Here is a 105000-nt window from a genome sequence, read left to right as displayed (position 1 = left end):
AAAGTCTAATATAGCAAATTAGAATCTTCAATAGTGTATGGTAATCTGCTAATATACAACCCTTACAAACACTTGCTACTTGGTTAAATAGCATAACACTGCTAGGTTTAAATTCTCTTCCCTACTACAATATTGAAAGTAGGTACTGATGTACTAAGAAATGCAAGGTTACATGTGTGGCAATACTAAGGAGGTTCCAATTCTTTTTCTGCCGAGCTATACTAATATTTTGGCTACATCGGCTGCTTCATAACTTTGCTATTTAACCAAGTAGCTAGTGTTTGTAAGGGTTGTATATTAGCAGATTACTATACACTATTGAAGATTCTAATTTGCTATATTAGCCATTAGACTTTGGTAACACTGCTTAATATATACAGAGTCAGCATACCATGGGTTAATAGCCCAGTATTGCTACACCCTTATCTACCGCCTACACGGGGATTTTAATCAACCTTTTGTATATACTTTTAAACGTTGTTGTTGTGTAATACAGCAATAAAATTATTTTTGATTGTGAGAACAATACTCACCATGTTGTGCTGATTCTAGGAGGAATACACCACTCCTCCAGTGGGTTATTGTATAGCCCTACCACTACGGTATTCATACTATACTTTGGGTGCCGTTATTGAGGTATCCGGGTCCCCCCCTGTATCCGGGTCCCCCCCTGTATCCGGGTCCACGTTGCTCTCAGCTCGCATTGCTTCTCTCCTGTCCCACTCTTGCTGCCGCTTTCCGTCTTTGCTCATTCAAGGGTATTACCCTGATCAATAGGATCTCTGAGTGTGACATACAGGTTGGGGGGGGGGGTACATGTATTATATACATTACATTTGAACATGAAATGTGTTTCAGTAACATGGCGCTATTTCTGTGTCCATTATCTGTTATTTTTATTTAGTTGGTATTCCAAGACTCCTTGCTGTGTATTAACCTTGTGATAATGAAGCTCATCTCATTATACCTGATGTATAATTTCTCTCCTTTCAGCTGTCACTGCCGAGCCATGCAGTCCAACATCAAATATCACTGCACCCCTTGGCTCCAACGTGACCCTCTGGGGCCCTGTCCCTGACAAAGGCGTTTGTACTATCAAAGACCCAAATGGTTTGGTATCTGAATGTTTACATGGTAACGTTAAGTGCCGAGATGGATATTTCTTTGACAACGGCTCTGTTATCCTCACAAACGTCCAGAACAATCACGCCGGCTTGTACACGGTTAAACGCGATGGCCGCATAGTGAGCTGTTTACATCTTTCTGTGACCGGTAAGTAAAGCAACAGAACAATGAAGGCTGATTTTATACAAATACAGCACTTATTCTGTTCCCATTTATTATTGTGTATTTATAAACTATTTTTATACCTAATCATTTAGATAACTTTTTTTGTCTACTCCACCCCCTTAAACCGCCAGAGTTCTGGGTTGAGTTGGGGTATTGGGGTTGGCAGTTTGGTGTGTTGGAGATGAATTTCCATGCACAGCTTACGTGCTTTTTACAACTGCTGTTGGGTAACTTGGCTCATACATGTGACTGACCCTTTAACCCATTATACATGTCACTGGGTCACACTGGACCTGCTGACAGTGGTTTTTATTTAAAAGCAATAAATTATATAGATCACTGGAGCTAAAAACGAAGGTTTTTCTCTGGAGTAATGAGCGAATGTATACAACAAGGGTTGGGCACCCCTGTCTTTTGTTGCATACATTTGCCACGGTGTGTGTGTCCAGGCTTGTTTCTCCCTCATTAAAATGCCCCAGTGATGCAGGGACCTGGTCAATGTGGTTTTATCTCCAGGAATCGCTGTTCCATATTTATCATTTTATAAAGTAATTTATTTTTCTCTTTAATGGAAGGGTCGGCTTTACATTGGAAAATTGTCATCGCTGTGACTTGTGTCATCCTCGCACTTGTCGTCATCGGTGGAATAGTTTATTGGGTGAGTTCTTTGCATTACGCTATCAGCCGCTCTGGGAATGACTTCAGCGACTCTTCGATATGACAATGTTTATAGTATTCTAGTTTCAGTCCTAACCCCCTTTCCCTCCTCCTCCTGATTTCTGCCTTCATCTCTTATCAGCCCAGCTCATTCACTTTGATTAGAGAACATTTCTGTTTTTTTTTGGGGGGGGGGGGGGGTTGATATTTAAATAACTATTTAGTGTTCCTGTGTGTTGTATACATTACCAGAGGCGCCTGCCACATATTACAAAGTATATAACAAGCAGAGTAGTGTGTTGGAGGCTCCTCTGGCATCAAAGGGGATTTTATTTATTGTAAGAAGTTGTTTCAAATGATTTTGTGAGGGAATCTAAAGGAGAATGGCAAAAAAAGAACACCACGGGGATACATATCACATGTCTCAGACAAATGTTTATCCCTATTCTCCCTTGGCATACAATGCTCCCACTGCAGCCGGGGATTCTGGGTTCTGACATGAACATAAGCACTCTGTGTCACAGTTTACTTATCCATTTTAACATGGATCCCAATAAGCGTTTGTCAAGACATTCCCGTGCCCCGGGCAGGCAAAAAAATAGTTGTCCTACGTCACGGTGTCAGGGAAGCAGTGGTGACGTGTTGCCATAACGTGCCGTCCCTTTGTCATGGAAACAACCTGACGTCGGAACATAGAAGCCGCAAAAGGCGAGAGCAACATTCTTAACTTTTTGCTGCGTGCACTCCAACCTGGTGCCATCTTTAAATGTCAGTTCTGGGCACCCTTATCAATGTCGGGACAAGCGTGTAACTGATCAGCAGCAAGGGACATTGACGAGGGCACATGGGCATTAACCGAGCGGCGTGTGAGATGTCCTGTGCTGCCGCTCCAATGGCCCTCGTTGCAGTGTGCCCTCATCAATGTCCCATTCTGCTGCCACTCGCCGTTCCACACCCACCACGCCATCTTTAAATGTCCCCTGACACTGACGAGGGTGCACAGGACTCGGACATTTTAAAGATTGTCAGTCACATGTTTAGTGAACGCTGGAGAGGAACCTGCAGGGCGGCACTGTGTAACATAGGGTTACAAACACATGGGGGTTATATTTCTGCCAGTTTATCCCTGGAGGTGTCAGGCCAGTGACTAAGTTATGGCTGGGCCCAATAATCGTAATAAAAATCCAGAACATTCTGCTTCTGACACTGTCCTACATTGCTGTGATTTGGGAAATATGAGAGGTTTCGAGAAGTTCTGGTTGACTTCACAAACTTTCCAATATCTGGGTAAGTCCTTGCTGTTCCCCTGGACCAAGCAGCCAGACACTGGTCATTAGAGTTCTCTGCTGCTAACCGGTTCCGTGTCATACTGTCTGCGTAGCCTCATTCTGTCTGTCCTCTCTCTACGCAGAAAAGGAAAGCCTCAAACACACCCAGGGACCAGGAAACACCGGCACAAAACAGAAGCGCTTATCAGCCAGTGAGTAAAACAGTGTCTGAATATAGTGATTGTGGGTATTACTTGTGATTCAGACATTTACAATCTGTGAATGGAAATTCAAACACTGGATTACACATTTAATCTCATAGTGGCCATAAATCTTAAACAAAAGACGAGCAAACACCACATTCATGCAGGGAAGTGTGAGGACTCCATTGTAACAGCAAAGCACTGTAAAGGGAATCCAGTGCAGGAGAGTGATAGAACGTAAAACTATATACTGAAAGTTCCAAGTAAGGAACCAAACTGGAGCCTGGCCGCTTTCAGCAGGAGAACCCAGCACCCCCTCCCTGGCCCCGCTGCATCTTCTGATCTTACCTCTGCAGACCCTGTTACCTAAAGCTATTATACTTACCTCTGCAGACCCTGTTACCTAAAGCTATTATACTTACCTCTGCAGACCCTGTTACCTAAAGCTATTATACTTACCTCTGCAGTTGTCTAACAGAATAACCATACAGGTCATGGCAACAGCCTCATTATTAGAGACCCCTTTTGTATAGGGGACGTTTATTTATTTTTCCCCTCCCACATTATGCTATTTATATCGCTTCAGTGCAAAATCCATGAACTAAGCAACCTATACCAGTTGCACTTCAGTGAATCTACCACTAAAGTCAGTTTTATTCTGCTAATCTCCAAGCTGTAATTAACATGTTAAAATCTAAATATGTCCCTCTGAGGTACACGGAGATGCACATCTCATTTCTGGGCTGAAGTAGTTCTGAGGTAAGAATGCTGCCTCTGAAGTCTGAGCCCAGTTCAAATCCCTGTGTCTGTACTTGAGGCTTTCTCCCTGCGCCTCCAGCACCAGAATTACATTGTAAACTCTTCAATTGTAAGCTCGCTGTGACTAACTTTATTTCCTGTAGTGCTTCTCCCAATGGGACTCAGCGCTTCACAATGACAGTACAGTGTGCGGTCCGCACCCCGTGAGCTTACTATCTATTTTGGTTTCTGAGGTACAAGGCGATAAAGTGACTTTACCAAGGACACTGGGAATTGAAGCAGCGGAACCTGGTTCAAACTCTGAGCCATTCCTGTACGGCACTGTGTACGGCACTGTGTACGGCACTGTGTACGGCACTGTGTACGGCACTGTTTCATTTGTGGAAATGCTGCCAATGAACAAAGTGGAAAGGGAACATGCAAGAATTACCCTTCGCTCTTGTGTATAGATGCAGACCTTAACACAGCACAATTTCCTGCCTATATTAATCCCCATGTTAATATCTTGCTCTGGCAGCAAAAATCCTTAATTGTTTCGGGAGATTTATTGTCTGTATTTAAACCCACAGGGCCGAACAGCGGAGGGTGACAGTGGTTTGATCGTCCTTCCACTAAAACCAACACTGTAAAGCGTACTGTGTCCAAGCGTGAACTATATGGATTGGTGCAATAACACTGCAGTGGAACCTCTCTTCACAATGTAGCATATAAATAGAGATAGAGATATATTAATATTATATAGATATATTTATATTATATAGATATAGATATATTTATATTATATAGATATATAGGTGTGTATATATTTAACGAAATAGACACACGTGTGTGTGTGTGTATATTTAACGAAATAGACACGTGTGTGTATATATTTAACGAAATAGACACACGTGTGTGTGTGTGTGTATTTAACGAAATAGACATGTGTGTATATATTTAACGAAATAGACACGTGTGTGTATATATTTAACGAAATAGACACACGTGTGTGTGTGTGTATTTAACGAAATAGACATGTGTGTGTATATATTTAACGAAATAGACACGTGTGTGTATATATTTAACGAAATAGACGTGTGTGTATATATTTAACGAAATAGACGTGTGTGTGTATATATTTAACGAAATAGACACGTGTGTGTGTGTGTCTCTATATTTAACCAAATAGACACGTGTGTGTGTGTGTCTCTATATTTAACCAAATAGACACGTGTGTATATATTTAACGAAATAGACACACGTGTGTATATATTTAACGAAATACACACGTGTGTATATATTTAACGAAATAGACACACGTGTGTGGTGTGTGTATATATTTAAAGAAATAGACACGCGTGTATATATTTAAAGAAATAGACACGTGTGTGTTCTGATATACCAGGGAGTGGGAGGGGGGGGGGCAAAGGGCGGGGAAGGGGAGGGCAAAGGGCGGGGAAGGGGAGGGCAAAGGGCGGGGAAGGGGGAGGGCAAAGGGCAGGGGGAGGGCAAAGGGCAGGGCAGGGGGAGGGCAAAGGGCAGGGCAGGGGGGAGGGCAAAGGGCAGGGCAGGGGGGAGGGCAAAGGGCAGGGCAGGGGGGAGGGCAAAGGGCAGGGCAGGGGGGAGGGCAAAGGGCAGGGCAGGGGGGAGGGCAAAGGGCAGGGGAGGGGGAGGGCGGGCAAAGGGCAGGGAAGGGGGCGGGCGGGCAAAGGGCAGGGAAGGGGAGGGCGGGCAAAGGGCAGGGAAGGGGGGGGCAAAGGGCAGGGAGGGGGGGGGAGTCGGGGACACGTTAAAGAACCCATTCCCCTGCGTTTCCTCACCTTGCACCCGGCCGTGCTCCTCTTCCTCCGGGTACCTGTCGCCCTCCGCCTCGGGCTCATCATCGGTGTCCGTGATCCCCGGCGAGGCTGAGACGCTCCGGTGAGGAGGTGCTGTGCCCTTCACAGGAGAGGCGGAGAGAGCGCTCTCTGGGATGGGGAGTGGCCTGGTGAGGGGGAGTAGCCTATGGAAGGGTGAGAGTGCCGGGGAAGGGAGTGGCCTGTGGGAGGAGAGAGCGTGCTCTGGGGGGCCAATGAGAGGTGTGTGTGTGTGTGTGTGTGTGTGTGTGTGTGTGAGAGATTAGGGGGTCTGACATAACAGCATTAGGATCTAAGAAGCCATTTTGTTTGACTATTTTAGTTTGCTGTCTTGTGTTTAAGTTTTTATGTCATCTTTCCATGTGAAGAAATCATCTGTGTGAAACAGGCATGGAATGTTTTCGCTCCTAGCTGATTTTATTGATCTTTCCTCATCCAATCAGCTCCAAATGATGGTGTAAACAGGCCAGAAGTTATGAGAAGCCTTGTTAACAGTCTAAGATAAGCATACTAATATGCCAGGTGGCTGAACAGACATCACATTTAACCCCATAATGATTTTTAGCTTGCGTACATTTATCCAGTTTTATGTATTACAAAATGTAATATTTAGTGATGCGCAAGCCCCCCCATAAAGGGGTGGAGCTTTAGTTTTTAGGGTATAAATATATGGCATACCGTGTTATCTGAGAGAGCTTTTTGTTTTGAAGCTGTCTCCACTCTGAATAAACTCATTTGATAACTGAATTTTTGTTGTAACATTTTTACAGCTTTAACAATATAAATAAATAAAAACCGTAGCTGTGTTTAGCCCAGGAGCACCTGCAGGACATGGCAGCCCAGATCTGCCCAGCTCCTCTTTGTCACCATGGGGTCCCAGGAATCACCTGCTCTCCTGGAGGTCCCAGAGGGCCAGCTTTCCCTGCGCCCTTGGGTTCCTCCTTTGGACCCTTGATGAAGGTGGGCAGGGACTGAAGTGGGATAACAGCATCCATCGTCTGCTGTAGCTATGCTGGGGTCTTTGGCCCCATAGGTGTTCCAGACCAAGTGGCAGGTACCCAGGATTTCATAGTGCATGAATGTCTCAGCTGGGTTAACAAGCACTGGTATAAGGATGACCAGCAGCAGTACCATGACCACCCCCAGCATGACCCCCAAAGTTCGCTGTATGAAACAGATGAATACCTTCAATACGTTTCGCCCTATCGGGAAGAGACTGGCAAATTGTACAGGGAAGCTAATTGATTGTGCCCAGGCAGAGATGGAAAAGGAGGAAAGGCAGAGGGAAATGAAGTAATATGTTTGCATAGACTTTACACTCACGTGTTATACGTGAAACACAGGCGTTGTGGTTATTAGAAGTTACCAACTTATTGTGACCGAACAGATGCTCCAGATCAACATCAGTATTATTCCAGAGGCAGGAAGGGAAATCCACATACAAAGGAAAAAGCAAAAATAGTATAATATTGCTTTTTAATATAAAAAACAACCAACACTTGAACAAGTGACCACCAGGGGTCACTAAGCCCTATAAACTGCACTCATAAGTTACAGTATCCATATCAAACACTTATAAATGGATAATATATGGTAATGAGTAGGACCAAAGGAAGGGTCCACTAACCCTATGACAGCAGACTCAAAAGCGAATTAAAACCAAAAAATAACATTTTATTAAAACTTCTTGAAAAAAAAACGAATGGCGCACAGCCAGGGAGCCAGGTGTATAGCAAAAAATTACCTTTAATCTGCATGGTAAAGGACAAATTCACCCCTTGGGGGACAAAGCAGGAACCTCCTACGCGTTTCGGACCAACGGGTCCTTTATCAAGGAGTCTGGGGTATGCAGAAATGAGGCGTCTTATATACCCAGTAGTTATCTTTCATGAGGCGATTCTATATCCCAGACCTATCAAGGGTCAATTGCCAAAAGCTGTAAAAAATCGCGCCGCATGACGTCCCTAAGGATTGTGGGTATGGACCGCCCCCTGATGTCGTCTGCGCATGCCAATACTAAGGCATGAAGCCAAGAAGTCTCAACTAGTCTCTGCCCTCACTTACGCCCATAGTGACGTCACCACGGGTCTCTGATAGGTCGAGGCACAACGCTACACCACCAACGAATGTGATGGGCAGACGGTGCAGTCCCACTAGCAGAGACACCGCACGTGAATACCAGTGGACCCAAAAGAAGGCAAAGCACCATAATAAAACAACCAAACTTAAATAAAACACACAATACGAGCAACCTATGAATAAGGGTAAATACTTAAATGCTCCTATTGTGAATCATACACTTCTCTGCATTTCCCGCATGCAAAAAGACATACAATATCAAAAACATAGACAATACATTCACATCAATATAAGATGTCATATCAAGGTATGTTACATCTATATACACGAAAATACCCTAAAATACATTAAAAATAAAATGGTATAATCCTAAAGACCTTTTGTGCTAAGTCTTTTTTCAATTGCCTCCAAGGGGAGAGAGAATCAACTATATTGTTTCATCATAAACATAGATATTAAACTTAATTCCTATAGTGATGATAAATGATTATTAAGTTTAATCATAATTATTAATTGGACTTAGGGCAACTATGGTTATCGGTGATGGCAGATGCCGCATATGGTAACATTTATTTTAAAATTTCTGGTGATGGCAGATGCCGCATATGGTAACATTTATTTTTTCATTTCTGGTGATGGCAGATGCCTCATATGGTAACATTTATTTTAACATTTCTGGTGATGGCAGATGTCACATACTATATGAGTCATAGAGGCTCTAACAAATTATCAGGATCTGGTACAACTATCCCAATAATATTAATTACAGTAAATCTCATTCAGAATAACAGTGTCATGGCAGAGTAAAGAAATCTAGATTTAAAAAGGTCTTTAGGATTATACCATTTTGTTTTTAATGTATTTTAGGGTATTTTCGTGTATATAGATGTAACATACCTTGATATGACATCTTATATTGATGTAAATGTATTGTCTATGTTTTTGATATTGTATGTCTTTTTGCATGCGGGAAATGCAGAGAGGTGTATGATTCACAATAGGAGCATTTAAGTATTTACCCTTATTCATAGGTTGCTCGTATTGTGTGTTTTATTTAAGTTTGGTCGTTTTATTATGGTGCTTTGCCTTCTTTTGGGTCCACTGGTATTCACGTGCGGTGTCTCTGCTAGTGGGACTGCACTGTCTGCCCATCACATTCGTTGGTGGTGTAGCGTTGTGCCTCGACCTATCAGAGACCCGTGGTGACGTCACTATGGGCGTAAGTGAGGGCAGAGACTAGTTGAGACTTCTTGGCTTCATGCCTTAGTATTGGCATGCGCAGACGACATCAGGGGGCGGTCCATACCCACAATCCTTAGGGACGGTGGATCGGCGCCGCGGGTGACGTCATGCGCACTGGGCATGCGGGGCGTTTTTTTACAGCTTTTGGCAATTGACCCTGATAACTACTGGGTATATAAGACGCCTCATCTCTGCATACCCCAGACTCCTTGATAAAGGACCCGTTGGTCCGAAACGCGTAGGAGGTTCCTGCTTTGTCCCCCAAGGGGTGAATTTGTCCTTTACCATGCACTGATTAAAGGTAATTTTTTGCTATACACCTGGCTCCCTGGCTGTGCGCCATTCGTTTTTTTCTGTTTGCTGTACCTGGATTCTGGATTCCCTGTGGCTGGCACGCCAGCAACCACCCCTGGAGATGACGTGAGTGGGTTTTTGTATTCTAGACTGTTATGGTTAAATTTTGACTATTGTCATTTGGTAACTTACAAGTCTTTATTACCCACTCCCACTGGTATCTCCAGGGTTAGTGCTTCATTGCCTTATTTGGATGGAATTACCTGGGGTTTGAGCACCCTCAATCTTCTTATCTATTAAAACTTCTTGACAAAATAACATACAAATACACAGGATATAAAATCCTCAAGTGGGAGAGATGCTTGGAACAGGGGGTGAGCTGGTATATGTCTAACTGTTAATGTATATTTTGGTAGGGGTCCTATGTTTATATGTTTAAGAATATATGCTCCATTTTTGTCAGCTCAGGTACAATGTGTATAGCTGTAGGGAAAAAGTATGGGAACTCTGTTTTAACACAGCGACCAGAAGTCACTTCTAATACAGTTGCTCCCTGCTGAGATCAAGCCCCATATATCCTGTATGACCGGAAAACTAAAATATTTAAACTGTCCTGTCAGCAACGTACAATAGCCACGACAACGGTGGGTTAGCTGACAGAAAATAGCTTTGTTAAGGATAACTATAGCAACCACAGCTGGGCTGGGGGATAACTGAAAGGAATATGGTATTTTTTAGGATAGCTATAGCAAAGACAGCTGGGCTGGGGGGTAACTGAAAGGAATATGGCATTGTTAAGGACAACTGGCTTCTGTTACGTGTACATGGCACCTCGGCAACCTGAATGAACTGTAACTATGTGACAACAACCCGAAAGGGCTATAAGAACTGATGCATATGCCTATTAAATCAGACCAGTGAGTGAGAACGATACCTTGTGTCCGAATTATTCACTTGTCTCCAGGCGCCTGTCCAGCTATCCTATCAAGCATATTGAACCTGAAAGGGACCTCCCGGGAGGCAGTCTAGTCCACAGGGTAGACATGCTACCGTACAGCGGAAAGCAGACCATATTTTCACTAACCGTAGCTCATATAGGGACTAATGTCTCTAGGGTATAAGGTATGTAGGATAAAATAATAGTTTGTACAAAAACAAATACTGTTAATAGGGCTGGGTATTAGAGATAAGTTCTAGCTGAAGTCATACTATCTGCCAAAATCATCACTGCAGTAGGACACACATGTATATATCCCCAGTTAGAAACATAATAGCAAATGGTAAAATACACTTGTACTCCGAGAATGCTATTAATGATAGGGTAATGTGTATAAATACTAGGTCATAAAGGAGATTGTATATCTCACGGTGATCCCACCGTGTCACAAGTGTATATATACCGGAGATTGCAGCCGAAACAATACGTTATACTGCGCCTCAAACCATGTGATGGTATAGTCACGGAAGAGGAAGAAGAAATCAGCTGCGTCCGTCGCTGTGTTACCTTATTTTCATGTCCCCCTTACCAAACCGTCTCTCCTGGTGTACGTCATGCGTCTGCGTGGCCCCTTCAGCCTCTTCTAGTGGGTTGTCAGGATGAATTCGAAGTACAGTCCATGCTTAACTCCAGGAGGTCCAGAAGAAGTCTACAGTACCCCATCCACTGGAAGGGTTTTGACCATGAGGAGCATTCCTGGATTACAACTGCTTTGTCCGGCGCCCGGGCCCTCCGCAGCCACCAGGCCCGGGACACTAGTCCCGGCTCTCACCCCCTGTCGGTGGCCCTGACGACAGGATCTGAATGAGCTGTGGAGTGCTGATCAGGTCCCCTTTTTCTATCTTCCCCTCTGCCACAGGAAAGGATGGTAGAGGGCTCACCTCGCTGGAATGGGTTCCCAGAGTTAAAGGGCTGTGTGGAGGGAAATTGAAAAGGGCCAATTGAAACAGCGCACACTGGAGGGACTCGGCAACGGCTTCCCCTGGACCAGCATTATATCTCCCACTGGGCTGGCGCCGCTCAAGCGGGGGAGGTAGCAAATGGATCCAGTCTCCGGGCAGATACTTGCCTCCCCAGCCTGATCTCCTCACCTGGACATCATGTCCTTTATCCTCTTCCCCTCCAGAACCAGCAGCAGCCATTTTTTCAGGACATGCGGGCTGCACATGGGTTTCTCAGCCCTGAATGTCCGGAGACACTGGCCCTGCTTTACTGTTACACTAAGCACATTTGTATTCTTATCATACAGTTTTACACACAGGAATAAAGCATATACTTTTACAGAGAATACAGGGCATGTAATAATCGGGTAGCCATGGGGTCTGGTCGTCAGATGAGTCCCAGGGAAAGATGGCAATGGCCAGGTCTCAGGTGTAACTTATTTTTTAAGACTCTATCTCTCTGCCGTCCCCCCTACCCATCCCCTCTGTCCCCCCCCCCAAAAAAAATCCCTCCCCCCCATCCCCTCTCTTCCCCCCCCCCCATCCCTTCTCACTCTCTCCCCATCCGCTCTCATTCTCCCACTGTTTCCTCTCTCCTCCCATCCCCCACCCATTCTCCTCGTCCCTCTCTCTCCCCCTAGAGAAAACAGAATCCTGGTAAGTGGCTGTGAGAGAGGTGGGTGGGGATGGGAGACTTTCTCCATTTCCACCTGTCAGTACACTTTGTTGTCTGACTGCTATGACCCGCCATTGTCTTAACGTAACTATCTAAGCCTCTGCTACTTTTTATAATGATGACAGATTATGTGACCTAATGCAGAGTGAAAAGATGGGTACCTGCTCTACCCCTTTTCACAACTGTTTGACACAAGCAACATGTAGCTGCACTCTGGTCAATGGTACTGGAGGAGGGTAACATCAATGTAAGTGCTGTGAATGGCAGTGTCTGGCCTCAGTGACCCGGCCACGCTCTACCACACTGGGCCACAGAAACTAAATGTGTGTAAGTGTAGCCCTCCTTGAAATTAATTAACACAGACAGTATTATTAATAAGATACTGTTATATCTTATACTATATTAGTGAAAGCACTGTATGTTTGCCTGCCTGGATGTCCGGTGTCCCTAGCGCCAATCTCATTGGTCCCTTGGGCCGCCCGCCCCCGCACACCTTTCATTGGCCTCACACACTCACACCACCCCCTTGGCCCGCCCCCCACACCTCTCATTGGCCTGAGGCGGAGCGACGAACCAAAGGTCCACAAAAAAAAAAAAAAAAAACACACACTGTCACACACACACACACACACACACACACACACACACACACACACACACACACACACACACACACACACACACACACACACACACACGGGGGGGGGGGGGTGTTACATACATTAGCGGGGCTCATAGTGTTAGCAGCACATCTCCCGCTCTCTTCCCCACCGGTCCCCGGAGGCTCCGCCTCTTCCTGTTTCCCGCGCTTTCATCCCCCCCCTCCACGTGGGAGCTGCCGGACGGGTGAGTGAGCGGCCGGACGGGTGAGTGAGCGGTCTTCACGTCCCCTCACCCCCCTTCACCTCCCCTCACTCACTTCCCCTCCACCCCCCCCCCCCCGGCGCCGCTACAGTCAGCGGGGGAGCGGAGTGATCACCTCCCCTCACTCACTTCCCCTCCACCCCCCCCCGGCGCCGCTACAGTCAGCGGGGGAGCGGAGTGATCACCTCCCCTCACTCACTTCCCCTCCACCCCCCCGGCGCCGCTACACTCAGCGGGGGAGCGGAGTGATCACCTCCCCTCACTCACTTCCCCTCCACCCCCCCCCCCGGCGCCGCTACACTCAGCGGGGGAGCGGAGTGATCACCTCCCCTCACTCACTCTTCCCCTCCACCCCCCCCCCCCCCCCCGGCGCCGCTACAGTCAGCGGGGGAGCGGCCACAACACGCTGCCTCCCGCCTCAGATCCACGTGGGAGCTGCCGGACGGGTGAGTGAGCGGCCTTCACCTCCCCTCTCCCACCCCTCACTACACTTCCCCTCCCATCCACATCCCCTCCACCCCCCCTCCACCTCCCCTCCACCCCCCTCCACCTCCCCTCCACCTCCCCTCCACCTCACCCACCCCTCACTACACTTCCCCTCCCTTCCACCTCCCCTCCACTTCACCCCCCCTTCACCTCACTTCCACCCCCCTTCACCTCACCTCCCCTCCACCCCACCTTCACCCCCACCCCCACCTTCACCCCCCTTCACCTTCCCTCACTCCCCCTTACAACCTCCCACCACCTCCCCACCTTCCCACCACCTCCCCCCCCTTTCCACCGCCCACCCCTTCCCACCTTCCCACCGCCCACCCCTTCCCACCTTCCCACCACCTCCCCCCCTTCCCCCCTTCCCACACCCCTTCCCACCACCTCCCCCCCCTTCCCCCCTTCCCACCCCCTTCCCACCACCTCCCCCCCTTCCCCCCTTCCCACCCCCTTCCCCACCACCTCCCCCCCTTCCCACCTCCCCCCCTTCCCACCAACCTCCCCCCCTTCCCACCTCCTCCCCCCTTCCCACCTCCTCCCCCCCTTCCCACCTCCTCCCCCCCCTTCCCACCACCCCCTCCTCCCCCCTTCCCACCACCTCCCCCCCTCCTCCCCACTTCCCACCACCTCCCCCCTCTTCCCACCACCTCCCCCTTCCCCTCCTCCATCTCCCCCTTCCCCTCCTCCATCTCCCCCCTTCCCCTCCTCCACCTCCCCCCCCTCCTTCCCCTCCTCCTTCCCCTCCTCCACCTCCCCCCTTCCATTCCTCCACCTCCCCCCTTCCCCTCCTCCACCTCCCCCCTTCCCCTCCTCACCTCCCCCCTTACCCTCCTCACCTCCCCACTTTCCCCATCTCCCCTCTTCCCCCATCTCCCCTCTTCCCCCCCTCCACCCCCTTCCCCCCCTTCCCCCCCTCCACCCCTCTTTCCCCCCTTCCCCCCTCTTTCCCCCCTTCCCCCTCTTTCCCCCCTTCCCCCCTCTTTCCCCCCTTTCCCTCCTCCCCCACCTTTCCCCCCATTTCCCCTCCCCCACCTTTACCCCCTTTCCCCCTTCACCCCTCCCCCCTTCACCCTTACCTCCCCCTTCCCCGCCCTTCCCACCACCTCCCCCCCTTCCCACCACCTACTCCCCCTTCCCACCACCTCCCCCCCCCTTTCCACCGCCCCCCCCTTCCCACCACCTCCCCCCCCTTCCCACCACCTCCCCCCCCTTCCCACCACCTTCCCACCTTCCCACCACCTCCCCCCCTTCCCACCACCTCCCCCCCTTCACACCTCCCCCCTTCCCACCACCTCCCCCCTCTTCCCCCCTTCCCCACCACCTCCCCCCTCTTCCCACCACTCCCCCCTTCCCCTCCTCCATCTCCCCCCTTCCCCTCCTCCACCTCCCCCCCCCCTCCTTCCCCTCCTCCTTCCCCTCCTCCACCTCCCCCTTCCATTCCTCCACCTCCCCCCTTCCCCTCCTCCACCTCCCCACTTCCCTCCTCACCTCCCCTCTTACCCTCCTCACCTCCCCCCTTACCCTCCTCACCTCCCCACTTTCCCCATCTCCCTCTTCCCCCATCTCCCCTCTTCCCCCCTCCACCCCCTCCACCCCCTACCCCCCTCCACCCCTCTTTCCCCTCTTCCCCCCTCTTTCCCCCCTTCCCCCCTCTTTCCCCCCTTTCCCTCCTCCCCCCCTTTCCCTCCTCCCCCACCTTTCCCCCCTTTTCCCCTCCCCCACCTTTACCCCCTTTCCCCCTTCACCCCTCCCCCCTTCACACCTTACCTCCCCTTCCCCGCCCTTCCCACCACCTCCCCCCCTTCCCACCACCTCCCCCCCCTTCCCACCACCCCCCCCCCTTTCCCACCGCCCCCCCCTTCCCACCACCTCCCCCCCTTCCCACCACCTCCCCCCCCTTCCCACCTTCCCACCACCTCCCCCCCCTTCCCACCTTCCCACCCACCTCCCCCCCCTTCCCACCACCTCCCCCCCCTTCACACCTCCCCCTCTTCCCACCACCTCCCCCCTCTTCCCCCCTTCCCACCACCTCCCCCCTCTTCCCACCACCTCCCCCCTTCCCCTCCTCCATCTCCCCGTTTCCCCCCTTCCCCTCCTCCACCTCCCCCCTCTTCCCACCACCTCCCCCCTTCCCCTCCTCCATCTCCCCCGTTCCCCTCCTCCACCTCCCCCCTCCTCCACCTCCCCCCTTCCTCTCCTCCACCTCCCCCGTTCCCCTCCTCCACCTCCCCCCTCCTCCACCTCCCCCCTTCCCCTCCTCCACCTCCCCCCTCTTCCCACCACCTCCCCCCTTCCCCTCCTCCATCTCCCCCGTTCCCCTCCTCCACCTCCCCCCTCCTCCACCTCCCCCCTTCCTCTCCTCCACCTCCCCCTTCCCTTCCTCCCTTCACACCCCCTTCACCTCCTGTCACCACCCCCCCCCCTTCGCCTCCTGTCACCCCCCTCCTGTCACCCCTCCCTCCCTTCACCTCCCGGCAACCCCCCTCCACCTCCCGTCACCCCCCCTTCACCTCCCCTCACCCCTCCTTCACCTCCCCTAACCCCCCCTTCACCTCCCCTCCGCCCCCCCTTCACCTCCCCTCCGCCCCCCCTTCACCTCCCCTCCGCCCCCCCTTCACCTCCCCTCACCACCCCCCCCTCACCACCCATCCTCACCTCCCCTCCGACCTCCCCTCCGCCCCCCTTCACCTCCCCTCCCCACCCCCCACCACCCCTCCGACCTCACCTCCCCTCCTTCAACGCCTTTCGTCCGCCCTCCCGCCTCTGCCTTTCGCCCACCCGCACTTCTGCCTTTCACCCGCCCACCGCTCACACCCCTGCACCACACAGCCGCTGCACGCACTCAACAGACACCCGCCACTCGACACACCCGCCGCCTCTCACCCACCCCACACACTCGACACACACCTGCCGCCTCCTGCCCCTACGCAACAATATCACTGACCAGCTGTCACCCCGCACTCGCCACACACCCGCCGCCTCACACCCTAGCAGGACCCCGACCCACAGCCAGCACTCACTACCCATGCGCCACCCGTACTGAACACCCACCCGCCGCCTCACACCCTAGCAGGACACACGCCTCACATTTTCACATCACTTATGTCACCAAAATATATATTGTACTGTGGTGTGTTTACAATAAACCATTTTTATACAACATCGTATTACATTTTCTTCCATCTTTCTTTTCAACATTATTATCCAACCTTTACAACAAATACTCACCTATTGTTCCACAATTTATAAATAATACTACCTATTACGCATTTACATCCCGGGCAACGCCGGGTCTCTCAGCTAGTGATTAATATAATGGATACAGAGACACTACAGTAGAGCCGAGGCCGGCACCAGCCCGGGGAGTGGACACAGACAAGGGTCAGTTCTGTCAGTCACATTAAATGCTACATGTTTTATAATGGCACAGCACGCGTACACCAGCAGAAGCAGCAACAGCCCTAAGCAACCCCCACCAAGCCAAACCCAATGGCTTAGACTTGAGGCTGCACCCTATTTATATTCCCCTCCCATAATACATCTGTTTGCGGATTTTTAATCCGTTTGGCATATTCGGATTTAAAAAAAATCCTAGTCTTTTTGCAGACTGTCAGTTTTAGAAAATAAAAATAAATCTGCATTTTTGCCACTGATCCCTGAAAATCCGCAGCTGAAAGTAACTTGCGGATTCACATTTCTGCAGAAAATGTGCCCATTTTTACTCATGAATGTTAACACCTTGTCTAGCATTTTAATGTCTGTTTCATGCATACAGTAGATGTGATTCGCTCAAACATCCTCAGAACCCCATCCTTCCCTTTCCCCTGATCCTCTTGTCCTCCTTTCCACCAATTAGATTGTCAGCTTCTTGGGTCAGTACTTTGTTCTTACTGTTTTTCACCCTTGTACTGCACTGTGGCGCATTATAAATAATGTAATGTATTAAGTAGTTTCTCAGATTTTATTACATTTCTTACAAAGAAAGCTGTGTGGAGATCTATTTATAAAGCCATGAAGCGCACTTTAGCGCTGTTAGGATTTCCCCAGGAAGTTTTATTTTTATTTACTAGCTGAGAACCCCGGCGTTGCCCGGGATGTTTGTGGTGTGGGTGTGGCATTTGGGTGGGTAGTGGTCCACGCGGCCCATGTGCGGTGGTAGTGCTGCTGTGGCTGTACTTATGGTGATTGTATCGGTGTGCTGATTTGGGAGGGTTTGGTGCTGGTGTGGGGGTGCGGATGTGGGTGTGCCGATGGGGGAGGTGCAAAGGTGCCGATGTGTGAGTGTTGATGGGGGCTGGGAATGGCGGGGAGCCGAGAATGCCAGTGTGCTGGGGGGGCATGGGATACCGGTGTGCTGATGTGGTGGTGCTGGGGATAGTGTGTGTATACGTGTGTGTATACATTGTGTGTGTGTGTATACGTGTGTGTGTGTATACATTGTATGTGTGTGTGTGTATATACACGTGTGTGTGTGTATACACGTGTGTGTGTATACACGTGTGTGTGTGTGTATACACGTGTGTGTGTATACACACGTGTGTGTGTGTGTACACACGTGTGTGTGTGTGTATACACACGTGTGTGTGTGTACACACGTGTGTGTGTGTGTATATACACACGTGTGTGTGTGTGTATACACACGTGTGTGTGTGTATACACACGTGTGTGTGTGTATACACACGTGTGTGTGTGTATACACACGTGTGTGTGTACACACGTGTGTGTATACACACGTGTGTGTGTGTGTATACACACGTGTGTGTGTGTGTATACACCTGTGTGTGTGTGTATACACGTGTGTGTGTGTGTGTATACACACGTGTGTGTGTGTGTATACACACGTGTGTGTGTGTATACACACGTGTGTGTGTGTGTGTATACACACGTGTGTGTGTGTGTGTATACACACGTGTGTGTGTGTGTGTATACACACGTGTGTGTGTGTGTGTATACACACGTGTGTGTGTGTGTGTGTATACACACGTGTGTGTGTGTGTATACACACGTGTGTGTGTGTGTATACACACGTGTGTGTGTGTGTGTATACACACGTGTGTGTGTGTATACACACGTGTGTGTGTGTGTATACACACGTGTGTGTGTGTGTGTATACACACGTGTGTGTGTGTGTATACACACGTGTGTGTGTGTGTATACACACGTGTGTGTGTGTGTATACACACGTGTGTGTGTGTGTGTATACACACGTGTTGTGTGTGTGTGTATACACACGTGTGTGTGTGTGTGTATACACACGTGTGTGTGTGTATACACACGTGTGTGTGTGTGTATACACACGTGTGTGTGTGTAAGTGTGTGTATACACACGTGTGTGTGTGTGTATACACACGTGTGTGTGTGTATACACACGTGTGTGTGTGTGTGTATACACACGTGTGTGTGTGTGTATACACACGTGTGTGTGTGTGTATACACACGTGTGTGTGTGTGTGTATACACACGTGTGTGTGTGTTGTGTGTGTATACACGTGTGTGTGTGTGTACACACGTGTGTGTGTTGTGTGTGTGTACACACGTGTGTGTGTGTGTGTGTACACACGTGTGTGTGTGTGTGTGTATACACACGTGTGTGTGTGTGTGTGTGTATACACGTGTGTGTGTGTGTGTATATTGCAGAGCGTGGGGATTTGGGTGAGGTGGGGAGGGGGGAGAGAGAGTGAGGGGGCACCGGGAGAGGAGGGGGGGGTGGTGTGTGTGTAGTGTGTGTGTGCGTGCGTGTGCGTGTGTGTGTGTGTGGTGTGTGCTGTGTGTCCGTCCTTTAGCCCGTCACTCCGCCTCAGGCCAATGAGAGGTGCGGGGGCGGGGCAGGCCAAGGGACCAATGAGATTGCCGCTAGGGACGCAGACATACAGTGAACTCAGAAATATATAGTAGATAAAATATTTTACCAGGAAGTAATACATTGAGAGTTACCTCTCGTTTTCTAGTATGTCCTTCGCACAGAGTTAAGACAAACAATACATGGTTACAAATACAGTAACATGAGTGAATAGGGTATACATTATATACAAGACATTGCATTGCACAGTTAAAGAAAAAATTATATTATAGGCGTATGTAACAGTTACAGACCATGATGGAAATTAGGCAACATTTGGGGGTGACCCATATTCTCTTAGGACTGCACCCGGTGTGAGGGGGAAGGTGCTAAGGTTTCGTTTCATGTGCTATTTCTTGGACTTCCTGTCCTGCTTTGACCACACTGGCTACTTCTGGTTTCCTGAGAGCAAGACTTTGATTTCATTGGTTCGCAGAAGAATGATAAGTACATTGGTGGTCGTCCTCATCCTCACTGCACAGACCCTGATATGTGGTAAGAATCTTAAATAAATCTAAATGTCCGATTGAAAGGTTTAGATAATCAGCAACCCTCTGTATAGAGGAGGGTCCACCAGTTCTTTATAAGGGGGATAATTTACTTTCTGTCCTACTGCTGCCAAAAGTGTCTAAATTTCAGGTAATTTGTCCCATCTACTCCAGTGAGATGGAGTAGCGAGACGGAAGGACACAGACAAAGAAAAGAGACAGTGAATTAAGGAGATTATAGAGCGAGGTTATATAGGCCGTGAGTTTTTTTTTAACAGGGACAAATATCAGACATTTATGTGACATGTAGAATTGTTACTTCTCCAGATCCCTCCGTTGAACTAAAGCTGATTGTCCATCAGGACTCTATCAATGCCACTGTTGGTCAATCTCTTCTCTCCTCCCAACTTCCTATACCATTAGACGTTCCGTCTCTCACTGGCCATCTATACAATGGACAATTGGTAATCGTATGATCGTGTATTTCTCTGCACTTAATGGCTCTATCAACACTGAAGGTTTTCCCACATGGATTTCTGGGGAAAACCATAACATACCCGATGCATCAAGGACGAGTGGAATTCTACCCCCATGAACGCGTCCCTGTTACTGGAGGATCTTCAGCTCAATGACAGCGGGACTTACCACATTACCTTACTACACCTTTGAGAAAATAATCAAGAAGAACCCTCAGCGTGTGGGTACATGAGGGATCCTGCATCTTTTGGTATGTATTTGCTGCAGAAATAAGAAATAAAGACTAATTAAAGGGGCAGTCCAATGTAGGGACCAAAGTGACCTAATGACAAGTGACATGTTAATTGGGTTAAAAAATCAGTCCACGTAGGACCTCAAAAAGCTAATCTATAATAACATTTGTAAAGTGTAGAGTTCCACAGTGGACCAAGGTGACCTGATCCCTCCTGAATTTTGATATAAAATGATCTTCGTGTTTCTCAGAGGAAGATACAGCACAGGGAAGGAAGCTCCTCATTTTCATATTCCGCACAATGTTCTGCTTGCTCCCCATAGTTGCACTCGGGTTCTCTTATCCGACGCTGGGAGTGTCAATAACTTGAACCTGTTTGCGTCTGTATAATTAATACTGTACACTGTATAAAGTCTCATCTAAGTATCTCTATCCATTTCCTGTCCCTGATAGTGAAAAATGCTGGACTGTGTATAATGATGCTGAATATGTCTGTAACACGCGCAGTCCCTGATAATGAACACACTGTATGTATAAATAAGGCTGAGTATCTCTATATACTGATAATGAAAATACTGCACTATGTAATGATGCCCATCCCCCCCTCTCACAATTCCCTCTCTATCCCCATCTCTCTCTCTCCAATCCCCTCTCCCCACTCTCTCTCCCCCCACTCCCCTAACTCTCTCCCCATCCCCTCTCTCTGTACCCATCCCCTCCTCATCCCTTTCTCACGTTCTCTCTTGTCCCCCATCCCCTATCTCTCCCAATCCCCCCATCCTCCCTTTTTCTCTCCCTCCCCCCTCTCTCCCATCCCATCTCCCCAATCCCCCTCTATACCCCTCTCTTTCCCACATCCTCACTCTCTCTCCTCATCCACTCTCTCTGTGCCCATTATACTCCTCACCATGCCCTCCAATTCTTTCCATCCCCTCTCACTCTCTCCCCATCCCATCTCTATCCATTCCATCTCCTCTCAACCTCTCGCGCCATCCCCTGTGTCACCATCTCCCCTCTCTCTCTTCTCATCTCTCTTGTGTCTGTGCGTGTCACTTTCTTTGTGTCTCTCGAGAAAAGGAAACAGAATCCCTGGTAAGTGGCCATGAGAGAGGTGGGTGGGGAATGGGAGACTGTCTCCATTTCCACCTGTCAGTACACTGTGTAGTCTGACTGCTATGACCGCCTCTGTCTTTCACTGACTATTTAAGCCTCTACATTAAGAGGTCACATAACTGTCACTATTATACAAAGTGGCAGAGGTGCCAAGATAGGTGCCTTCTCTACCCCTTTACACAACTATTTGACACAACCAACATGTAGCTGCACTCTGATCATTAGAAAGTTGAAGAAGAAAAAATGTCAGACAACAGCTCTTGCATTGAAATATGCGACCTACGGGAGACATCACTGCTGGTTCAGGACATTCTGGATGTGATCATGGTTGTTGACATTGTGGTTCTGGTCGTGTTGGGTCATCATCACAACATGAACCCCGACCGGTCAATGGTACTAGTGATGATGACGTCTGTGTAACAGGAGGATGATGATGATGATGAGGAGGAAGGTAACATCAATGTATGTGCTGTAAATGGCAGTGTCTGACCTAGGCGGCCAGGCCACGCTCTACCACACTGGCCACAGAAACTAAATGTGTATAATTGTAGCCATCCTTGAAATGAATGAACAAAGACAGTATTGTTGTTGTTGTTATTATTATTAATAAGATACTGTTATATGATTAATATAATGGCTACAGAGACACTACAGTAGAGCCGAGGCCGGCACCAGCCCAGGGAGTGGACACAGACAAGGGTCAGTTCTGTCAGTCACATTAAATGCTACACGTTTTATAATGGCACAGCACGCGTACACCAGCAGAAGCAGCAACAGCCCTAAGCAACCCCGACCAAGCCAAACCCAAGAGCACAATGGCTTAGACTTGAGGCTGCACCCCTATTTATATTCTCCCCCCATAATGCATCTGTTTGCGGATTTTTATTCCGTTTTGCAGATTCGGATTTAAAAAAATCCTAGTCTGTTTGCAGATTGTCAGTTATAGAAAATAAAAATAAATCTGCATTTTTGCCACTGATCCCTGAAAATCCGCAGCTGAAAGTAACTTGCAAATTCAAAGCGGATTCACATTTCCGCAGAAAATGTGCCCATCTTTTCTCATGAATGTTAACACCTTGTCTAGCATTTTAATGTCTGTTTCATGCATACAGTAGATGTGATTCGCTCAAACATCCTCAGAACCCCATCCTTCCCTTACCCCTGATCCTTTTGTCCCCCTTTCCACCAATTAGATTGTCAGCTTCTTGGGTCAGTACTTTGTTCTTACTGTTTGTCACACTTGTACTGCACTGTGCACATTATGAATAATGTTATGTATTAAGTAGCTTCTCAGCTTTATTTGTAAGAAATGTAATAAATCTGTGCGGAGATCTATCTATATATTTTTCAAAACGTTGTATGTCTGTCCCAAAGGCCAATCTGATAAGGCCAATCTGATTGGTCAGTTGGTCTGTCACTCACCCTCTGGCCAATCAAATTGGTCCGTGGACCAGCCCCGCCCCGCACGTCTCTTTGGTCACACTCACCCACTGCCCGCTCCTCAGTGCCGCCGCCTCACCTCTCCTCTCCCCACATTCTTCTCCCCCCACACCCACAGCAAACCCCAGCCTCTGCACAGCTACCCACGGCCAGCGGCGCACGCTCCTCGGCGCCACAGCCTCACCTCTCCCCAAATTCCCCCCAAACCCACAGCAAACCCCAGCCTCTGCACCGTGGGGCCAGCGGCGCCCGTTCCTCGGCGCCACAGCCTCACCTCAAACGCCCCCCCTCCTCCACCTCACCTCTCGACATGCCGCCTCCCGCCGAGTAACCGCCGCCGCCACCTCTCACACGTTGCCTGGTACCTCACGACTGACGCGCACACACCCACTGACTGACGCACACACACACACACACACACACTCTCTGACTGACGCACACACACAGCCGGATGCGCGTTGTGACAGAAACCAGGGGTTGGTAATAAACTCCATATACAGGGCTCCCAGGATACTGAACAGTTTCTGTCCTGTCTAAGCTGAACAGGGCAGCCTCGTGGTACAGGCACTCCATTCCACAGTTTGTCTGCTGCCTGTTTTCTGTCACCTGTCATGCTGATTAGAGTTCAGGTATATAAGACCTGTTTCCTGTTTCCTCTGAGCCCCGCCCAAGAGCCTGGAAGGCTGCTGAACTGCAGAGGGGTGAGAAAGCCTCTTTCCCAAATCGCTTCATTCATTCTGTTAGTTTGTCTAAAGACTGCAAAGGTACTTATTTTGTTGGTGGAAGTGGACAAGCCACTTCCAACTCTGAGTCAGGGACATCTAAGTTTAAGTTATCGCTCAGACGAGCAGCTTTTTGTTTGGCTTTGTTTTCTGTTTAAACTGTGGCAGTCTCAGTGCCTGGGACTGAATAAACCAGGCATAGCCTGTTTAAAGGAACAGTACGTGACGTCTCATCATTTAACCTACCCTAAAAGACCGTGTTCTAACAGTCCCGGACAGACGGCGGAGCCCCGGAGTAAGCCGTTTGTCACATATGGTGGAGAATGCGGGCAGAACACTGAAAGGTCTGGGGGTTAAAGAACTTTAAAAAAAAAAAAAAAAAAAAAAAAAAAAGGTTTTTTTTTCTCTCTCTCCAAACAAGTTGGAAGACGTGGTGAGTGCGCTGGTACGCAATGTCGCTGTCCAGAAAGACGCGAATGAAACCCAGCGACAGCTGTTAATAGCCCAGCAAGAGACTAATGCAAACCAGCAAGAGACAAACCGCCTGCTGAGAGAGGAGCAAAAGCGGTTCGCTCAGGGCTTACAGCAGGAACTCGAGATCCTGAGGGGGACTATCAGTAACCTTCCACTGGCAGAGGCAGCCCCAGTTCCGAAAATGACCAGGGCAAGCCACTACCTTCAGAAGATGGGACCCTCGGATGATGTGGAAGCCTATCTTCTCACGTTTGAACGCACGGCACAGAGAGAGGGATGGCCAGAAGCTGAGTGGGCTGGTCTAATCGCACCCTTCCTAAGCGGCGAACCCCAGAAGGCTTACTTTGATCTAGAGCCAGCCGAAGCTAACGTCTATGCAAAATTGAAGTTCGAGATCCTCGCCCGCCTCGGCGTAACCACGGCTGTTCGTGCCCAAAGGTTTCACGCATGGTCCTTCACGATGGATAAAGCCACCCGAAGCCAGATGTATGACCTCATCCACCTCGCCTGGAAGTGGCTACAACCCGAGATCAACTCAGCAAGCCACATCGTGGAACGGTTGGTCATGGACCAGTTCTTGAGGAAACTTCCCTCTGCCTTACGCCGTTGGGTCAGTCGGAGTGACCCCCACAATGCGGATGAGCTTGTGGCCCTTGTAGAAAGGTACAGTGCAGCAGAAGAGCACCCGCAACCCACAGTCGTGGAGCAACCCCACTATCCGAGGTTCCAGGACTCTTCCAGAGACGGTAAAAGGGTACCGGGGTTAAGGGGCGCTGAAGAGCGGCGACCACCTTCACGCCGCTCCAGCAACAGTGGTTCGCACACTAAGGGCAATAGCCAACATGGGGAGCCGGGAAAAGGCTCTAAGTGGGACACAGACTATGTACCTAAATGTGTAAATTGTCATGAGAGGGGCCACACAGCAAAAATCTGCCCACTAAATGATGAGCCCATGCAATGCAACAGCGTGGAACCTTATTCGCTGTTGTCCCAATGTATGGGCCCTAGCCCAGAGGACCCCTTGAATAACCATCTGTGGGCATTTGTAAAGGTTAATGGTAAGAGGGTTCGGGCACTTCTTGACTCTGGGAGTATGGTCACACTAGTGTCCGAATACCTATTGCCCATTAAGAAGAAACAGGTAAACAGTTCACAAAGAGTGGCAATTTGTTGTATACATGGGGATAATCATGAATATTCCACTGTTGATGTTTTTTTTGAAACAGAATTTGGTTCTTTAGATTTCAAGGTGGGTGTTGTACCCAAACTGGCACATGATGTGTTAATAGGGACCGACTTTCCCCATTTTCTAAAAATGTGGTCCCCAGCTCAGAATAGCGCCCAGAGTTCAATAGCAGACCATAACGAAGTGTTAGAAGAAACAAATCCTTTCCCTTTTTCAGAAATGGAGGTTGACGAGGGCCCAAATAAGAAGGGGGAAAAGGAGGAGTGCTGTGAAATTCCCTTCCCCATCACTACTTTGGTAGGGAATACCCCAAATCAAGATGTTGATCAGGCACTTACCACCCCAGTACAGGATAAGACCCTCGCTGACCTAGAGGTCAGTCCTGGGAGTTTTAAGAAGGCCCAGTGGGAGGACCCCACATTAGCGGTAGCAAGGGGAAATATACGGGACCAGAATAGTACTCATGGCCAACCAGATAGGTCACTTGCTTACCCCTACTTCGAGGTAGAGAACGACCTAGTATATCGGGTTGATAAAAGAAAATCAGTTACAACTAAACAATTGTTGGTACCACGGACATTCCGTAACGTAGTATTACACCTCGCACATAGTCATCCATTGGGGGGACACCTAGGGGTGGAAAAGACAAAAGAAAAGGTTCTCCGAAGCTTTTATTGGCCTGGGGTTCTGGCAGAAATTACAAACTATTGTTCCTCATGCCCAGAATGTCAGATCACCGCCCCGTTCAAAGCATACCGCAGCCCATTGGTACCCCTTCCCATAATAGAGGTACCATTTGACCGGATTGCTATGGATCTAGTAGGACCCCTAATAAAGTCTGCTAGGGGACATCAGCATATATTGGTAATATTAGATTATGCTACCCGATATCCGGAGGCAGTTCCCCTACGTAGCACCTCTGCTAAAAACATAGCAAAAGAGTTAGTACTTCTGTTTTCCCGGGTCGGAATTCCTAAAGAGATCTTATCTGACCAGGGAACACCATTTATGTCCCAAGTAACAAAAGAGCTATGTAAACTCCTAAAAATCAAGCATCTCAGAACCTCAGTCTATCATCCACAAACAGATGGTTTAGTGGAAAGGTTCAATAAAACCTTAAAGAGCATGTTACGCCGGGCGGTCGATAAGGATGGGAAAAACTGGGACTGTTTGTTACCATACCTGTTATTTGCCATTAGGGAAGTTCCCCAGTCATCCACAGGCTTCTCCCCGTTTGAACTATTGTATGGCCGACATCCAAGGGGCTTACTGGATATAGCCAAAGAAACTTGGGAACACGAGGTTACCCCTTACAGAAGTGTAATAGAGCATGTTGCCCAAATGCAGGACCGCATTGCTGCAGTCCTACCCATAGTGAGGGAACACATGGAGAAAGCTCAAGAAGCACAAAGGAATACGTATAATAAGGGTGCTAGGGTCAGAATTTTTTTTCCAGGTGATAGGGTACTAGTTCTGGTTCCCACCGTGGAGAGTAAATTCCTTGCTAAATGGCATGGGCCATATGAGGTCTTGGAAAGAGTGGGAGAAGTAAATTATAGGGTAAGGCAGCCAGGTAGGAGGAAACCTGAGCAAATTTACCATATAAACCTACTCAAGCCCTGGAAAGATAGAGAGGTCTTGTTAACCCTAGTACCCCCAGGTCCGTCAGAGAATCAAGAAACTGACCCAGAGGTTAGCATAGCTGAAACACTGTCCGTGCATCAGAAACGAGAGGTCCAGAGTTTAGTGAGAAGGAACAAAGAAATCTTCTCTACACAGCCAGGTAAAACTAACGTAATTAAACATGACATAGTCTCTGAACCGGGGGTCCGAGTTAACCTTAAACCGTACCGAATCCCAGAGCCCAAGAGAGAGGCTATAAGTTTAGAGGTTAAAAAAATGCTAAAACTAGGCGTAATTGAGGAATCCCAAAGTGGGTGGAACAGCCCTATAGTTTTAGTCCCAAAGCCAGACGGTACAACAAGGTTTTGTAATGACTACCGGAAACTAAACGCGGTGTCAAAATTTGATACTTATCCTATGCCCAGGGTGGATGAACTTGTAGAGAGACTGGGCAAAGCCCGATATCTCACAACCCTAGACCTAACAAAAGGGTACTGGCAGGTTCCCCTCACAGAAAGGGCAAAAGAAAAAACAGCCTTCCCAACCCCAGACGGCCTCTTTCAATATAAGGTGCTGCCTTTTGGCTTACATGGAGCTCCCGCCACATTCCAAAGAATGATGGATAAAATTTTAAAACCACATGTTCGGTACGCTGCCGCCTACCTGGATGATGTGGTAATCCATAGTGAAGATTGGCAGTCCCACCTTCCAAAGGTCCAAGCTGTGCTCGACGCAGTTCGGTCTGCTGGACTAACTGCTAACCCCGCTAAATGCACTATTGGTCTGGAGGAGGCCAAGTATCTGGGGTATTCTATTGGTAGAGGGTTACTCAAACCACAAACACTCAAAGTAGAGGCGATACAAAATTGGCCAAGGCCAGTCACAAAAAAACAAGTAAGGACCTTTTTGGGGTTAATTGGCTACTATAGGAGGTTTATTCCCAATTTTGCAACTAAGGCAACCCCACTAACCGACCTCACAAAAGCAAGAGGACCGCTAATGGTAAAGTGGTCCCCCGAAGCCGAACAGGCCTTTAGAAGCCTGAAAGAAGCTCTCTGTGCCCAACCAGTGTTGGTCACACCTGACTTCTCCAAAGAGTTCGTAGTCCAAACCGACGCATCTGAGGTAGGGCTGGGGGCGGTACTCTCCCAGGAGTCTCAAGGGGAGGAGCACCCCATCCTTTATTTAAGTAGGAAACTAAATCCCCAGGAGAAAAATTACTCCATAGTCGAGAAAGAGTGTCTCGCAATAAAGTGGGCTGTAGAGACACTCAAGTATTATCTGTTGGGGAGAAAGTTCCGATTGGTCACAGATCATGCACCCCTTACCTGGATGTGTCAAAATAGGGAGAAGAACGCTAGGGTGACCAGGTGGTTCCTAAGCCTACAGCCCTTTAAATTTTCTGTGGAACACAGGTCGGGGCACAAACATGGCAATGCCGACGGGTTGTCAAGGATGCACTCCCTAATATCCATGGTCGCTCACCCCTCGAGGTCTGAGCTGGGGGGGAGGATATGTGACAGAAACCAGGGGTTGGTAATAAACTCCATATACAGGGCTCCCAGGATACTGAACAGTTTCTGTCCTGTCTAAGCTGAACAGGGCAGCCTCGTGGTACAGGCACTCCATTCCACAGTTTGTCTGCTGCCTGTTTTCTGTCACCTGTCATGCTGATTAGAGTTCAGGTATATAAGACCTGTTTCCTGTTTCCTCTGAGCCCCGCCCAAGAGCCTGGAAGGCTGCTGAACTGCAGAGGGGTGAGAAAGCCTCTTTCCCAAATCGCTTCATTCATTCTGTTAGTTTGTCTAAAGACTGCAAAGGTACTTATTTTGTTGGTGGAAGTGGACAAGCCACTTCCAACTCTGAGTCAGGGACATCTAAGTTTAAGTTATCGCTCAGACGAGCAGCTTTTTGTTTGGCTTTGTTTTCTGTTTAAACTGTGGCAGTCTCAGTGCCTGGGACTGAATAAACCAGGCATAGCCTGTTTAAAGGAACAGTACGTGACGTCTCATCATTTAACCTACCCTAAAAGACCGTGTTCTAACAGTCCCGGACAGACGGCGGAGCCCCGGAGTAAGCCGTTTGTCACAGCGTGCACACACACACACTGGCGCACACACACCCACTGACAGACGCACACACCCACTGACTGACGCACACACCCACCGACCGACGCGCAGACACCCACCGACTGACGCGCGCACACACCCACCAACTGACGCGCGCACACACACACACCGACTGACGCACACACACAACCACCGACTGACGCACACACACACACCGACTGACGCGCACACACACCCACTGACTGACGCACACACACCCACCGACTGACGCACACACACACCCACCGACTGACACACACACACACACAGACTGGCGCGCACACACACACCCACTGACTGACGCGCACACACACACCACTCACTGACGCACACACAGACTGGCGCGCACACACACACCCACTGACTGACGCGCACACACACACACCCACTGACTGACGCACACACCCACCCACCGACGCACACACCCACCCACGACTGACGCACACACACACACCGACTGACGCGCACACACACACACACCGACTGACGCACACACACACACACCGACTGACGCACACAAACACCCACCGACTGACGCGCACACACACACACACACCGACTGACGCACACACCCACCCACCGACTGACGCACACACCCACCCACCGACTGACGCACACACACACACACCAACTGACGCGCACACCCACCCACCGACTGACGCACACACACACACACTGACTGACGCGCACACACACACACTGACTGACGCACACACTGACTGACGCACACACACACTGACTGATGCACACACACACACTGATTGACGCACATACACACACTGACTGACGCACACACACACACTGACTGACACGCGCGCACACACACTGACGCGCACGCACACACACTGACGCGCACGCACACACACTGACGCGCACACACACACTGCATGAACCTGTAAAGGAGGGGGGAACGGAGCTGGAAAGGGTTCGGGGGACCGGACTGGTAAATGGGGGGGGCAGCTGGATTAATGGGAACGGTGGACAAACAGAGAGGGGGGAGACAGGGGAAGAGAGAGGGGGTAGACAGTGGAAGAGAGAGAGAGAGAGGGGGGGGAAGAGAGAGAGAGAGGGGAAGAGAGAGAGAGAGGGGAAGAGAGGGGAGAAGAGAGAGAGGGGGGGAGAGCGGGGAAGAGAGAGGGGGGAGACACGGGAAGAGAGAGGGGGGAGACAGAGGGAGAGGGGAGTGCAGGAACATTACATCCTGGGCAACGCCGGGTCTCTCAGCTAGTTCATCTATATAATTGAAAACGTTGTATGTTTGCTGTTCTTATGGGCAATCTGATTGGTCCGTCGGTCTGTCACTCAGCCTCTAGCCAATCAGATTGCTTCGTGCCCCCCCCCCCCCCCCCGCACGCCTCCCATTGGCTTGCTTGCTGCCGACACAACTGGGGGGGACACACGCACAACCACCCGCCCACTCTCCTCTTCTCCTCCTCACCCCGCGATCTGGGCTGCTGGATCCCCGCCCCCATCACCCAAAGCACACCTCCACCCCGCCGGCTCACCCCCCCTCTATCACCCTCCTCACCCACAGCTCACCTCCCCGCTACCTTCCCTCGTGGCGCCCTTAACCCTGCTTGGCTGCGGGGGGGGCAGGTGCGCGGCCCGGCAGACTTCTCACCTCCCCGCTACCTTCCCCTCGGCGCGTCTTCCCCCCTCAACACGACTCACCCTCCACTGCTCCGCCATCACCTAGTGCCATGCGCAGCGGGAGGGGGGAGCAAGGCAGTGGCGGTGCGGGGGCGGATTGGCGGCCGTTCTACTCCCTCCCCCCTCCTCCTGGCCACTGTGTGTGTCTTCCACTGTGTGTGTCTGTGCCACTGTGTGTAACACTGTGTGTGTGATACACTGTAGGGGGGGAAAGGAGCTGCGCATGGGGGGGACACCGGAGCTAGCTGCACATGTGGGGGGGTAACCGAGAGAGAGGGGGAGCGGAGAAACAGACAGGGGGAGTGGAGAGAGAGGAGGGAGCGCAACATTTTACTCCCGGGCAACGCCGGGTCTCTCAGCTAGTTAATCAATAAAGCGCTCTTTAGCACTGTTAGGATTTCCCTAGGACTTTTGTCTCCATGATGGTAATTAGGCAACATTTGGGGTGACCCATACTCTCTTAAGACTGCACCGGTGTGAGGGGGAAGGTGCTAAGGTTTCGTTTCATGTGCTATCTCTTGGACTTCCTGTCCTGCTTTAACCACACTGGCTACTTCTGGTTTCCTGAGAGAAGAGTTTGATTTAATTGTTCTCAAAAGAATGTACAATTGAATATAGAAAGCGCAAACTAAAATATATAAATGGTCCTTCGTGCAGCTAAAAATAAGTCTCTAGACACGGTGTACGTGGATAAATGTGTGCAATATGGTGAAAAGTGATGAACCAAGTGTAATGGTAATAAGTGAACGAATCACTCACACACAGGTATCGATAGATGAATGTCTTGGCAGGTCCTCCTCTCAAATGGAAAAAGTGAAAGAAGAAAACATAGCATAACACAATTTTAATGAACACAACAAACATATGGTGGGAGAGAAAATAAACTCTCATTCTCCCAGTCCTTCAAAGCGTTGAGTGCTATAAGGGCACACTCACACCTCTCCGGATCACTAGAATCCTCTAGGACATATTCCTTATATGTTCTAAGATTCTCACTTTCCTCCAGTAACAAAATCTTACTGTGCGGCCTACATTCTGCAGGCCGCAAGGACGTTCAAGTAGATAAACTACAACATTTGTATTTCAGTTTATCAAATTTCTAATGGGGAATGTCTCCTTAGTAACATTAGAACCGAACTTCTAACGTTACTAAGGAGACATTCCCCATTAGAAATTTGATAAACTACAAAATTTGTAATGCAGTTTATCTATTTGAATGTCCTTGCGGCCTGCAGTATGTAGGCCGCACAGTAAGATTTTTGAAAGTCAGAATCTTAGAACATATAAGGAATATAAATATAGGGCTGGAAACCCATAATGTCTCCCTACATTTTAAGTATGTTATAGAGCGAGGTTATATAGACCGTGAGTTTTTTTTAACAGGACAAATGTCAGACATTTATGTGACATGTAGAATTGTTTCTTCTCCAGATCCCTCCGTTGAACTAGAGCTGATTGTCCATCAGGACTCTATCAATGCCACTGTTGGTCAATCTCTTCTCCTCCCAACTTCCTATACCATTAGACGTTCCGTCTCTCACTGGCCATCTATACAATGGACAATTGGTAATCGTATGATTGTGTATTTCTCCACACTTAATGGCTCTATCAACACTGAAGGTTTTCCCACATGGATCTCTGGGAAAACCGTAACATACCCGATGCATCAAGGACGAGTGGAATTCTACCCCATGAACGCGTCCCTGTTACTGGAGGATCTTCAGCTCAATGACAGTGGGACTTACCACATTACCTTACTACACTTTGAGAAAATAATCAGGAAGAACCTCAGCGTGTGGGTACATGAGGATCCTGCATCTTTTGGTATGTATTTACTGCTGAAATAAAGACTAATTAAAGGGGCAGTCCAATGTAGGACCAAAGTGACCTAATGACAAGTGACATGTTTATTGGGTCAGTTCACGTAGGACCAAAAAGAATTTATGACAATAGCATCTTTAAAGTGACAGTTTCATATAGGACCAAGGTGGCCTGATCCCTCCTGAATTTTGATATACATTTTTCTTCTTGTTTCTCAGAGGAAGATACAGCACAGGGAAGGAAGCTCCTCATTTTCATATTCCGCACAATGTTCTGCTTGCTCCCCATAGTTGCTCTCGGGTCTCTTATCCGACGCTGGGAGTGTCAATAACTGAACCTGGGTGCGTCTGTATAATAAATACTGCACATTGTATAAAGTCTCATCTAAGTATCTCTATCCATTTCCTGTCGCTGATAATGTCCCTGTCTCTGTCACTCACTCACTGTTGTATAATTAGGCTGATTATCTCAATACACTGATAATGAACATACTGCACTGTATAATGATAGTGAGTATGTCTATACGCTTCCAGCCCCCTTATAATGAACACACTGCAATGTAGAATCAACATGAGTATCTATTCACTTACACTTCTGATAATGAACATATTGTGCTGTATAGTGATACTGTTTATCTTTACTCCCTGCTAATAAACAATATGCCCTGAATAATAAGAAGCATCTTCATATACGTCCAGCCCATAATAATGACCATGCTGCACTGTATAATAATGCTGAGTACATCTGTAGACTTCCAGTCCCCTGATAATGACCATGCTGCACTGTGCAATGATGCCATTATTTTCCTTAAATAAACCTAATCATGTTTAAAATAACTTCTGCCTGTTTTCATTCCTTTAGAAAATGAAAAATTGTATTGTATTTGTGGTCTCGGAATTGGTGTGTGTGTGTGTAGGGGGGGGGGGGGAGAACGGGACGTGTTCGCCCTACGTCTAGTCTACCCTGTCCCTCTTAAATAGGGTGACCAGATGTCGACGTTTTTAGGGCTCTGTCCTGACTTTTTCGGGTGCTGTCCCGGTTTTGTGTCCCCCTGGCGAGCAACGACAGCGCATGCCCATGAACGAGCGGCAAGCGCATGTGCACGACCGGCCAAGTGACAAACGCGCATGCGTGGTCGGCAAACGCTCTTCACGCATGAGCGGTGCTCTGACTGGTCGTGCGCGGTCGGCAAGCTCTGAGTGTGCATGCGTGACATTTGTCCTGTTTTTTGCCGGAACCAATATGGTCACCCTACTCTTAAAGCCATAGAACAAGGTAAGAATCAAAAATCCAGCCGCTCCATAATACAAAAAGTAGGCACTCGCCAGCAAAAGGAGAAAATTTAAACAACTTACCGTAATTTTCTTTTCCTGGAACCATGGCAGTGGGCACATAGTTACCCTCCCTATGTATGTCTAATGCCTATATGCCCACTGCCATGGTTCCAGGAAAAGAAAATTACGGTAAGTTGTTTAAATTTTCTCCTTTCCTGATCACCCTGGCAGTGGGCACCATTGGGACATACCCAAGCAGTGCAAATTTTAGGGAGGGATACATCAGATTAGACAACACCAGTTTAATGTCTTATCAGTTCAACCTTTATTAATACACTTTACACTTTATTTCACTACAGTTTCTAAGACTCTACGCCCAAAGCTTGCATCAGCTGATGATTGTACGTCTAGTCTGTAGTATTTCAGAAATGTATTGAATGAGGACCAGACAGCTGCTTTACATATCTGCCCTGGTGTGGCCTGGGCTTTAAATGCCCATGAAGTAGCCATGGCCCTTGTAGAATGGGCCTTCACGTTCAAAGGTTTATCTTGTCCTTTGCTTTCATAAGCTCTTTTGATACAAGCCACAATCCACTGTGCAATTGTAGTCTTTGATGCTGCTTGACCTTTCTTTGGTCCTTCTGGAATGACAAATAATTTGTCAGACTTTCTGATGTCTCTCATCCTTTCTAGGTACACCTTAAGACATCTCACCACGTCCAATTTGTGTAACCTTTCCTCTTTCTTATTTTTTGGTTCTGGACAAAAAGACGGGATCACGATCTCCTGATTCATGTGGAACTGTGATACCACCTTTGGCAGGAATTGATGTATCGGTCTAAGAACTGCCTTGTCTTGATGTATGATTAGGAATGGCTCCTTAGCAGATAGCGCCTGTAGTTCTCCCACTCTCCTTGCCGAGGTGATTGCTATCAGAAACGCCATTTTCCATGACAACCATTTTAGGCCAATGTCCTGTATTGGTTCAAACGGAGCTGCTGTTAATACATCCAAGACTAACGACAAGTCCCATGTAGGTACTCTGTTCTTAATTTGAGGTTTTAACCTTTTAACTGCTTGAAAGAACCTGATTATCAGTCTTTCTACTGCCAGATTTCTTTCCAACAAAGCTGATAGTGCCGACACTTGTACTTTTAATGAGCTGAGACTGAGACCTTTCTCAAATCCTTTATGCAGGAATTCCACTATCGATACAATTCTTGGTGAAAGGAAATTTTCTCTCTCTTTTTCACACCAATCACAAAAGCAAAGCCAGATTCTATGGTAAACTCTTGATGTGGAACTTTTCCTTGCTTGTAAGAGGGTTTGAATTGTTTTCTCTGAACAACCCTTCAGTCTCAATGTCTCCCGCTCAATCGCCATGCCGTCAAAGCCCATTGTTTGGTATTTGGATGGCTTATTGGCCCCTGTTGCATCAGGCCTTTTTGATCTGGTATGTGCCATGGTGTATCCACTGCCATATTTACCAGGTGTGTAAACCAAAGCCTTCTTGGCCAGTATGGTGCTATGAATATCACCTCTGCTCTCTCTTCTCTGATTTTCCTGATTGTTTTTGGAATCAGAGGAATTGGAGGGAACAGGTATCCCAATTTGAAGTCCCATTTGAGACTGAGAGCATCTGTAGCTTGTGCGCTTGGGTGAAATTGTCTGGAACAATAGTTCCTTACTTTGCGATTCTGGTGTGTCGCCATCAGATCGATGTCTGGTTGACCCCATCGCTCTACCAGTTCTTGAAATACTCCTGGATTTAACGCCCATTCTCCTGGGTGAATGATATTGCGACTTAGAAAGTCTGCTGTGACATTTTCTAGTCCTGGGATATGTATGGCTGTGATATCCGACAAGTGGCACTCTGCCCAACCGAGTATTTCTGCTGTGAGCTTCATCAGCTTTCTGCTCCTGGTTCCTCCTTGTTTGGCTATATATTTGACCACAGAGCTGTTGTCTGATTCTATCTTTATACAGCCACCTCTTATTTTGTCCTGGAAAACTTCTAGGGCCTTTTGTACTGCTTTTAATTCCAGTAGATTTGATGGTAAGTGGATTACCTGATTTTCCCAGGTTCCTTGCACCACTTTTTCTCCCATCTGAGCCCCCCAACCTGTCTTGCTCGCATCTGTTGTAATTTTTAACCAGTGCACAGGTTGTAGCGTTTTCCCTTTGACCAGGTTCCGGGTATCTTCCCACCATTTTAACTCTCGTTTTGTTTGTGGGTGTAACAAGATTCTTTGTCTTGTGTCTTTGTGATTCCCGTTCCATTGCTGTAGAAAATTGTTTTGCAGAGGTCTCATATGCAACGCTGCCCACTTTGTGACGCTTAATGTTGAAGCGAATTTCCCCAGGAGTCTCATGCATTCTTCTGCAGAAGTCCTGGTAGCTTTTCTGAGCCTCCTTGTTCGTATGGCTATGTCTAGCCCCTTTGCCTCTGGCAATCTCACTTCTCCTTTCTCTGTATCGAATTCTACTCCCAGAAATCTTAAGAGTTGAGTGGGTACCAAATGGCTCTTGTCTCTGTTTATTAACCAACCGTGATGTTCTAGGAAGGTTATAACCATTTTCTGGTCCTGTTGGAGTTTCTCCCGATCCCTTGATTTTACCAGGATGTCGTCCAGGTAAGGGTATATCTCTACCCCCCTTTTTCTCATCTCTGCCACTAGAGGGGCTAGGACCTTTGTAAACGACCTTGGGGAAGTTGCCAGACCAAATGGTAGTGCTCTGTATTGATAATGCTCCTGATTTACTGCAAACCTTAGGAATTTTTGATGCCCTTTTGCTATCGGTACATGTAAATAAGCGTCTTTTAAGTCTATCGCCACCATCCAGTCTCCTGGTTGTACCTCTTGTATAATCAGATTTACAGACACCATCTTGAACTTTCTTATCTTCAAGAATGAATTTACCCTTCTTAGGTCTAGGATTGCTCTGTAATCCCCTGTAGGTTTCCTTACCAAAAATATTCTGGAATAAATTCCGCTTCCTCTGTTTTCCTGAGGTACCTTTTCTATTACTTCTGCCTGTAGTAATTTCCTTAAAGCTATATTCATCTGCTTTCTCTTTTCTTTGGAGTGTATCCATGTTATCACCCCCATATTTCTTTTTGGTATCTCCCTGAATTCCATACTGTATCCTTGACGAATGGTTTGTAACACCCACTCGTCCTGTATTGTTTGGGCCCATGTTGTGGAAAACATTCTCAGCCGTCCTCCTACGGACAACTGCTGGGCCATCTGACCTTCATGTGGATTTATTCTTTGCGAATGATCCTCTTCCTCTAGAGCCACGAAAAAGCCGGTTCTGGCCACCTCTCCATGTTGTTTGCCTTGGAGAAGACCTACCAGGCTTGTATGCCTTTGCTTCTCTATATTGATTTTTATTCATGTGTTGGAGATTGAATCTCCTGGCTCTGTATTCCTGCGGCAAAAAAATGCTCTTTCCACCTGATGCCTTTGTTATTATTGCATCTAGTTTGCTGCCGAATAGGAATTCACCTTCAAAGGGCAATGTACACAAGCTGTTCTTTGATGGTGTGTCAGCCATCCACTGTCTGAGCCATAAAGCTCTTCTTGCAGATACCGCCAGTGCCATAGACTTGGCTGCTATTTTTACTGCATCTAATGAGGCTTCTGCTATGTAATCAGTTGCCCATTTCACCTCTGACAACGCCTTAAGAATAGTACTTCTTTTTACACCCTTGTCTATTGCCTCTTCAATATTGGCAATCCACACTCGCATAGCTCTAGCAATTGATGTAGTTGCTATGGCTGGCTTGTAGGCTGTCCCTGCCGTAACATATGCTTTCTTTAATGCATAATCCATCCTTTTATCCATAGCGTCTTTTAATGACGCTGCCTCCTCTAAGGGGATTGTGGTCTTTTTTACTATTCTGGAAATAGCAAGATCCACCTTTGGGCTAACCTCCCACTTTCTCATTTCCTCTTGTGGGAATGGATACATTTCCCCCAATCTTTTAGGCGCAAATATTTTGGCATCTGGTCGGGCCAATTCCACCTGAATAAGATCTTTAATCACTTGGTGGATGGGAAAAACTCTATCCTTTCTTTGTCTTGCCCCAAAAAGTTTATCTCTCTTATGGGTTAACTCCTCAGAGTCTTCTAGTTCCAAAGCCAGCCTCATGGCTTTAATCAGTGGATCCACAACTTCTATATCAAATTCAGATTCCTCCTCCTGAATCTCTAGTTCTGATGAATCCCTTTCTCCCTCTGATACTTGGAAACAATCCATCTCAGACTCATCTGACGAAAAACCTTTCCCTTTATCCAGACTGGTTTGGGATCTAGATCTTTTTTGCGTAGGGTTAACAGCTTGCTGGACTGCTTCATCCACACTCTGTTTAACTGCCTCCTTCATTAACACAAGGAAAGTGCTCATTTGCTCACTGGTATCACCTGCTGCAGTTTTAATACATTCTTTGCATAATTTCTTTCCTATAACAGCTGGATTCTCACACGCTGCACACCACTTCGTTTTTTTAGTAACTTTTCCTCTACTTTTATGTTGCAGGGATTCCCCAGCCCCCTTAGAAGATTCCGCTTCTGGGAGGGTAACCAACGCACTAAATTATAAAAACAAAATAAATGCTAAACATACACCCTGATGTATATATATACCATCTCTCTTTTCCCATTGTAGAACTAAACTAAGGACTCACCTAGTCTTGGGAACTGATGTTTTGGGTGTTTCCATTTTTGCATCCATATCCAGCACTTGTCTTCTCCCTGCTGAGCGTTCCATGCTGCAGCTTCACTCACACATACATCGTGTGGCCGTCGCATTCGTGACGTCATCAAGTGCTCGTGCTCGTGCACCCGCACGGCTCGCGTGTCCGTGCACGCACTTGCCGGCCTGCACGCGCGCGCTCCCGAGCGGCTACGTGCCCTGTACCCTTCTCCGCAGTATCTTTGATACACTTGCGGTCCTCTGAACCTCCTAGGTTCACCGCGGATTCCTGGGGTAGTACCGCCGCGTTGCTACGCTGTTGCGGTCTGCAGAGCTCCTCCGCTCGCAGTATTGCTGCTCCCCCTTCCGCGTGTGGCGGGCTGCCGGGTACCTTACCGCAGCGTTCAGGCACTTATGCGGTGAGTCTGGGCCTCCATGGGTCCCTGCTGCCGCTGTTGTGCGCCTCGATTCTGGGCATTGCACTAAGCTTTTGCGCTGCAGCTGTTTCCCCCCACCCAACAGGGGCACCCCCGACTCTAAGGGGTCTCCGACTTGCCCCCCGCAGGGCGCACCGCGGAGCTTCAGGGCAGAGAGGGTGAGACCCTGGATATCTGCACAAAGTGCAGTAGGTGAGCCCTGTTTAAAAAATAACAAATCCTACACCTAGCTGTGAGGACAGGAAAAAGACTGGTGTGCAGGTAGAGGGAGGGGCCTTATATGGCCTACCTGCAAAAGTCTACTTCCTGTCCTACCTAGAGTGAGAAGGGATTAACCCAATGGTGCCCACTGCCAGGGTGATCAGGAAAAAGGGGTTAAAAGGTATACTTTAATGAACTACATAAAAAACAAAAAAACAGACAGTACTAACTACTCTCCCACATGTTGCACGGCTACTGTGGCGTTTTCTCAAGGAGTAATGAAGTAAGGGAGGTCCTGGGTATTTATGACTCTCCCCGTCATACAAGACAGCTGATATCAATAATCAATTAAATATGTCTTGCAGAAAGAACAGAGAAGACAATGGGGCCTATGCAGAGAGCAGCGCTGGAAATTATTGGCGAGGGTAATAAAATGTACCTTTAATGGGGAGATTTTTTCTCTATATGCAGAAAGGCCAGAAATCTGCAATTATTATCATGAATGAGGGTGGCGAGTTGAAATGGAGAGATGCGCGCTGCTGAAATGTGTTAGGAAAAAAATCGCGTTTTTTTTTTCTTTCCCCCCCCTCTGGCCGCCGAGCTCCAGCTTCTTGCCAACTTTTGTTGGCGGAGCTAATTTTTGAATTTCGCGCCATTTTATTGGCGCGAACAGCCGCTAGATGGCGATCGTGGCTTTCTGAATTGGGACCTTTTAAAAACTGGCGAGATTTAGGTTCTCGCCAGCCGCGCGGCGAGATTTTCAAATTAAAAAAAATTGGCGCTTTTTTCTAAACTCGCCATTACCTGGCTTTTTAAAGGTATATTTCGCCGAAAAATGCCGCTTTTCCTGTTACCGCTGCTCTCTGCATGAGGCCCAAAGAGAGAAAAAGAAAAGAAAAGAGGCAGAACATCCCACAATAATCACGCATGATCTGCAGAGATTAACCCGCACTATACCAGCAATAGTTACCAGAATTGATCAAATAAACTCATGTTTTGCATACATATTGTCCTTACTGAGTGATAGAACAACTAGCATAGTGAAAGAACAACAAGGACAATATGTATGCAAAACATGAGTTTATTTCATCAATTCTGGTAACTATTGCTGGTATAGTGCGGGCTAATCTCTGCAGATCATGCGTGATTATTGTGGGATGTTCTGCCTCTTTTTTCTGTTCTTTTCTTTTTCTCTCTTTGGGCCTCATGCAGAGAGCAGCGCTAAAAGGAATCTCGCCATTTGCCGGCGAAAATGGAGCTTTAAACTGCCGAAACAGGCAAGTTTTAAAAAAAGCGCCATTTTTTTTTTTTCCCCCTTGAAATTCGCCGCGCGGCTGGAGAGTTTCTAATCTCAGGCGGTGTATCATCGTGAGTAAAGGGTACTCCACGCCGGGCATAGCCAGGGTAAGGGGGACGTTAGTGACTGCACCTCACAATTGGTGGTACCCCCTCTGTCCCCTCCTTGTCACCATTATCTATGTGAACACAGAAAACTGCAGCCCCTTAATCCTTTATTTTCCGGTGTCAACTCCTATTATCATTTTACTACTGCAACTCCTATTATCATTTTACTACTGCCTAAAGGCTTTATTTCCAACCTCCTGGAGCTTTGACACGTTTTTTCTTAGTTCTTTTCTCTTAAAGCCAGTCCAAGAAAGGAGAGAGCGAGCCTGTGTCTGTACTAACTCCGGTTAGCACATAGGGATATCACACAAATGGGAGCAGTCAGACAAAATCAAACCCATCCCAAGGCTCCACTCACCGAGCTGTCTTCAGGAAAGGATTTAAAAACATTTAGTAGGTGTTGACATTGAAAAAATCTTTAATATTTCGAACAAAATAATAATGATTAACTGTTTGCTCCGTTTTGATTAACTGCTGCTTACATTGCAAACTATCCATCACCCCACCTGCACATCACACACCCGCACATCACCATCACCCCACCTGCACATCACACACCCGCACATCACCATCACCCCACCATCACATCACATCACACACACACATCACCATCACCCCACCTGCACATCACACACACATCATCACATCACATCACATCGCCCCACCTGCACATCTCATCACCCCACCAGCACGTCACATCTCATCACCCCACCTGCACATCTCATCACCCCACCAGCACGTCACATCTCATCACCCCACCTGCACATCTCATCACCCCACCAGCACGTCACATCTCATCACCCCACCTGCACATCTCATCACCCCACCTGCACAGCACATCTCATCACCCCACCTGCACATCTCATCACCCCACCAGCACGTCACATCTCATCACCCCACCTGCACATCTCATCACCCCACCTGCACAGCACATCTCATCACCCCACCTGCACATCACACACCCGCACATCACCATCACCCCATCACATCACATCACACACCCGCACCCCACCATCACACCACCCCACCTGCACATCACACACCCGCACATCACCATCACCCCACCATCACATCACATCACATCACACACACACATCACCATCACCCCACCTGCACATCACACACCCGCACATCACCATCACCCCACCATCACATCACATCACATCACACACACACACACATCACCATCACCCCACCTGCACATCACACACCCGCACATCACCATCACCCCACCATCACATCACATCACATCACACACACACATCACCATCACCCCACCCGCACATCACACACACATCATCACATCACATCACATCGCCCCACCTGCACATCTCATCACCCCACCAGCACGTCACATCTCATCACACACACCCGCACATCACCATCACCCCACCATCACATCACATCACATCACACACATCACCATCACCCCACCATCACATCACACACCCGCACATCACACCACATCACACACACACATCACCATCACCCCACCTGCACATCACATCACATCACCCCACCTGCACATCACACACCCGCACATCACCATCACCCCACCATCACATCACATCACATCACACACATCACCATCACCCCACCATCACATCACACACCCGCACATCACACCACATCACACACACACATCACCATCACCCCACCTGCACATCACATCACATCACCCCACCTGCACATCACATCACATCACACACACATCACCATCACATCACCCCACCTGCACATCACACACCCGCACATCACCATCACCCCACCTGCACATCACACACCCGCACCCCACCATCACCATCACCCCACCTGCACATCACACACCCGCACATCACCATCACCCCACCATCACATCACATCACATCACACACACACATCACCATCACCCCACCTGCACATCACACACCCGCACATCACCATCACCCCACCTGCACATCACACACCTGCACATCTCATCACCCCACCAGCACGTCACATCTCATCACCCCACCAGCACGTCACATCTCATCACCCCACCTGCACATCACATCACCCCACCTGCACGTCACATCTCATCACCCCACCTGCACAGCACATCTCATCACCCCACCTGCACAGCACATCTCATCACCCCACCTGCACATCACATCACCCCACCTGCACAGCACATCTCATCACCCCACCTGCACATCTCATCACCCCACCAGCACATCACATCTCATCACCCCACCTGCACATCTCATCACCCCACCAGCACGTCACATCTCATCACCCCACCTGCACGTCACATCTCATCACCCCACCTGCACATCTCATCTCATCACCCCACCTACACATCTCATCACCCCACCAGCACGTCACATCTCATCACCCCACCTGCACATCTCATCACCCCACCTGCACATCTCATCTCATCACCTGCACATCACACACCCGCACATCACCATCACCCCACCATCACATCACATCACACACACACATCACCATCACCCCACCTGCACATCACACACACATCATCACATCACATCTCATCACCCCACCAGCACATCACACACCCGCACATCACACACACATCATCACATCACATCTCATCACCCCACCTACACAGCACATCTCATCACCCCACCTACACATCTCATCACCCCACCTACACAGCACATCACCCCACCTGCACATCTCATCTCATCACCCCACCTGCACATCACATCTCATCACCCCACCTACACAGCACATCTCATCACCCCACCTACACATCTCATCACCCCACCTGCACATCTCATCTCATCACCCCACCTGCACATCACATCTCATCACCCCACCTACACAGCACATCTCATCACCCCACCTACACATCTCATCACCCCACCTACACATCTCATCACCCCACCTGCACAGCACATCACCCCACCTGCACATCTCATCACCCCACCTGCACAGCACATCACCCCACCTGCACATCTCATCACCCCACCTGCACAGCACATCACCCCACCTGCACATCTCATCACCCCACCTGCACAGCACATCACCCCACCTGCACATCTCATCACCCCACCTGCACGTCACATCACCCCACCTGCACGTCACATCACCCCACCTGCACATCACATCACATCACCCCACCTGCACATCACATCACATCACACACACATCACCATCACATCACCCCACCTCACCTGCACATCACACACCCGCACCCCACCATCACCATCACCCCACCTGCACATCACACACCCGCACATCACCATCACCCCACCATCACATCACATCACATCACATCACACACCCGCACATCACCATCACCCCACCATCACATCACATCACACACACACATCACCATCACCCCACCTGCACATCACACACCCGCACATCACACACACATCATCACATCACATCTCATCACCCCACCAGCACATCACACACCCGCACATCACACACACATCATCACATCACATCTCATCACCCCACCAGCACGTCACATCTCATCACCCCACCTGCACAGCACATCTCATCACCCCACCTGCACATCTCATCTCATCACCCCACCTGCACGTCACATCACCCCACCTGCACAGCACATCACCCCACCTGCACGTCACATCACCCCACCTGCACAGCACATCACCCCACCAGCACAGCACATCACCCCACCTGCACGTCACATCACCCCACCTGCACGTCACATCACCCCACCTGCACGTCACATCACCCCACCTGCACAGCACATCTCATCACCCCACCTGCACATCTCATCACCCCACCTGCACATCTCATCACCCCACCTGCACATCTCATCACCCCACCTGCACATCACATCACCCCACCTGCACATCACATCTCATCACCCCACCTGCACAGCACATCTCATCACCCCACCTGCACAGCACATCACCCCACCTGCACATCTCATCACCCCACCTGCACATCACATCTCATCACCCCACCCGCACGTCACATCTCATCACCCCACCTGCACAGCACATCACCCCACCTGCACATCTCATCACCCCACCTGCACAGCACATCACCCCACCTGCACATCTCATCACCCCACCTGCACATCACATCTCATCACCCCACCTGCACAGCACATCACCCCACCTGCACATCACATCACCCCACCTGCACATCACATCACCCCACCTGCACAGCACATCACCCCACCTGCACAGCACATCACCCCACCTGCACATCTCATCACCCCACCTGCACGTCACATCACCCCACCTGCACGTCACATCACCCCACCTGCACATCACATCACATCACCCCACCTGCACATCACATCACATCACACACACATCACCATCACATCACCCCACCCCACCTGCACATCACACACCCGCACATCACCATCACCCCACCATCACATCACATCACATCACATCACACACATCACCATCACCCCACCTGCACATCACACACCTGCACATCACCATCACCCCACCATCACATCACATCACACACACACATCACCATCACCCCACCTGCACATCACACACCCGCACCCCACCATCACATCACCCCACCTGCACATCACACACCCGCACATCACCATCACCCCACCATCACATCACATCACACACACACATCACCATCACCCCACCCGCACATCACACACACATCATCACATCACATCACATCGCCCCACCTGCACATCTCATCACCCCACCAGCACGTCACATCTCATCACCCCACCTGCACAGCACATCTCATCACCCCACCTACACAGCACATCACCCCACCTGCACATCACATCACCCCACCTGCACATCACATCACATCACCCCACCTGCACATCTCATCACCCCACCTGCACATCACATCACCTGCACATCACATCACCTGCACATCACATCACCTGCACATCACATCACCTGCACATCACATCACCTGCACATCTCATCACCCCACCTGCACATCACATCACCTGCACATCACATCACCTGCACATCACATCACCTGCACATCTCATCACCCCACCTGCACATCACATCACCTGCACATCACATCACCCCACCTGCACATCACATCACATCACCCCACCTGCACATCTCATCACCCCACCTGCACGTCACCCCACCTGCACATCACATCACCCCACCAGCACATCACATCACATCACCCCACCTGCACATCACATCACCCCACCTGCACATCACATCACCTGCACATCACATCACCTGCACATCTCATCACCCCACCTGCACCCCACCTGCACATCACACCACCTGCACATCACATCACCTGCACATCACATCACCTGCACATCTCATCACCCCACCTGCACATCACATCACCTGCACATCACATCACCTGCACATCTCATCACCCCACCTGCACCCCACCTGCACATCACACCACCCCACCTGCACATCACATCACCTGCACATCACATCACCTGCACATCACATCACCTGCACATCTCATCACCCCACCTGCACCCCACCTGCACATCACACCACCCCACCTGCACATCACACCACCCCACCTGCACATCACACCACCCCACCTGCACATCACACCACCCCACCTGCACATCACATCACCTGCACATCACATCACCTGCACGTCACATCACCCCACCTGCACGTCACATCACCCCACCTGCACAGCACATCACCCCACCTGCACATCACATCACCCCACCCCACCTGCACATCACATCACCCCACCTGCACATCACATCACCCCACCTGCACATCACACCACCCCACCTGCACATCACATCACCCCACCTGCACATCACATCACATCACCCCACCTGCACAGCACATCACCCCACCTGCACATCACATCACCTGCACAGCACATCTCATCACCCCACCTGCACAGCACATCACCCCACCTGCACATCACACCACCCCACCTGCACATCACATCACCTGCACATCACATCACCTGCACATCACATCACCCCACCTGCACAGCACATCACCCCACCTGCACATCACACCACCCCACCTGCACATCACATCACCCCACCTGCACATCACATCACCCCACCTGCACATCACATCACCTGCACATCACATCACATCACCCCACCTGCACAGCACATCACCCCACCTGCACATCACATCACATCACCCCACCTGCACATCACATCACCCCACCTGCACGTCACATCACCCCACCTGCACGTCACATCACCCCACCTGCACGTCACATCACATCACCCCACCTGCACGTCACATCACCCCACCTGCACGTCACATCACATCACCCCACCTGCACATCACATCACATCACCCCACCTGCACGTCACATCACATCACCTGCACATCACATCACCCCACCTGCACGTCACATCACCCCACCTGCACATCACATCACATCACCCCACCTGCACGTCACATCACCCCACCTGCACATCACATCACCCCACCTGCACATCACATCACCCCACCTGCACATCACATCACATCACCCCACCTGCACATCACATCACATCACCACACCTGCACATCACATCACCCCACCTGCACGTCACATCACCCCACCTGCACGTCACATCACCTGCACGTCACATCACCCCACCTGCACATCACATCACCTGCACATCACATCACCTGCACGTCACATCACCTGCACGTCACATCACCCCACCTGCACGTCACATCACCCCACCTGCACAGCACATCACCCCACCTGCACGTCACATCACCCCACCTGCACATCACATCACCCCACCTGCACATCACATCACATCACCTGCACATCACATCACATCACCCCACCTGCACATCACATCACCCCACCTGCACATCTCATCTCCCCACCTGCACGTCACATCACCCCACCTGCACATCACATCACCCCACCTGCACATCACATCACCCCACCTGCACATCTCATCACCCCACCTGCACATCACATCACCCCACCTGCACGTCACATCACCCCACCTGCACATCACATCACCTGCACATCACATCACATCACCCCACCTGCACATCTCATCTCCCCACCTGCACGTCACATCACCCCACCTGCACATCACATCACCCCACCTGCACATCACATCACCCCACCTGCACATCACATCACATCACCCCACCTGCACGTCACATCACCCCACCTGCACATCTCATCACCCCACCTGCACATCACATCACCCCACCTGCACATCACATCACCCCACCTGCACATCACATCACATCACCCCACCTGCACGTCACATCACCCCACCTGCACATCTCATCACCCCACCTGCACATCACATCACCCCACCTGCACATCACATCACATCACCCCACCTGCACGTCACATCACCCCACCTGCACATCTCATCACCCCACCTGCACGTCACATCACCCCACCTGCACATCACATCTCATCACCCCACCTGCACATCTCATCACCCCACCTGCACGTCACATCACATCACCCCACCTGCACATCACATCACCCCACCTGCACATCACATCACCCCACCTGCACATCTCATCACATCACCCCACCTGCACATCACATCACCTGCACATCTCATCACATCACCCCACCTGCACATCACATCACATCACCTGCACATCACATCACCCCACCTGCACATCACATCACATCACCCCACCTGCACATCTCATCACATCACCCCACCTGCACGTCACATCACCCCACCTGCACATCACATCACCCCACCTGCACATCACATCACATCACCCCACCTGCACATCTCATCACATCACCCCACCTGCACGTCACATCACATCACCCCACCTGCACATCACATCACATCACCTGCACGTCACATCACATCACCCCACCTGCACGTCACATCACATCACCCCACCTGCACATCACATCACATCACCCCACCTGCACATCACATCACATCACCTGCACATCTCATCACATCACCCCACCTGCACATCACATCACATCACCTGCACATCACATCACATCACATCACCCCACCTGCACATCACATCACATCACCCCACCTGCACATCTCATCACATCACATCACCTGCACATCTCATCACATCACCCCACCTGCACATCACATCACATCACCCCACCTGCACATCTCATCACCCCACCTGCACATCTCATCACCCCACCTGCACGTCACATCACCCCACCTGCACATCACATCACATCACCCCACCTGCACATCACATCACATCACCCCACCTGCACATCACATCACCCCACCTGCACGTCACATCACCCCACCTGCACATCACATCACCCCACCTGCACATCACATCACCCCACCTGCACGTCACATCACCCCACCTGCACATCACATCACCCCACCTGCACATCACATCACCCCACCCCACCTGCACATCTCATCTCCCCACCTGCACATCACATCACCCCACCTGCACATCACATCACCCCACCTGCACGTCACATCACCCCACCTGCACATCACATCACCCCACCTGCACATCACATCACCCCACCTGCACGTCACATCTCATCACCCCACCTGCACATCTCATCTCCCCACCTGCACGTCACATCACCCCACCTGCACATCACATCACCCCACCTGCACATCACATCACATCACCCCACCTGCACATCACATCACATCACATCACCTGCACATCACATCACATCACACCACCTGCACATCTCATCACCCCACCTGCACATCACATCACCCCACCTGCACATCACATCACATCACCCCACCTGCACATCACATCACCCCACCTGCACATCTCATCACCCCACCTGCACGTCACATCACCCCACCTGCACATCACATCACCCCACCTGCACATCACATCACCCCACCTGCACGTCACATCACCCCACCTGCACATCACATCACATCACCCCACCTGCACATCACATCACATCACCCCACCTGCACATCACATCACATCACCCCACCAGCACATCACATCACCCCACCTGCACATCACATCACCCTACCTGCACGTCACATCACCCCACCTGCACGTCACATCACCCCACCTGCACATCACATCACCCCACCTGCACATCACATCAACCCACCTGCACATCACATCACATCACCCCACCTGCACAGCACATCACCCCACCTGCACATCACCCCACCTGCACGTCACATCACCCCACCTGCACGTCACATCACCTGCACATCACATCACCCCACCTGCACATCACATCACATCACCCCACCTGCACGTCACATCACCCCACCTGCACGTCACATCACCCCACCTGCACGTCACATCACCCCACCTGCACATCACATCAACCCACCTACACGTCACATCACATCACCCCACCTGCACAGCACATCACCCCACCTGCACATCACATCACCCCACCTGCACATCACATCACATCACCCCACCTGCACATCACATCACATCACCCCACCTGCACGTCACATCACCCCACCTGCACGTCACATCACCCCACCTGCACGTCACATCACCCCACCTGCACATCACATCACCCCACCTGCACATCACATCACATCACCCCACCTGCACGTCACATCACCCCACCTGCACGTCACATCACCCCACCTGCACGTCACATCACCCCACCTGCACGTCACATCACCCCACCTGCACGTCACATCACCCCACCTGCACGTCACATCACCCCACCTGCACGTCACATCACCCCACCTGCACGTCACATCACCCCACCTGCACGTCACATCACCCCACCTGCACGTCACATCACCCCACCTGCACGTCACATCACCCCACCTGCACGTCACATCACCCCACCTGCACGTCACATCACCCCACCTGCACGTCACATCACCTGCACATCACATCACCCCACCTGCACATCACATCACCTGCACATCACATCACCCCACCTGCACGTCACATCACCCCACCTGCACGTCACATCACCCCACCTGCACGTCACATCACCCCACCTGCACGTCACATCACCCCACCTGCACGTCACATCACCCCACCTGCACGTCACATCACCCCACCTGCACGTCACATCACCCCACCTGCACGTCACATCACCCCACCTGCACATCACATCACCTGCACATCACATCACCCCACCTGCACATCACCCCACCTGCACGTCACCCCACCTGCACGTCACATCACCCCACCTGCACGTCACATCACCCCACCTGCACGTCACATCACCCCACCTGCACGTCACATCACATCACCCCACCTGCACATCACATCACCCCACCTGCACATCACATCACCCCACCTGCACGTCACATCACCCCACCTGCACGTCACATCACCCCACCTGCACGTCACATCACCCCACCTGCACAGCACATCACCCCACCTGCACGTCACATCACCCCACCTGCACGTCACATCACCCCACCTGCACATCACATCACCCCACCTGCACAGCACATCACCCCACCTGCACGTCACATCACATCACCCCACCTGCACATCACATCACCCCACCTGCACATCACATCACCCCACCTGCACGTCACATCACCCCACCTGCACGTCACATCACCTGCACATCACATCACCCCACCTGCACATCACCCCACCTGCACGTCACCCCACCTGCACGTCACATCACCCCACCTGCACGTCACATCACCCCACCTGCACGTCACATCACCCCACCTGCACGTCACATCACCCCACCTGCACGTCACATCACCCCACCTGCACGTCACATCACCCCACCTGCACGTCACATCACCCCACCTGCACATCACATCACCTGCACATCACATCACCCCACCTGCACATCACCCCACCTGCACGTCACCCCACCTGCACGTCACATCACCCCACCTGCACGTCACATCACCCCACCTGCACGTCACATCACCCACCTGCACGTCACATCACATCACCCCACCTGCACATCACATCACCCCACCTGCACATCACATCACCCCACCTGCACATCACATCACCCCACCTGCACATCACATCACCCCACCTGCACATCACATCAACCCACCTGCACGTCACATCACCCCACCTGCACGTCACATCACCCCACCTGCACAGCACATCACCCCACCTGCACGTCACATCACCCCACCTGCACGTCACATCACCCCACCTGCACGTCACATCACCCCACCTGCACAGCACATCACCCCACCTGCACGTCACATCACCCCACCTGCACGTCACATCACCCCACCTGCACGTCACATCACCCCACCTGCACGTCACATCACCCCACCTGCACGTCACATCACCCCACCTGCACAGCACATCACCCCACCTGCACGTCACATCACCCCACCTGCACGTCACATCACCCCACCTGCACAGCACATCACCCCACCTGCACGTCACATCACCCCACCTGCACGTCACATCACCCCACCTGCACGTCACATCACCCCACCTGCACATCACATCACCCCATCACCCCACCTGCACAGCACATCACCCCACCTGCACAGCACATCACCCCACCTGCACGTCATATCACCCCACCTGCACGTCACATCACCCCACCTGCACGTCACATCACCCCACCTGCACGTCACATCACCCCATCACCCCACCTGCATGTCACATCACCCCACCTGCACGTCACATCACCCCACCTGCACGTCACATCACCCCACCTGCACGTCACATCACCCCACCTGCACGTCACATCACCCCACCTGCACGTCACATCACATCACCCCACCTGCACGTCACATCACCCCACCTGCACGTCACATCACCCCACCTGCACATCACATCACCCCACCTGCACATCACATCACCCCACCTGCACGTCACATCACCTGCACATCACATCACCCCACCTGCACATCACATCTCATCACCCCACCTGCACGTCACATCACCCCACCTGCACGTCACATCACCTGCACATCACATCACATCCACCCCCCTCCCCCCCTGCACATCACATCCACCTCCCCCCCTGCACATCACATCCACCTCCCCCCCTGCACATCACATCCACCTCCCCCCCTGCACATCACATCCACCCCCCCCTGCACATCACATCCACCCCCCCCCCCCCTGCACATCACATCCACCCCCCCCCCTCCACATCACATCCACCCTCCTCCCCCCCTGGACATCACATCCACCCCCCTCCCCCCCTGCACATCACATCCACCCCCCCTGCACATCACATCCACCCCACCCCCCCTGCACATCACATCCACCCCACCCCCCCTGCACATCACATCCACCCCACCCCCCCTGCACATCACATCCACCCCACCCCCCCTGCACATCACATCCACCCCACCCCCCCTGCACATCACATCCACCCCACCCCCCCTGCACATCACATCCACCCCACCCCCCCTGCACATCACATCCACCCCACCCCCTGCACATCACATCCACCCCACCCCCTGCACATCACATCCACCCCACCCCCTGCACATCACATCCACCCCACCCCCTGCACATCACATCCACCCCCCTGCACATCACATCCACCCCCCTGCACATCACATCCACCCCCCCTGCACATCACATCCACCCCCCCTGCACATCACATCCACCGCCCCCTGCACATCACATCCACCCCCCCTGCCCCTCCTGCACATCACATCCACCCCCCCCTCCACATCACATCCACCCCCCCCTCCCCCCCCTGCACATCACATCTATAACACTCCCCCCCCCTCCCCCCCATATCAAACGCGCAGTCCAGCCGTCGAACCTTTGGTGCGGGGGCGGAGCCTACACAGGAGGCCGTCACAGCAGCAGCGTAGAGATGCCGGCTGCAGGGAGGGAAGCTGGGGCCCAGGGGCAGCCAGAGGTCAAACCCAACCGCAAGTCGCCCCCCCCCCCCCCTGCAGTCTCTGGGCCCTGGACAGCTGTCCCAGCTCTCCCCGGCATATGTGTGTGTGTATATACACGTTGATATTTAATTAATAACCTTTAGGCTCTGCTAGAACAGCATACTGTATGTTACTCCAGGTACAGCTAGTAACATATCCTGTCAGGGTGAGCAAGCTTTTTATCCCGAGCCCCCCTTTTCATCCATAAAATTTCTCGGGCCCCCCTGCCTGATGTCATCAAAATCAAATGGAAAAAAATAACCCTTTTATTTTTATTAAAGCTGCAGTTCAGTCTTTTTTTTTATTTTATTTATTTTTTTACTTCAATAGTTTCATGTGGGCAATCTCTAATTACCTAAAGAGCTGCAGAGCTGCCGGTCAATCCGTTCTCCGTGTATTGAGCGACGAAATTTGGTGACGTAATTAGTGAAGGGATCTGTTTTTTTTCTGCTTCAGTCCGTCAGTGGAAGCTCATGAATATTCATGAGTCTCCCAGTGACGTGTGCTCGCTCCCGATCTGCCGCTGTGTGGTGCCTGCCTCCCTGCCCGTGCGGGAGATGGAGGGGGGTTGCGCGGCCGCCGGGAGGGGAGGAGGGGGGGGGGGGTTGAGGCAAGGTGGTGTGTGATATATATAATATATATATAATTTTTTTTTTTTTTTTTTTTGAATGAAACAGGTAGTGTGCTATTTGAATTTTTGAAGCAGCAGTCTCCTTTAACAACGTGTTGTGTAACCATTGTGTAGTCCATCTGTTGCTGTCCTTAAGGATTTACACCATTTGTGCTCTGCCGATATTATTGTGTATTAAAATCTCTCACCCTGCGAGTTTAGTTGCAGTTGTTGAAGCCGTGTTGCTCCTGCAGAGAAGTATACATTAGTTGTGGGTTGGGGTTCCGTGTTGTATTGAACCCAGGCAGGACTTCTTCCTAGATGCGCCTCTCATATGCTTGTATTGATCTTTCCTCCCCTTGCTGCTGCTGCTGCTATGTGGTACACCTGATAAATAGATATAGATATGTGTGTGTGTGTGATATATCTATCTATCTATATATATTGTGTGTGATAGATATATCTCACACGCACACACATAGATAGATATCTATGTGTGTGTGTGTGTATACACACACACACGTATGTGCGCACCCCAGTGATCTGACAGAAGTATTCTCTGACTTCCGGTTTCTGCCGCTGCCACAGCGTAATTCCTCCCTACCGCCCTCCTGTCCCGCTCCTGCTCCATTCACATGGTCCTCTTCTCTCTCCGCCACCAACTGCTGTCCTCTGCCGAGCTTCGCTGCAGGATGCCGTCCTTCTCTCCCTCCTCCGCCGGCTGCTGTCCTCTGTCGAGCTTCGCTGCAGGATGCCGTCCTTCTCTCCCTCCGCTGCCGGCTGCTGTCCTCTGTCGCTGCCGGCTGCTGTCCTTCGCCACGCACGCGCACACACACACACACCAGAATATATGAGTTCTTCAGTATTTGTTGATACCTTTTTTTATTTGGACCAAGAATTTGTGTCATAGGACAAGCTTTCAAGAGTTTTCCTCTCTTCCTCAGGTCAAGCAATACCATAAATATATACACACATATACATACACACTGTGTATGCGTGTCTATGTATGTGTGCGCATGCGCATGTTTGTGCGTGTATAAGTGCGTGTGCACATGTTCATGTTTGCGTGCGCATGTTCATGTGTGCGCGTGCGCATGTGTGCGTGTGCATATATATCTATATCATACACACACACATACATACACACCTAAGCTCCGCAGGGCCCCGTGCCTGCAAAATGTCTCTGTAAAGTGCTGTGTAAAACTAGCAGCGATATACAAGAACAAGCCATTATTAATTTTAATAACACACATTGAATTGTACACATTCACATACACACAAAATTAAATATACATATTGTTTACAGTATGATATATACAGATTTGATTTTAAATGAGTTGTTAATATTTAACATTAACTACACACGTGCAATAGAATAAGGTTTAATTCATTAATTCTGAGCTACTCCTTTTCTGCTGCTGCTCTATCAGTTCTGGGGGAAGATCATGTGACCAGGCAATGACTGATACATTTGTGCTCATGCACGTGCACGGCTGTGGTGGGGGCAGGACTCACAAAGGGGTGTGCCAGAGCCTGTTACAGAAAAGGAAGGGGTTGTGTCTTTCTAAAGGGTTGCTATAGAAAGAAAAATGCTCGTTACATTAGAATACAATAAACATTGTCTTTCAAAGATGTTTTTAAAAAAAAAGAAAATGCTACAAGTATTTTCTCACAGTACAGAACTGATTTATTAAAAAAACCACACATGCAGGATATTGACTGAACTGCAGCTTTAAGCCAATTTTGTTTCTAGTGTTTATGTTCTCTTTGACAAAGTCCCTGTGCGGACGAAACGCGTCAGAGTGGGTTTTGGGGGCTGTGGGGTGTCATTAAAGCTTTCACTGTAGTGTCCTTATCCTGGTCTGTGATTCTTACCTGCATGGGAGTTGCACCGCTTCTTTCTTCTTGAATTTCTTCTGTGCTCAATACAGCAGTCTCTCCCACTCAGTCTGGTGTCTCTGCAGCTCCATGTTTATTATGTGCTGGTCCTCCGCTGCATCACACCGTCGCTCCGGCACTCGTCTCCGGAGCAGATATTGTACAAGTGAATATAATGGCTTATGGTATGCGGGGGGGGGGGGGGGGGGATATAGGTGTGTGTCCCATCTAACAGCGCATCTGGGAATGCATTCTCCCTTAATGCACAAGAGAAAGGGGAAAAAAGGAAAAACACAAGAGTGTGATACTGTATAAAACATATATTAATGATGAATAAATGGGAACTCCCAAATGGATGTTCTTTGACAGCGGTATAGTATATAACATATGGAGGATCTGGTGTGAGGACCCTCCTGGTCTTAAATACAATCTTCTGCCGAATGTCCATGAAAACAGCCCTGTTTAACTGGTAAGTCCTGTGTCTCTATGTTGCTTCCTGCTCCTTCGCTCTCAACTGCGTTTCGTTCGATCTGGAACTTCCTCAGGGATTGTGGATTAGTAAAGTCCATAGATACTTATATATCTATGTAGCCATTGTACCCCCCCCCCCCCCCACCCACACACACCTTAAGTGAGATTGGGGGTCATGCTTCTCTGGCTACTCTATGTAGGTGTTGTGTTGTGCTGTACCTGTGTGACAACAGAAGTGCTGAGCGCTCTGCGGTGTTGTGGAGAGAACAGGACAGGTTTACAGGTTACCTTGGTCTTGGGTGCAGAGCCTCCAGTCCGCATGGGTCCTTTGGATGTAAGGAGAGACCTTGTTCTTGGTTCTCAGACAGTGATAACAAGAAGTTAAGATGCAACTGGGTCTTTATTTGTTTACTTAACAGTCAGCCAAACAATACATCCTTCCTTCAGAGATAAGGCCTTGCAGGCCCCACCAAGAGTATTGTCCCTGATAGTTTCAGCTATACTTCCACACTCCCACTCCTCAGGGGGAGGGAAACAGAACTAACTTGGCTTCTGGGAAAGTGCCAGAAACAACCCTCAGGAGATGTTTGTAACCCCGTCCCATAACAGAGCCGGTCTGAATACTGATAGGTCATCACAAACTACAGATAATCCAATCAGTATCCTTCCCTCAGACTGGCACTTTCTGGGTGTTGCTAGGCCCACCCTTAGATACAGCAAATGCATCTAAGGCTAAGTCCCTGCTAGCGCTGATCTGGCTGCGCTTGCGGAGGAGACTTACATATATAGATATATGTAAGTCCTCGCTCACGCGGTGCGTGCGGCGCTCCTGCGGTTGCACACATGCTCAGCCGCGATCGGCGCTTAGGTAAACAAAAAACCTATACTTACCCGCGCGCTCAACTACCCGCAATGCCCCCCCTTCCTCCCCCACGGGCGTACAAGCAGGACACCCAGCGCTCATGCTTGGAGCGCTCTCCAAGCATGAGCGCGCTTAGCGCCAGCGGGGACTTGCCTAAGGCTGCAAAAGCACACAGGGCCTTTCTGAAGGAATTAGCCCAACCACTGCCTGCACCTAACAGGGCTTACACTGGTAGGGTCCAGGAAAAGGCATAGCGGCCAGGAGGCTATGCTATACCTATTAGCTGAGATGTCATGGTTCTAACCCAAATGCACCAATTCTATAATAATCACTATACACATTAGAATTATACATCAGGAACATATTAAATATAATAAACCTAATTTAAAAAAAACACCCTTAATATTTAAAATACATAGAATAATTCTATAATACTAATATTCAATTATATACTGTAGTTTTGTAAATAGCAGTCTTGTAATAATATAAAATGACCACAGGATGGCAGTATAATATAACTGGTGATATATGGATATACTCATAATAAAACTAGAGAGAAAATAGAGATATATGCATTAAGGTCAAAACAACTGTCTGTGGGTGGGTTTACTGGCTATGCATCTTAACCCTGGCTGTGCTAAACGCTGTGACCATGCAGCAAGCTTAAGCTTATAGGGAACCATGTTAATGGTTTTGAAGCAAAAGGTGGCACTGTGTGCTCATTTGCATGTCATTTCCCAGAATCCCTTGCTGCAGTGGAAGTGCTGTGTGCTGGGTGATAATGGTGAAAGGCGGGGTTGCAGACCTGTCTAAGACATGCAAATGAGCATACAGTAATATATCCATTATATATATATGCAATACGATACTGTGTTGAGACGAAATCAAAGGCAGCACTCCAAATGGTTGTCAAAAGAATATATTGTGGTTAACAAGACATCATTCCAACGTTTTGGTCCGCAAGCGGGACCTTTATCAGGGTGATGTGTCACATCACCTTGATAAAGGTCCCGCTTGCGGACCGAAATGTTGGAATGATGTCTTGTTAACCACAATACATTTTTTGACTACCATTTGGAGTGCTGCCTTTGATTTCGTTTCAACACGGTATCGTATTGCCTATTTTACCATATAGGATCTGCACCCACTTTACAGATTTACCATACGGAGTACCTATTTTTCTATATAAATATACTAGCTGAGAGACCCGGCGTTGCCCGGGATGTAAATACGTAATAGGTAGTATCTTATTATATATTAGTGAAAGCGCTGTATGTGGAAAACAATAACAATAGCGCTCAAAACAAACCCAAGATATGATAATAATAATCACTATTGTGACAGTGATAATGTGATAAATACAATCAGTGACAGTGCAAAAACAGTGATGGTGCACGTGCCTATTTAAAGTGCATATATAAGGTGAAAAAACCTCAAAATAAACTACAACCCTTGAAAAAAGACTGTTTCACTTGTCTTCTCATGGATAATTTTCAAAGCGTCAGGGGAGTTCGTCTCGAAGTCATAAAAAATAGAAAAACATATCATAGTGCAAAAATGTTTAAACAGTGAAAAAAGTGAAATTCCTTCCAAAATGACTACTCACACTTTAAGCAGTCAATTTAGACAGTCATCCAACTTAAGGGGTGGATGCGCCCTATATGTGAACAGCAGCCACCAATCACAACCTCCAAGGGAGAAACAAGAGAGAGATCATATAGTGTAGAGGTAATACAATTATATTGTCAAAACATGATTCAAGGCTTACACGTCATACGGTCGATGTGGGCACTCATATGTAGCAGTTGGCGGATAGCCCAGCGGCTCGCGATTCCTCTGGGTATCTGGTCACCTCTGCTCTCTCTGGAGACACTCGTATTCACTCCTGAGGAAGTCGCCAGATGGAGCGACGAAACGCGTAGAGTGTTCCAGTCCAACAGCCACGAGAAGGGAGGCACTTGTAATTCACTGTTACCATCCGATCCAGAAGTCCTAGGCGCACCGAAAGTGACGCAGCGGGAGCCTGTGAGTCCTTCGGTGTGCCGGAAGTGAAGCTCCGGTGTGAATACGAGTGTCTCCAGAGAGAGCAGAGGTGACATTGCTGTGTACCTCATCATGTGCATGAAATGCCCAGGAGGCTGTTACTACATATGTGCAGAAAAGTGATGTAGCGCACCGCGATCCAAAAGAAGAACAGGTCTGGCCAAAAATGAAGAATCTTTATTGAGGTATCATAAAATCAAGGGATGCAGCCCTTCTACGCGTTTCGTGCATAGCACTTTATCAAGAAGTGTTTTTGCACTGTGTAAAAAGCGTTTTAATAACAATGGCTGCCAAATCTCGCGATATTTGGTGACGTCACGATCGCGTCGTATCCAATGGGAACTGACTAACCCGCGCATGCGCATCGCGGCTCTAAACAGGGGAGGTACCAGTATTCACACCAACTCCCCACCACTGCTAAGGAACGCCTCCAGGGGAGTGCCAAACAGGGAGGAGGGACGTGTGAGAGACTGCATCCGCCCCCATCCTGGCTCAGCGTGCCTGCTTGTGGGAAAAAACATTACAAGAGTCTAATAGTGGCATCTCAACTGTATGTTGCTTAAAGAATTTATGTGCCTGATGCCATATATAACCTATTATGACCACATGTAATGGGAGCCCAGATATCTCCACCTCAACCAGCCTATCATCCTGGATGTCACCGGAGAAGGCTGAATATGAAGCACAGTGCCTGTCCCCCATATCTGTGATCACATGAATATTAAAGAAAGATAAAAAAATAATAAAGATACCACATTTATCAAACAATGTTTAAAAAATGTATACAAAACCATGAAATCATTATATATTGTTCTATGTCCATAAGTTTATTAAAGTGCAGTAATGCCATAATCTAATGATTCAAAGGTAATTTGTTTGTGAAAAGAGATTATATAGCGAAACTGGGCAGCCATTTTACAAAAATCAAAACATACAATTTTATTAGTTAAAAAGTATATATATACATGACAAACATAAATAAAAACAATAAATTCGTGTAAAAACAAATGAGCATCCTTGTGATGACAGTGAGATCATGAATAATGTAAACAACTATATTTTGGATTCTACATTTCATCTTGTGGGGTGCCTCAAGGAGGTTACATATTGCACTTTGCTTATGGTATAACAATATTCATCACACCAGTAAATTGATCAGTGGCCATAGTGACCCGAGATTGGTAGCTACATATGTAACAACAATTTTATATCATATTATAGCTCAATGTATTGTCCATTAATCTGATACGTTGAAAGAAGTGGCATGGGGAAGTTTTCAGGAAGTTTAGGGGAAGGTTTTAATCAAGAAGAGCCATATTGTCATGACAGTGATAATAAAGATACCATTATCTCAAAAAGTGGTTTATGGTCCACTCCACATTTATACCTTCAGGAAATCTCGTTCTCAACGTAAATATCCAAAAGGACTCTCTACAGTTTAAGGTATTAACAATATCTCCCCCTCTCTCCTTTTTTGATATTTTCTCAATTCCCACAAACGAGAAATTTCTGATGCCACCCTTATCACATTCTGTGAAGTGCTTTGACACCGGATGTTCTAGGTCTTTCTTACGTATCAATCTGCAGTGCTCCTGCATTCTTATTTTTAGGGCTCTTGTGGTTCGACCCACATATCCCTTCCCACAGCCGCAAGTGATCAGATACACTACCATATTGGTGTTACAATTAATGAAGCTATTAATATTGTACTGCTTATGCGGACTGTGGGAAAAGACATGTCTGGATGGCCTCATAAATTTACACATGTTGCATTGATTACACCTAAAAGATCCCTTGGTCAGAAAGCGATCAGGATTACCCACGGGGGTGGAGATGACACTCGGTGAGATAAACGCAGCCAATGTTTTGGCACGTCTGTAAACATGCCTTGGAGCTTGCTTGGTGTATTCACATAGAATAGGATCCATTTGTAATAAGTTCCAATGTTTGTTTACAATGTCTTTTATCTGATTACTAGATTTATTATATTGGGATATAAAAATTGGACATTTTTTCTCAAACCCCTGTGAATGTTTAATCATTTTCCTGGTATCCCTCATCCTGGAGCTGTGGGGTAACAGTGTTTCTCTTTCAATCCCCACCACTTCCTGTAGGGTTAATTGGAGGGTCTCCCTGTCATAACCTCTTTCAACAAATCTATTCGTCAGCGCCTCAGACTGCGCGAGGAAGTCACTCATTGTAGAGCAATTCCTCCTCAGTCTGAGGTACTGACCCTTGGGTATACCCCTAATAACAGACCTGGGGTGACAGCTGTCCGCCCTCAAAAATGAGTTCCTTGAGTTGATTTTTTAGTAAACATCTGTCTGAATTTTTCTTTCTAGATCGATATAAAACAGAATGTCCAGGTAGCTTATGTGATGTGCATGATAATTCATAGTAAAGTGAACATCCAAAGTGTTATTATTTACATACTCAAAAAATGCTAATAAACTATCTGTGCTCCCGTGCCAAATAAAAATAAGGTCATCTATAAAGCGTTTATAGAAAATAATATTGTGCCTAAAGGTGTTGGTGCTACTGAAAATAAAGTTGTTTTCCCACCACCCCATAAAAAGATTGGCATAGGAGGGGGCGAAACTCGTCCCCATTGCCGTACCCCGTAATTGCAGATAAAATTTGTGCTCAAAAAGAAAATAATTGTGTGTTAAGAGGAAAAGTATAGCTTCCATAATGAAAGTGGTCATTGGTAATGAGCTACCGGGACATTCTATAAAGTGGCGGACAGCCGTCATACCCAGGTCATGGCGTATAATTGAGTACAGGGAGACCACATCCATAGTTACCCACAAGAATTCCTGATTCCATTCAATATCCTTCATTTTAGTCAACAAATCGCCTGAATCCAAGATGAAGGATGGCAGTTGTCTCACAAAAGGCTGCAAATACGCGTTAACATATCTCGATAAACCATCTCCCAAAGATCCAATACTCGAGACTATCGGTCGACCAGGAGGTTCGACCAACGTCTTATGGATCTTTGGGAGATGGTGGTAGATGGGAATGACAGGTTTCAAGTTGATTATAAATTCAGATTCATCTTTAGTTAACACATAAGTGGCTGTTCCCAAATCTACCAGATCTAACAATTCTTTCAAAAAATGTTCTGTGGGATCCCGCGGTAGTCCAGAGTAGGAGGACACATCACCAAGTTGGCGAAACGCCTCCTTGAGATAGTCAGTCCTACTCTGAACCACCACGGCGCCCCCTTTGTCCGCATACTTGATTACCAACTTGTCATTGTCCTGTAGGGATTTAATGGCAGCACGTTCTCCTTTGTTTAAGTTATCACTTCTTAGCTGAGAAAAGGAAAAGCCCTGGGCTAGTACTCTCAGATCTCTAATAACTAGATTCTCAAAAAGTGTAAGGTATGGACCTTTTACAAACGTTGGATAAAAAATCGATTTTTCCTTCAAATTGGATCTCCAATCCCCCAACGTATAAGACTCTAATACATCCATTCCATTACTCTGCAGTAAGAGATCCTCCATATCCTTAACTGCACACTGGTCCCTAAAGGAATTCAAGGAGTAAGTAGGTGAATTTATGCTTTGAGACGTGTGTATTGATTCAGGGGAATCACCATCTAAAGTTGTCGCCGTCTGGGACTCACCACCGTGCGGTGGATGGTAAAATTTCTTTAATGCCAATTTGCGCACAAACTTATGGACATCGACCACTGTGCCAAAGAGGTCAATGTCCATAGTTGGCGCATATTTTAGTCCCTTATTAAGTAGTGAGATCTCAGACGGCGACAACTCCAACCCTGAAATATTAATTACATTATTCACATTACTTAGTAATTCTTTTTCCTTTTGTTTGCCCTTTTCCCCCCTGCGTCTCTTCCCCCCCCTCCTTGTCCTCTTTGGTCTTTTCTGAACATCATGTAGTTTTTTGACTGCTGATCTGTATGGTAAGTGTCCACTGATTGAGCTGTGGCGGTGTCCCCTCTGGATGCGCTTCCCTCTGATGGGCGTCTTTCACCTCGGGATTGATTGTTATCCCCACGGTGGGGGCCATTGGATCTATTTTCCATGTCATGAAACGACACTGAATGTGACAATGGTTCAACGTCAGATAGTTCTGAGTCTCCACTTTGATACTCAAAGTTGCTGGATTTTAGAATGGACTTATTTGGGGTGGATCTCCTCGACCCTTTCCTCATTGTATCTTGCATAGACCGGTCATAAACCGGTACAACTCTTTGCCAGCTATAAATTTGATTTTTCTCGTAGTCAATACGGTCGCGGTCATATTTGCCCTGTTTTCTGATCATGATCTCTCTCTCAGCGTCCTCTGTGGTTTTAGCCAAGATTTTATCGAATTTGGAGAACCCCTCAATGTCTTTGAATCTGCGCAGTTTGTCCTGCAGTTCCTTAATCTGATTGTCAAGAGTTTCTTTCTCATTGATCCTGTGCTGCAAAATCTGATCCATTAGGTTAAATGAACATGTATTTAGTGTTTCTGTCCATCTTTCCTCAAAAGCTTTATCAGGGAATCCGAATGTTGGGGCCTTTTTAACCCTCAAACCTCTGGGTATTCTCTTCATTTTTAAATAGTTTTCTGTGGCGACAATGTCCCACCAAATACGTGTCTTGTAAATCAGTAATTTTTCTAATCTTTGGAAATAAATCCTTAGATCTGCAACATCATTGGAATCAGTATCCACCACGCTTTCAAAGACACGGAGTGCCTTTTTTTTCCTTGAGGAATCATCCCCACAATTGAATGTATATATTACAGGTATAGGAATGTCCTGTATATTCTCACTGTCATCCATTATGAATTCCTTCTATTCAGTAGTAATCAATGTCCATAAAAACAAACAAAAGCACAGACCTGTTCTAGAATCCTGAGTTTTGGATAATTCTTTTTCTTATAACACAGGAAATAAGTCCTTATTACACAATGTCACCTGTGTATGGACACGAGCAACCTTATAGGCAGTAAACGAGGTTAGGATAGAGTAAGGTGCTCTAGAGTGTCCTATATACAGGTAGGAGGGGAATGCAGTCTGGATTTTGACAATTTTGAGATACATTCATTAGAGTCTCAATAAATTTGGGCACCAGATACCCTGAAGGTAGGGGTAGGTAGTCCTAGGACAGCCTCCTCTGCCTCATTGGGCTGGCCCTATGTACTCACTGTACCACTGCTTTCACCAGAATTTCCCCTCCATCGCGTGCTGCTGTAGAGTGATGTCCAGAAGTGCAGAAAAGTGATGTAGCGCACCGCGATCCAAAAGAAGAACAGGTCTGGCCAAAAATGAAGAATCTTTATTGAGGTATCATAAAATCAAGGGATGCAGCCCTTCTACGCGTTTCGTGCATAGCACTTTATCAAGAAGTGTTTTTGCACTGTGTAAAAAGCGTTTTAATAACAATGGCTGCCAAATCTCGCGATATTTGGTGACGTCACGATCGCGTCGTATCCAATGGGAACTGACTAACCCGCGCATGCGCATCGCGGCTCTAAACAGGGGAGGTACCAGTATTCACACCAACTCCCCACCACTGCTAAGGAACGCCTCCAGGGGAGTGCCAAACAGGGAGGAGGGACGTGTGAGAGACTGCATCCGCCCCCATCCTGGCTCAGCGTGCCTGCTTGTGGGAAAAAACATTACAAGAGTCTAATAGTGGCATCTCAACTGTATGTTGCTTAAAGAATTTATGTGCCTGATGCCATATATAACCTATTATGACCACATGTAATGGGAGCCCAGATATCTCCACCTCAACCAGCCTATCATCCTGGATGTCACCGGAGAAGGCTGAATATGAAGCACAGTGCCTGTCCCCCATATCTGTGATCACATGAATATTAAAGAAAGATAAAAAAATAATAAAGATACCACATTTATCAAACAATGTTTAAAAAATGTATACAAAACCATGAAATCATTATATATTGTTCTATGTCCATAAGTTTATTAAAGTGCAGTAATGCCATAATCTAATGATTCAAAGGTAATTTGTTTGTGAAAAGAGATTATATAGCGAAACTGGGCAGCCATTTTACAAAAATCAAAACATACAATTTTATTAGTTAAAAAGTATATATATACATGACAAACATAAATAAAAACAATAAATTCGTGTAAAAACAAATGAGCATCCTTGTGATGACAGTGAGATCATGAATAATGTAAACAACTATATTTTGGATTCTACATTTCATCTTGTGGGGTGCCTCAAGGAGGTTACATATTGCACTTTGCTTATGGTATAACAATATTCATCACACCAGTAAATTGATCAGTGGCCATAGTGACCCGAGATTGGTAGCTACATATGTAACAACAATTTTATATCATATTATAGCTCAATGTATTGTCCATTAATCTGATACGTTGAAAGAAGTGGCATGGGGAAGTTTTCAGGAAGTTTAGGGGAAGGTTTTAATCAAGAAGAGCCATATTGTCATGACAGTGATAATAAAGATACCATTATCTCAAAAAGTGGTTTATGGTCCACTCCACATTTATACCTTCAGGAAATCTCGTTCTCAACGTAAATATCCAAAAGGACTCTCTACAGTTTAAGGTATTAACAATATCTCCCCCTCTCTCCTTTTTTGATATTTTCTCAATTCCCACAAACGAGAAATTTCTGATGCCACCCTTATCACATTCTGTGAAGTGCTTTGACACCGGATGTTCTAGGTCTTTCTTACGTATCAATCTGCAGTGCTCCTGCATTCTTATTTTTAGGGCTCTTGTGGTTCGACCCACATATCCCTTCCCACAGCCGCAAGTGATCAGATACACTACCATATTGGTGTTACAATTAATGAAGCTATTAATATTGTACTGCTTATGCGGACTGTGGGAAAAGACATGTCTGGATGGCCTCATAAATTTACACATGTTGCATTGATTACACCTAAAAGATCCCTTGGTCAGAAAGCGATCAGGATTACCCACGGGGGTGGAGATGACACTCGGTGAGATAAACGCAGCCAATGTTTTGGCACGTCTGTAAACATGCCTTGGAGCTTGCTTGGTGTATTCACATAGAATAGGATCCATTTGTAATAAGTTCCAATGTTTGTTTACAATGTCTTTTATCTGATTACTAGATTTATTATATTGGGATATAAAAATTGGACATTTTTTCTCAAACCCCTGTGAATGTTTAATCATTTTCCTGGTATCCCTCATCCTGGAGCTGTGGGGTAACAGTGTTTCTCTTTCAATCCCCACCACTTCCTGTAGGGTTAATTGGAGGGTCTCCCTGTCATAACCTCTTTCAACAAATCTATTCGTCAGCGCCTCAGACTGCGCGAGGAAGTCACTCATTGTAGAGCAATTCCTCCTCAGTCTGAGGTACTGACCCTTGGGTATACCCCTAATAACAGACCTGGGGTGACAGCTGTCCGCCCTCAAAAATGAGTTCCTTGAGTTGATTTTTTAGTAAACATCTGTCTGAATTTTTCTTTCTAGATCGATATAAAACAGAATGTCCAGGTAGCTTATGTGATGTGCATGATAATTCATAGTAAAGTGAACATCCAAAGTGTTATTATTTACATACTCAAAAAATGCTAATAAACTATCTGTGCTCCCGTGCCAAATAAAAATAAGGTCATCTATAAAGCGTTTATAGAAAATAATATTGTGCCTAAAGGTGTTGGTGCTACTGAAAATAAAGTTGTTTTCCCACCACCCCATAAAAAGATTGGCATAGGAGGGGGCGAAACTCGTCCCCATTGCCGTACCCCGTAATTGCAGATAAAATTTGTGCTCAAAAAGAAAATAATTGTGTGTTAAGAGGAAAAGTATAGCTTCCATAATGAAAGTGGTCATTGGTAATGAGCTACCGGGACATTCTATAAAGTGGCGGACAGCCGTCATACCCAGGTCATGGCGTATAATTGAGTACAGGGAGACCACATCCATAGTTACCCACAAGAATTCCTGATTCCATTCAATATCCTTCATTTTAGTCAACAAATCGCCTGAATCCAAGATGAAGGATGGCAGTTGTCTCACAAAAGGCTGCAAATACGCGTTAACATATCTCGATAAACCATCTCCCAAAGATCCAATACTCGAGACTATCGGTCGACCAGGAGGTTCGACCAACGTCTTATGGATCTTTGGGAGATGGTGGTAGATGGGAATGACAGGTTTCAAGTTGATTATAAATTCAGATTCATCTTTAGTTAACACATAAGTGGCTGTTCCCAAATCTACCAGATCTAACAATTCTTTCAAAAAATGTTCTGTGGGATCCCGCGGTAGCATTTTTTGAGTATGTAAATAATAACACTTTGGATGTTCACTTTACTATGAATTATCATGCACATCACATAAGCTACCTGGACATTCTGTTTTATATCGATCTAGAAAGAAAAATTCAGACAGATGTTTACAAAAAAATCAACTCAAGGAACTCATTTTTGAGGGCGGACAGCTGTCACCCCAGGTCTGTTATTAGGGGTATACCCAAGGGTCAGTACCTCAGACTGAGGAGGAATTGCTCTACAATGAGTGACTTCCTCGCGCAGTCTGAGGCGCTGACGAATAGATTTGTTGAAAGAGGTTATGACAGGGAGACCCTCCAATTAACCCTACAGGAAGTGGTGGGGATTGAAAGAGAAACACTGTTACCCCACAGCTCCAGGATGAGGGATACCAGGAAAATGATTAAACATTCACAGGGGTTTGAGAAAAAATGTCCAATTTTTATATCCCAATATAATAAATCTAGTAATCAGATAAAAGACATTGTAAACAAACATTGGAACTTATTACAAATGGATCCTATTCTATGTGAATACACCAAGCAAGCTCCAAGGCATGTTTACAGACGTGCCAAAACATTGGCTGCGTTTATCTCACCGAGTGTCATCTCCACCCCCGTGGGTAATCCTGATCGCTTTCTGACCAAGGGATCTTTTAGGTGTAATCAATGCAACATGTGTAAATTTATGAGGCCATCCAGACATGTCTTTTCCCACAGTCCGCATAAGCAGTACAATATTAATAGCTTCATTAATTGTAACACCAATATGGTAGTGTATCTGATCACTTGCGGCTGTGGGAAGGGATATGTGGGTCGAACCACAAGAGCCCTAAAAATAAGAATGCAGGAGCACTGCAGATTGATACGTAAGAAAGACCTAGAACATCCGGTGTCAAAGCACTTCACAGAATGTGATAAGGGTGGCATCAGAAATTTCTCGTTTGTGGGAATTGAGAAAATATCAAAAAAGGAGAGAGGGGGAGATATTGTTAATACCTTAAACTGTAGAGAGTCCTTTTGGATATTTACGTTGAGAACGAGATTTCCTGAAGGTATAAATGTGGAGTGGACCATAAACCACTTTTTGAGATAATGGTATCTTTATTATCACTGTCATGACAATATGGCTCTTCTTGATTAAAACCTTCCCCTAAACTTCCTGAAAACTTCCCCATGCCACTTCTTTCAACGTATCAGATTAATGGACAATACATTGAGCTATAATATGATATAAAATTGTTGTTACATATGTAGCTACCAATCTCGGGTCACTATGGCCACTGATCAATTTACTGGTGTGATGAATATTGTTATACCATAAGCAAAGTGCAATATGTAACCTCCTTGAGGCACCCCACAAGATGAAATGTAGAATCCAAAATATAGTTGTTTACATTATTCATGATCTCACTGTCATCACAAGGATGCTCATTTGTTTTTACACGAATTTATTGTTTTTATTTATGTTTGTCATGTATATATATACTTTTTAACTAATAAAATTGTATGTTTTGATTTTTGTAAAATGGCTGCCCAGTTTCGCTATATAATCTCTTTTCACAAACAAATTACCTTTGAATCATTAGATTATGGCATTACTGCACTTTAATAAACTTATGGACATAGAACAATATATAATGATTTCATGGTTTTGTATACATTTTTTAAACATTGTTTGATAAATGTGGTATCTTTATTATTTTTTTATCTTTCTTTAATATTCATGTGATCACAGATATGGGGGACAGGCACTGTGCTTCATATTCAGCCTTCTCCGGTGACATCCAGGATGATAGGCTGGTTGAGGTGGAGATATCTGGGCTCCCATTACATGTGGTCATAATAGGTTATATATGGCATCAGGCACATAAATTCTTTAAGCAACATACAGTTGAGATGCCACTATTAGACTCTTGTAATGTTTTTTCCCACAAGCAGGCACGCTGAGCCAGGATGGGGGCGGATGCAGTCTCTCACACGTCCCTCCTCCCTGTTTGGCACTCCCCTGGAGGCGTTCCTTAGCAGTGGTGGGGAGTTGGTGTGAATACTGGTACCTCCCCTGTTTAGAGCCGCGATGCGCATGCGCGGGTTAGTCAGTTCCCATTGGATACGACGCGATCGTGACGTCACCAAATATCGCGAGATTTGGCAGCCATTGTTATTAAAACGCTTTTTACACAGTGCAAAAACACTTCTTGATAAAGTGCTATGCACGAAACGCGTAGAAGGGCTGCATCCCTTGATTTTATGATACCTCAATAAAGATTCTTCATTTTTGGCCAGACCTGTTCTTCTTTTGGATCGCGGTGCGCTACATCACTTTTCTGCACTTCTGGACATCACTCTACAGCAGCACGCGATGGAGGGGAAATTCTGGTGAAAGCAGTGGTACAGTGAGTACATAGGGCCAGCCCAATGAGGCAGAGGAGGCTGTCCTAGGACTACCTACCCCTACCTTCAGGGTATCTGGTGCCCAAATTTATTGAGACTCTAATGAATGTATCTCAAAATTGTCAAAATCCAGACTGCATTCCCCTCCTACCTGTATATAGGACACTCTAGAGCACCTTACTCTATCCTAACCTTGTTACTACATATGTGAGACAGGGCAAGGGCTAAACAAGAGAATGAACCTGCATCGCCACAATATCACACACGGAACAAGAGACAGTCCTGTTGGCGAACATTTCTCTGACTCTGGCCATAAGATGAACGATCTGAGGGTTGCCATACTCAAAGGTAATCTTAAAACACCGAAAGAGAGACGGTTGCATGAATACAAATTTATGCAACTGTTCGGGACACTTAGCAGTGGCCTAAACAGAGATCGAAATTTTATGAGTCATTACTGACACAAGTGAACTCTCTTCCCATGAGCGCTAAAGGCCATGTCTGTACATACTGTGCTATATGTATGCACACACAGCTGCCTCTTACACATACTAATACTCCTTGTTTTTCCATCCCTATACACCAATAGGGACCACATAATATCCACACACACTTTTAGTTGTGCTACTATCTCTCACATTTCCACACCTACCCACACCATCTACATCCACTCCCACTCCACACACACCTTTTGTAAAGCACTGTATATACTGTCGGCTCTCCATTCATTTTTATTCACACAGATACACACACACTCTTACATCACTTGCTTTCAGGAACCTTTTGACACCTCTAGCCATAAATCTCATCCACACCGGGGGAAGGACTAGCACAGACAACATTCCAAGAGACACTGTTTTTAAGTATTCCCTTTGCTTGCTTCATTCATTGTAACATCGCCGGAAGAAGAGATCAGTGCATCTCGAAAGCTCGCACAAATAAAAGCATTTCGTTAGCCACAGAACGGTATCATCTATTTATTTTTTGATTATATATATATATATATATATATATATATATATATATATATATATATATATATATGCAAATAAAACTGTATGCTCATTTGCATGTCTTAGGCAGGTCTGCAACCCCGCCTTTCCCCATTATCACCCAGCATACAGCACTTCCACTGCAGCAAGAGATTCTGGGAAATGACATGCAAATGAGCACACAGTGTCACTTTTTGCCTCAAAAACCATTTTTAACATGGTTCCCTATAGGCTTAAGCTTGCTGCATGGTCACAGCTTTGAGCACAGCCAGGGTTAAGGTGCATACCCAGAAAACCCACCCACAGACAGCTGTTTCGACCTTAAGGCCTCGTTCAGGGCGCCAGCTGCAGGACTCGGAGGGAGGGCGTGAGGGAGGCAGTGCTGCAGTTTGCTGGGCGATCTGTGTTTATCCCCCAGCAGACTTTTCAGCGTTGGGGAGGGGGCGGGGTTACACACAGCAGGGTAAGTATCCAAGTTGCAGTCATGAAATCATTAAGAAGAATGATTTCATTGGCTGCCTTGGTCCCTGTGACGCTGCTGCAGCTCCAAAAAACGAAATTTTCGTTTATTGAAACTGTAGTCAGCTTCAACTCCTGGCTTCGGAGACAGGGCGGTTGCTACCCTGAAAAACAGTATTCAAATTGAATACTTTGTTTCTCACGGCAGCACGCCCTCCCTCCGAAGCCAGCACCCTGAACGAGGCCTAATGGGTCTCATCAGTGTGGGGCTGATTTAACTGGGTATGCAAAGAGGCTATGGGATAGGCTATACCATAATACTGAGTTAAGTTATGGTGAGTAAAAAAAGTGACAAAAACCCTCCACAGGAAAGCAAATATGCAAATACATACATACATTTACTCTCTCTCTCTTTCACACACTTTCACACACTCTCTCACACAGTCACACAGTCACACAGTCACACAGTCACACACTCACCTAGGCATTAATCTGGCACTGTGATTTTCTTTCGTTCAGCTACAATATGAGTTGCTAAGTGGGGCTAAAAGTAAAACAATCCATTAACCCCATCATATCTAGACAATGCACAGCAATGCGTTCCAGGAAACTCGGGTAGTGAAGGGGTTAATAAATAAACCTATCCCGACCGAGGTCCCCAAATCTAGGAAGGGTACACGAGGGTGTGACGTAGTTTATTGGGTGGGCGCGTTGCATGAGTCACATGCCCCACCTCCTCCGTTCCTATTGGTTAATCGCTAGAAACCCGCCAAATCCATAAGCAGGTTCGCGCCAAAACGATGTCACACAGACAGGATGTATGGAGTAGCGGTGTGTGCGGGACTCGGAGTGTGCAGCGAGAGGTAGGGATGTCACTCTGCATGTGCGCAGCCGCGGGGACAAGGACATACATGTGTGTGATGTGTCAGCAAATCATTAAATACAACGCTGGAGCAGGCGGTTATATCTAATAAGAATATCACATGTAATACACACAGGGACTATTATTGCTCAGTCTCCTGGGGACGCAATATGTGCAAACATAGCTGCAGATTCATAATATTAAATATATAAACATATTAGTGTCTCTGCAACGTTTTTTTGCATCGGGGAAAGTGTATGCTGTGTTTCATACATGCAGTATGTGAAGGGGAGGTATGCTGTGTTTCATACATGCAGTATGTGAAGGGGAGGTATGCGGTGTTTCATACATGCAGTATGTGAGGGGGAATGGTTTTTGGCGGGGAATGGAATTGCTTTGTTTTCCAGTGACTTAAATGATTTGGGTATTTTTTTTTGGGGGGGGGGGGGGGAGAATATATATTTTTTTTATTTATATTCTACCACTTCTATTTTTTTTATAACATGTGAATTTGTTTTCTTGTACACATTGAATGTCTTGTCTAGTGCTGCATTCGCACCACTAAATGGCGGCCTTCACAGAATACATACTGCTGAAAATTATATACCTGTAGGTGCGAACAATGGGGGTTAGGACAGACAGGGGGGGAAGCTCCCGCATCAGCATTATAACAACAGATAAATCGAATGACAAGGTGCAGATAAGGATAAAGATCAAAAAACAACGATTCCCCAATGAATGCACTCATAATAATGTAAGAGAAATAGTGGATGAATTAAAAATACTCTTTAATCTATCGTGCTTTAAAATATTATTGTATAGAGGGTATGGTATTGATGTCCACGACCATTCCCCAAGAGACTCACTAATTACAAATTAAACAAACAATGCTTTGAATTTTATAATGGGTACTATAAAGACAGACCACGTAGCTGTCTAGCTGTTGTGTGGTGTTTATATACTGCTAATAACAGTATCCAGCAACCTGGTGCAGCTCTAGTAACTGTCAATGTTGCTACTTCAGTGTATATTGTAGCTATATTTACTAAAACCTGAAGATGTCACATGTCATCCTCATGCACTGGTACACTGTAGTGAGTGAGCTGAATATATTGAATAAAAGGTGCCCTATCAATTGAACACATAATAGACGTACTTATAACTGAATAAATAACTGTTATAAAGTCACTTAATACGCAAAACAGTTGAGCCGATATCTAGGTATGATGTGACCAAAACCGGGGGGGAGGGACGGCAGAGGGCGGCATGCAGCAATAACCCTGGCAGTGGCAGTGACCCTTTACCTGACAGTTACTGAGCAGAGGTGCCCAAGCCCCTTTAAGGGTTGGTATGTCCTGCCATTACTCTGGATACAAGCTTGGCCCTGTTAAGGCTGTTAATAAGTGATCTCCTCAGCCCACAATGATGGGACAAGGGATCTGAGCTGCATTACTTTCAGCACCGGGGACCCCCGTGTTCCTCCCGGCAGGGTCCCTGTCTGCTCCAGAGGATTCGCTGGTTCCGATGCTGTTATAGAATAAACACTCTTAGTGAAATGACTGCTTGTAATGTTGGGCCGTCTGTGGCGAAATGACGAATGTGTATAAATAATAAACACAGGGTAGACTAAGGCCTCGTTCAGGGTGCCAGAGGCAGGAGTTGGAGGGCGTGTGCGAGCGGCAGTCTGCTGGGCGATGTGTGCACATCCTCCCCAGCAGACTTTTTCAAGAGTTGAGGGGGCGGGGCTACAGACCTTAGCTTAGGGATCAGTGTTGCCGTCTTGAAATCATTCTCAGGAATGATTTAATTGGCTGCCGAGGTCCCAGTGACGCTGCTGCAGCTCAAAAAACGACTTTGGCTAAGGCCTCGTTCAGGGTGCCAGCTGCAGGACTCGGAGGGAGGGAGGCAGTGCTGCAGTTTGCTCGGCGATCTGTGTTTATCCCCCAGCAGACTTTTCAGCGTTGGGGAGGGGGCGGGGTTACACACAGCAGGGTAAGTATCGAGGTTGCAGTCATGAAATCATTCTGAAGAATGCTTTCATTGGCTGCCTAGGTCCCTATGACGCTGCTGCAGCTCCAAAAAACGAATTTTTCGTTTATTGAAACTGTAGTCAGCTTCAACTCCTGGCCTCGGAGACAGGGCGGTTGCTACCCTGACAACCAGTATTCAAATTGAATACTTTGTTTCTCACGGCAGCACGCCCTCCCTCCGAAGCCAGCACCCTGAACGAGGCCTAAGGCCCCGCTCCCTCAGTCAGCGCGCCCGCACTGCAGACAGGCGGGGCGCTGACAGACACAGACCGCGATATGCGGTCTGTAGGGAGCCGGAGCTGGAGGGAGGGCTCCGATCGTGGTGCCGTCCACCCCGCCACACACATACATATACATACACTCACACACACTTTAATAACACGCAGCTCCTTCCCTGCTCCCTGCCCAAGGCGCCTCCCCTCCTCCCCATTGGCTGACTCGCGTACCACGTGACGCGTCAACGCCGAAATTCACAAGATTCTTGCAGCATCGGCCGGCTGACGCGTCACAGTACGTAGTCAGCCCTGTCGGAAGGAGGCAGCGGGGGCAGGGACCACTCGGACCAGGGTCTGGTGGTTCGCGGCCACGCTGGCCGCAGCGGGTTCGCAGCCTTGGGTTGTTTATTGAAACTGTAGCCAGCGTCAACTCCGTACTTTGGAGACAGGGCAGCTGCTACCCTGACAACCACAATTAACTTTAAATACATTGTGTCGGACGGCCGCACGCACGCACGTCAGCACGCCCTCCCTCCGAAGCCTGCACCCTGAACGAGGCCTGAATAAGTGTAAACTCCTTCCTTGGTGGTGGGTGTGCGCGCACACTCCTGCAGCTAGCGCACAGATCGCTGGGATGTAGGGGCGTGACGAACGCGTCACGGAGCTGCTTCGCCTTTGGTTCGCTGAACCAGCTCGTGACGCGTCTGCCTGCAGCCCGAAAAGTTCCCGGCAAAACTGCTGCGACGCGTGTGCGCGCGGGACTGTCAGGGATGGTCTCCGTGTCCCAGGTCTGCCTGATATAAAGATCCTGCCCGCCCCTGTATCCGGGGCTGTTTCACTCGGTGTGTGTGTGTGTGTGTGTGTGTGTGTGTGTGTGTGTGTGTGTGTGTGTGTGTGTGTGTGTGTGTGTGTGTGTGTGTGTGTGTGTGTGTGTGTGTGTCATGGTAATATGTGAAGGGGATGTAATTGCTTTGTTTTCCAGGGACTTAAAAGGAGCCTCTGGATCGTTTTTATTATTATGTTTACTACCAATTATAATTATCTTGCATTATTATTCACACTATAACGTCAATTTGTTTTCTTGTACACATTGAATGTCTTCTTTAGTACTACATTCGTGGCATTCACAGAATACATACTGCTGAAAATCATATAGGTGCATTAGAAAACTTTTCTAACTATTATTTCTTACTCACGATAAGGTGTAAATGGACGTTTGCTAACTGATCACAAGCTCCATTGCAAAAAGTGTCCAGTGATTTATTTTATTTTTTTCAGTCTAAATAAAACCTGTTAGTGGTATTTAAAAACGGCTGCTCTCTGGTTTAGTTTTAATAAGAGGGTTATCAAACTGGTGCTTTATGCCGTTATCTGAAAGCTCGTATGATGGTTTTCCTTGGTTATACGCAGCACGGAGAGAAACTAAACCAGTGTTTAATTTGGGTGTGCCACTTTCTACACCAATAGCCCTGGCAGTGACCCTTTACCTGACAGTTACTGAGCAGAGGTGCCCAAGCCCCTGTAAGGGTCGGTATGTCCCGCCATTACACTGGGTTGGAGCTTGGCCCTCTTAGTAAGTGATCTGTGGTTGGGCTCAGCCCACAAGGATGGGACGTTGGCACGAGGGGCTCTGCTGGGTCTGAGCTGCAATACTTTCAGCACCGGGGACCCCCGTGTTCCTCCCGGCAGGGTCCCTGTAGGAACGTTACCCCGCCCCGCTGCGGTTTCCTAATGGACATGTAATTAGCGCGGTAGTGACTGGCATTCTCCCAGGGTAAGGGTCGGGACACGGGGGTCCCCGGAACTGGCAATAACTGGGTTCTGCTCCAGAGGATTCGCTGGTTCAGATGCTGTTATAGAATAAACACTCTTGGTGAAATGACTGCTTGTAATGTTGGGCCGTCTGTGGCGAAATGACTATTGTGTATAAATAATAAACACGGGTTATAATAAGTGTAAACTCCTTGGTGGTGGGTGTGCGCGCGCACACCTGCAGCTAGCGCACAGATCGCTGGGATGTAGGGGCGTGACGAACGCGTCACGGAGCTGCTTCGCCTTTGGTTCGCTGAACCAGCTCGTGACGCGTCTGCCTGCAGTCCGAAAAGTTCCCGGCAAAACGATGGGTGTGCGCGCGGGACTGCCAGAGATGGTCTTCGTGTCGCTCCTAGCAGGTAATATAAAGATCCCGCCCGCCCCTGTATCGGGGCTGTTTCACTCGGTGTGTGTGTGTGTGTGTGTGTGTGTGTGTGTGTGTGTGTGTGTGTGTGTGTGTGTGTGTGTGTGTGTGTGTGTGTGTGTGTGTGTGTGTGTGTGTGTGTGTGTGTGTGTGTGTGTGTGTGTGTGTGTGTGTGTGTGTGTGTGTGTGTCATCCTGCGTGCCTGCGTGTCATACATGGTAATATGTGAAGGGGATGTAATTGCTTTGTTTTCCAGGGACTTAAAAGCAGCCTCTGGGTCGTTTTTATTATTATGTTCACTACCAATTATAATTATGTTGCATTATTATTCATACTATAACATGAATTTGTTTTCTTGTACACATTGAATGTCTTGTTTAGTACTACATTCGTGGCATTCACAGAATACATACTGATGAAAATCATATAGGTGCATTAGAAAACTTTTCTAAATATTATTTCTCACTCGTGATAAGGTGTAAATCAGGCCTGCACAACGTGCTACCCGCGCCTGGCCTGTCTGTGCGGCCCGCAATGACTCCGGCCGGACTCCAGTTAATTAAATAAAGTTAAAAAAAATGGCGCCGATTCCCAGCGGGCCCACAAATATATGTATTGGAGGGGCAGGGGGTGCATTTTTATATGTATTGGAGGGGGAGGGGGTGCATTTTTATATGTATTGGAGGGGGAGGGGGTGCATTTTTATATGTATTGGAGGGGGAGGGGGTGCATTTTTATATGTATTGGAGGGGGAGGGGGTGCATTTTTATATGTATTGGAGGGGGAGGGGGTGCATTTTTATATGTATTGGAGGGGGAGGGGGTGCATTTTTATATGTATTGGAGGGGGAGGGGGTGCATTTTTATATGTATTGGAGGGGGAGGGGGTGCATTTTTATATGTATTGGAGGGGGAGGGGGTGCATTTTTATATGTATTGGAGGGGGAGGGGGTGCATTTTTATATGTATTGGAGGGGGAGGGGGTGCATTTTTATATGTATTGGAGGGGGAGGGGGTGCATTTTTATATGTATTGGAGGGGGAGGGGGTGCATTTTTATATGTATTGGAGGGGGAGGGGGTGCATTTTTATATGTATTGGAGGGGGAGGGGGTGCATTTTTATATGTATTGGAGGGGGAGGGGTGCATTTTTATATGTATTGGAGGGGGAGGGGGTGCATTTTTATATGTATTGGAGGGGGAGGGGGTGCATTTTTATATGTATTGGAGGGGGAGGGGGTGCATTTTTATATGTATTGGAGGGGGAGGGGGTGCATTTTTATATGTATTGGAGGGGGAGGGGGTGCATTTTTATATGTATTGGAGGGGGAGGGGGTGCATTTTTATATGTATTGGAGGGGGAGGGGGTGCATTTTTATATGTATTGGAGGGGGAGGGGGTGCATTTTTATATGTATTGGAGGGGGAGGGGGTGCATTTTTATATGTATTGGAGGGGGAGGGGGTGCATTTTTATATGTATTGGAGGGGGAGGGGGTGCATTTTTATATGTATTGGAGGGGGAGGGGGTGCATTTTTATATGTATTGGAGGGGGAGGGGGTGCATTTTTATATGTATTGGAGGGGGAGGGGTGCATTTTTATATGTATTGGAGGGGGTGCATTTTTGTATGTATTGGAGGGGGAGGAGGTGCATTTTTATATGTATTGGAGGAGGAGGGGTGCATTTTTATATGTATTGGAGGGGGTGCATTTTTGTATGTATTGGAGGGGGAGGAGGTGCATTTTTATATGTATTGGAGGGGGTGCATTTTTGTATGTATTGGAGGGGGAGGAGGTGCATTTTTATATGTATTGGAGGGGGAGGAGGTGCATTTTTATATGTATTGGAGGGGGTGCATTTTTATATGTATTGGAGGGGGAGGGGGTGCATTTTTATATGTATTGGAGGGGGAGGGGGTGCATTTTTATATGTATTGGAGGAGGAGGGGTGCATTTTTATATGTATTGGAGGGGGAGGGGTGCATTTTTATATGTATTGGAGGGGGAGGGGGTGCATTTTTATATGTATTGGAGGGGGTGCATTTTTGTATGTATTGGAGGGGGAGGAGGTGCATTTTTATATGTATTGGAGGGGGAGGAGGTGCATTTTTATATGTATTGGAGGGGGTGCATTTTTATATGTATTGGAGGGGGTGCATTTTTGTATGTATTGGAGGGGGAGGAGGTGCATTTTTGTATGTATTGGAGGGGGAGGGGGTGCATTTTTGTATGTATTGGAGGGGGAGGGGGTGCATTTTTATATGTATTGGAGGGGGAGGGGGGTGCATTTTTATATGTATTGGAGGGGGAGGGGGTGCATTTTTATATGTATTGGAGGGGGAGGGGGTGCATTTGTATATGTATTGGAGGGGGAGGAGGTGCATTTTTATATGTATTGGAGGGGGTGCATTTTTATATGTATTGGAGGGGGTGCATTTTTATATGTATTGGAGGGGGTTCATTTTTATATGTATTGGAGGGGGAGAGGTGCATTTTTATATGTATTGGAGGGGGAGGGGTGCATTTTTATATGTATTGGAGGGGGAGGGGTGCATTTTTATATGTATTGGAGGGGGAGGAGGTGCATTTTTATATGTATTGGAGGGGGAGGGGGTGCGTTTTTATATGTATTGGAGGGGGTGCATTTTTATATGTATTGGAGGGGGAGGGGGTGCATTTTTATATGTATTGGAGGGGGAGGGGGTGCATTTTTATATGTTTTGGAGGGGGAGGGGGAGGGGGAGGGGGAGGGGGTGCACTTTTATATGTATTGGAGGGGGAGCATTTTTATATGTATTGGAGGGGGTGCATTTTTATATGTATTGGAGGGGGTGCATTTTTATATGTATTGGAGGGGGTGCATTTTTATATGTATTGGAGGGGGTGCATTTTTATATATGTATTGGAGGGGGAGGGGGTGCATTTTTATATATGTATTGGAGGGGGAGGGGGTGCATTTTTATATATGTATTGGAGGGGGAGGGGGTGCATTTTTATATATGTATTGGAGGGGGAGGGGGTGCATTTTTATATATGTATTGGAGGGGGAGGGGGTGCATTTTTATATATGTATTGGAGGGGGAGGGGGTGCATTTTTATATGTATTGGAGGGGGAGGGGGTGCATTTTTATATGTATTGGAGGGGGAGGGGGTGCATTTTTATATGTATTGGAGGGGGAGGGGGTGCATTTTTATATGTATTGGAGGGGGAGGGGGTGCATTTTTATATGTATTGGAGGGGGAGGGGTGCATTTTTATATGTATTGGAGGGGGAGGGGGTACATTTTTATATGTATTGGAGGGGGTGCATTTTTGTATGTATTGGAGGGGGAGGAGGTGCATTTTTATATGTATTGGAGGGGGAGGAGGTGCATTTTTATATGTATTGGAGGGGGTGCATTTTTATATGTATTGGAGGGGGTGCATTTTTATATGTATTGGAGGGGGAGGAGGTGCATTTTTGTATGTATTGGAGGGGGAGGAGGTGCATTTTTGTATGTATTGGAGGGGGAGGGGGAGGGGGTGCATTTTTATATGTATTGGAGGGGGAGGGGGAGGGGGTGGGGGTGCATTTTTATATGTATTGGAGGGGGAGGGGGTGCATTTTTATATGTATTGGAGGGGGAGGGGGTGCATTTTTATATGTATTGGAGGGGGAGGGGGTGCATTTTTATATGTATTGGAGGGGGAGGGGGTGCATTTTTATATGTATTGGAGGGGGAGGGGGTGCATTTTTATATGTATTGGAGGGGGAGGGGGTGCATTTTTATATGTATTGGAGGGGGAGGAGGTGCATTTGTATATGTATTGGAGGGGGAGGAGGTGCATTTTTATATGTATTGGAGGGGGTGCATTTTTATATGTATTGGAGGGGGTGCATTTTTGTATGTATTGGAGGGGGAGGGGGTGCATTTTTATATGTATTGGAGGGGGAGGGGTGCATTTTTGTAGGTATTGGAGGGGGAGGAGGTGCATTTTTATATGTATTGGAGGGGGAGGAGGTGCATTTTTATATGTATTGGAGGGGGAGGGGGTGCATTTTTATATGTATTGGAGGGGGTGCATTTTTATATGTATTGGAGGGGGTGCATTTTTATATGTATTGGAGGGGGAGAGGTGCATTTTTATATGTATTGGAGGGGGAGGGGTGCATTTTTATATGTATTGGAGGGGGAGGAGGTGCATTTTTATATGTATTGGAGGGGTGCATTTTTATATGTATTGGAGGGGGAGGGGTGCATTTTTATATGTATTGGAGGGGGAGGAGGTGCATTTTTATATGTATTGGAGGGGTGCATTTTTATATGTATTGGAGGGGTGCATTTTTATATGTATTGGAGGGGGAGGGGTGCATTTTTATATGTATTGGAGGGGGAGGAGGTGCATTTTTATATGTATTGGAGGGGTGCATTTTTATATGTATTGGAGGGTGTGTCAGTGTCAGTGTCAGTGTCAGTGTCAGTGTCAGTGTCAGTGTCTGTGTCTGTGTCTGTGTCTGTGTCCTGTGAGGTGGGGCAAACGGAGTGGTGTAGGGAGGGGGCAGGGAGAGATGGAGGCACCCCCATTTGTCCCGGGCCGGATGATTTCTGTTGGCGGCCCTGTGGTTGATGTGAGGTGCGGGGGGAGAGGGTGATGTGAGGTGCAAGGGGGTGAGCGATTTGAGGTGCAGGGGGGGAGATGGGGAGTATCACAAAGGTTGATAGTGAGGGGTGCTGGGGGAGATGATTTTACCCGTGCGGGCCAATTTTTTTTTTTTTTTCCTTGGAGCTGTTTGGCCCTTCTCACTTTATGAGTTGTGCAGGCCTGGTGAATTGGGAAAAGTGTGTGTGTTTTGCATCGTGAAAAGTGTGTGTGTGTGTTTTGCATCGGGAAAAGTGTGTGTGTGTGTGTGTTTTGCATCGGGAAAAGTGTGTGTGACGCGCGTGTGTGTGGCGCGCGCGCGGTGTGTGAGGGGGATGTAATTGCTTTGTTTTTCAGCGCCTTAAAGGAGCCTCTGGGTCGTTTTATTATTATGTTTACTACCAATTATAATTATCTTGCATTATTATTCACACTATAACGTGAATTTGTTTTCTTGTACACATTGAATGTCTTGTTTAGTACTACATTCGTGGCATTCACAGAATACATACTGCTGAAAATCATATAGGTGCATTAGAAAACTTTTCTAAATATTATTTCTTACTCACGATAAGGTGTAAATGGACGTTTGCTAACTGATCACAAGCTCCATTGCAAAAAGTGTCCAGTGATTTATTTTATTTTTTTCAGTCTAAATAAAACCTGTTAGTGGTATTTAAAAACGGCTGCTCTCTGGTTTAGTTTTAATAAGAGGGTTATCAAACTGGTGCTTTATGCCGTTATCTGAAAGCTCGTATGATGGTTTTCCTTGGTTATACGCAGCACGGAGAGAAACTAAACCAGTGTTTCATTTGGGTGTGCCACTTTCTACAGCAATAACCCTGGCACTGGCAGTGACCCCTTACCTGACCGTTACTGAGCAGAGGTGCCCAATCCCCTTTAAGGGTCGGTATGTCCCGCCATTACTCTGGATACGAGCTTGGCCCTGTTAATAAGTGATCTGTGGTTGGGCTCAGCCCACAAGGATGGGACGTTGGCACGAGGGGCTCTGCTGGGTCTGAGCTGCATTACTTTCAGCACCCCCCCCCCCCCCCCCGGTTTCCTAATGGACATGTAATTAGCGCGGTAGTGACTGGCATTCGCCCAGGTTAAGGGTCGGGACCCGGGGGTCCCCGGAACTGACAACAACTGGGTTCTGCTCCAGAGGATTCGCTGGTTCCGATGCTGTTATAGAATAAACACTCTTAGTGAAATGACTGCTTGTAATGTTGGGCCATCTGTGGCGAAATGACGAATGTGTATAAATAATATACTGTACACGGGTTATAATAAATAAGTGTAAACTCCTTGTGGGGGGGGGGGTGTTGCAGGCCACTCCTCCCTCGCTGGGCTGTAGGGGCATGGCGAACGCATCACGGAGCTGCTTCACCTTTATTGGCTGAACCAGCTCGTGACGCGACTGCAGTCTGAAATTTTCCCGGGAAAAGATGGCTTCCATATCCCAGGGCTGGCTGTGCCAGGTGTGGCTGCACCTAGCAGGGGATAAGAAAGATCCCGGTCCCCCGCTGTATCCGGGGCTCCCCCTGTATCCGGGGCTGCGTTGCTCTCAGCTCGCATTGCTTGTCTCCTGTCCCACTCTCGCTGCCGCTTTCCGTCTTTGCTCATTCAAGTGAATAACCCTGATCAATAGGATCTCAAAGTGTGACTCATACAGGGGGGGGGGGGGGTGCATGTGTTATATACATTACATTTGAACATGAAATGTGTTCCAGTAGCATGGCGCTATTTCTGTGTCCATTATCTCTTATTTTTATTTAGTTGGTATTCTCAGACTCCTTGCTGTGTATTAACCTTGTGATAATGAAGCTCATCTCATTATACCTGATGTATAATTTCTCTCCTTTCAGCTGTCACTGCCGAGCCATGCAGTCCAACATCAAATATCACTGCACCCCTTGGCTCCAACGTGACCCTCTTGGGCCCTGTCCCTGACAAAGGCGTTTGTACTATCAAAGACCCAAATGGTTTGGTATCTGAATGTCTACATGGTAATAACGTTAAGTGCCGACCTGGATATTTCTGTGATAATTGCTCTGTTATCCTCACAAACGTCCAGAAGAATCACGCCGGCTTGTACACGGTTAAATGCGATGGCCGCATAGTGTGCTCTTTACATCTTTCTGTGACCGGTAAGTAAAGCAACAAAACAGTGAAGGCTGATTTTATACAAATACAGCATTTATTCTGTTCCCATTTATTATTGTGTATTTATAAATTATTTTGATACCTAATCATTTAGATAACTTTTTTTTTTTTTTTTTTGTCGTTTACTCCACCCCCTTAAACCACCAGAGTTCTGGGTTGAGTTGGAGTTGGCAGTTTGTGTTGGAGATGAATTTCCATGCACAGCTTACGTGCTTTTTATTACTGCTGTTGGGTAACTTGGCTCATACATGTGACTGACCCTTTAAACCCATTATACATGTCACTGGGTCACACTGGACCTGCTGACAGTGGTTTTTATTTCAAAAGCAATAAATTATATAGATCACTGGAGCTAAAAACGATGGTTTTTCTCTGGAGTAACGCAGGCAGACAGACGCGCACATATACGTGTGTGTGTGTGTGTGTGTGTGTGTGTGTGTGTGTGTGTGTGTGTGTGTGTGTGGTGTGTGTAAAGTTTTGCATCGGGGAAAGTGTGAGCTGTGTTTCATACATGGTAATATGTGAAGGGGATGTAATTGCTTCGTTTTTCAGGGACTTAAAGCAGCCTCTGGGTCGTTTTTATTATTATGTTTACTACCAATTATAATTATTTTGCATTATTATTCATACTATAACGTGAATTTGTTTTCTTGTACACATTGAATGTCTTCTTTAGTACTACATTCGTGGCATTCACAGAATACATACTGATGAAAATCATATAGGTGCATTAGAAAACTTTTCTAACTATTATTTCTTACTCACTGATCACGTGCTCCATTGCAAAAAGTGTCCAGTGATTTATTTTATTTTTTTCAGTCTAAATAAAACCTGTTAGTGGTATTTAGAAACGGCTGCTCTCTGGTTTAGTTTTAATAAGAAGGTTATCAAACTGGTGCTTTATGCCGTTATCTGAACGCTCGTATGATGGTTTTCCTTGGTTATACGCAGCACGGAGAGAAACTAAACCAGTGTTTAATTTGGGTGTGCCGCTTTCTACAGCAATAACCCTGGCAGTGGCAGTGACCTTTACCTGACAGTTACTGAGCAGAGGTGCCCAAGCCCCTGTAAGGGTCGGTATGTCCCGCCATTACTCTGGATTGGAGCTTGGCCCTGTTAATAAGTGATCTGTGGTTGGGCTCAGCCCACAAGGATGGGACGTTGGCACGAGGGGCTCTGCTGGGTCTGAGCTGCATTACTTTCAGCACCGGGGACCCCCGTGTTCCTCCCGGCAGGGTCCCTGTAGGAACGTTACCCCCCCCCCCCCCCGCCCTAATGGACATGTAATTAGCGCGGTAGTGACTGGCATTCTCCGAGGGTAAGGGTCGGGACCCCGGAACTGACAACTGGGTTCTGCTCCAGAGGATTCACTGGTTCCAATGCTGTTATAAAAAAACACTCTTGGTTTTTTTAATGTTGGGCCGTCTGTGACGAAATTTACGAGTGTGAATAAATAATAAACACGGGTTATAATAAATAAGTGTAAACTCCTTGGGATGGGGGGGGGGGAGGGTGTTGCAGGCCACTCCTCCAGCAGCTCGCTGGGCTGTAGGGGCATGGCGAACGCATCACGGAGCTAATTCACCTTTATTGGCTGAACCAGCTCGTGACGCGACTGCAGCCCGAAATTTTCCTGGGAAAAGATGGCTTCCATATCCCAGGGCTGGCTGTACCAGGTGTGGCTGCTCCTAGCAGGTGATATAAAGATCCCGGGCCCCCCCTGTATCCGGGGCTCCCCCTGTATCCGGGGCTGCGTTGCTCTCAGCTCGCATTGCTTTTCTCCTGTCCCACTCTCGCTGCCGCTTTCTGTCTTTACACATTTAAGTGTATAACCCTGATCAATAGGATCTCAAAGTGTGACTCATACAGGGTGGGGGGTGGGGTGGGGGGGTTGTACATGTATTATGTATTATATACATTTTATTTGAACATGAAATGTGTTCCAGTAGCATGGCACTATTTCTGTGTCCATTATCTGTTATTTTTATTTAGTTGGTATTCTAAGACTCCTTGCTGTGTATTTATCTTGTGATAATGAAGCTCATCTCATTATGGGCCTCATGCAGAGAGCAGCGCTATTTGAAATCTCGCCATTTTCCTGCAAAAATCGCGCTAAAAACAGGTGAAAATGGCGAGATTTGAAAAAAGCGCCATTTTTTTTCCCCCTTGAAATTCGCCGCGCGGCTGGAGAGTTTCTAATCTCTCCAGTTTTTTTTTCCTGCCGTATGCAGAGAGCCGCGATCGCCATCTAGTGGCTGTTTGCGCCAAAAAAATGGCGCGATTTTCAACCTTTTTCCTCTCCACCAAGCAGCTGGCGCTCCGCGGCCGGTGGAGAGGGGGGAAAAAAAAACGCGATTTTTTTCCCCACTAGTTTCAACAGCGCTTATAGCGCTGGTTGAAACTCTCCATATGCAGAAAGGCTTGTAAATGCAGTTTTCTGCCCTTTCTGCATATGGAGAAAAAAACTCTCCAAAAAAGCAAAAATTTTTCCCCCTCTCCAAATCTAAAATTCGCTGCTCTCTGCATGAGGCCCTAAACCTGATGTATAATTTCTCTCCTTTCAGCTGTCACTGCTGAGCCAGGGAGCCCAGCATCAAATATCACTGCATCCCTTGGCTTCAACGTGACCCTCCGGGGCCCTGTCCCTGACAATTTTACTATCGAAGACCCAAGCTGTTTGGAATGTGACTGTGTAGATGGTAAATGTAAGTGCCGAGATGAATATTTCTATGATAACGGCTCTGTTATCCTCACAAACGTCCAGAATAATCACGCCGTCTGGTACATGGTTAAACGCGATGGCCGCATAGTGATCTGTTTACATCTTTCTGTGACCGGTAAGTAAAGCAACAAAACAGTGAAGGCTGATTTTATACAAAGATACAGCACTTATTCTGTTCCCATTTATTATTGTGTATTTATAAATTATTTTGATACCTAATCATTTAGATAACTTTTTTTTTTTTTGTCGTTTACTCCACCCCTTAAACCGCCATAGTTCTGGGTTGAGTTGGAGTTGCAGTTTGGTGTGTTGGAGATGAATTTCCATGCACAGCTTAAGTGCTTTTTATAACTGCTGTTGGGTAACTTGGCTCATACATGTGACTGACCCTTTAAACCCATTATACATGTCACTGGGTCACACTGGACCTGCTGACAGTGGTTTTTATTTCAAAAGCAAATATTATATAGGTCACTGGAGCTAAAAACGATGGTTTTTCTCTGGAGTACCCCCATCCCCCCCCCTGGTTCCCAATCTCTTTAAAATAAGAGTGGTCAAAATGATGGGATTGCAGCGTTTAAACTTTACTGGGCCACACACACATTCCCAGTTAGCTCATACTCCTACACCCACCACATCATGAATATATATATTTGTGGCAAATGTATACAACAAAAGACAGGGGTGCCCAATGCTACATCAAATTGACAAAACATATATGGTATAAAGTTTAAATACTTCAATAATAGTAATTACTTGGTTATTTAGTTAAAGCCTTTGGCCAAAGCGCCGTACGCCCGCATACCAAACGTCAAAGTATAACCAAAAATGCAGGTCTTAACATTAAAACTGCGAACCCTTCCTTTACCTCTGTATGAAGGGAAGCAACTACAGTGAGTCTTGTCCATTCAGTAAAATGCCAGAATCTCCCAAGTTAAAAAGGTGGGGAGGTGCCACCTACCTCTATTTAACTGTTACCAGTCAGAAATTAACACACATTCCCAGTTAGCTCAAACTCCTACACCCACCACATCATGAATATATATTTATGCCAAAATGAGTGCTACTGAGTGAATGTATATTACAAAACAGTTGGGCACCCCTGTCTTTTGTTGTATACATTTGCCACGCTCAGTAGCACTCATTTTTGTCTGTGTGTCAAACCAGCCTTTCTCCCTCATTAAAATATTTATCATTTTATAAAGTAACTTATTTTTCTCTTTAATGGAAGGGTTGGTTTTAGATTGGAAAATTGTTATTGCCATCGCTGTGACTTGTGGCTTCCTCGCACTTATCGCTGGAATAGTTTATTGGGTGAGTTCTTTACATTACGCTATCAGCTGCTCTGGGAATGAGATCAGACACTGTTTCATGTAATGTTTATATTATTCTACTTTCCGTCCTAACCCCCTTTCCCTCCCCCACCTGATATTCACCTTCATCCCTTACCAGCCCAGCTCATTCACTTTGATTAGAGAACATTTCTGTTTGGGGGGGGGGTGAGATATTTAACTATTTAGTGTTCCTGCGTGTTTACATTGTTACCAGAGGCGCCTGCAACATATTACAAAGTATATAACATGCACAGTAATGTGTTGGAGGCTCCTCTGGCATCAAAGGGGCTTTTATTTATTGTAAGAAGTTTCAAATGATTTTGTGAGGGAATCTAAAGGAGAATGGCAAAAAAAGAGCACCGCGTTGATACATTCGCATGTCTCGGGCAAATCTTTTTCCCTATTCTCCCTTGGCATACAATGTTCCCACTGCAGTCGGGGATTCTGGGTAATGACATGAACATGAGCACTCTGTGTCAGAGTTTACTTATCCATTTTAACATGGATCCCAATAAGCGTTTGTCAAGACATTCCTGCGCCCCGGGCAGGCAAAAAAATAGTTGTCCTACGTCGCGGTGTCAGTGAAACAGTGGTGACGTTGCCATGATAATGTGCCGTACCTTTGGCATGGAAACATGGCGTTGGGACATAAAAGCTGCAAAACGCGAGGACAACATTAACTTTTTTGCTTCATGCACTCCAACCCGGTGCCATCTTTAAATGTTGGTTCTGGGCACCCTTATCAATGTTGAGCGACAAGCGTGTGTGACACTGATCAGCAGCAAGGAACATTGACGAGGGCCCATAAGCATTAACCGAGCAGCGTGTGAGATGTCCTGTGCTGCCGCTCCAATGACCCGCGTTGCAGTGTGCCCTCATCGATGTCCCGTCCTGCTGTCACTCGCCGTTCCACACCCGCTGCTACATCTTTAAATGTCCCTTGACATTGGCGAGAGTGCACAGGACTGACATTTTAAAGATTGTGCCGGGATCTGAGCCCCGTCTCTTCCTCAGCCTTTACTATTGGAACCGTCTGTCAGTCACATGTTTTGTGAACGCTGGAGAGGAACCTGCCAGGGGGCAGTGTGTAACATAGGGTTACAAACACATGGGGGTATATTTCTGCCAATTTATCCCTGGTGGCGTCAGGCCAGCGACTAAGTTATGGCTGGGCCCAATAATCGTAATAAAAATCCAGCACATTCTGCTTCTGACACTGTCCTACATGGCCGTGATTTGGGAAATGTGAGAGTGTTCGATAAGTTCTGGTTGACTTCACAAACTTTCCAATTTCTGGGTAAGTCCTTGCTGTCCCTCTGGACCAAGCAGCCAGACACTGGTCATTAGAGTTCTCTGCTGCGAACCGGTTCCGTGTCATACTGTCTGCGAAGCCTCATTCTGTCCTCTCTCTACGCAGAAAAGGAAAGCGCTCCCCTCATTCACAAAGTGTATCTGCTGTCTCCCCCTTGCCTCAAACACACCCAGGGACCAGGAAACACCGGCACAAAACAGAAGCGCTTATCAGCCAGTGAGTAAAACAGTGTCTGAATATAGTGATTGTGGGTATTACTTGTGATTCAGACATTTCCAATCTGGGAATGGAAATTCAAACACTGGATTACACATTTAATCTCATAGTGGCCGTAAATCTTGAACAAAAGACGAGCAAACACCACATTCATGCAGCAAGTGTGAAGACTCCATTGTAACAGCAAAGTACTGTAAAGGGAATCCAGTGCAGGAGAGTGATAGAACGAGAACCCAGCACCCCGTCCCTGGCCCCGCTGCATCTTCTGATCTTACCTCTGCAGACCCTGTTACCTAAAGCTATTATACTTACCTCTGCAGACCCTGTTACCTAAAGCTATTATACTTACCTCTGCAGACCCTGTTACCTAAAGCTATTATACTTACCTCTGCAGACCCTGTTACCTAAAGCTATTATACTTACCTCTGCAGACCCTGTTACCTAAAGCTATTATACTTACCTCTGCAGTTGTCTAACAGAATAGCCATACAGGTCATGGCAGCAGCCTCATTATTAGAGACCCCTTTTGTTATAGGGGACGTTTATTTATTTATTTTTCCCCTCCCACATTATGCTATTTATATCGCTTCAGTGCAAAATCCATGAACTAAGCAACAAATACCAGTTGCACTTCAGTGAATCTACCACTAAAGTCAGTTTTATTCTGCTAATCTCCAAGCTGTAATTAACATGTTCAAATCTAAATATGTCCCTCTGAGGTACACGGAGATGCACATCTCATTTCTGGGCTGAAGTAGTTCTGAGGTAAGAATGCTGCCTCTGAAGTCTGAGCCCAGTTCAAATCCCAGTGTCTGTACTTGAGACTTTCTCCCTGCGCCTCCAGCACCGGAATTACATTGTAAACTCTTCAATTGTAAGCTCGCTGTGACTAACTTTTATTTCCTATAGTGCTTCTCCCAATGGGACTCGGCGCTTCACAATGACAGTATAGTGTGCGGTCCGCACCCAGTGAGCTTACTATCTATTTTGGTTTCTGAGGCACAAGGCGATAAAGTGACTTTACCAAGGACACTGGGAATTGAAGCAGCAGAACCTGGTTCAAACTCTGTTCAGTGTCTTTACTCACTGAGCCATTCCTATGAGGTTCTGTGTACAGCACTGTGTACATTCAGTGTTAAGTAAAACACTTATTCATTTGTGTAAATGCTGCCAATGAACAAAGTGGAAAGGGAACATGCAAGAATTACCCTTCGCTCTTGTGTATAGATGCAGACCTTAACACAGCACAATTTCCTGCCTATATTAATCCCCATGTTAATATCTTGCTCTGGCAGCACAAATCCTTAATTGTTTCGGGAGATTTATTGTCTGTATTTGAACCCACAGGGCCGAACAGCGGAGGGTGACAGTCTGGTTTGATCGTCCTTCCACTAAAACAAACACTGTAAAGAGTACTGTGAACTATATGGATTGGTGCAATAACCACTGCAGTGGAACCTCTCCACAATGTAGCATAGATAGATGGATCTCGATCTCTCTAGATCTCTCTCTGGATCTCTCTCGATCTCTCCCTCTCTCTCTCTCGAGCTCTCTCGATCTCTCTTTCCTCTCTCTCTCGATCTCTCTTTCCTCTCTCTCTCTCTCTCTCTCTCTCGAGATCTCTCTCTGTCCTCCATCCCTCTGTCTCCTCCCCACCCCCTCCGTATCCTCCCCCTTTTTATCACGCTGAATTCGATCACAATAATCTACGGAATGAGTCGTCCCAGGAGTCTCCTCCATTCTTCAGCAATTTCAGCTTTCATCCATCGGCGCTCCCTGCCTCCAGGGTACCTTTAGGGGTCCCAGCTGTAAATGACCAGATCGGACAGTTGCAGGAACTGTGGACCAAGATCCGGGTGAGACGGGCGAAAGCCGTTGCTTCCCAGAAGAATCATGCTGACTGGCATAGATGTTCCTCTCCAGAATATAAACTGGGAGACATGGTGTTGCTCTCAACGAGGAACATCAATTTGAGGGCTCCCTCCACTAAACTGTTGACTAAATTTACTGTATTGGTCCCTTCCCTGTGCCTACCACCCACAATTAGAATACCTTCAGTATTTCATATATCTCTTCTCAAACCTTACGTACAGGACCCTTCTGCTCTGCTCCCATGGCCCCTTCTCAGCCTCTTCTAGTGGGTTGTCAGGATGAATTCGAAGTACAGTCCATCCTTAACTCCAGGAGGTCCAGAAGAAGTCTACAGTACCCCATCCACTGGAAGGGTTTTGGACATGAGGAGCATTCCTGGATTACAACTGCTTTGTCCGGCGCCCGGGCCCTCCGCAGCCACCAGGCCCGGGACACTAGTCCCGGCTCTCACCCCCTGTCGGTGGCCCTGACTACAGGATCTGAATGAGCTTGGAGTGCTGATCAGGTCCCCTTTTTCTATCTTCCCCTCTGCCACAGGAAAGGATGGTAGAGGGCTCACCTCGCTGGACCAATAAGGGCTGGAATGGGTTCCCAGAGTTAAAGGGCTGTGTGGAGGGAAATTGAAACGGGCCAATTGGAACAGCGCACACTGGAGGGTCTCAGCAACGGCTTCCCCAGGACCAGCAGTATAACTCCCACGGGGCTGGCGCCGCTCAAGCTGGGGAGGCAGCAAATGGATCCAGTCTCCCGGCAGATACTTGCCTCCCCAGCCTGATCTCCTCACCTGGAGATCATGTCCTTTATCCTCTTCCCCTCCAGAACCAGCAGCAGCCATTTTTTCAGGACATGCGGGCTGCACATGGGTTTCTCAGCCCTGAATGTCCGGAGACACTGGCCCTGCTTTACTGTTACACTAAGCACATTTGTATACTTCTCATACAGTTTTACACACAGGAATAAAGCATATACTTTTACAGAGTATACAGGGCTTAGACTTGAGGCTGCACCCCTATTTATATTCCCCTCCCATAATACATCTGTTTGCGGATTTTTATTCCGTTTTTTGCAGATTCGGATTTAAAATATATCCTAGTGTCTGTTTGCAGATTGTCAGTTATAGAAAATAAAAATCTGCATTTTTGAGACTGATCCCTGAAAATCCGCAGCTGAAAGTAACTTGCAAATTCAAAGCGGATTCACATTTCTGCAGAAAATGTGCCCATCTTTACTCATGAATGTTAACACCTTGTCTAGCATTTTAATGTCTGTTTCATGCATACAGTAGATGTGATTCGCTCAAACATCCTCAGAACGTCACCCTTCCCTTTACCCTGATCCTCTTGTCCTCCTTTCCATCAATTAGATTGTCAGCTTCTTGGGTCAGTACTTTGTTCTTACTGTTTTTCACCCTTGTACTGCACTGTAACGCATTATAAATAATGTTATGTATTTAGTAGTTTCTCAGATTTTATTAAATTTCTTACAAAGAAAGCTGTGTGGAGATCTATTTATAAAGCCATGAAGCGCTCTTTGGCGCTGTTAGGATTTCCCCAGGACGTTTTATTTTTATTTATTGACTAGCTGAGAGACCCGGCGTTGCCCGGGATGTAAATGCGTAATAGGTAGTATTATTTATAAATCGTGGAACAATAGGTGAGTATTTGTTGTAAAGGTTGGATAATAATGTTGAAAAGAAAGATGGAATAAAATGTAATACGATTTTTAAAAATGGTTTATTGTAAACACACCACAGTGCAATGTATATTTTGGTGACATAACAGATGTAAAAATGTGAGGCGTGTGTCCTGCTAGGGTGTGAGGCGGCAGGTGGCGCGTGGGTTGTGAGTGCTGTCTGTGAGTGGGGTCCTGCTAGGGTGTGAGGCGGCAGGTGGCGCGTGGGTTGTGAGTGCTGTCTGTGAGTGGGGGTCCTGCAAGGGTGTGAGGCGGTGGGTCAGTGATGTCGGTGCGTAGGGGCGGGAGGCAGCAGGTGTGTGGCGGGTGTCTGTTGAGTGCATGCAGCGGCTGTGAGGCGGTGGGTGAAAGGCAGAGGGGGGCAGAGTAAGGGCGGGTTAAAGGCAGAGGCGGGTGGGCGCGAAAGCAGAGGCGGGGAGGCAGGAAGGCGAAGGGTAGTGGGAGGGGGGAAGGGGGTGGGAGGGAAAGGGGAGGAGGAGGGGGGAGGGAAAGGGGAGGAGGAGGGGGGAGGTAAAGGGGAGGGCGGGGGGGGGGAGAGAAAGGGGAGCGGGGGGGGGGAGAGAAAGGGGAGCGGGGGGGGGGAGAGAAAGGGGAGCGGGGGGGGGGAGAGAAAGGGGAGCGGGGGGGGGAGAGAAAGGGGAGCGGGGGGGAGGACTCCTCCCCTCCCGTGGCGTCCACTTGGTCCCCCGATGTGCCGTCCGGCTGAGTGAGGCTCGTGCAGGCGGCGGCAGGAAGCACCCTGTGTGGGCCTGAGGCACGAGGCTGCGCGGAGAGTTACTGGCGCCATAAGCTGAGGCGGGACCCGCTGAGACTTGCCTTAGGGGGAGGTAGCGCCGGGAAGGTATGGGAGCGGCTGGGGTAGGAGAGCCGCGCTTCCCGTCCGGAGCCGGTGCAGGGCGGCGCACGTGTGATGGAGGGGGGGGGTGGTGTGTGTGTGTGTGTGTGTGTGTGTGTGTGTGTGTGTGTGTGTGTGTGTGTGCCGTCACTCCGCCTCAGGCCAATGAGAGGTGTGCGGGGGCAGGCATGGCCTGAGCCGGAGTGACAGGCCAAAGGTGCTATGCGATTGGCCCTTGGGACGCAGACATACAGTGCTTTCACAAATATATAGTAGATAAAATATTTTACCAGGAAGTAATACATTGAGAGTTACCTCTCGTTTTCTAGTATGTCCTGCGCACAGAGTTAAGATAAATAATACATGGTTACAAATACAGTAACATGAGTGAATAGGGTATACATTATATACAAGACATTGCATGCACAGTTAAAGAAAATTTATATTATAGGTGTATGTAACAATTACAGACCATGATGGAAATTAGGCAACATTTGGGGTGACCCATATTCTCTTAGGACTGCACCGGTGTGAGGGGAAAGGTGCTAAGGTTTCGTTTCATGTGCTATTTCTTGGACTTCCTGTCCTGCTTTGACCACACTGGCTACTTCTGGTTTCCTGAGAGAAGAGTTTGATTTCATTGTTCGAGAAGAATGATAAGTACATTGGTGGTCGTCCTCATCCTCACTGCACAGACCCTGATATGTGGTAAGAATCTTAAATAAATCGAAATGTCCGATTGAAAGGTTTAGATAATCAGCAACCCTCTGTATAGAGGAGGGTCCACCAGTTCTTTATAAGGGGGATAGTTTACTTTCTGTCTACTGCTGCCAAAAGTGTCTAAATTTCAGGTAATTTGTCCCATCTACTCCAGAGAGATGGAGTAGCGAGACGGAAGGACACAGACAAAGAAAAGAGACAGTGAATTAAGGAGATTATAGAGCGAGGTTATATAGGCAGTGAGTTTTTTTTTTTAACAGGACAAATGTCAGACATTTATGTGACTTGCAGAATTGTTACTTCTCCAGATCCCTCCGTTGAACTAGAGCTGATTGTCCATCAGGACTCTATCAATGCCACTGTTGGTCAATCTCTTCTCCTCCCAACTTCCTATACCATTAGACGTTCCGTCTCTCACTGGCCATCTATACAATGGACAATTGGTAATCGTATGATCGTGTATTTCTCCGCACTTAATGGCTCTATCAACACTGAAGGTTTTCCCACATGGATCTCTGGGAAAACGGTAACATACCCGATGCATCAAGGACGAGTGGAATTCTACCCCATGAACGCGTCCCTGTTACTGGAGGATCTTCAGCTCAATGACAGTGGGACGTACCACATTACCTTACTACACTTTGAGAAAATAATCAGGAAGAACCTCAGCGTGTGGGTACATGAGGATCCTGTATCGTTTGGTATGTATTTGCTGCAGAAATAAAAAATAAAGACTAATTAAAGGGGCAGTCCCATGTAGGACCAAAGTGACCTAATGACAAGTGACATGTTTATTGGGTCAGTTCACGTAGGACCAAAAAGAATTTATGACAATAACATGTTTAAAGTGACAGTTTCATATAGGACCAAGGTGACCTGATCCCTCCTGAATTTTGATATACATTTTTCTTCGTGTTTCTCAGAGGAAGATACAGCACAGGGAAGGAAGCTCCTCATTTTCATATTCCGCACAATGTTCTGCTTGCTCCCCATAGTTGCTCTCGGGTCTCTTATCCGACGCTGGGAGTGTCAATAACTGAACCTGTCTGCGTCTGTATAATAAATACTGCACATTGTATAAAGTCTCATCTAAGTATCTCTATCCATTTCCTGTTGCTGATAATGTCTCTCTCTGTCACTCACTCACTGTTGTATAATTAGGCTGAGTATCTCAATACACTTGATAATGAACATACAGCACTGTATAATGATAGTGAGTATGTCTATACGCTTCCAGCCCCCTTATAATGAACACACTGCAATGTAGAATCAACATGAGTATCTATTCACTTACACTTCTGATAATGAACATATTGTGCTATATAGTGATACTGTTTATCTTTACTCCCTGCTAATAAACAATATGCTCTGAATAATAAGAAGCATCTCCATATACTTCCAGCCCATAATAATGACCATGCTGCACTGTATAATAATGCTGAGTACATCTGTAGACTTCCAGTCCCCTGATAATGACCATGCTGCACTGTGCAATGATGCCATTATTTTCCTTAAATAAACCTAATCATGTTTAAAATAAACTTCTGCCTGTTTTCATTCCTTTAGAAAATGAAAAATTGTATTGTATTTGTGGTCTCGGAATTGGGGGGGGGGGGGGGGGGGGTGTGTGTGTGTGTGTGTAGGGGGGGGGGGGGAGAACGGACGTGTTCGCCCTACGTCTAGTCTACCCTGTCCCTCTTAAATAGGGTGACCAGATGTCGACGTTTTTAGGGCTCTGTCCTGACTTTTTCGGGTGCTGTCCCGGTTTTGTGTTTCCCGCTGGCGAGCAACGACAGCGCATGCCCATGAACGAGCGGCAAGCGCATGTGCACGACCGGCCAAGTGCCAAACGCGCATGCGTGGTCGGCAAACGCTCTTCACGCATGAGCGGTGCTCTGACTGGTCGTGCGCGGTCGGCAAGCTCTGCGTGTGCATGCGTGACATTTGTCCTGTTTTTTGCCGGAACCAATATGGTCACCCTACTCTTAAAGCCATAGAACAAGGTAAGAATCAAAAATCCAGCCGCTCCATAATACAAAAAGTAGGCACTCGCCAGCAAAAAAGGGGTTAAAAGGTATACTTTAATGAACTACATAAAAAACAAAAAAACAGACAGTACTAACTACTCTCCCACATGTTGCATGCCTACTGTGGCGCTTTCTCAAGGAGTAATGAAGTAAGGGAGGTCCTGGGTATTTATGACTCTCCCCGTCATACAAGACAGCTGATATCAATAATCAATTAAATATGTCTTGCAGAAAGAACAGAGAAGATAAAGGGGCCTATGCAGAGAGCAGCGCTGGAAATTATTGGCGAGGGTAAAAAAATGTACCTTTAATGGGGAGATTTTTTCTCTATATGCAGAAAGGCCAGAAATCTGCAATTATTATCATGAATGAGGGTGGCGAGTTGAAAATGGAGAGATGCGCGCTGCTGAAATGTGTTAGGGAAAAAATCGCGTTTTTTTTTTTTTTTTTTTTTTTTTTTCCCCTCTGGCCGCCGAGCTCCAGCTTCTTGCCAACTTTTGTTGGCGGAGCTAATTGTTGAATTTCGCGCCAATACAGCCGCTAGATGGCGATCGTGGCTTTCTGAATTGGGACCTTTTAAAAACTGGCGAGATTTAGGTTCTCGCCAGCAGCGCGGCGAGATTTTCAAATAAAAAAAAATGGCGCTTTTTTCTAAACTCGCCATTACCTGGCTTTTTAAAGGTATATTTCGCCGAAAAATGACGCTTTTCCTGTTACCGCTGCTCTCTGCATGAGGCCCAAAGAGAGAAAAAGAAAAGAAAAGAGGCAGAACATCCCACAATAATCACGCATGATCTGCAGAGATTAACCCGCACTATACCAGCAATAGTTACCAGAATTGATAAAATAAACTCATGTTTTGCATACATGTTGTCCTTACTGAGTGATAGAACAACTAGCATAGTGAAAGAACAACAAGGACAATATGTATGCAAAACATGAGTTTATTTCATAAATTCTGGTAACTATTGCTGGTATAGTGCGGGTTAATCTCTGCAGATCATGCGTGATTATTGTGGGATGTTCTGCCTCTTTTCTTTTCTTTTTCTCTCTTTGGGCCTCATGCAGAGAGCAGCGGTAATTATAATTGGAGAGGGAAATTAAATTTACCTTTATTGGAGAGTTTTTTTCTCCATATGCAGAAAGGGCATAAAACTGCATTTACAAGCCTTTCTGCATATGGAGAGTTTCAAACAGCGCTATGAGCGCTGTTGAAACTAGTTAAGGAAAAAATCGTTTTTTTTTTTTTTTTTTTTCCCCTCTCCACCGGCCGCGGAGCGCCAGCTGCTTGGTGGAGAGGAAAAATGTTGAAAATCGCGCCATTTTTTTGGCGCGAACAGCCACTAGATGGCGTTCGCGGCTCTCTGCATACGGCAGAAAAAAACACTGGAGAGATTAGGATCTCTCCAGCCGCGCGGCGAATTTCAAGAAAAAAATTAAAAAATGGCGCTTTTTTTAAAAATTGCCTTTTTCTGCTGCTTTCAGCTCGATTTTCGCCGGAAAATGGCGAGATTGCTATTAGCGCTGCTCTCTGCATAGGCCCCTTTGTCTTCTCTGTTCTTTCTGCAAGACATATTTAATTGATTATTGATATCAGCTGTCTTGTATGACGGGGAGAGTCATAAATACCCAGGACCTCCCTTACTTCATTACTCCTTGAGAAAGCACCACAGTAGGCGTGAAACATGTGGGAGAGTAGTTAGTACTGTGTCTTTTATGTAGTTCATTAAAGTATACCTTTTAACCCCTTTTTTGCTGGTGAGTGCCTACTTTTTGTATTATGGAGCGGCTGGATTTTTGATTCTTACCTTGTTCTATTGCTGTGAATGAGAATCTGCTTCACCACCGGATGCCTGGAGGAGACGCTTTTGGCAGCGTCAGGGCAGCTGCAGCAAGATAGGATGACCAAGGCGGCGTATCATCGTGAGTAAAGGGTACTCCACGCCGGGCATAGCCAGGGTAAGGGGGACATTAGTGACTGCACCTCACAATTGGTGGTCCCCCCTCTGTCCCCTCCTTGTCACCATTATCTATCTGAACACAGAAAACTGCAGCCCCTTAATCCTTTATTTTCCGGTGTCAACTCCTATTATCATTTTAATACTGCAACTCCTATTATCATTTTACTACTGCCTAAAGGCTTTATTTCCGACCTCCTGGAGCTTTGACACGTTTTTTTCTTTGTTCTTTACTCTTAAAGCCAGTCCAAGTAAGGAGAGAGCGAGCCTGTGTCTGTACTAACTCCGGTTAGCACATAGGGATATCACACAAAGGGGAGCAGTCAGACAAAATCAAACCCATCCCAAGGCTCCACTCACCGAGCTGTCTTCAGAAAAGGATTTAAAAACATTAAGGGCCTCATGCAGAGAACAGTGCAAAAATAAATTGGAGATGTTAATAAATTGTACCTGTTATGGCGTGATTTTATCTCCATATGCAGAAAGGCCCGATAACTGCATTTAAAATGATGTCTGCATATGGAGACTTTCAACCGGCGAGATGCGCGCTGGGGAAACATGTTTGAAAAAAAACGCGTTTTTTTCTCTTGTTTTCCCTCTCGCCAGTGAGCTCCAGCTTCCAAGTTTTTATGGCGGAGCAAATAGTAGAATTTCTCTCCATGTTATTGGCGCGAACAGCCACTAGATGGCGATCGCGCCTTTCTGAATAGGGACATTTTTACAACTGGCGAGATTTAGGTTCTCCCCAGTCGCGCGGCGAGTTTCACAAACAAAAAAAAAATGGCGCTTTTTTTAAAACTCGCCAGTACCTGCCGTTCTACAGGCATTTTTCTCCCAAAAATGCCGCTATTCACCTTACCGCTGCTCTCTGCATGAGGCCCATAGTAGGTGTTGACATTGAAAAAATCTTTAATATTTTGAACAAAATAATAATGATTAACTGTTTGCTCCGTTTTGATTAACTGCTGCTTACATTGCAAACTATCCATCACCCCACCTGCACATCACACACCCGCACATCACACACACATCATCACATCACATCACCCCACCTGCACATCTCATCACCCCACCAGCACGTCACATCTCATCACCCCACCTGCACAGCACATCTCATCACCCCACCTACACAGCACATCACCCCACCTACACAGCACATCACCCCACCTGCACAGCACATCACCCCACCTGCACAGCACATCACCCCACCAGCACGTCACATCTCATCACCCCACCAGCACGTCACATCACCCCACCTGCACAGCACATCTCATCACCCCACCTGCACAGCCATCATCACCCACCTGCACATCTCATCACCCCACCTGCACATCTCATCACCCCACCTGCACATCACATCACCCCACCTGCACATCACATCACCCACCTGCACACATCTCATCACCCCACCTGCACAGCACATCACATCACCCCACCTGCACATCACATCACCCCACCTGCACATCACATCACCCCACCTGCACATCTCATCACATCACCCCACCTGCACATCTCATCACATCACCCCACCTGCACATCACATCACCCCACCTGCACAGCACATCACCCACCTGCACATCTCATCACCCCACCTGCACAGCACATCACCCCACTGCACATCCATCACATCACCCCACCTGCACATCACATCACCCCACCTGCACAGCACATCACCCCACCTGCACATCACCCACCTGCACATCTCATCACATCACCCACCTGCACATCTCATCACCCCACCTGCACATACACATCACCCCAACCTGCACAGCACATCTCATCACCCACCTGCACATGCACATCACATCACCCCACCTGCACATCACATCACCCACCTGCACATCACATCACCCCACCTGCACATCTCATCACTCACCCACCTGCACATCTCACATCACCCCACCTGCACATCACATCACCCCACCTGCACATCACATCACCCACTGCACATCACACATCCCACTCACACACCTCCATCACTCCACCTGCACATCTCATCACCCCACTGCACAACTCATCACCCACCTGCACATCACATCACCCACCTGCACATCTCATCACCCCACCTGCACATCACATCACCCCACTGCACATCACATCACCCACCTGCACATCTCATCACCCCACCTGCACAGCACTCATCACCCCACCTGCACATCTCATCACCCCACTCTGCACATCACCCCACCTGCACATCACTCACCACATCACTGCACCACATCACATCACTCACCCCTCACATCTCATCACATCACCCACCTGCACATCACATCACCCCCACCTGCACATCACATCACCCAACTCACCACCTCCACAGCATCACATCACCCCACCTGCACATCACATCACATCACCCCAAGCACATCACATCACCCACCTGCACATCACATCAACCCACCTGCACATCACAATCACTCACCACACTGCACATCACTCACATCACACAGCACCTGCACATCTCCACTCACATCACATCCCCCACCTGCACATCACATCACCCACCTCCACCTGCACATTCACATCACCCCACCTGCACATCTCATACACACCACCCACCTGCATCAACATCACCCACCTGCATCATCACATCACCCACCTGCACATCACATCACCCCACCTGCACATCATCACCCACCTGCACATCACACCCCACCAGCACATCTCATCACCCACCTGCACATCTCATCACCCCCTGCAACATCACAGCACCCTCTCATCACCCACTGCACATCACACTCCACCTGCACATCACATCCCCCACCTGCACATCACATCACCCCACCTGCACTGCACATCTCATCACCCCACCTGCACATCTCATCACCCCACCTGCACATCTCATCACCCACTGCACATCACATCACCCACTGCACATCACATCACCACTGCACATACATCCTCATGCACATCACAATCACACCCACCTGCACAGCACAATCACCCCACCTGCACATCACATCCCCACCTGCACATCTCATCATCACCCCACCTGCACATCTCATCACCCCACCTGCACATCACATCACCCCACCTGCACAGCACATCTCATCACCCCACCTGCACAGCACATCACATCACCCCACCTGCACATCACATCACCCCACCTGCACATCACATCACCCACCTCACAGCACATCTCATCACCCACCTGCACATCTCATCACATCACCCACCTGCACATCTCATCACATCACCCACCTGCACATCACATCACCCCACCTGCACATCACATCACCCACCTGCACATCACATCACCCCCTTACATCACATCACCCCACCTGCACATCTCATCATCACCCCACCTGCACATCTCATCACATCAACCCCACCTGCACAGCACATCACCCCACCTGCACATCACATCTCATCACCTCCACCTGCACAGCACATCACCCCACCTGCACATCTCATCACCCCACCTGCACATCTCATCACCCCACCTGCACATCACATCACCCCACCTGCACAGCACATCACCCCACCTGCACATCACATACTGCACAGCACATCACCCCACCTGCACATCACATCTCATCACCCCACCTGCACAGCACATCACCCACCTGCACATCTCATCACCCCACCTGCACATCTCATCACCCCACCTGCACATCACATCACCCCACCTGCACAGCACATCACCCCACCTGCACATCACATCACATCACCCCACCTGCACATCTCATCACCCCACCTGCACATCTCATCACCCCACCTGCACATCACATCACATCACCCCACCTGCACATCACATCACCCCACCTGCACATCACATCACCCCAATCACCCCACCTGCACTCCATCACATCACCCCTCGCACATCACATCACCCCACCTGCACATCCATCACCCCACCTGCACTCACATCACCCCACCGCACATCACATCTCATCACCCCACCTGCACGTCACATCACCCCACCTGCACATCTCCTCATCACCCACCTGCACATCTCATCACCCCACCTGCACATCCTTCTCATCACCCACCACTCCACACTCACCCACCTCACAGCACATCTCAGCACCCCACCTGCACAGCACATCACCCCACCTGCACATCACATCTCATCACCCCACCTCACACTCCACCCCACCTCACACTCACCCCACCTGCACATCTCATCACCCCACCTGCACAGCACATCACCCCACCTGCACATCACCCCTCCTGCACATCACCCCTGCACCGCACACTCACCCCACCGCACATCTAATCTCACTCCCCACCTGCACACACCTCCCCACCGCACATCTCATCACCCCACCGCACATCTCATCTCATCACCCCACCTGCACTCACATCACCCCACCTGCACAGCACACTCATCACCCCACCAGCACAGCACATCACCCCACCTGCACAGCACATCACCCCACCTGCACAGCACATCACCCCACCTGCACGCACATCTCATCACCCCACCTGCACAGCACATCTCATCACCCCACCTGCACAGCACATCTCATCACCCCACCTACACATCCATCTCATCACCCCACCTACACAGCACACTCATCACCCCACCTATACGTCACATCTCATCACCCCACCTACACGTCACATCTCATCACCCACCTGCACATCTCATCACCACCGCACAGCACACTCATCACCCACCTGCACAGCACACTCATCACCCCACCTACACGTCACATCTCATCACCCCACCTACACTCACATCTCATCACCCACCTGCACATCTCATCACCCACCTGCACACACACCATCCCCCACCTGCACAGCACATCTCATCACCCCACCACACTCACATCTCATCACCCACCTGCACAGCACATCACCCCACCAGCACATCTCATCACCCCACCTGCACATCTCACACCCCACCTCACACACATCTCATCACCCCACCTGCACATCACATCTCCCCCCTCCCCCCTGCACATCACATTCACATCCACCCCCCCTGCACATCACATCCACCCCCCTCCCCCGCCATCACTTCACATCCACCCCCCCTCCCCCGCACACACATCCACCCCCCCCTCCCCCCTGCACATCACATCCACCCCCCCTCCCCCTGCACATCACATTCACATCCACCCCCCTCCCCCCTGCACATCACATTCACATCCACCCCCCTCCCCCCTGCACATCACATCACATCCACCCCCCCTCCCCCCTCCATCACATCCACCCCCTCCCCCCTGCACACACATCATCCCACTGCACATCTCATCACCCCCCTCCCCCCTGCACATCACATTCACATCCACCCCCCCTCCCCCCTGCACATCACATCTCCCCTCCCCCCCTGCACATCACATCCCCCCTCCCCTGCACATCACACCCCCCCTCCCCCCTGCACATCACATCTCCCCCTGCACATCACATCTCCCCCCTCCCCCCTGCACATCACACTCCCCCCTCCCCCCCTCCCCCCTGCACATCACATCCCCCCACCTGCACGCCACCCCCCCTCCCCCCCTGCACGTCACGCCACCCCCTCCCCCCCTGCACGTCACGCCACCCCCTCCCCCCCTGCACGTCACGCCACCCCCTCCCCCCTGCACGTCACGCCACCCCCTCCCCCCCTGCACGTCACCCCACCCCCTCCCCCCCTGCACGTCACGCCACCCCCTCCCCCCCTGCACGTCACGCCACCCCCTCCCCCCCTGCACGTCACGCCACCCCCTCCCCCCCTGCACGTCACGCCACCCCCTCCCCCCCTGCACGTCACGCCACCCCCTCCCCCCCTCCCCTGCACGTCACACCACCCCCTCCCCCCCTGCACATCACATCAACCCCCCCTCCCCCCCTGCACATCACATCAACCCCCACTCTCCCCCTGCACATCACATCAATAACACTCCCTCCTCCCCCCCATATCAAACGCGCAGTCCAGCCGTCGAACCTCCGGTGCGGGGGCGGAGCCTACACAGGAGGCCGCCACAGCAGCAGCGTAGAGATGCCGGCTGCAGGGAGGGAAGCTGGGGCCCAGGGGCAGCCAGAGGTCAAACCCAACCGCAAGTCGCCCCCCCCAGCTGTCCCAGCTCTCCCCGGCATATGTGTGTGTGTATACACACGTTGATATTTAATTAATAACCTTTAGGCTCTGCTAGAACAGCATACTGTATGTTACTCCAGGTACAGCTAGTAACATATCCTGTCAGGGTGAGCAAACTTTTTATCCCTAGCCCCCTTTTCATCCATAAAATTTCTCGGGGCCCCCCTGCCTGATGTCATCAAAATCACATGGAAAAAAAAGCCCTTTATTAAAGCTGCAGTTCAGTCTTTTTTTTTTTTTTAATTTTTTTTTTTACTTCAATAGTTTCATGTGGGCAATCTCTAATTACCTAAAGAACTGTATAGCTGCAGCTTAATTCGTTCTCCGTGTATTGATCGGCGAAATTTGGTGACATAATTAGTGAAGGGATCTGTTTATATTCTGCTTCTGTCCGTCAGTGGAAGCTCATGAATATTCATGAGTCTCCCAGTGACGTGTGCTCGCTCCCGATCTGCCGCTGTGTGGTGCCTGCCTCCCTGCCCGTGCGGGAGATGGAGGGGGGTTGCGCTGCCCCCAGAGGGGAGGGGGGAGCGGGTGATGTGTCCCCCTTCTGCCCCGCTCCCCGTGACTGCTTCCCTGCCCGTGCTGGAGATGCAGGAGGGTTGCGCGGCCGCCGGGAGGGGAGGAGCGGGGGGAGGAGGGGGGGGTTTGTTGAGGCAAGGTGGTGTGTGTGAGATATATCTGCTGCTGCTTCAAATATTCAAATAGCACACTACCTGTTTCATTCAACTAAATATATATATAATTTTTTTTTTTTTTTTGAATGAAACAGGTAGTG

At 48.1% G+C, this 105000-nt stretch overlaps 2 protein-coding genes across 5 annotated transcripts; both read left to right on the top strand.

The window, feature by feature from the left end:
• The first annotated feature begins 32287 nt into the window (after positions 1-32287).
• On the top strand, positions 32288-95003 carry LOC142486117 (uncharacterized). 3 transcript variants are annotated; one of them, XR_012798804.1, is made up of 2 exons: positions 32288-32770; positions 32986-33581. XR_012798804.1 is itself a non-coding variant. In XM_075584786.1 (2 exons), the coding sequence occupies exons 1-2, from the start codon at positions 32335-32337 to the stop codon at positions 94931-94933; spliced, it is 852 nt and encodes a 283-aa protein (XP_075440901.1). In that variant the 5' UTR covers positions 32288-32334; the 3' UTR covers positions 94934-95003. The 3 variants fall into 3 exon arrangements, 1 of the variants encoding a protein (XP_075440901.1); XM_075584786.1 differs by lacking the exon at positions 32986-33581 and adding an exon at positions 94518-95003; XR_012798805.1 differs by lacking the exons at positions 32288-32770; positions 32986-33581 and adding exons at positions 93812-94197; positions 94518-95003.
• On the top strand, positions 76649-92420 carry LOC142486118 (uncharacterized). 2 transcript variants are annotated; one of them, XM_075584788.1, is made up of 6 exons: positions 76649-76717; positions 83209-83490; positions 86071-86211; positions 87460-87542; positions 88980-89090; positions 90438-92420. In XM_075584788.1, the coding sequence occupies exons 1-6, from the start codon at positions 76666-76668 to the stop codon at positions 90468-90470; spliced, it is 702 nt and encodes a 233-aa protein (XP_075440903.1). In that variant the 5' UTR covers positions 76649-76665; the 3' UTR covers positions 90471-92420. The 2 variants fall into 2 exon arrangements, with proteins under 2 accessions (XP_075440903.1, XP_075440902.1); XM_075584787.1 differs by having other exon boundaries at positions 86071-86343.
• Positions 95004-105000: the final 9997 nt, after the last annotated feature.

Source organism: Ascaphus truei, unplaced genomic scaffold (genome assembly GCF_040206685.1).
Source record: "Ascaphus truei isolate aAscTru1 unplaced genomic scaffold, aAscTru1.hap1 HAP1_SCAFFOLD_748, whole genome shotgun sequence".
In the NCBI taxonomy this organism is placed as follows: domain Eukaryota; kingdom Metazoa; phylum Chordata; class Amphibia; order Anura; family Ascaphidae; genus Ascaphus; species Ascaphus truei.
This window is presented reverse-complemented; position numbering and strand designations above follow the sequence as displayed.

What these genes read in the sequence shown, in the direction of transcription:
- LOC142486117 (XM_075584786.1), top strand. Translation starts at nt 32,335, where the DNA reads ATGTCAGACATTTATGTGACATGTAGAATTGTTTCTTCTCCAGATCCC. An exon ending in TGAGGATCCTGCATCTTTTG is followed by an intron (nt 32,771 to 94,517) that starts GTATGTATTTAC and finishes TTACTTCTCCAG; the next exon opens with ATCCCTCCGTTGAACTAGAG.
- LOC142486118 (XM_075584787.1), top strand. Translation starts at nt 76,666, where the DNA reads ATGGGTGTGCGCGCGGGACTGCCAGAGATGGTCTTCGTGTCGCTCCTA. An exon ending in TTTACATCTTTCTGTGACCG is followed by an intron (nt 83,491 to 86,070) that starts GTAAGTAAAGCA and finishes CTCTCCTTTCAG; the next exon opens with CTGTCACTGCTGAGCCAGGG. An exon ending in TCGCTGGAATAGTTTATTGG is followed by an intron (nt 87,543 to 88,979) that starts GTGAGTTCTTTA and finishes CTCTCTACGCAG; the next exon opens with AAAAGGAAAGCGCTCCCCTC.